The sequence below is a fragment of the Syngnathoides biaculeatus genome, chromosome 16 (genome assembly GCF_019802595.1).
Source record: "Syngnathoides biaculeatus isolate LvHL_M chromosome 16, ASM1980259v1, whole genome shotgun sequence".
Classification (NCBI taxonomy): domain Eukaryota; kingdom Metazoa; phylum Chordata; class Actinopteri; order Syngnathiformes; family Syngnathidae; genus Syngnathoides; species Syngnathoides biaculeatus.
The window spans coordinates 2,907,749-3,051,927 of NC_084655.1; the positions used below are offsets into that span (position 1 = coordinate 2,907,749).

Here is a 144,179-nt window from a genome sequence, read left to right on the forward strand (position 1 = left end):
TCCCTGAGCACAGAATCCATTAAACGCTAGAAAGATTGTGCCGCGTTTTTAAGACCAAACGGCATCCTCAGAAACTCGAACAGTCCAAACGGAGTGATTACAGCTGTCTTGGGAACGTCTGAGGGGTGCACGGGAACCTGGTGATACCCGCACACCAGGTCGACCTTGGAGAACAAGATTTTGCCTGCCAGGTGGGCTGAGAAGTCCTGAATGTGTGGAACAGGGTAGCGGTCGGGCGTAGTGGCGTCGTTAAGGCGGCGGTAGTCACCACACGGTCGCCACCCACCACTCGGTTTAGGGACGATGTGTAGTGGCGAGGCCCACGGGCTATCCGAGCGGCGGACGATGCCCAGACGCTCCATGTTGGCAAACTCGGACTTAGCGACTGCTAGCTTCTCGGGATCAAGCCGTCGGGCCCTCGCGTGGATCGGGGGGCCCTTGGTCTCAATGTGGTGCTCGACCCCATGTTTAGTCGTGGCAGAGGAGAAAGTGGGCCGTGTCAAGGCAGGGAACTCACCAAGGAGGAGTTAGTACTTGGTGCCGTCCGATAGCGAACTGGAGAGACCACCATAAGTCGCCTCATTGCGGACGCAGGCGACCGTGGAAAAAGTCAGTGCATCCACCAGACGGCCCCTCTTAACATCCACCAGCAGCCCGTGGGCACAAAAAAAATCAGCGCCGAGGAGAGGGAATGAAACATCCGCAGTGACAAAGTCCCATGTGAAGCGCTGATTCCCGAAACACAAGTCCACAGTCCTCAAGCCATAAGAGCGGATAGGGGAGCCATTAGCGGACAGTAGGGGTGGCCCATGAGTCCCGCCAGCGGCGTCCTCCGCAGTGGCCGTCAGGACGCTCCTCTGGGCGCCGGTGTCGCAAAGGAATTTGCCCCCGGAAAGGTTGTCCTTGACGAACAGCAGCCGGCTCTTCGCGCCCACGCTCACGGCCGCTGCGAAGCGTGGGCTTTGGCGTTTCCCGACGCGTCGTAGTTGCAAGGGGCGCGGCACCTCTTCGCTTTCGCACCAAAACGGGCATGGAAGTAGCACAAGCCTGTGCCAGCACGGCCGTCGGTGCCGAAGGGGCCCCTGCTGGATGCCACCCCCGCGCCTGAAGGTGAGTAACTGCGCGTCGCAGCCAGCGTCTCAGGGGAGAAGCGCTGGGTTGCCAGGAAGAAACGGTCGGCCTCCTCGGCCAGGGCCCGGGGCTCAGTGACAGTACTGTTCACGAGCGCCGTCTGAACGTGCGGTGGCATTTGCCTGAGAAACAGTTCCATGAAAATGAAATTGGGCTCTTCCGTGCCCAGCAGGTTTAGCATCATTTCCATGAGTTCGGAAGGTTTGCTGTCCCCCAGTCCATTAATAGCCAACAGACGTCGGGCACGTTCCGGCCGTGAAAGCTCAAAAACCTTGAGAAGGTGAACCTTGATCCCAGCATACTTATCTCGGGCCGGGGGAGAGGTGATGAAGTTCACTGCTCTGGCCGCCGTTGAGCTCCCGAGTGCTGAGACAACGTGGTAGTAACCCGTGGAATCATCTGAGATCCCGCGGAGGGCGAACTGAGCCTCAGTCTGTGCGAACCACGCTGCCGCGGACGTCTCCCAAAACTCCGGCAATTTGAGGATGGCGGTTGCCATGTTCGTTTCAGTCTCGAAAACGCCGGGACTGACGTCGGGGTCACCAGTGTAGCGCCGGAGAAAAGGAGTCGGAGGCGGAGTGTCGGACACAGGAACAGAACTTGCTTTATTGTTCGACATCAAAACACTACTCGCATAACGGCGGGAACTCTGTTAACCTTTCCTCCGGAAGCGCAACAACAAAAACAGTCCGTGCGGAACCCCGCACCCCAACTCGAGGTCCCGCGGGTGAATTATGTAAACACCACAAAGTAACAATATAGCTCAACAATTCAGTACTAAATTGTCATCTTTGCACAATTTTATCACTTACTTACAAACAATGTAACAGTGCTTTATTTTGTCTTGTCCGTGCTTTCATCCTTGATCAGACTGTGCCAAGGTGAATTTTTAACATTACGCACCATCTCATTCTGCACTTTCTACTTAGGCTCCAGACTAGACCTTGCTCACTTGAAAAAGAGAAAATCTCATCCAGTTTCACCACTTTTTTTTCAATTATTCACATTTTTCACATTCATGGGACAACAGCATCAGGCGATCGGCCAAAACTGCCTCGCGATTGACACATTGAGCACCCCTGCTCTAGAGGAACTGTTTGGGGATTCTTTGGGGATCAGCTTTTGAAATAACTCGGGAATGTTCTTTTCTCTCAGGTGAGTCTGGACAAACCCCTTCAGTTCACTGATTGTGATTTCATCTTTATGAATCAACATGTCCTTGAAGATACCAAGCCTTATGATTTTTAGCACACCAGAAATTATCTCTGATTCAGAAAATCCTTCAGATGTTATTATAACTAATGTCTGAGGACTTGGCCACCTTGCTCCTTAAACTCTTCCCAAGGGAGGCAACTAAGGTCCCTGAACAGGGTTCGGACGCGGCCCCAAAAGTCCCTAAAAACCCCTAAATTTTCGAAGGTGCATTTAGGGGCTCCTAAATGCCCTAAAAATCCGCGAAAACCGGTCAAGCCCCTAAAAAGGCCTTAAATTTAAAAAAAATCAAAGGGAGGACCTCTACCGCCAAAATTCTCCCTAAAAAATAAATTAATCTTTTATTTAAAAAAAAAAAAATAGCGATCGGTCTGGCGTCCAAATCAGCCGGAAATTGTCAACGGAAGTCACAGTGTTGACAACTAGTCGCCATCTTGTCGATATTCCATTGTTTGTTTCCATGAGTAGACATTTTCACTTCGTCTTCGTTACGACGTAGCGTAGTTCTTTCATCGATCCAACTTGTATCATATCATTTTTCAAGAAGCTTGGGTTGAAAGTAAGGAGTTTGGGAGCTGGGTTCGTCGACATCCAAAAGATCGGTACATGTTTTACTGCCATCTGTGCAAGCAGAGTTACCAGCTTGAAAAGATGGGCGTCAAAGCACTGGAGTCGCATCAGAAAAACAGGAGACACGCTGATTTGGCGAAGACTCTCATCTTCCGTTGGTATGAATCTGTTTCTAAAATATCAAGATAGTGAAGCATCAACTTCAGGCAGTGGTACTAGGAGTGCATGCGCACTAGGGATCGCAAAAAAACGCTTACTTTCATAACCGGTTTTCACCGAACAGCTGTAGCAAAAAAAAAAAAAAACGATTAACCGGTTTTAAAACCGTTACCAAAGTGGTGTTTACATAATTCACCCGCGAGACCTCGAGTTGGGGTGCGGGGTTCCGCACGGACTGTTTTTGTTGTTGCTCTTCCGGAGTGACGAGTTCCTTTTCTCCGGCGCTACACTATCGATCGTTAATTTACTCCGCGGTAATGGGGTAGTTTGTATACAATATTGACAAACAAGCTTGTTGAATGTGGCTTTCAACAACGCACTCGTGTAAGTTAAATTTGTGTTTTTTTTTTAAAATGTTTTAATGTTGACATTCTTCTTTCGGACTTTCAGAAAGGGCATGAAAGTATACCGAGCGTTTCCTCGATGCCATGTTTTGATGTTTGTGTTCTTTTGAGTCCAACTTTAACAGCGAAACTTAAAAAAAGTGGAAATGATGTTGAAAAAATAGCATAATGTGGAGTACCGGAACCGGAAGAAATGATTGGAAATTTTAACCGATTTCGAAAGTCCGATTACGGTTTCGGTTTAAAAAAAAAAAAAAACGAAAACCGGTTATAACTGGTTATTTGTAACCGGTTGCGATCCCTAATGCGCACCTACAGTTGTCCAGCCATCGACTTCAACCAGCCAGAAGTCATGCTTTATGAACGTAGTTCAATACATGAAGATGGACTCGTTAAAGGCAGGGATTGTGTGGACTTTAAAAGTGATCTGCAGCCATTACAGTTACAAATCTTGTGAAAATAATTCGAAAGTGTTTGCAGTCATGTTCCCAGACAGTGACATTGCTAAAAACTACCACTGTGGGGAAAGGAAGACTTTGTACCTGGCTACATTTGGCATCGCTGCCCACTTTTCATCTCTACTGCCTCAAAGCCAAAAAAGCCAGAATAGAGACTGACATATCAACGCTTATTGAGAAGGCTGACAGGCTGTATGAGGAGGCAGTAGAAAAGAGGAATCTGAGGTTTATCACCGAGGCCAATGCACTCAGAGGCAGAGCAAAGGACAAGAGAGCCACTTTGGCACCTCTTCAGCAACAAATAAAGGAGGCACTGGGTAGGCTCAAGGAGCTAGAGTCGGGGTGCTGAAACAGACATCAGTAGAAGACATTTGTGTATATAGTTGCAATTGTAGCTAGGATCTGTTTTTCTGTATACTGTTATGTGAAGATGTTCACAATGGTCTTATCAATGAGAACTACCACAAGGGACGACAGGTGATCACTGTCACAGGTACTGAGATCCTGGAACATTTGATGAACCAAGAACGGTTGATGGCACCATCGGGTAAGTCTTTTTTCCTTACTCTTGATTTCCCACGATGGCCCTAAATTTTTCGTGTCGGCCCTAAATTTTTCGTGTCAGCCCCAAAGAATGCCCCTAAAAAGCCCTTAATTTTTTTTGGTCAGACTGAGTATGAACCCTGGTGAAGGACAAGACCCCCTCACGAGCCAGCTGAGAAGTACACTCGCCTGGTTGGTTACTGACTGGCTGTTTGGACATGTCTGAGGACAGATGTGTGTGTGTCTGTGACTGTCTTGCATTTGGTGGTATACATTGTATAAGTTGTTGATTAAGATCCTCATAAGCAGCAAGTACTTTGAGCAAATCAATGTTCGATGTTTTAGTTCTATTGAACACAGTGGTCTCTGGTGATGCTGAATCTGGCACCTTGATTCCACCGGAATGTGAAATACTAACTGAAATAGGTGTGTCACCTCTGTGTCTTGGTGTCTCCACTAATTTTAGTAGGGGTGTCAGGTTCACCAATCAGACATTCATTAAACAGGACAAAAAAGGAAGCAAAGACACCAGTTCAAGTCTCGCGAGGAGAGGAACTGTGTTGTACAATTCACCACCGCATTCTTTGATTATCCTCTCCTCAGAGCCTCTATTTATTTAGTTTTAAGACGCCCCTTATTTACATGGATGTTACAAAAAGGAGACGACAAGCAAAACAGTTTGAAACAAGGTGTACATGTTTGTTCATGTGCGTGTGCATGTGTGGAAGACTGATGAATACATGTGTGGTCATCATTTCTTTAACAGGCAAGAGTTCTAACAGTTCTGATGATTAGATGTTTTTGTTCTTGCTATCTCCTGCTAGGAGGCTGCCATGTTATCTAGAGCAGAGCAAAGCATTTCTTTATTGGAAGCAGATGTATGATAATTATGATCACAATTATTCCTACATTTCCCCCCTGTTTATCCTACATTTGCTACCACATTTTCTAGAGCAGAGCAAAGCATTCTTCACTGCAGGCAGAGCAAAGCATTCTTCACTGCAGGCAGAGCAAAGCATTCTTCACTGCAGGCAGAGCAAAGCATTCTTCATTGCAGGCAGAGCAGTAACTGAATTGGAGCAGAGCAAAGCATTTCTTCATTGCAGTCAGAAGCAGTTACTTAATGCTATTTACAATTATTTCTACATTATCTTCCTGTTTATCCTACATTTGCTCAAATCCTTAAATCATCTAATAGATCACCATTTCGGCCTACACTTGGAGGAAAATATAGCACTAATTACTTGTAATCTTCTGGATCAGAGAACAGGTCTGGAAGAAAAGTAATAACGTCGTCATCGTGGTCAACAATATCACTGTCATTACTCTGTTGTGCCAATAGTGGATATATTTCTGCCAATTTTGAATTTGACGGGGCAATAGCAGTGGTTATAAGTTGGTTAAATGAGGCCTTTATGCAGGGAATACAACAACATCCACACAATGCAAGAATAACTGCAAACAGCTATAGAAACTAGGACAGAGAACACCAAATTTTTAGATTTGCCAAACATTTTTTTTCTCCCCACCACTCAGACCTGGCTGATGTGTTTACACCAGAGTGCTCCTTCATCTTGTGGTTCAGGGTGTGGAGGCCTTGAATGGCCCTTGTGCGTGACCCATCAGGTGCTGTGATATTTGGAATAAACAACACTGGTCACCGAACATTGAGCAGTCGCCACCCTTTTTGGCCAGGAGCATGTCGACCGCCATGCAGTGCTGGAATGTCATGAGTGAGGTTGCAGCTGGTTGTTCCCTCATGGCAATAAAGCCTGCTTCCGTATAATTACCTAGTTTCCGTACATTGTAATGTATGTAGTTGATTCTGTCAACGTTTTTATTCAGAGTTATCCATAACAAGATGAATTCCCATCCTGCAGCAATCTCGTTAACCAATTTATACTCATCTGGTATGCAGTTGGGATGCCATTTGCATCAATGTATGTAAGATCTCCATCTTTCCAAGAGGACCTTCGCCTTCGGGAGAACCCAAGGGGAAGTCCAAAGATGGATGCGGCCAATTGTATATCCTCTGCTTTGGATGGAAACAGAGTCACAGATAAGAGCAGTGATACCAGTGTACACGTTCCCGCTGCATTTATCAGTGTGTCATAAAACTTTTGACCAACACACCACCACAACAAATCGCTGCATGGGAGCAGTGGGGCAGTTTGCAGATGGATATCATGACACCATGTTTTGTTGAGACATCCCACCTTAAAATCTGTCCCTGTAAAGCTAACACAGGAGAAATTAGCCAATGCAACATGAGTAGAAAATATCAGTTTATCATTTACTGCCTTAGTTGTTGGATAAACACTTTTCCATTTCTGACAAGTGGTGTTAGGAGTTGTTTTAGTCATTACTTCCAGGGTACATTGTGTTGGGATTTCTGTTGGAATGACACGCATTAGTGGCCCAGGGCCCAAGCATGTGATGTAACTATAGTTTAGCTTGTTAGCTGCATTCTACATTAATAACAACCAGTTTTGTTTGGTATTTGTAAAAAAGATAATCATAATAATGAAAAAATGTTCCTCAGGCTTTTTCGGTTAAAATACTCCCTCCATAGTATACGTACTCTTTTGTATGGCATTCGGGTTTAAGGTAGCATTAAATTGGCAAATGGTGAGAAGAAAGTGGGGGTTTCATTTAGCATAAGCCCAAAGATGGAATCCCAGCAATTAGACTCTGCCAAGGAATTGAAAAAGTGCTGAACTGATTCACTGGGAGGCACACATGGAGTCCTCCTCTCATGCCTCGGTGACTCCCGCATAGTTGTTTACCAAAGTTATTTGAAATTAGGTTGCGCCTCTTTATTTTATGTGTGGTAGGCATAGTTGACTGAGTATAATTATTGGTTCTGTTTTGTATTTTTGTCAGCTTCGCAGGTGTCCAAAAGTAGCATATGAACAAAAATATCATTACGGCTGTCAATGTTCCAGCCCAACATGCTATCATATTATTTAGCCATTTTGAAGTCATGTCTACCAAGTCACCCCTAAATGAGTCAAGTGTCTTTTAAATCTTCACCAGCCTTCAGGTATTTTCAGATACTATAAATCTACACCCACCGTATGCTGAACTTTTCTCACCTTTCCCCTTGGGTGACTCAGCTGAGATGACCTTTTACAGTGTGTAAGGTGTATCCATGTGTTCCTTTCTGCTATTTTGTCCATGTCATTCAGCTCTTGCTCAGTCTATGCCAGTGTTCGGATAGAACTGTATGTACAGTAGATGTGAATTCATAAACAGACATAGGATGAATAAACAAATGGCAGTATTATTAAAGCACAGTAACTTGTTCCATTTTTTTTTCTTTTCTGATGGCGTAGTGCAGGGATGTCAAACTCATTTCTCTTGCGGGCCACGTTGTAGTTCAGGTTTCCCTCAGAGAGACATTTTGAGTAAAGGCAGCATGGGATCGATTCCCGCTCAGTGATGGTGTCAACATCTGCACTGCGACTGGCTGGCGACCAGTTCGGGGTGTAGTCTGCCGCTGCCCGAAGTTAGCTGGGATTGGCTCCAGCTCTCTCTCCGAATAAATGCAGAAGGGTTGCGTCAGGAAAGGCATCTGGCGAAAAAAAATCAAAAAGACAGTTACTCCTGCACCACCATGACAATGGCACAAAAATGGCTTTACCCATCAATGCTGATAAAATTCCCAATTTGTTTCTAGTCCTATCAAATTGTTGCATGTAAAATTTCCTCGTGACACGCCATTAGAAAACAATGCTTTTTTGATTTTCAAAAGAAGTTAATGGATACACAGAATCCCCCAACTTTTTTTTTTTTTTTTTTTTTTGCATTCGTTATCAATTAATAGCAATTGGTATTATCTCTGGATATGTGCAAACAGAATCTTGTTGTTTGTTTTTATTTTATTTTGTTTATTTTTTGGGGGTGGGACCTTGAGTGGTTCCCACAGGTACCACTCGAACAGAAAAATGAAAATAACGGTTAGCGTTTTCATCCAACACCCAACAGCAAAATTTAACTGTTTAGTCACCATTATGACAGCAGTCTCACTTCAATGTGTAACCGGACTACAGCGACCTTGGCAGTGGGAATGTGAACACCTATCTTACAAGTGGCCAATAAAAACAAATTAGTTTTATTTGTTAACAATGGTTTCAAAAGCAATAACTTTCCTACAATCAACAAATGAACTCAAGTACCCCTTTTTGCAATTTTTTAATCTCTTTGGGGTTGTTAATAACTCAGAGGGCTACCAGGTGGATTATGCAGTGGTAAACTGAAACATCAATTGAATGATTCTCCCGCATCATCTCCTGAATCCCACCTACCAGTCCACTTTTCTGAGTAAATATTGCGGGCGCACAATCTGTCATTAGTCCCATAAATTTACCCTATGGCAGCATCATTTCAGTTAGACTCCTCGAAGATTTACTTGTGGTTGTGGCATGCTTGGATTTTAATCTGAAAAATTCCTCTGTAATTTCATTTCCACTCAACGGATAAATGTTGATAGTAGGGCAGTATCTGATGTGTCGCTGCTTTCATCAACAACAAGTGAGTATTCCAAAAAAATCTTTCCCTTCTCCTTCAGTTGTTCTTGTTGATTAGTAGCAAGCTCACAAGCATGCGCAGCTACAGTGTTTCTGCTTAGACTTGCTTTTAAAATGCTTCATTTTTATCTGGGCAAACAGCATCGCAAACTTTGAGCAGGCACTTTTAACAAACTCTCCCCCTGTAAGGGGGCTGACTGATTTGGCAATCTCTGCGGCAGTAATAAAACTAGCCTTTACAACAGCCTCACTTTGGGATTTTGGTTTGGTAAACAAAGTTTGCGGAGAAACCAGACTTCATCTCCTCCACCTTCCGAAGCTTTTGTTTCTCGTTCAGATCCTGATACCTGTCCTGGTGTTTCATTTCAAAGTGTCGTATATTATATATAACTACAGACACACTGAGTCCACACAAGACAAACAGGTTTGTCTTTTAAATTGATGAACATATAGTTTGGCTCCCACCTATTTTGAAAGGTCGTTTTTTTTCTGTCTTTCGTTTGGCCATTTTTCGTAAGGGCTTTATAACGTGAGTTCATCCATCCATCCATCCATCCATCTTCTATCGGTTTTCCAGGTCGGGTCGTGGTAGCAGTAGCTTCAGCAGCGATATCCAGACTTCCCTTTCTCCAGCAACTTCGTCCACCTCTTCTGGAGGGATCTAGAGGCGTTCCCTGGCCAGCCGAGAGACATAATGTCCCCAGCGTGTTCTGGGTTATCCCCAGAATCTCTTTCTGGTGGGATGTTCCCAGAACACCTCACCAGGGAGGCGTCCGAGAGGCATCCAGATCAGGTGCCCTAGCCCCCTCATCTGGCTCCTCTCAGTGCGGAGGAGCATCGGCTTGACACTCAGCCCCTCCGTGATGAGTGACCTTCTCAACCTATCTCTAAGGGAGAGCCCGGACACCCTGCGCAGGAAACTAATTTCAGCGCCGTGTTTCCGGGATGTTATTCTTTCGGTCACGAACTGTGGGTCATGACCATAGGTGAGGGTAGGAACATAGATCGACTGTTTGCCTTTCTACTTAACTCCCTCTTCACCACAAAGGTTTACAAAGTAACCTTACAAACCTTTACAAAGTCTGCATTGCTGCAGACGCTGCACCAATCCGCCTGTCGATCTGCTGCTCCATTCTTCTCTCACTCATGAACAAGACCCCAAGATACATGAACTTCTCCACTTGAGGCAGGATCTCTTCACCGACCCGGAGAGGGCACGCCACCCATTTTCAACTGGAAAATCATGGACCATGTTCTCAGATTTGGAGGTGCTGATTCTCTTCCCAGTCGCTTCACACTCAGGTGCGAACCGCTCCAGTGAGCTTTGGAGATCACGGCTTGATGAAGCCAATAGACCCACATCATCTGCAAAGAGCAGTGATGCAATGCTGAAGCCACCAAACCAGACACCCTCGACGCCTTGGCTGCGCCTGGAAATTCTGTCCATAAAAGTTATGAACAAAATCGGCGACAAAGGGCAGCCTTGGCGGAGTCCAACCCTCTCTGGAAACAAATCCGACTTAATGACCAAACCAAACGGACCAAACTCTGGACACTGGTCGTGCAGGGACCGAACAGCCCGTATCAGGGGGATGCACCCTCAAGGATCCTGCCGAGGGTGTAGAGCTGGTCCACTGTTCCATGGCCACGACGAAAACCACATTGCTCCTCCTAAATCTGAGATTCAATTTTCCCGACAGACCCACCTCTCTAGCACCCCTGAAAAGACCTTACCGGGGAGGCTGAGGAGTGTGATCCCCCAGTAGTTAGAACACAACCTCGGGTCCCCCTTCTTAAAAAGGGGGACCACCACCCCAGTCTGCCAATCCAGAGGTACTGTCCTCAATGTCCATGCGATGTTGCAGAGGGTTGTCAACCAGGACAGCCCCACAACATCCAGAGCCTTTAGGAACTCCAGGCGAATCTCATCCACCCGCAGGGCCCTGCCACTGAGGAGCTTTTTAACCACCTTGGTGACCTCAATCCTAGAGGTATAAAAGCCTGCCTCAGACAACCTAGACCCTGCTTCCTCATGGGAAGGCGTGTTGGTGGAACTGAGGAGGTCTTCGAAGTATTCTCCCCACCGACTCACAACGTCCTGAGTTGAGGTCAGCAGTGGCCCATCTTCACTATACACAGTATTAACAGTGCATTGCTTCCCCTCCTGAGACGGTAGACCAGAATTTCCTCCAAGCCGTCTTGAAGTCGTTTTCCATGGCCTCACCGAACTCCTCCGATGCCTGGATTTTTGCCTGAGTAACCACCAAAACCGCATTACGCTTGGCCAGCCGTTACCTATATGCTGCCTCGGGAGTCCCAAGACCAGAAATACCCAATAGGACTTCTTGTTCAAGTTGGCTGCATCCTTCACTGTTGGTGTCCACCAACGTGTTCTGGGAATGCCACTACGACAGGCACCGAGCATCTTACGGCCACCGCTGCGATCGGCTGCCTCAGCAATGGAGGAATGGAACATCGTCCACTCGGACTCAATGTCCCCTGGCTCCCCCGGAACATGAGCAAAGTTGTTTCGAAGGGGGGTGTTAAAATTCGGCCAGCCATTCCCAGCAGACCCTCACAATACGTTTGGGCCTGCCACGTCGGATCGGCATCTTCGCCCACCAGGTGGTGATCAATTGACAGTTCCACCCCTCTCTTCACCCAAGTGTCCAAGACGTGCGGTCGCAAGTCTGATGACACAACCACAATGTCGATCATTGAACTGCGACCTTGAGTGAGGGCACCATTATACCTGAACATGGTGTTCGTTATGGACAATCCGTGATGAGCGCAGAATTCCAATAACAGAACGTGGTATGTCTTTGTGCTTATGCATTTTGTTTTTTATTTTATTCTAAAAACGAAAAAAAATGTTCTGTCAAATTCTGCGTGTATTGAAAACTTTTAGAGATCACAGCTCTTTCTTTGAAACATATTACTGATTTTTTCCGGACGGTTCTGGTGGCTATGAACAGTAGGAAACAATTTCACAAATCACAAAAATTCAAAATGACATTGTTAGGTTGCATAGTGGTGCATTTTTTGTGGCCAAAATAAGTTTCTATGTAAAATTATTTGTAAAGTAGCAAAAAATAGCTCATCATTATCATACAATCACCTATCATGTGAAAAAATACTCATGAAGATAAAATAGATGTCACATTGTCAGGTCTGAGCGAGACCTTGAAAGTGCTTGAAAGCTGTACCTAGCAAACATGGTTCTGTTGAGTATTTCTGATCCCACTGAAAAGGAGCCATTATGTCCTTTTGTAGCGTATGATCAAAAGACTTGAATCTTTCTGAAGTTATAGTGAAATTCAACATATTTCATTTAAAATTGTTCAAGTTTTCTTTAATAAATGTATGTATATAATGGAATTTTTCAGCTGAGAGTTAAAAATTTTGAGTGACTTTGTCAACTTAAATGACAGAATGAGAAGGACTGGTCAGTTTTGTGACAGCGTGCAGTAGCGTAGTGATCTCGTGGGGTACCATGGCTCTGGTGGTAGGGTGGTCGTCTCCCAATCAAATCCTGGGCCTTATGACCATGTATGGAGTCTCCTTGACCAAGATCCTGAACCCCCACTTGCTCCTGGTGCTGCATTATCATTAGGTGAATGAGGAGTCAATGTTAAGCTGCTTTGAGCATCTTGATAGTTGGAAGAGTTATGAGAGAGAAAGTCCATTACCATTTAATGTCAAGATTCCCAACAAGTATGCTATGGGAAGTAACAGATTTCACATAATTGCTCAGAAAATTATTTATTTATGACAAATATCTTTAATTATTCTATCTTTAATTAACAATCTATGCCAGTGACACAGAGTGAATGCCAGAAAATTATAATGCTCTTCTAGTCGATGACAGGAGTTACATGATGAAGCTGTGTATTACAGTTACTTTTTGCAACATTTTTTTTCAGTCAAGAGTCATGAGATTTTTTTTCAAATATAAAAAAGGTGCCTTGGCTTAATTCAGGTTGAGAAACATGTAATGATTTGTATCATAAACCCAAGATTATTATTTTGGGTCAAAATTTTGGGCACATCTCAAAAAAAAAAAAAACTATCTCATATTGTTAGAAATGCACATTGATAAATGCAAAGTGTATTTAATTTGATCTAGTATTATCAAATAAACTGTGCAAGTGTAAGCACACAGAGGTAATAAGAACAATTTATTTCCTTCAGTCGCATCTTTGGCCACCTGCTTGACTACAACATTGACACAATAAAATATACTGTTAATGTATGTGTATTAATATATTATGAGTTATTAAGGGGTTAATAAATTATTAAAATCCTTTTCATTCTGCCGTTTAAAGTAGTTGTTTTTTTCTGTGCATTTTATGCTTGAAACAAAGTGTACAAAAAAAGAGCTTGTGTATTTGTTGTATTTTTAGGCTTAATATGCAGTGTTTGAATTTGTTCTGCTATAAGTGTATTAGTATTTTCCTTTGGGAGTTTGGAATTGATCTGAATAAAAGTATTTTATTTTACAGATAAGATTATGTGAAGGAATTGGAGTTGAAATAAGCAAATACCATAAGTATTTGCATTAATAATACTTTAAAATGGCTAAAAAAAAAAATACTTAGTCTATTATTGTAATGGTACTTCCTGGTTTTGATGACTGTGGCAAAGATAAAAAAATAAAGTCAGTGACGTTATTCACCCTGAATGTTGAATTTCTTTCATTTTATGACATACAGTGGAACCTTAAAGAACAATCCTGGTACACTTTCATACTGCCTACAATTTTTTCGAGATTTCAAATTATACTACATTCCCCAAAATATTCTCTATTGCCTTGATTTGCATATGAAGCGAAGTGACATCCCATTTCTAATTTATTGGGTTTACGATGACGTTAGCCCACTGTTTACAACTATAAAGGCTTTAACTCTTCCAGGAATGCTAAGTTATTTTCGCTCAGAAGAAGTAGTAGGCAGTCTATTCCTCCATGCCAATTCCAGTGGGCCATTGACAGTGGCTGACTAAGGCGAGCCCAACAAACTTGTCGCCTCCTGGTTTTATTGAGCTGGAGGCATTTTTTTTTGTACAGAGACATAAAGTTGCGGCTGCAGGGACTGAAATGAGTCTACTTTCAAATATTAACTGACATTTTCAAAACTTGCATATTATACCTTTGTTTCTTCTACATATCACTGTGCAAAGGTCTCCACCACTAGTTTTCGTGTTTCTATAACATTTAGTATTTTATATACAACAGATATCGTGTAACACTGTTAAACTGTCAATAGTTTCCTTCGTAGCGCAAAAAATAGCATGGAAATTTATAGGAAGATAGGACTAACACATATGGTGATCCACCATTTTGGCCTTTGTGGAGACCCGTTCTCGGAATTGACACTTTGTACGGTACCAAACAAATAGTGGTGTAATGACGTATTTATTTATATTCCTATCACGTAACTGTCGGCAAGATAGCCTTCCAGACATTAATACATTGTTTGAAATCATTATAAAAGGCAATAAATCAATGATATAGATACTAGGAAATAATTGTAATTCCATTTACTGTACTTGATTTTTCAGTTAGCAGCTGACAAGGCTACTTTGTTCGTCTTTTTTCTTTGTTTTATTTTCCATGCTCCACATCTAATCACTGTTGTCCATAGTGACACCGCAGTATAAGTACAAGTATGTTGTTGATTTCAGCACTTATTTTCATTATTAGTTTCAGACGTCAGGGCAGATGAGCAGGAAGCAAGAAATTACTATTAAAGGGACACAGACCATGTGAACTACAGGAAAGTATTTCAGACTCACATTTGTGCTACAGAGAGCTGGTTTGTTCATTTATTTATTTCTCTTATTATTAATACTAAAATATTTTCCTAATGAGAACGCTACATTGTTTCAGTTTTAACCATTACTAATTCTATTCTATTCATTTTATTCTAAAAATTTTGATCCAGCATGTTACAGCGGAGATATTTTTAAGGACCCTGTCATAATTCAATTGAAGTCACTTCCCTCCCCTTTTATTCCACAGCAATACAATCGGTCATCAACTTTTATTACGCACTCAGTTACAAAACACATACAGTACATTATAGAACACAATACACGATAAGACATAAAAGAAAAATGCTAATGAAAAAGCTTTATATTTAATTATCATAATTAGGTTTTATCGGATTCCTTTACAGCAAACAACAAGACTGAAATAAAATTCCTCTGCTTTGTCCTGCAGGTATTTTTTTCACTGTCACACTGGAAGAATTTTTGCATAAAAACTCAATGAATGGATTTTCAGCCACTGAATTGTTTCAGCTTGTATCATTCTAAATGAACCAATATATTCCTTGAATCAAATTGACAACAACTCATGATACAAATTGAACCCCAGTATCTAATATGCAGTAGTAGCATTCCTAAAACAGCAAATCTCGTGGTGCCATATGGCTTTAACACTGTATTTTCAGTTCCTCTGTCACAATTTAATTAATCTTGGAACATAGTTTAAGTGCAGTGGTACCTCTACTTATGAAATTAATTCGTTCACGAAGTCATTTGGTAGCATGATTTTTTTTTCCTTAAGTAGAAGCTTTTTTTACATGTAAATAGCCACATCCATTCCAAGCCCTCCTCTCCCCGAAAAAAACATTCAAAGTACATAATGTAAAGAATAAAAAAATATATATGATCATTTCCCTTTGGTGTTTGAGCAACTTATGCGAAGAGAAAGGTGAGTGACAAGTGAAACGCATGGTGTGAGACGGAGGAGGAGGCTGCTGAAAAAGAACACGTACGAATGTATGCACGCACACAACTCCACTAAAATTTCTTAGGGCCCTCGTTGAAGAAAGCTGAATAAACTTGCAATAAACTTGCAATAAACATAAATGAAAAACTTACTAAAAAAGTTGTACATTACCAATGTGCACTAGCGTGTGACAAAGCGTGTGAAAGCACGAGCGTGTGAGTCGGTGATACTCGAGTGTCGACTGGAAATGAAGAGCATCACGAGTAAAGATTGAGGTCCCTCCTAGCCAATGAGATGCCAGGAAGATGCTTGACGATAGCTAATGGGAGAGCAGCTCTTTCACACCACTTTGAAACCCAAGAAACAGGATATTTACGTTCAGTGGACTTTGAGGGCGGCGAATAGCAGGGCCTTTTTTTCCTTTCATATCCTGAATTTTCCTTCAAAACTAGAGACAATATTTTTCTGATGAGGCGTTTCGTAACCTGAATTTTTCATTACAAGAGCCGTTCGTAAGTTGAGGTACCGCTGTACTGAAAGGAGGACTTTGTCAAAAAAAATGGGAATGGGAGCACACATTAAAAGTTAGTAGATGAAGGTTCAGTGTTTCTTTTAATGCCCAAATTATCCACAGATTTCACCTAGAAACAGCTCTAAATTGGAAACTATTCTCGAAATTTTTCTCTCGCTCAGACATTTCACTGATCCTGACTGAAAAACTGACAGCCAATCAGCGTTTGCCACGACTACAGTGCTTCCTGTTCTGACCCCATTGCTTGTGGATACAGTTTCACTGAACAGAGAACAGAATGTCCACTATCTGGCATTTTGTTGGTGATTTTTGTGAAAAATAATTACAAACAAACAAAAGTAATTATATTAATTAATTAATAAATATTATTTTTTTAACAAGATAAACAAATTTGGGTGCGTTTTCTCATTGTTACAGTTTGGGGCACAAATCTTCAGCATCTTGGTCTAGCTAGAAAAAATGGTCTGGAATGGTCAGCCCCGGTGACTTCACAGGGCGAGGTCAAGGACGTTTCTTCCAGGTCTGACTGTGAAAGCTGGCACATATCCAGATATTGCATGGATTTCAAAAATGTTCTTTATTTTCCTCTTTTTTTTCAATTCATCTCCAAAATGTATGTAATAATAATATTACTTCATATTGGAGGATTTATTGTACAGAGAAATTTTGGACAAAGTCTTCCTTTAAGTTACCATTACAGTGGAGGGTGTGGAAGCAAGGTTATCTTCAATGAGGAAACACAACACTGGCTCAGTCTCACCACTGCTGTGTGTACTGTAAAGACTACAAAATATATACATGTATTCCATGTAAGTCAGAATAAAAGAGATGAATAGTTGAGATAAACTGATACCCACGGAATATCTATTTAGGAGCTTGCCACTGTGACAGATGGGTGTCTTCAACTCACTCTTACAATGGGGACACTGGTATACAGCTGAAAATCACAAACAGTGTGATTTTACGTATGCATTGGGAATTTTTCAGAGGATTAAGAGTTACAGCACCTGTTTCCTCCTGTGATGAATTTGATTCCAATATATCACAGTTGTTTTCACTGTTTTGCAAAACCTATTAAAGAGAAATAAAAGATGTGAGGTCAAGCCATGATAAATATTGTTCCTATTTCGACAAACAAAACAATATTCAAAATGCTTTCCTGCTGTAGCTACAACCTGAGGAAGTGTTTATGAAGATGACATTATAAATTGAACTCAACTCTTCACTCATGTCTATTAACAAGAAACGGGATACATCTACTGTATGTCTATGGTTTACAGGGGAAATAAGGCGGTCCTCGTGCTGGGGTGTCACCTATCCCTGCTTGGCTCCTATTTAATAATGAATTAGACCAAGCAGAGTGTTGGTTTACCATCAGATGATTTGTCTAATGACAAAGTTTAAAAGAAAGAATGATTTACACCACCTTGATGCTTCTGGGAATTTGCATGTATACAATTCAAGATGAGTATTACATTAAAAAAGAAAAGTATACGTCTCATTTTTGCATTTTTTTTTTCTTAAAGCAGTATTTCTTAAACTGTGGTACAGGTGCCACAAGTACTTCACACAATGTGAATGAATTACCGGATTAAATACATAAAATTTACATTTAATACATGAAATATAAATGTGACTTTTGTGGAATGGAGTGTTTTTATTTTTCTACTTTGCATGTACATTACATTTTAAAGCAGTTTAAGGATTTTTTTTGGGGGGGTAAAAGAATTTTTTTTTCATGTGGATTGCATTTTGATGAATTGTCATTCATGTAGGTTTTTTTTTCATTAAGCTCTATGTTAATGTTCAAACATTGCAAGCATTATGTTAAAATGGTTTACAACAATAAATAAAGTTGTACTGTACTGTTAAAAAATGTCTTGCTTTTGATGAACACTTTAGACTACTACACTACTGTTAGTCATTATGGTGGTACTTAAAGATCTAAGTTGTTTTTTTTGGGGGGGGCGGGGTGATACTTGATGTAATGTATTTGAGAACCACTGCTTCAAATATGTCCATTGATAATGACCTCCAAATCATTGCTACTGTACAGTATATGCATCTGTCTTTATGTTACAAGCTTGTTTTTAAGGTGTTTATTTTTTTTATGTTTGTAGTTTAGGATGTGTATTTTATTTTTTGCCATAGAATAAGAGTATGTTGAGTTTTAATCAGAATTTAGGGACAGTATACTTGTCTGTCTCTGGCCAGCCTTCTATCCAGAGCACTCTGACGCCGTCTGGCTTCCCAATGCATAGCTGACATCTTGACAGCACCTCGAAACAGTTAAGAAATTTATTGAATATTGATCTCCTGTTTCTTTAAAAGGCTTACACTGTACATTCACATGTAGAAAGACAAACGGGTAACTGGAATATTTACAGTTTTATTTACATTATCTGTTAAAAATATACACTTAGTGTTTTTGTTTTACCTTCCGGCACTCCAAACACTCACACAATGATTAAGGTTAAAGGTTTATGCTATATTGTGGTTTGTGTATCTGAAGACTGCACCTACTTCCTTCGAATAGATAACGAGAAGGCTGTCCTTCTGAATTAATTTTGTCTCCAAAACAGATCTCTGAAGGGTGTGTGTATTGTGTAAAGGATGTAAACATGCATTCCTTTTATGAACTTTGTCGTCTGTCCTGATTCCTCTCTTTTTGTCTTGTGACTGTTCCAGAGTGACACTGCACATACCAATGTACCAGCTCACCAATGGTTGTATTTTAAAAGTGAAACAACAAAGGAAGCACACTGAAGAAATAGTTGGCATTGCATTTCTAACACCACTAATATGATCTATTTGAAATACTATACTTTGCATTATCATAAGTTGCACCATGTAAATGAACTGCTTTTGATGAGAACATCTAGATTACGGTTAGTAACAATTTGCCAATCACATCAAATCAATAATAGTGTATACTTACAGAGATTCCTGCCATCCAAAGCAATCTAACAGCCACTGTAGGAGACAGAGATATCCCGCTCACTTTACTCCACTCCTATTTCTGACCTCTAGTGTAGTCCCCTGGCATCTTTATGCTCTCTTAGGCTACTTTTCTTTAAGAGAAGACATGTAGGGGTGGATAAATCATTGCTGTACCTCACTGGTAATTGTACAAAGCTTTTGCCCGAAGTTAGCTTGGATAGGCGACCCTTGTGCGGATAAGCGGTTTTAAAATGGAATTGGACCTTTAAAACACACTGTTGGATATATGTATCGAAGGGCACCAAAGATTGATTGCCAATAAGGATTTGAGGGTAGTGCAACTGTGGAGCGTTGGCCTCAGAGTTCTGAGGACGGGGGTTCAAAACCCGCCTGTGTGGCGTTTTCATGTTCTCCTTGTGCCTCTGTGTGTCACGTCCCATCGAAACGAGAGTAGGACCCAAATGCAGGAACTCGGAAGACGCAAGGTAGTTCAAGAAGAGACACGTTTATTATATGCCGAGGTCGGGAATCGAGCAGGCAGTCCGGTGCAGCAGCGGTAGTTGGGACGTCGGGCGAAGAGAGCAGGTGAGCGGGCAGGCAGAAGTCGGTACACGGGAGAACAATCAACGCCTAAATATGACCTTATACATTTAATCAACAGATAAAGTGTTGTCCATTTGCTAATCGGACAAGGATGTGTTGTGGAGCCGGTGGTTGTCCTTGATTTTTGTATGCGGAAAACCGGCTGGCGCCATCCTCCTGTCTCAGGCGTTGCCGTGGAGACGAACGACACCAGATAGGAGTGGAAAGTTACCATCCCGGCCCAGGTTCAGACGGCGAGGGGGGGCACCCACTTCCACCAATGACCCATATAGATAAAAACCGTGTTACCGGGCAGCCCTTGTCTTCTTCTTGGGTCATCCTGCCAGAAGACGCATGTCTCGTGTGCGGAAGATACCTAGATAAGACCCGGACATCTGTACTGCACATTCCTTTGTAATAAATTCATTTGCTGTTAACTTTTTCTAATCATTGGTCATATCTTCCTCGACTCGTGAACACGCGTAAGGTCCAAACTCGCAAATCCCCTACAAAACCCACGCATGCACGGGGAAAACATGCAAACACTACAAAGGCGGTACCAGAATTGAACCCAGGACCACAGAACTTTGAGGCCAACACTTTCCAGCTGACCCACCTTGCCGTACAGTACTTCATTTAGCTCAAACATTAGTTCTACCTTCAACTTTCACAATCTTTGTTCTCCTGTGGCTTCTAGCTCTTCCAGTCATGCTTGTTCGTAACACTTGTCCCTTGTCTCTTTGCCCAGACTTTTCTTTTTGTAATAAAACCCCACAAAACAAGATTGCATCCTTACTTTTATGGTGTCAGAAAAAGATTTTGCCCCGGAATATTAAATGTACAAAATATTAAATCATTGCTTTCCACAACGGTTAATAATTTCTAAGACAATATGTTTGTCTAATTCTAAACAGAAAGCATCGCTCTACTTTTACGGTACGTGTATGTGCAATTGAAAACTTCAGACCTCACTACACTTTACACTTTTCTTTCGAGACGACAGATGGTGCTGTTCTCATGGTTTTATTTTGACACTCGCCGTTTCCATGTCCCTTAAAAAAATGTGTCTGCCCTACCTCAGACAGCAACTACACTAACACAAGGGCATTCGCTGAACAAGAAAAGATGTGTTTCATATGTTCATGACTTGGGTTGTTATTATTCTGGTATTCCTATTCCACTGGAATTTCAACAATGGGTTACGTAGGTATATTGATTGTGATTCCAAATAAGCCTCCCGAATCAAGTTGCTTCATTTTTTTCCCCCTTCGCCGGCCACTGTCCACTGGTGACGTCAGATCTTAGTGTTGACGCCCGCCCCTCGCCCTTGGTGGACTAAAGTGCTTGTGTGTGCGTTGCCTTCTCGGTTGCCACACAGGAATCCGAGGGAATAACGTCCAATTGTGGCCTCTCGAAAGGCTTCCCCTAAAGGTTGCTGTTTGAAACTAACTCGGTGTTTAGTGTCGAGTTGTAACACAACAACGATAGAAATTATTTGTTCTGGCGTGGAAGTATAAAACAGGTGAGTTTTGCATTGGAGTTTAAATACCGTTGCGTCTCTTTCTCCACGTCAAAACTTGGAAGTAATGTTTATTGCACTGCTTTGTACACTGTTCTCGGAGCATTTTGTTTCGTGTTTTTTTTTTTTTAAATTATCACCGGTGTTGCTTAGCTGAACTTAATTATTAAAGCCGATACGAAACAAGGTCTAAATCCCAGATGTTATCAAATGACTTTTTTTAAATGCAGGTTGAATATATCCAGTTTCCTTTTTGACCCTCGTTAAATTAACATGACAGTCACAAACTCTTTAAACAATCTAAATTACGTATTTCACCACAACGATCTTTTAGTGATTATCTTATAATGAAGTTGAGACGAGTAGGCGTTTATTTGCTTTGTAATCCCCAAAAAGAGGTCCGCTGTTCTTTTATCGCCGTTGGTAACGATTCAATTTTGCTAGCCCACTATGTATCTTACTAAAATTCGGCCAAGTGACCTTTTTTGTTGTTAAAAACCTCGAGTTCTTTACAACAGATTACACGGCATGTGGTTATTCATTTTTAGTTTAATAGTGTAACGTGTTATACTAGGAAATCCTTGGTGGATATAGGGATTGAAACATTTACTTTGTAATTTTAGGAAAAGTACCGTGTGTTTATTTGGCAAAAGCATAGCACAAAAAGTATTTAACCAAAAACGTTTTGCAAACAACTGTTTTGGAAGGCTGCAAAGACTGCAAGTTAGAAGAACCCTTTGCATTCCGAATTTTGAAAGATATAGTGTTTGAACATTGCAATGTAATCATGGATAATCCAAGAAATGTGGCAACATTTGATATACTGTAAATTAGTATGTTTATGTTCAGAAGTGCAGATTTTGTCAGTAATCCAAATTAGGAATGTTTAGCCTTTGCGATTGTCCCTCTTCCAATTAGTCGACATATATTAACATTTTTAACATTAATACCCACTTTTAATTTGTTCAACGGCACATTTGTCGCTATGTTTGGTAAACCGGCACATCTAATTGTCCTGTGAACTCTTATTTACGAACTGACTTGTGTTTTCCTCCCCCACTCAGTTCTCATCCAGACCTCGAGTGCTAGTTTGCGATCCCCAGCCTGCACAGCCCTCCCCATTTAACCACACTTTCCCTCCCAAGAACAGTCTTCACAGAAGTGGAAATCTCAGTCAGATACTTTCACAATTTTGGACAGAAACATGGGCAACCAGTTGACAGAGATTGCCCCTAACACCACATTCCTCCCAAACCTCCCGTCTTTGCACATTGTTGTAATCGGTTTGGATAATGCAGGGAAAACCTCGCTCCTCTACAGACTCAAACTGCAGGAATTTGTTGAGACGGTCCCCACCAAAGGCTTTAACATGGAACATATTAAAGTGCCTATGGGGAATCCAAAAGCCAGCACATTGACTTTTCAGGTGTGGGATGTTGGCGGCCAGGAGAAATTGAGGCCTCTCTGGAAATCGTACACTCGGAGGACTGATGGATTGGTGTTTGTCGTGGATGCAGCTGAGGCCGAGCGAATGGAGGAAGCTAAGATGGAGCTTCACAGGATCAGTAGGTCTGCTGAAAATCTAGGGGTACCTGTTTTGGTTCTGGCAAACAAACAAGACCTGGAATCAGCCATGTCACCTTCAGAGGTAATCTACTTTTCCATCACGCAATTGCTGTCGGGAGGAACCCTTGCACCTCTTTTTGTCTTACATAACAACCCAATAATTGAAATTGGGATTTGTTGAAAAAAAAAAAAAAAAACTCTTGCTTGAGTCCCAACACCACTTTAGTTGGTATTACAACTTTTATTGCTATCATACATATATTGATGCACACTAAAAGCCAGTTTTTTTACTTCTGTGGTCACGCTCCCAACAATGCCCGCAATGTATCACCTGACTTACACGTTGGCCCGCACAGCGTAGTTTGTGCGTAGCTGGCTGCGCACACTTTACAAAAAGTCGATGCGCGGGGAAAGCCACCAAGTTCATCGCACATAATCAGAATCAGCTTTGCTGTGGTGACATAGTGAACGTTCCTTGTGGCTCCACAAACCACCAATAGTCGCTGCCTTCTTGATCGGTTTTGCAACATACAGTAATTAAATGTATCTGGTCATTTAGGTCTGTTTTTTTTTCAACCAGACATATTTCCACGGTCGCCATAGTTTTAGCTTTTTTCTTTGTTATGGAAAGGAAATTAAAAACGCCTACCAGAAATGACCAAAATGTGCTGAGGAAACCCCACCCTGTGGCATCCGAGCCAACACCAGCCAGAGTGACACCTCTGACTTGGAGAAGAGCTGCAGTACGTTTTCAAAATCGAGCACGTTGGTTGCACTTGAGTATAAAGGCAAACTACGCGTGGGAGAGCTGCAGTGACGTCAGCGCAGTCACCGCACACCTGAGTATAAAGAAGCCTTAACACTAACACAGCAACAATCCAAAATAATTTTCAATAGATGGTTAAATCAGCTATAAATCTAAAAAAATTGTACTGATGGATTACAAAGGTAAAACCCACATAGGCTATGACCGCACTGATGTCACTGCAGCTGTCCAGTGCGCAGTTTTGCCTTTATACTCAAGCACAACCCACGTGCGGTGTTTTGAATAGTTCTCCAAGTCGGATGTATTGCTATGGCTGGTATAGTTTTCGACCACATAACCTCATCCGGGCACGTGGCCGTTGGATGGGTTCACTACTGGTGCGCCGTTCACTCTATCGCTTTTGCATACAGACAGGAGTTACGCAAATATTCATACGACTGTTAAAAGTGACGCATGATGGCTAAAAAGAAAGTTATCAGGGCTCATTAGATGTTGTTTCAAGAAACCATTACGACAAGAAGTGTGCTTTGATCGACAAGATCGACCCATATGCCTTGGAGAAATACAAATGGAGCAAGAATTTCGAACTGTGGCAGTCGGTAACCTATCCAGACATCCTCAACTATCTCCTCTTCTCAACAAGCGCCTCTGGGTTGTTTTCACTGATGTCACATTTTTTGCTTAATTACCCACACACCACTGCGCGCCGCCATTTAACCTCCCTACTTAACGCCTACCAGTGTGGCAGCCTCCGGAATACTCTCCATTACTGTTTGTGTTTTTGTGTTTCACGGGCGTCTCGGGACTCAAGTACACAAGAGAGGACTTGCTAACCATCAGAGAGCCTTTTTCTGACTTCTGACTTTTTTTCGACAACTCTTGGCAATTCGCTGAAGCTTTTTCCAGGGTTGCTCGTCGACGCGCTCTTCCTGGCCTCGCCACGAAGAGGCTCGCGATCCGGGATACAAGTCCGCCTTCGAAAGCGGGGACATCGTCTTAACGCTTCCGACGATCCGTCTTGTGGACTTACGCTCCCTAGCCAATAAAACGGATGAACTTAAGCTTCTGATTAAAACCTGAAAAGACTTTGGACATCCTGCGGCTCTATGCTTCACGGAGAAATGGCTTTGTGGACGAGTGCCCGACACTCTTATAACGCTTCCTGGCTTCAGCTTCCATCGTGCTGATTGTGTCGCCAAGCCAACAAGTTTAATTGATATTGTTTTCAGAAGGCCAACTTTACATTTACGATCTTTCTTTGTTAGTCCGTTGAAAGATTCGGGAATTTTGTGAAATACTGAATTTGTTTATTCTTTTGCACATAACGATCACTGTGGGGGGGGATGAGAAAAGCAAGTGCAAACCGAATATGTGAAACAATGAAATAAAGATTAAGACTGATTCATTATAGAGTACTGTGGGGGCATTCAGTCCAGATTTAATTGCTTTCGTGGGCTGACAGAAAATACAGATTTTGAGAGACATGCATTGCATTCACACATATTATATATATATTATGTAGGTCCTTGGCCCGAAATAATACTTCTCCTTCATAGAACTTAGTTATTGCTAAGTAGGTGTGAAATTCTAAAAGCTATCCACCACCTACCAAGGACAAAATGCGATGAGCAAACTGACATAAGGGAATGGTTTGGCTGTTAAATCGGCTCTGCTGATACGAGACAGCCACACTTGTCGCCTTTGGTTGATAACTGCTCGTTTTTCTTGCACTGGTTCTTGGTCACAGCTGGCAGTCGAAAGAATGACAGTTTACAATGTCCACTTTCGTTTGAGCAACCGATAACACTGCAATGCACCCCAATTCATGCGCCTTTCTGAACTGATTCCTGCTTAGTTACGTATGTTTAGGTGAATTCCCCAAACCAAGATGGCGCCTGCACTCTAGATCGGAAGGTGTGTGACGTCATCTGTTGGCTAGGACACCACAGGGTGGAGTTTCGTCTGCATTTTATAACCAATTCCAGGAGTAGTTTGCACATTAGATGGTACTCCCAATAGTTCTAAACTCACTGCTGTGGAAATTTTATGCCAGGTGTTTGCTGAGATTTGTTTGATTTCTGGGCATTTTGCTTCCAGTGACAATTTGTGCCATGTGCGTGTCAAGAGTCAAATAGGGGCCACACAGCCCAATACATCAAATTCATGACTCAATGTGCGTGCTGTAGCCGTCTTGAGTGCAGAAGTATAGAGGCCTTTATAGAGACTGGTGCCCCTATCTACGTCAAAGTCTGCAGTCACAGAAATGCCCCCAACCGTACAAAAACCCTTTAATACATCACAGAAGCAAAGACCTTTTTTGCTCTCATTCGCATGTTTATGTTCATCAAAGGTTAGCCATGAACGATGTAATAAATAAAGCAACGAGCTGACAAACCCGTGTATTATATCCATCCTTTTTCAACCTTGTTTACCTTCATGTATTAGATATTAATCTGCACGCAGACTTTCCTCAACAGTTTACGAGGTTTCTACTGTGAAGAATCATTACCCTGATCGATTCTAGCAAGCAAGTCTTACTCAAATGTATCAAATCTTAAAAAACAAAAAACTCTAGCCTTTCAATGAAGGCAACAAATGCCACATTACCTTCCCCAAAACAAGGAAAGAAGTGGTTTCACAACTCAGACATAATCAGACATACATTCAAGAATATTGATCAAATATGTCCCCGTGTCTGCCACTTTAAATAGATTAATATTGCATATAAATAATGGACAAAGTGGAGCCAGACCAATGGTATTGATGAAAAAATATTAAATTGACCATATTTGGAGATAACTGGGGTTTCTCGATAATGGCAGCGATATGTTTCTTCAACACAATTTTGCTACTACTACTTGGAGTGACAAACCCATAGTCATAAAACATTGGTGATGCTATGTGTATTTACTGCAGATCTATGGACATGGCTACATTTATAATGACCTGCCAATGTGTTAAGAGGGATCATTTTAGTGCTGACCTGTTTTATTATAATCAACACAAAGTATAAGGAATTAGTTATTTTTTCCACTCATGCACAGAGATTTTAAATTAACAGGTTTATTGTTGTTGTTGTTGTTAGTCAGCTTTGACAATAAAAGACAAAACTACTGGCATGGTGTACATATTGCAACGCTTTAGCCATTGTGCGGGCCCATGTGAATGAGAGCTTCAAACAATGGCACACTTTTCACAAAGAGTAAACAGTTTGCAGATGTATTGAAAATATTTCTGATGTGTCGGTGTGAATATCACAGGAATCAAGAATCACAGCATACTTATCCTATTCCTTTAACGGTCCACTTGAAATAACTGGTTTTGCGGGCACGTTTCTTTCTCATCAGAATCAACATATAAGGAATTTGTGTCATCTAAATGGAGCCGCCCTAGTACGGCATACATGTTAATAGTATGACAGAAGACAGTCAATTGACAGGGAACTTTTTTTTTTTTTTCAAGGTGTTTGTAATGTCTAATTTCAAACACAAATGATCTTATCTAGCCGAAAATATATGTTCAACTGTAGCACAAAATGCATAATCCTTTCAATGTTTTTACCAAAAAATATAAGTGTTTATGAATTAAAGTCTGCAAACTTTGACCTGGTTTCCCGTCTCTGAAAAACGACTCATTTCGAGGGCAGAGCCTTGTACGTCACTACAGATGGACCTGCTGTTGTGCGACTAGTGCTGTCTGGTTATGGCATCAGTTTACCACGTGAAATTATATTTATGGTGAAGCAAGATATCAGCAGCTATTGCTCTCAAATTAATGTGGCAACTTTTTAATGGATTTCATTCATTAAAATCCTTATTTGTGAAAATATACCAAATTAGACTGTGGACTACATTATCGTCTTCTGGTTGTTTTGGTGCGATAATAAATTAGCCTTGTACATGCAAATTAGTGACGCACATCGTAGTGCAGATAGTTTCTCATACAAGCACAGGCAGATCTTTCGCGGTGTACGATGAACGGCCAGGTGGTCGCATACCTATTTACTAAATACACAGCATTTTCATAATTTTAAAACAAGACCGAAAACTTTGTACATTCGGGATATCGAAGCCTTTACTATTTATCAGTTTATGACCAACTAAACCAAACAAGAACTTCACAAATGCTTGCCAGTCTTTGTTTCCAACAGGAGCCAAATCTTGCTCCAATCATCTGACTGCTTTCAGCACTTTCTTCTGCATTCGAACGTGTGTGCTAACTGGCTCAAATTGATAACCATTAATGCCTTCATGAAGCTCGTATTCTTCACCCTTCAGAATAATGTTCAACGCTCGAAATATCGGAAAATTCAGTGTCGTTCTTAAAATGTATTCCAATGCTCACCATTGTCTGCTTATGATGTCACGTTCCTACTCAGTTGTTTCCGCTTCGTTTTTGTCTTTTTCCGGCGAATTCAGCAATGTGTGATCATTTTTTGCCGATAATCACATTCCTTCATAACGGAATTCAGATTCTAATTCTTCATTAAAAAAAACTGTATAATATTAGCAAAAAGGTCCACTGAGAACATTCCATACACTTTTAACTCCCAGTTGTGCAAAGGATGCAGTCTTCTAACATTTAGAGTGGGTAGAATGCCCAGTAGACCAATAGTCCAGTACAAGGACCATTGTGCAAAATGTGTCAAGACTTCAAGGAGTATATTTCGTTTAAAGTGGCTAGTTGTGTGTTGTGTATTTATAATATTAATTGGCCCAGCATAATGCAGTCACTCACATTTGAAAAATTTGTTTTGAAATTATGCAAAGGTGTCGTCAGTCATGCCCGCAGATATAAAGTTACGGGTGTGGTCCACTAGTCATGCCTGCAGATATAAAGTTGCGGGTGTGTGGTCTTTTGTAATTATGAGTGTGCCCCTTTAAGAGCGGAGTGGGGTGGTGTCAGGTAAACAAGGAAGTAGAAGTATGCTGAGCAGCAGCTCGTTCTAGACCATGTGCTTCCGTCTTAAAAAAAAAAGAAAAAAGACGTCGGGCTTCGGTTCGCTGCGCTGGATCAGATTTCATGTGCTCTGAGAGTGTGCGGCAAGTGCACAATTGCGCAGTGGCGGAGCTTAGGGGGAACATTGGTCAAGAATACACAAAATAAGCAGTCTTTCAATATTTATATTTTTCCACTCGTAACAAATTTTCCGTGTGTGATTTTTCGTGCTCGGCCGTGCAAATTTGCAAGTGCGATGGCGTGCGGGCGCATGCGCGCCTGTCAAATCACAGCGACTGATAATGTCACAGCAACAAAGTCGAGGCAGAATATTGGCAGCATGTTGCAGTGTCTTCTTCTTTTCCTTTCGGCTTGTCCCGCTAGGGGTCGCCACAGCGTGTCATCTTTTGCCATCTTAGCCTATCTCCTGCATCTTCCTCTCTAACCCCAACTGCCCTCATGTCTTCCCTCACCACATCCATAAACCTTCTCTTTGGTCTTCCTCTCGCTCTTTTGCCTGGGAGCTCCATCATCAGCATCCTTCTACCAATATACTCACTCTCTCGCCTCTGAACATGTCCAAACCATCAAAGTCTGCTCTCTCGAATCTTGTCTCCAAAACATCCAGCTTTGGCTGTCCCTCTAATGAGCTCATTTCTAATCCTATCCAACCTGGTCACTCCGAGCGAGAACCTCAACATCTTCATCTCTGCTACCTCTAGTTCAGCTTCCTGTTGTTTCTTCAGTGCCACCGTCTCTAATCCGTACATCATGGCCGGCCTCACCACTGTTTTGTAAACTTTGCCCTTCATCCTAGCAGACACTCTTCTGTCACATAACACACCAGACACCTTTCGCCAGCTGTTCCAACCTGCTTGGACCCGTTTCTTCACTTCCTGACCACACTCTCCATTGCTCTGTATTGTTGACCCCAAGTATTTGAAGTCGTCCACCCTCGCTATCTCTTCTCCCTGTAGCCTCACTCTTCCCCCTCCACTTTTCTCATTCACGCACATATATTCTGTTTTACTTCGGCTAATCTTCATTCCTCTCCTTTCCAGTGCATGTCTCCATCTTTCTAATTGTTCCTCTGCATGCTCCCTGCTTTCACTGCATATCACAATATCACCTGCGAACATCATGGTCCAAGGGGATTCCAGTCTAACCTCATCTGTCAGCCTATCCATTACCACTGCAAACAGGAAGGGGCTCAGAGCTGATCCCTGATGCAGTCCCACCTCCACCTTAAATTCCTCTGTCACACCTAAGGCACACCTCACCATTGTTCTGCTGCCATCATACATGTCCTGTAGTATTCTAACATATTTCTCCGCCTCACCAGACTTGCGCATTCAGCACCACAGTTCTTCTCTTGGTACTCTGTCATAGGCTTTCTCTAGATCCACAAAGACACAATGTAGCTCCTTCTGACCTTCTCTGTACTTTTCCACTCGCATCCTCAAGGCAAATAATGCATTTGTGGTACTCTTTCTAGGCATGAAACCATACTGTTGCTCGCAGATACTTACTTCTGTCCTGAATCTAGCCTCCACTACTCTTTCCCATAACTTCATTGTGTGGCTCATCAACTTTATTCCTCCATAGTTCCCACAGCTCTGAACATCCCCTTTGTTCTTAAAAATGGGAACTAGAACACTTTTCCTCCATTCTTCAGGCATCTTTTCTCCCGCTAGTATTCTGTTGAATAAGTTGGTCAAAAACTCCACAGCCATCTCCCCAAATTGCTTCCATACCTGTACCGGTATGTCATCAGGACCAACTGCCTTCCCATTTTTCATCCTTTGTAGTGCCTTTCTGACTTCCCCCTTAGTAATCATTTCCACTTCCTGGTCCTTCACTCTTGCCTCTTCAACTCTTCCTTCTCTCTCATTTTCTTCATTCATCAACTTCTCAAAGTATTCTTTCCATCTATTTAGCACACTACCGGCACCAGTCAACACATTTCCATCTCTATCCTTAATCACCCTATCCTTCTGCACATCCTTCCCATCTCTATCCCTCTGTCTGGCCAACCTGTAGAGATCCTTTTCTCCTTCTTTCGTGTCCAACCTGGTGTACATGTCTTCATATGCCTCTTGTTTAGCCTTTGCCACCTCTACCTTTGCCCTACGTCGCATCTCGATGTACTCCTTTCGCCTCTCCTCAGTCCTCTCAGTATCCCACTTCTTCTTCGCTAATCTCTTTCCTTGTATGACTCCCTGTATTTTGGGGTTCCACCACCAAGTCTCCTTCTCCCCTTTCCTACCAGATGACACACCAAGTACTCTCCTGCCTGTCTCTCTGATCACCTTGGCTGTCGTCGTCCAGTCTTCCGGGAGCTTCGGTTGTCCATCGAGAGCCTGTCTCACCTCTTTCCGGAAGGCCGCACAACATTCTTCCTTTCTCAGCTTCCACCACATGGTTCTCTGCTCTACCTTTGTCTTCTTAATCTTCCTACCCACCACCAGAATCATCCTACATACTACCATCCTATGCTGTCGAGCTACACTCTCCCCTACCACTACTTTACAGTCAGTAACCTCCTTCAGATTACATCGTCTGCACAAAATATAATCTACCTGTGTGGTGCTACCTCCGCTCTTGTAGGTCACTATATGTTCCTCCCTCTTCTGGAAATTAGTGTTCACTACAGCCATCTCCATCCTTTTTGCAAAGTCCACCACCATCTGCCCTTCAAAGTTCCTTTCCTGGATGCCGTACTTACCCATCACTTCTTCATCGCCCGTTTCCTTTACCAATATGTCCATTACAATCTGCACCAACCACAACTCTCTCGCTGTCTGGGATGCTCAGAACTACTTCATCTAGTTCCTTCCAGAATTTCTCTTTCAACTCTAGGTCACATCCTACCTGTGGTGCATAGCCGCTAACCACATTATCCATAACACCCTCAATTTCAAATTTTAGTCTCATCACTCGATCTGATACTCTTTTCACCTCCAAGACATTCTTAGCCAGCTCTTCCTTTAAAATAGTAGTGTAATTATGAATAAGTTAGTTGTTCAAAAATTTTATTGCAAGATGGAAGAAGCTATTCGAATGCCTGTTAGTTTTGGTTTGCATGATTCAGTTGCACCTACCCAAGGGAAGGAGCTGGAAGAGCTGGTGGCCAGGATATGGTGGGTCCGAGAGGATCCTGCCTGCTCTTGTCCAAGTGTGGGTGGTGTGCAAGTCCTCTAGGGTGGGTCAGGTGGTGCCAACAATGCGTTCAGCAGTTTTGAATATCTCTTAAATTGGGAGTTTGTCCTTTTTTGTGGCAGCTCCAAACCAGATTGTGATGGAGGTACACAGAACTGATTCGACTGTATAGAACTGTCTCAGCAGCTATTGTGGCAGGCCGTGCTTCCTCAGAAGCCACAAGAAGTACATCCTTCCCTCTTCGGGTCCCCAGGAACTTAGAGGTCTTGATGGGTGATGCAAGACAGTTGGACAACGGGATGGGTCTCCACTTTCTGTGGATAAACAGAGTCGTCACTGTCTTTAATAAGCCCTGATGACTAGTGTGTGATCTGTGAATGTGAAGTTTGACAGCTGGGTGCATTGATTTGCAGTCATTTGTGTAGAGCGAGAAAAGCAGCGGGGAAGAACATGACCTTGGGGTGCCCCGGTACTGAAGGTGTGTGTGGATGAGGTGGCGTCTCCAAACCTCACCTGCTCTGTCCTGCCTGTCAGGAAATTGTAGATCCACTGGCAGATGGAAGGTGAGAAACTGAGCTTGAGAAGCATGGAGGAGAGGAGTTCAGGGATGATAGTGTTAAAGGAAAAGCTGAAGTCCACGAACAGGATCCCTGTGTGGGTCTCCACACTGTCGAAGTGTTCTCGGATGAAGTACAGTCCCATGTTCACTGTGTCATGCGCAAACTGCATTGCAGCAGGGGATCTGGTATGCTTTTGAGGTGGTCCAGCAGAAGGCATTCAAAAGACTTCATAACCACTGACATCAAGGAACATGTCTGGAGTCAGTCAGACCCAGGTTTGCTGGTTTCTTAGGAATGAGGATAATGGTGGCGTGTTTGAAGCGTGTTTGTACGTCACAATTCTAGAGACCTGCTGAAGATCTTTATATAGACTGGAGGAAGTTGGTCTTTGCAAACTTTTAGGCAGGAAGGCCACACAAGGTCTGGGCTTGCCGCTTTGTTAATCTTTCGTTGTTTGATGATACATTTAACTTCCTGTTCATGGATCATCAACTGTGAAGTCCGAGACATTGAAATGGATGGTGGTGTGACTTTGTGGGTGTCTGCGGTGAGTGTCTTTTTCAAATCTGCAGTGAAAGCCATTCAGGTCGTTAGCTAGCACACTGTTGTCCACTGGCGGTGATCATCACTTGTAATTAGTAATTGTAATGCATGCCAGACTGATTTGGAGTCATTGGCGCCAAACTGATTTTCCAGCTTTGATGCAAAATAGCTTTTTACAATGTTAATTTCTTTAGTTTACTGGTTTCTCGTGCGATCCCCATGACGACATGCCACTCTTTTAGCCTGGCGAAGTTGCCTAAGATTGGCTGTGAAGTTATTGAACATGCAAACATTTTTTGTTGATAGCACATGCTTTATTTATTGTGGTAAGCAGTGGTCCAAAGTGTTATTTTCTGTTTAGACCATCTATGTGCTGTTACTATTTAGGGAGTTTGTGGGTTGTGTTTAGCTTTGTTAAACTCTCCGAGGACAATGAGGACAGGGTTAGTGTTTGTGTTTTTTCTCAATTTTTTTACTTTGTCGTAAGCAGTGCTGCGTTCATGCTATTTTGAGGTGGAATGTAGACACCAAAAAGGATGAAAGAGGCGAACTCACACAGTGAGGAAAATGGCTTACAGTTCAAGAATAGTTACTCTAAAAGCGGGCTGCAGTGTCTGTTCGAGTTACAGTGAAGAAAATAAGTATTTGAACAACCTGCTATATTGCAATTGGAAATCATGGAAGGGTCTTAAATTTTCATCGTAGGTGCATGTCCATTGTGAGAGATATAATCTAAAAAGAAAAATCCAGAAGTCACAATGTATGATTTTTTTTTAATGATGTGATACAGCTGCAAATAAGTATTTGAACACCTGGGAAAAGCAATGTTAATATTTGGTGCAGTAGCCTTTGTTTGCAATTACAGAGGTCAAACGTTTCCTGTAGTTGTTCACCAGGTTTGCACACACTGCAGGAGGGATTTGACCCACTCCTCCACACAGATCTTCTCTAGTCGCTAGTCTTGTCGCTGAGAAACACGGAGTTTCAGCTCACTCCAAAGATTTTCTATTGGGTTTAGGTCTGGAGACTGGCTTGGCCATGCCAGAACCTTAATTTGCTTCTTACGGAGCCACTCCTTTGTTTTTCTGGCTGTGTACTTCGGGTCATTGTCATGTTGAAAGACCTAGCCACGACCCATCTTCTGCTCTAATTGACTGAGGGAATTGACTGAAGGAAAGAGGTTGTTCCCCAAAATCTCACAATACATGGCCACCGTCATCCTCTCCTGAAGACAGTGCAGTCGTCCTGTCCCATGTGCAGAAATACACCAACAAAGCATGATGCTACCACCCCCATGCTTCACAGTAGGGATGAGGTTCTTGGGATGGAACTCATCATTTGTCTTTCTCCAAACACAGTTAGTGGAATTATGACCAAAAAGTTCCATTTTGGTCTTATCTGACCACAAAACCTTCTCCCATGACTCCTCTGTATCAACCAAATGGTCATTGGCAAACTTGGGACGGGCGTTGACATGTGCTGGTTTAAGCAGGGGAACCTTCCGTGCCATGCATGATTTCAAACCATGACGTCTTACTGTATTAGGTCATTTACAGGTCATTGACCAAGTCCTGTTGTGTAGTCCTGGGCTGATTCTTCACCTTTCTCAGGATCATTGAGACCCCACAAGGTGATATCTTGCATGGGGCTCCACTCTGATTGACCATCATGTTTAGCTTCTTTCATTTTCTAATGATTGCTCCAAGAGTGGACCATTTTTCACCAAGCTGCTTGGCAATTTCTCCGTAGCCCTTTCCAGCCGTGTGGAGTTGTACAATTTTGTCTCTGGTGTTATTGGACAGCTCTTTGTTCTTAGCCATGTTACAAGATTGAGTCTTACTGATTATAGGGGGTAGAGAGTTACCCTTATGCAGCTAACGACCTTGCACAGATGACTGATTCAGGATAATACATGGAGTGGATGTGGACTTCTAAAGGCGGACTAACAGGTCTTTGAGGGTCAGAATTCTAGCTGATAGAAAGTGTTCAAATACTTATTTGTGGGCTGTCTCACACAAATAAATCATTAAAAAAATCATACATTGTGGTTTTTGGATTTTTCTTTTCAGATTATCTCTCTCACAGTGGACATGCACCTACGAGGAAAATTTCAGACCCCTCCATGACTTCTAAGTGGGAGAACTTGCAATATAGCAGGGTGTTCAAATACTTATTTTCCTCACTGTATGTTCATGCACCATTTTACATTGATGTAAAAGTATATCCCACTGCCTACTGCAAATACGTCACTGATCATCAGAAAATACTTGAGAGAAAGAGAGAGAGACCAACAGCTTACTAGCGATGTCCTGAGCCATCTGTTTGAACTTCAATTTGATACCGATCTTGTATCCTTGAATTTCTCTGACAATAAATGCCATTCATATTGGTTAATACCGATATTGGTCCAATCAGATATCAGCAATAGTCATGGATACTTTACTTATTTTGGAGTAAAGAAAGAAAAAGGCTTGCTTTATCAAGGGATATTGCTCAAGACAACAATACTCAATAAAGCTAGGTATGAGAAAAAACTGACCCCTTCATCAATCAATGGGTTGTATAAAGTAACTTTAAATACGAAAATAATTAATAATCAATAATTTAGAAGGCTGCTACAAAATGAAAGAAATATGAGTGTGAGATGATAGCGGTTTCACTATAAAACTCACCAAACACAGAAAGGATGACATGTAGTGAAACTTTTTAGACTTCTTTTTGTTTCAGCTTGTCCCATTAGAGGTCACCACACCGTATCATCTTTATCCATCTAAACCTATCTCCTGCATCATCTTCTCAAAACCAAACTCCCCTCATGTCTTCCCACACCACATCCATAAACCTTCTCTTTGGTCTTCCTCTCGCTCTTTTGCCTGACAGCTCCATCCTCAGCACCCTTCTCCCAATATACTCACTCTCTCGCCTCTGAACATGTCCAAACCATCGAAGTCTGCTCTCTTGAATCTTGTCTCCAAAACATCCAACTTTGGCTGTCCCTCAAATGAGCTCATTTCTAATCCTATCCAACCAGCTCACTCAGAGGGAGAACCTCAATATCTTTATTTCTGCTACCTCCGGTTCTGCTTCCTGTTTCTTCAGTGCCACTGTCTCTAATCCGTACATTATGGGGGGCCTCAACACTGTTTTATAAACTTTGCCTTTCATTGTACCAGAGACTCTTGTCATCTAACAGACCAGACACCTTCCGCCAGCTGTGCCAACCTGCTTGGCCCCGATTCTTCGCTTCCTTACAGCACTCACCATTTCTCTGTGGATAGTTGACCCCAAGTATTTGAAGTCATCCTATCTCGCTATCGACTCTAGCTGTAGCCTCACTCTTCACCCTCCACGTTTTTCATTCATGCACATATATTCTGTTTTACTTCGGCTAATCTTCATTCCTCTCCTTTCCAGTCCATGTCTCCATCTTTCTAATTGTTCCTCTCCATGCTCCCTGCTTTCAGTGCATATCACAATATCATCTGGGAAATTCATGGTCCAAGGTGATTCCAGTCTAATGTTATCTGTCAGCCACTACCACTGCAAACAGGAAGGGGCTCTGAGCTGATCCCTGATGCATTTTCTTTATGTGCCCGTGATTCATTCACGCCATAATGGCGCAACAAAATTGTAAGTTCTTCCATGTTTGAGCATATCCAAAAGTTTACTTTTTTGCTGTTCGTCATCATTTCCTCAGTCACTAGGGTGTTGTTCTGCAATTCGCTTTCCACAAAGTGAATGCAGCTCTCGTTTTTAGCAAGCCTTTCATTTTGCATCTTCCTCTTTCTCAATCACTGGGCCAATTTTCTGCAATCTGCTTTCCACAAAGCGAATGCAGCTCCCATTTTGAACAATCCTCTCATTTGGCAGCTTCCTCATACATCTTGGGTTCTTCGAGGGAAAAGCTTTAACATAAGCACACCGCTTTGGCAGCATGGTGAACTAGAGAGGTTATCACGCACACACTGAACAGAGTAGAAAATGACAGCTCGAAAGGAGTGGGAGGGGGAGAGAGAGTGTTGCTGGGTGGGGCTTTGATGATGCGCAGCCAATCAGCTCCAAAAAGCAGATCTTGGTCCACATGTTACTTCTGGGATGTCGCCTCGTATCAATGCGCCTCCACGTAATACAGTACAGACTGTAAGACGATCTGGCTTTTTTGGGGGGGTGGGGGTTGGGGGTTTAAAAAAAAAAAAAACGCGATGCACTGAAGCCGCAATGGGTGAAGCGAAAAATAGTGAGGGACTATTGTTTCACTTATCCACAGCACCCCCCCCCCCCACACACACACACACAAATAAAAATAAAATAAAACCACTATCTTAAATGGTAGGTAATGTACACCACACAAGTTGCTGTAACATCAACGTGAACCAATCAATCTTTTCCTTTCGGCTTGTCTCATGAGGGGTTGCCACCGTGTCATCTTTTCCCATATGAGCCCATCTCCTGAATCTTCATCTCTAACAGCAACTGCCCTCATGTCTTCCCTCACAATAGCCATCAACCTTCTGTTTGGTCGTCTTCTCGCTCTTTTGTCTGGCCTTTCTACCAATATACTTGCTCTCGCCTATGGGGATGTCCAAACCGTCAAAGTCTGGTCTCTTGAACCTTGTCTGAAAAACATTCAACTTTGGCTATCCCTCTAATGAGTTCATTTCAAACCCTATCCAACCTGCTCACTCTGAGCGAGAAACTCAGCACCTTAATTTCTGCAACCTCCATTTCTGCTTCCTGTTGTTTCATCAGTGCCACCGTCTCTAATCCGTACATTATGGGGAGCCTCACTACTGTTTTATAAACTTTGCCTTTCATTGTAGCAGAGACTTGTCATCTAACAGACCATACACCTTCCGCCACTTGTGCCAACCTGCTTGGCCCCAATTCTTCGCTTCCTTACAACACTCAACATTTCTCTGTGGATTGTTTACCCCAAGTATTTGAAGTCATCCACTCTCGCTGTAGCCTCACTCTTCACCCTCCACCCCTCTCATTCACTCCCATATATTCTGTTTTACCTGGGCTAAGATTCATTCCTCTCCATTCCAGTGCATGCCTCCATCTATCTAATTGTTCCTCCACCTGCTCCCTGCTTTCAGTGCATATCACAATATCATCTGGGAACATCATAGTCCAAGGGGATTCCAGTCCAACCTCATCTGTCAGCCTATCCATTACCACTGCAAACAGGAACCGGCTCAGAGCTGATCCCTGATGCAGTCCCACCTCCACCTTAAATTTTTCTGTCACACCTACGGCGAACCTCACCATTGTTCTGCTGCCATCATACATGTCTTGTCCTATTCTAACATATTTCTCCGCCACACCAGACTTACGCACGCAGTACCACAGTTCCTCTCTTGGTACTCTGTCATAGGCTTTCTCTAGATCCATAAACACACAATGTAGCTCTTTCTGACCTTCTACGTACTTTTCCATTAGCATCCTCAAGGCAAATAATGCATCTGTGGTTCTCTTTCTAGGCATGAAATCATACTGTTGCTCGCAGATATTTACTTCTGTCCTGAGTCTAGGTCCACTACTATTTCCAATAACTTAATTTTGTGGCATATCAACTTTATTCCTCTATACAGGGTTCGCACGCGGCCCTAAAAGTCCCTAAAAACCCCTAAATTTTCGAAGGTGCATTTAGGGGCTCCTAAAAGTCCTTAAAATCCGCGAAAAGCGGTCAAGCCCCTAAAAAGGCCTGAAATTAAAAAAAAAAAAAAAAAATCAAAGGGAGGACCTCTACCGCCAAAATTCTCCCTAAAAAAATAAATTAATCTTTTATTAAAAAAAAAAAAAAAAGCGATCCGTCTGGCGTCCAAATCAGCTGGAAATTGTCAACGGAAGTCACCGTGTTGACAACTAGTCGCCATCTTGTCGACATTCAATTGTTTCCGTGAGTAGGCATTTCACTTCGTCTTCGTTACGACGTAGCGTAGTTGTTTCATCGATCAAGCTTGTATCACGGGGAAGTGCATTTTTCAAGAAGCTTGGGTTGAAAGTAAGGAGTTTGGGAGCTGGGTTCGTCGAGATCCAAAAGATCAGCACATGTTTTACTGCCATCTGTGCAAGCAGAGTTACCAGCTTGAAAACATGGGCATCAAAGCACTGGAGACGCACCGGAAAAACAGGAGACACGCTGATTTGGCGAAGACTCTCTCATCTTCTGTTGGTATGAATGTGTTTCTAAAATATCAAGATAGTGAAGCATCAACTTCAGGCAGTGGTACTAGGAGTGCATGCGCACTAGGGATCGTAAAAAAATGCTTACTTTCATAACCGGTTTTAACTGAACAGCTGTAGCAAAAAAAAAAAAAAAAAAAAAAAAAACAATTAACCGGTTTTAAAACCGTTATCATAGAGGTGTTTACATAATTCACCCGCGAGACCTCGAGTTGGGGTGCGGGGTTCCGCACGGACTGTTTTTGTTGCTGCTCTTTCGGAGTGACGAGTTCACAGAATTCCCCCCGTTATGCGAGTAGTGTTTTGATGTCTGCCAATAAAACATGTTTTGTTCCTGTGTCCGACACTCTGCCTCCGACTCCTTTTCTCCGGCGCTACACCATCGATCGTTAATTTACTCCGCGATAATGGGGTAGTTTGTATAAAATATTGACAAACAAGCTTGTTGAATGTGGCTTTCAACAATCCACTCATGTAAGTTAAATTTTAATTTTTTTTGTAAAAATGTTTTAATGTTGACATTCTTCTTTCGGACTTTCAGAAAGGGCATGAAAGAACACCGACCGTTTCCTCGATGCCATGTTTGTTTCTTTGATTTAACTGAATGTTCTTTTGAGTCCAACTTTAACAGCGAAAGTTGAAAAAAGTGGAAATAATGTTGAAAAAATAGCGCAATGTGGAGTACCGGAACCGGAAGAAATGATTGGAAATTTTAACCGATTTCGAAAGTCCAATTACTGTTTCGGTTTTAAAAAAACAAAAACCGGTTATAACCGGTTATTTGTGACCGGTTGCGATCCCTAATGCGCACCTACAGTTGTCCAGCCATCGACTTCAACCAGCCAGAAGTCATGCTTTTTTTTAGGGTTCCCTATTAAAAGGGAATACACGATACACAAAGACAGACTCGTTAAAGGTAGAGATCGTGTGGACTATAAAAGTGATATGCAGCCATTACAGTTACAAATCTTGTGAAAATAATTCAAAAGTGTTTCCAGTCATGTTCCCAGACAGTGACATTTCTAAAAACTACCACTGTGGGGAAAGGAAGACTTCGTACCTGGCTACATTTGGCATCGCTGCCCACTTTTCATCTCTACTGCCTCAAAGCCAAAAAAGCCAGAATAGAGACTGACATATCTACGCTTATTGAGAAGGCTGACAGGCTGTGTGAGGAGGCAGAAGAAAAGAGGAATCTGAGGTTTATCACCGAGGCCAATGCACTCAGAGGCAGAGCAAAGGACAAGAGAGCCACATTGGCACCTCTGCAGCAACAAATAGAGGAGGCACTGGGTAGCCTCAAGGAGCTGGAGTAGGGGTGTTGAAACAGACATCAGTAGAAGACATCTGTCTATATAGTTGCAATTGTAGTTAGAATCTGTTTTTCTGTATACTGTTATGTGAAGACGTTGACAATGGTCAAGAACTACCACAAGGCGCGACCGGTGATCACTGTCACAGGTACTGAGATCCTGGAACATTTGATGAACTAAGAACAGTTGATGGCACCATTGGGTGAGTCTTTTTTCCTTACTCTTGATTTCCCACCATGGCTCTAAATTTTTCGTGTCAACCCTAAATTTTTTCCGTGTCAGCCCTAAATTTTTCGTGTCAGCCCCTAAGAATGCCCCTATAAAGCCCTTCAATTTTTTTGGTCAGACTGAGTATAAACCCTGTCTATAGTTCCCACAGCTCTGCAAATCACCTTTGTTCTTATAAATGGGAACTCATACACATTTCCTCTATTCTTCAGGCATCTTCTCACCCACTTCTATTATTATCATCATTATTATCATTATTATTATTAGTATTCTTTTAAACAAGTTGACATATAGCTTTTATCAACTTGTTATACCAGTTTTTGTTCCTTGGAGTGGTTCTTCATCATCGGATACAAGAATTTACACCTTTCATCGATTTCCCTCGGGAACTGGTTGTTCATTCCAAACGACGTCCCTTTGAGCTTACAACCTTTTGATTTCATGAACAGTTTCTCTGAAAGTGTTCAAACTTTACAGTGATGGGACGTGGTCAGTTTCCTGGACGAGGGCCCCCCAATCAATGAACATGCTGAAAGGTAATCTTGTCGACTGTATCTTACACGTTGGCATCACAAAGTTTTTAATCCCCACTTCAGGATCTTTCGGTGTATTTTTCTGGACTGCCTGAGAAAAATATCAATTAAGGTTTGTGATTGAATCTTTTTTATTCTAGTCTAATAATTTGTAGTTCCGCCGACGTTTACATTGCATTTGATCTGAGCACATAATTATTTAATCTTAGCTCCTTGACCTGTTGCTGTGTGAACTTCAAGGTGTTTCTGAGTTTGATGATCTCTTGGTGAAGCAAGTGAAGTGTAATTGACAATTTCTTGTCAATTGAGAGGAAGACACTTGTCTGTGTCTCTTGTTGAATCAATTAAATCCTAAAGTGAAGTGGAAGAGCAGCTCAACGCGGGAACGGGCATCCTACTTGACAGACGAGTTGCCAATGACGTAGCTCTCCTGAATCTCAAGTAGCTCTCGTGGGTTACAGCAGCGAGCCAAGCTAGTGGAGAAAAAGAGAAAAGAACAAAGCTACAATCCATCACTGAAAAAGACTTATGAAAAGAGAACTGCTGTCTTGTAATTGCTGCTTTTCCAAGTTTGTGCAAGGGGCACCATGTTTTTCAGCTTCCCAAATCATACAATCCTCTTGCATTGTCACAGCATTCTCAGCTGCTCTCTCTAGGACAAGTTTGTGAAAGTATAATAACTACTGTGAAAGTGGAAGAATGGTCCAAAAACATACTTAAACGAAAATTGTATATCCCCCAAAAGTTATAGCTAATTTCTTGTGCATTTTTGGATATGGCTTCTGGTTGGCTTTTTTCTACATCACAGGGTTGATATACGTGCCACCAGATTTTCACAGCCGCAGGTGACACATGCGTGAGCCTTTTTTTTTTTTTTTAATTTCAGTTTTTTTCATTTTAAGATTTTTTAGGGAGCGTGACGGAGGCAATTTTTGTTATCACATCGGATTGGGGGATGTTTAGTCCATCATAAATGGCATCATTTTGACAGAATAATAATAAATGGGGCGGTAGTTGAGTAATTCATGATTATGATAGGACCTTTGCAGCGGTTGTTGCTCAGGCCCTAATAACAATAATACTGATTTAAAAAAGAGAGAAAAAGTTAAATAATAAGGCTCACCCATAATATTTTTGGGCAATATTTTAAAGTCATTTAAAAAAAACTATCATGATAATTTTTGGGAAATTGTTTTTAAAATAGTTATCGTGACAGGTTTACTTGTCAGCAGGGGTCCTCAACCTTTTTTTTTTTTTTTCAACACCAGGGACCAGTTTTATGTATGAAAATGTTTCCACGGAACAGTAAGAGGCACAGGAGTTGAAATTAAAAAAAAACAAAAACTTTGTCAGTTCATAGTATTTAATCTGAATGTTCACTGCCAATAACACACAGCTGGTGTGGATAGCTGGTGTGGCAAGGGCTTGTCTTTTAACTCAGGCTGCTTTGTCTGAATGTGGGAAACAAGTTTTGAGGGTTTTACCGCATCATTACTTGGCTTCTGGTCGGCTTTTTTCTCCGTCACAGGTTTGATATACGTGCCACCAGATTTTCACAGCCGCAGGTGACACATGCGTGGGTCTTTTATTTATTTTAATTTTTTGTTCACCGCCAATAACACACAGCTGGTGGCAAACAAGTTTTGAGGGTTTCACTGCATCATTAGCTGTTAACCACAAATAACAGTGGGTATGGCTCTTGGATACCACCTGTTGTGATGAACCCATAACTTGGGTACGAATCTTATTTCTTTTCAATTAAGCTTTCTTTTGTCAGCAGTCTGCAATGCTTCTGCGGCCTTGTTTGCTTGTTTTCACCTGAAAAATCTCTCCAGTTAGTTTTGTTTTTCGCATTTTTTTTTTTCAAGAACTAGCTTGTGGTTAGAGGCGGTATGCTGGCTCAGCTGGAAAGTGTTGGCCTCCCAGTTATGAGGTCCCGGGTTCAATCCCAGACCCGCCTGTGTGGGTTTTCTCTGGGTACTCCGGTTTCCTCCCACTTCCTAAAACCATGCAACATTAATTGGACACTCTAAATTGCCACTATGTGTGATTGTGAGTGTGGCTGTTTGTCTCCATGCGCCTTACAATTGGCTGGCAACCAGTTCAGAGTGTACCCCGCCTCCTGCCCGTTGACGGCTGGAATAGGCTCCAGCACTCCCCGCAACCCTTGTGAGGATAAGCGGCTAAGAAAATGCAGTTAGCTAATGTGTGAAACGATGCAGCAGAGTCCAAGTGCGGGAGTAAGGGAAGGGCGGAAACCCATCATTTTTCAAAATAATATCCAGAAGCTCAAATTAAAAAAAATGTACCATGAAATATTTTGTTTGGGGACCGGTAACAAAAGGTCCAAGGACTGGGGGTTGGGGACCCCTGGACTACAGTAGTTTGAGATTATTTACTTTTTAGAGACTGAAATCAGAATTTTTTTTATAATTTTAAGTTAAACAATGGCCGTTCTCTAATCGATTATCTGAATAGTTTCCGATTTATCTGATTGATTAGATGTTGATTTATCAATAAAATTTTAACACCTAGTTGCTAGTATCTGGAGTAGTTCCTTATGAACTATCAAATTTCATTCAGCCATAAGGTGGCCGCTTTCGCTGATCGCAATGTAGGCTTTTTTGGGGGGGGGGTGAAAAAAATGCAATGCACTGAAGTCGCAATAGATGAAGCGCGAAGTAGAGAGGGATCATTACTATACAGTGGTGCCTCGGTTCTCGAACACAATCCGTACAAGAAGACCAGTTGAAAACCGAAACGTTTGAAAATCGAAGCGCGTTTTCCCTTTACAATGAATAAAAAATGAAATAATGCATTCCATTTTTTTTTTTAGATTTTCCTGATAATAAACTTTATATAATTAAATCATTTAAGAAATATATTTATTTTTTGCTTAAAATGTATGCTGTAGCAGTAGTGTATGCTAAGCTGGGAGTGCATTGCCGTGTATGTAGCAACTCAGCCCCCAGCCTTGTAAACCTTTTTTTTTTATGAACAAAAGTGCAGAATAACTTTAAACATGCAATAATGAGGGGGGAAAAGAAACAAATTGTTTTTTATTTGCACAGAAGGTACGAAACATGTACAAAAAATAACTTGAAACTAGAGGTAGGGTGAATGGGGAAAAAAAGAAAAAAGCAATGCAAAACAACTGTTTCAAATGTCTTTGAGGGGTGAATAACCCTAATGTTGACTGTTTCTGCTGTCTTTTGAGCACCTGAAGTGGCTCATAACAACGTCATTGGAATTTTGCAGTGCTCTGCAACATTCTGCTTTGTTGGGGTAATTGAGTTCTACAAAATTATGGATGTAGTTCCATTTAGCGCAGATAGCCTTAACATCGGCACTTGAAACATCCTTCCTGTCTTCAGCCGCATCAGATGACATCTCCTCCCTTCCTCGCCAACACTATCCTCAGCTAACTGCTGCTCGTTCACAAAAATAAGAAGCAACTTTTCGACTTCCTCCAAGATCTGTGGCCTCTGCTTGGTCAACATGATTGCTCATTTAGCAGGATCACTTGCTTTGAGGGCATCCTTGTGTTTCAGAATGGTGCTTATCGTCGATTTCGCCCTTTACCACTTTCCTTTTTTCAACACCAGCTTTTCCACTTGTCTTCTTTGGAGCCATGATCGGGGATTAATATTGATCATTTGGAAGAAAAAAAATCACTACCGGGACACGTCCGCGCACAGAGGAGTGTGTAGGTCAACTGGTAATCGCGCGCGTTAGTCGTTTCCGTTTTTTTTTCAGGGGTGCATTCAAAAGCACAATAACAAATCGTCGTGGGTCAGCTGGCCGGGGCGTTCGAATACCACAGCAAAAATATTATATATCGAAATTTTCATTCAAAAACAGATTTGTTCGAAACAAGAAATGTTCGAAAACCGAGGTACTACTGTATATCATTTTTAGAGTCCCGGGGTGCTATAAAAATACAGCAATTGGTAGAACTTCCTCCAATTTCCCTTTGTTATTTACAGTTCAAGTCTGCCAAAATAAAACACTCAGAAAGCACTGATTGGCAAAACGTTCTGACGTCACCACAGAAAGAGTCCAGAACAGAGGGTTTTTTTTAATTCAAGGATGCGCCGGGGAGTGCCAGCCCCCTCTGCTTTGCTCCCCCATTGAATGACAAAACACGCTGCCATCCACTCAGCACATACACAGTGAATGGGGAAAGTTGAAGGTGACGTGCGCTGCCGAGTGCAGAGTGAAAAGCCCTGTGATCAATGATCACTACCACACAATTGACTGAATCTGTTCTTCCCATATTCTTCATTGTTTCAATTATTTATTAAAAAAAATGTCTGTCAGGAGAAACCTATAAAAGAAAACCGCTATTGATCTTTATTCCATGAGCATAAAACAAGATTGGTGCTTGTGATCCCCATTCTTCCCAACAAGTGTGTGGCTAATCTTGTGGTCCTCTCTCTCAGGTGGAGAAAGTTCTTTCCGTCCATGAAATGAGCTCATCCACGCTACACCATACACAAGGCTGCTCAGCACTGGATGACCAAGGTCTGCAATTGGGCCTGGAGAAACTGTATGAGATGATTCTAAAGCGGAGGAAGATACTTCGACAGAGCAAGAAGAAGAGATGATAGTGAAGATGTTGGTATTGGTGGTATTAGACAACGGGAATGTGATTTTAAGCAGAGCTCAACAGTGGTATTAATGTCACTAATTTGGAAGGGGACAGTCTTTTTGTTAAGCTAGGTTGGTTCCAAACCAACTTCAGACATTGCCTTTAAGAGCTGTTACAAATCGAACAAATCATTCAGGCAGAGTTACAACCCAATACCAGCAGATGATAGCATCGGCTCTAGAACACTCCTTTTTGTTCATCTGCCTGTTCAGGAGCTTTACCATAAACCGGGAAAGACTGATTTGAACCTGTGCAATATTATAGACTCATCGACGCAATCTCTCCAATGTTGAAGGATTCATTAGGGGGAAAAAATATATAAGCAGTAGTTTTGGGTTAATTTTTGTTCATGTAATTACTATTTATGTTGCATGTTGTCACCAAGTACAGGGAATAGAGTGAGCCCTTGCACATTAGCAATTCACCATCCGCGGCCCCGCATATTCGCGGATATATTTTATTTATATTTAATATACAGTGTGTCACGATGGAAGAGGATCTAAATTCTCTTCTAAATAGCACCACATTGTAATGTGCCAAATTAGACATGGCTCACAATGTGGTGCACCTTATGTGCACTCAGAGTTTCAACATTTGCAAATAATGTGTGACTTACCCAACAATTTACAATCAAACACACTGGTTTCACTGTTAGCATGCATGTCAGCATGTGTTTTAGCGTGTATGTAAGCTACCATATGATGGCTCTTATGAGGCAGTCAGGAACAATTACATTTCACATCTGTAAGGAGGAGAAGCTTACATTGCCCCTCACACATTCTGCACATTGAGGTCATTACTGATGATGTTGTACACAGTGTCACATCGAAACTAAAATTATCACACATTTACATCCTCCCAGTATGCTTTGTGCCACTAAGGAGCATGCTGGTAGGATATAAATGGCGTTTTAAGGGCTTGTGTCATCCTATAAACCTTCTAAAATAGATATTGAAATGAAAAACGCATATAACATTATTCATTTCAATGTCTATACGAAAAAATAAATATGAGCAGAGAGCGCGTCATGCTGTGGAAGTGTCATTTGATGACATCCAAGTGGTCACCATATCAGCTGCATTTACTGTCCGTGACGTCACCCGGACATTCACCATTCAAAACACGCTGCGGCCCCTACTGTAGGACACGCCCCTTCAGACACGGAAGCTCTTTTCGAAGAAAACATCTCACAACCGAGTGAAGTGTCCGGGCAATTTTACCCTACTGTTTCGAGCCATATTTAGATAACATGCGGCTCACAGCCAAACCACCTCCCCGCCCTATCCACCTTCACGCAGCAGTGATAAATGCCCACTTCGGTGATAAGCGCCCACTTCCACGGCGGACATGAGCGACCGCGACGACGAGCCACCCCAGCTGACAAGGCTTCGCTTGTTTTTTTTAGTAGCTGTATACACACCTACCTGTCATTTGGAACCCACGAAGCTCCTGTCCTTTGCACCGTGCAATCCATTTTTCGCAATGAACCGGATCTCTTGCAAACATGTAAAGGGTAAATCCATCCTCCCGAGTGTTCAAGCAATGTCCAGCAATGCAACGAGCCGGCATTTTGGCTAACACGAAGGAACAACGAGCAACCTTCCCGGAGGTAAAACTAATAGAAACAAACGTATCCTCTTGAGGGCGCTCCTGCCATGTACGTCACTTCCTTCTTCTTCTCGAAAACAAATCCCTGAGAGGAGTTTCATGGCGGGAGTAACAAAAAGCTGTATACGTCAAAATCATTTTTTGTGGTGAAAAAGCATGTGTCCATGTCAACTGCCGTTTTTTCATTAATAACATACTAAAAATCATGCATTTCATGACAGTGGCACTTTAAAGTGTATGTTTTGTGTCAATTATTTCTTGAGTCATTCTTTTATTTGTTTTATTATTTGCTAGTAATGGTATTCTGTTTGCTGTTGTGTGATAATTTTAGGTTTGATGTGACACCGTGAGTGTGTACAACATCGTCAGTAATGACCCGCCTGCACAAGCATGTGTGGGGCAATGTAAGCATTTTCTGCTAACAGATGTAAAATGCAATTGTTCCTGACTGCCTGAAAAGTGCCATCATATGGTAGGTAACATACACGCTAAAACACTGTTTAAGTGTACTTTGTTGGACAACTCACACAACAATTGTGCACATAAGGTATACTCTCCATTTTGGACAAAATGTTAGACTTTTAAGGTATGGTTATGGTTGCTAAAATATGGTACATATCATACATAAGTATATTAAGACTACATTAATTATTGTGAATTTTTGTTAATTGCGGGGCGTAAGAAATGTAACCCTGTGAATGATGGGAGCCACTGTACTTTAAAAACACCATTATCAATGGAAGAAATGTTACTCTTAATACAACCCTGAAACTGCTCAGTTAATGAAACGACAGCTGAATTCTTTGATTTTAAAAATATGACATTCACTGACTGAGGCAGCTGAGCAGAAAAACATGACGACTGACCAGTTATGCACATTGTTTTTTTTTTATTCTCTCACACTTCTCATAGTTTGGTGTTTTTATTCAGAAATGGTCAAGTTTCTTTGCCAAAACAACTTTTTATATTTTGTTTGCTTAAAATCTTGAAAATGAATAAAGTATTGATTATTGTGATATCTTTTGGAATCCTGTCAATACTGTACCATACATTTTATTTTATTAACTTCATGGATGTGAGACATGAGCCAATTTTATTTATATAAATTAGTGCACTAAGGGGAACGCTACAATTTTTTTTCCTTTACTCGTGATGACATTTTTTCATTGGGTAGTAATAAAGTGTGCTTATTGGACTCTTGTGCTGCTATGTCTCAAGAAAAGAGCAGAATTTGAGAATGTGCCACTCTCCCAACACACTGTTATGATGCAGGTTGAGGACATCGCTGGAAACCTGGAGCTTCAGCTGAAAAACAGAGTGGCCGACTTTGACTATTTTTCTTTGGATTAGAGCTGTGATGTCTGTGAGACTGCCAAGCTGTTCATCTTCTTACATGGGATGATGGCACTTTCGAATCACAGAGGAGCGAGCAGCCATGCAATCAATGAAAGGGACCACCACTGGGATTGACTTGTTCACAGAGGTAACTGCATTTTTTGACGAGTTACAACCGAAAGGGGACAGTGTTGCAGGTGTGACAGAGTGTTGTCCAAATCAGACTTGGAAATACGCTGGACTTTTGAAGAGAATGCAGAATAAGGTGACAGGAACCCTGTACAGAAATTGACGGTCTTAAATCTTCTCATTAGGAAGTGTTGTGTTATCAGTGTTAATTAACTGTTGTTTATACTGTAACTAGTTCATTTCATCATAGCGAAAGCATTAAATCACAGTTTGTTGCATTGGAAGAAAATTAGACAGAACATGGTCACAAATATGCTATCCCTGTGTCGTCAGGTTGCTCAGCCTCGGCAAAGTACAAACTGAAAAGTGTCTTGGACCTGAATGATTAGATTCAGGATTTCTATGTGAAGAAAAGACAGGACATCCCACAGCTTTCAGATGAAGACTGATTCGCAGACCTTTGATTTATTGTGGATGTGAGTGCACTCTTGAACTAAATGTCAAACTGCAATGCAAGGGCAGTTTTGTACAAGAAATGTACAGTGCAGCAAAGGCTTTCATAAGGAAGTTGCATCTTCTCTCAAACCAAGTGGAGAATAACATACTCACCCACTTGCCAACACTGAAGGAAGCAACAAGTTTAGCTGATCACCTCCACAACTACTCATCCATGTTAGAATCACTGCATGAAAAGTGTTCAAGACAATTTCAAAACAGTTGTGAGTGAAATGCACATGGTTCCTTCTCCTTTCAACTGTGTGTGGCTAATGCACAAAATGATGTTCAAATGGAAGTCATCAACCTGCAGTCTGACACTTCTGACAGAGCACCTCAGGTCAGTCTCACTGCTGGATTTTAGTCTTCCCTCAGAGAACTTTCTACACCTGACATGGCATGCTCAGTGAGTTTGGTCCTCTTTGGATCAACTTCAATACGTGAACAGACATTCTCAGTGAACTTCAATAAATCCAAACACGGTTCCTGTATCACTGATGACCACCTCAGACGTTCAGACAGATTTCAACGCCCTTGTTCAAGCCCAAGGTGGACTGGATTTTCACTTACTGAAGAGATCAAATGAAATGAAAACAAATACAAATACATACAAATTTCATTTTTTATGGATGTTAAGTTAAATATAAATTGCACTGACATGATGATTGTTTTTATTACTTATATAGGAGTGTTTTATTTGATACTGTATATACACCACAATTTCACATAGCCTATTTTTATAAATAGTTACAGAATTATTTTTATTCCAATTACCAGTACCAGTTATTCAAAATAGAGAATTGCATGCATTTTATCATAGGACAAGGTTGTGAATTAAGTTCAAGTAATGGTGTGGCCCCTGTAAAAATTAATTGTTCACACCTACCCGAGAACAATCCCCTGACATCCCCTCCCATAAAGATTGCCTCATTCTACAGGGAGAGTGGCCCGAACAAGATATTTTGCTACAATCAAGGTGATTGGTTTGCAGAATGGCTGTTTCCTTAAGCACACTTAACAACCTACTGTTGACCACACCCATGTGGGACACCTGCAGAAGCATAAATTGGAAGACTGCACACTTAAAAATGTACAACTGATGAAGTGTCTTCGATTTAGGTAAAACGTTTTCCATTCCACCTTTATAAATTAGTGGATGTTTCCACGCCCCATATTATTCGTACCATAGCCACATTTTCAGTTAAATTAGATTTTAATTTGTTGAATGGGTGATGTAGCTGGAAATCAAAAAAAAAAATGGTATTTTCTCCATTTTGTAAATCATCCCACCCCTTAATTTGAGCAAAACCCATTCTTTTACACCATCCTTAAAGGTCAAGTGTCATTCTAAAATATATATTGTAATGAAAAATACATATAACATTATTCACTTCAATGTCTATATGAAAAAAATAAATGTGACCAGAGAAGCGCGTCATACATGGGTAAAGTTGCAGAAGTGTCAATCTACGACATCCAAGTGGTCGCCATATTGGCTGCATCCTCTGTCCGTGACGTCACCCGGACATTCGCCAATGAAACACACTGTGCACCCTACTATGGGAGACGAACACGCCCCTTCTGACACGGAAGCTCTTTTCGAAAAGGAGAACACCACACAACCGAATGAAGTTACCTTGGCAATATTTCCCGATTGTTTCGACCCATATTCAGATGATATGCGATCACGGCCAAACAGCCTCCCCGTCCGATCCAGTTCCGCGGTGGAGATGAGCCATCGCGGCTCATCGCAGCCGGCCAGTGTGGCTCATTTTCAGCGCCGAGTTGGCTTATCACGGAGCTGAGCCGTGCTGCTTTAGGGGTTGTTCACAGCTGCCGCAGTACACGATGAACAACACCGTCGAGCCGGGTTGCTTTACTGCGTTGTCGTCGCACACGGCTGAGTGCTCCATTGTGGCAGCGTTCTTCAGAGCTTCCGCCGTCCGCGAGCCCAAAGCGCAGCCTTCGCTGGCGAAGCGACGCAGGAGCCTGACGCCATCCGACATGCACATCGACATATTTCGTACGCGGATCTTTTGTTACGTTATAAGAGAACGATTACGTGGTCCGCCCCAAACAATTATTTTTTTAGTAGTCGTATACACACCTACCTGTCATTTGGAACCCACAAAGCTCTCGTCCTCTGCACCCATGCAATCCATTTTTCACGACGAACCGGGTCTCTTGCAACTTATGAAGGCTAAATCGATCCTCCCGAGTGTTCAAGCAATGTCCAGCAATGCAACGATCCGGCATTTTGGCTAACACGAAGGAACAAGGAGATACCTTCCCAGAGGTAAAACTAATGGAAACAAAGGAGTCCACTTGAGGGCGGGTCTTTCCTTTATGTCACTTCATGCAAAACAAATCCCTCGAGAGGATTTTCATGGCAGGAGTTACAAAAAGCTGTATATGTCAAAAACATGTTTTGTGGTGAAAAAACGCATGGGTCCATGTCGGCTGCCGTTTTTTCATGAATAACATACTAAAAATCATGCATTTCATGACTGACACTTTAATCATCAGGGTAACGTCTTGAACAGTGGTTCTTTAAGTAGAATTAAGTAGAATTTGCCCTCCAAGCACCACCACAATGACCAACATTAGAGGTGGTAGCATTCTGGTGTTCTTAAATCAATGAGGGACATTTTTTTTCTTGTAGTCAATGCAGGCTGCCTTTTGGCCATAGTCATTTGCGTTAGACAGGCTCCCCATGATGCTCAGAAGGAAAATTGGTATATAAACTATATACATAATGATGCAACTAAAATGAAATCAACATACAAGTTGAATAAAATTTTCATTCAAGTTTATGTCTGAAATCAGTTTTAAAGCAAATTTATTTATATAGTGCATTTCATACACAAGGTAACTTAATGTGCTTTACATGATTAAAAGGATTTGAATACAAAGATATAAAAACAATAAAAATGACAAAATATACTATATGTTTAAAAAAAAGTAACCCAAGTACAATTAAAAACAGCGTACAAATCAAGAAATATTCATCCATCCATCCATTTTTTAGCCGCTTATCCTCACAAGGGTCGTGGGAATGCTGGAGCCTATCTAACTATCATCAGGCAGGAGGCAGGGTGCACCCTGAACTGGTTGCCACCCAATCACAGGGCACATAGACAACAGTGACACTCACAATCGCACCTAGGGGCTATTTAGAGTCTCCAATTAATGTTGCATTTTTTTTGGATGTGGGCGGAAACCGGAGTGCCCGGAAAAAAAACCTACGCAGGCACGAGGAGAACATGCAAACTCCACACAGGCGGGTCTGAGATTGAACCTCAGAACTGTGAGGCCAACGCTTTCCAGCTGAGCCACCGTACCGCCCCTGTATATACATACTAGTGGTGCCTTGGTTTTCGAACACAATCCGTTCCAGGAGGCTGGTTGAAAATTAAACGTTCGAAAACCAACGCACGTTTTCCCATTAGAATGAATGGCAAATGAAATAATGTTTTCAAAGCCTAAAAAGTATTTTTAAGCCATTTTTTTAGCGTTTCCTGATAATAAACTGCATAGTCGAACATGTATAGTTTAAATACTTTATATAATTAAAATATTTAAGAAATTCTTTTTTGCTTAAAATGTATACTTTAGAAAAGTAGAGTATGCTAGGATGGGAGTGCATTACCATATCTGTAGCGACTCAGCCCGCAGCCTTGTAAACATTTTTTTAACAAAAGTGCAGAATAACTTTAAACAAGCAATAATGAGGGGGAGAAAAACCTAATTGTTTTTTGTTTGCACAGAAAGTACGTAAAATGTCCAAAAAATAATAACTTGCAACTTGAGGTAGGGTTAATGGAACAAAAGAAAAAAGCAATGCAAAACAGTTTCAAATGTCTTCAGTGCGGTGACTCGCCTCTTTTTCACAAAGAAAGAATCTAATGTTCGTTTCTGCCATCTTTTAAGCACTTTTCTGATATGGCTCATAACAACATCATTAAAATTTTGCAGTGCCCTGCAACATTCCGCTTTATTCAGGTATTGAAATTCTACAAAATTATGGATGTCGTTCCATTTAGCGGAGATAGCTTTTAATATAGGGACTTGAGACATCCTTCCTGCCTTCAGCCTCATCAGACGACACCTCCTCCCTTCCTCACCAACACTATACCCAGCTAACTGCTGTTCGTTCACGAAAATAGGAAGCAACTTTTCGACTTCCTCCAAGAGCTGTGGTCTCTACTTGGTCAACACAGTTGCTCCTTTAGCAACATCACTTGCTTTGAGGGCATCCTTGTTGCTTTGAGAACATCCTTGTGTTTCACAATGGTGCTGATTGTCGTTTTCGCCATGCCATACTTCTTCGATAACTCAGAAACACGTACACCAGATTTGTGCTCGGCTATCAAATCCTTCTTGAATTCGACAGTTTTACACACCACTTTCCTTATTTCACCACCAGCAGTTCCACGTGCCTTCTTTGGAGCCATGATCGGCGTTTAATGTTGCTCAATTTGAAGAAAAAAAAAGTCACTACAGTACTGTCAACTGGTTGCACCGCGCGTTACGCGTGTGTTCGAAAGCACAATAACAAATCGCTGTGGGTCAGCTGGTCGGGGTGTTCGAATACCGATTTTTGTTCAAAAACCAAAGCAAAAAAAATCTTGAAATTTTTAGTTGAAAACCGATTTGTACGAAAACCATGACGTTCGAAGACCGAGGTGCCACTGTAGTTTAAATTTAGTACTGATTCCTTCCCTGGGACATCATAAAGCTTATAATTTAGAAAACGATGATCAGTATTAGTTGGATGCAAGTAAACAGCACAAAGGCTACTGCACACTTAGCAAAATGCATGTGATGCACATCCACGCGGGCCATGTTCTTATGATTGGAGGCAGTGAGACTGCTTTAAAATATTTACACTTGCTTTTATTCCTAGATACGTCGCCTCCCTTTAGCGCTTTTTCCTTAATTTTGAGTCCATTTTTATGGTTAAAGAAAATGAGAAATTTGATCAACCACAACATACTTTATATAAAGCATTAAATGCCTATACATGGTCACTCATTTCAATGTATTATATACAGTGGCCTGTAAAAATATTCGGCCCCCTTGAACTTTTCAACCTTTCACCACATTTCAGGCTTCAAACAAGGATATATATATAGATTTTTTTTTCATTTGTTTTTTTTTTGTTTTGTTTTTGTCAAGAATCAACAACAAGTGGGACACAATCGGAAGTGAAATTCAATTTATTGGATTTTTTATACTTTTTTAACAAATAAAAACCTGAAAAGTAGGGTGTGCAATATTATTCGGCCCCCTTGCATTAATACTTTGTAGCGCCACCTTTTGCTGCAATTACAGCTGTAAGTCGCTCGGGGTACGTTTCTATCTGTTTTGCACATCAAGAGACAGAAATTCTTGCCCATTCTTCCTTGCAAAACAGCTCGAGGTGAGGTGACGTTGGATGGAGAGCATGTGTGAACAGCAGTCTTCAGCTCTGCCCACAGATTCTCGATTAGATTCAGGTCTGGACTTTTACTTGGGCATTCACCTGGATACGTTTATTTGTGAACCATTACATTGTAGATTTGGCTTTATGTTTTGGATCATTGTCCTGTTGGAACATAAATCTCCATCCCAGTCTCAGGTATTTTGCAGACTCCAACAGGTTTTCTTCCAGAATGGTCTTGTATTTGGATCATTCATCTTCCCATCAATTTTAACCATCTTCCCTGTCCCTGCTGAAGAAAAGCAGGCCCAAACCATGAGGCTGCCATCACCATGTTTGACAGTGGGTATGGTGTTTTCAGGTGATGAGCTGTGTTTCTTTTACGTCAAACATATCATTTTATATTGTGGCCAAAAAGTTTGATTTTGGTTTCATCTGACCAAAGCACCTTCTTCCACATCTTTGGTGTCCCTCTCAGGTGGCTTGTGGCAAACTTTCAATTAGACTTTTTTATGGATATCTTTGAGAAATGGCTTTCTTCTTGTCAGTGTTCCATAAAGGCTAAATTTGTGCGGTGTTCGACTTGTCCAATGGACAGACTCTCCCACCTCAACTGTCGATCTCTGTAATTCATCCAGAGTAATCGTGGACCTCTTGGTTGCATCTCTGATCAGTCTTCTCCTTTTTTTTTTGATAGTTTAGAGGGACGGCCGGGTCTTGGTAGATTTGCAGTGGTCTGATACTCCTTCCATTTCAACATGATTGCTTGCATAGTGCTCCTTAAGATGTTTAAAGGTTGGGAAATCTTTTTGGATCCAAATCCGCCTTTAAACTTCACCACAACACTATCTCGGACCTGCCTGGTGCGTTCCTTGGTCTTCATGATACTCTCTGTACTTTAAACAGAACCCTGAGGCGATCACAGAGCAGATGCATTAATACGGAGACTTGATTACACACAGGTGGATTCTATTTATTGTCATCAATCAACACTGAATCATTCAGAGATCCTCACTGAACTTCTGGAGTGAGTTTGCAGCACCGAAAGTAATGGACCGAATAATATTGCACGCCCCACTTTTCAGTTTTTTATTTGTTAAAAATGTATAAAATATCCAATAAATTTTGTTCCACTTCATTATTGTCCCTCGTTATTTCTTGACAAAAAAAATTAATTTTATATCTTTATGTTTGAAGTCAATAAGGCCCCATAGCTCATTGGTTAGAGCATTAATTTGGTCAACCAGGCGTGGTGAGTTCGTATCTCAGTGGTACCTCTACTCCCCAAGATTGGGTGGGTCAGGAAGGGAATCCAGTGCAAAAACTGTGCCGACAAAATATGAGCGTTCATGTGAGATGTCCAGCTGTGACGACCCCTAACGGAACAAACTCTTTTATATTTGAAGGCTGAAATGTGGTGAAAGGTTGAAAAGTTTAAGTGGGCTGAATACTCACAAGGCAACGCTCTATATTCAATGTGCGCAGATGCTTCAATTTGCAACTTATTTTTAGGCGACAATCCGGTCCAATTGAGTTAGACAGCATCTGATCATGCAGTGTGCTGCAGACGTCACATAAATCAAGCCCAGAACAGCTTGCAAATGGGTGAGAAAACAGGAACTCCCAATTTACTGTTCTTATCTGGCGAGGACACATATACAAGTCATTGTTGTAATGTCTTGATCCAAAAGTCCAGCGAAAATGGGGCATGGTATATTCTTGTTGTGTTGTTTATTAACACTATCCTGAAATAACATCTAATCCCATTCGATACCTGCTCAAACAATTATTAGCCAGACATTTGTCTTTGTCAATTCGTACTTGTGGTTTGCAATCCAAAAACTGCACCCGATGAACGTGGCTACCATTGTGACTCGAGCACAGTAACAGTTAATTATCATTATTACAAATCAAGGTAAAATAGTTGCCATGAATAGAAAAGGAAAGTACAAGATAATTTGAGCTATTTAGTGACTTCGTATGACAATAGAGCTCGTGCACCTAAATCACTGAAATCACGTGACTGGCCATATTGCCAGTCAAACAAACTATTGTTCAACGCTATGTCCATTGAAAAGAAATGAAAATATGTCTTATAGCACAACATCCAGAGCTTTGTCCGATACCGTTAAATATTTAGAAAGTATGTGGAAAAATTAGAGACACTTGGCATAGAGGACCCATATTTAATGCCAAAGTCGATGTTTTCGCCGATGAGAAAGTGGACTGTTAACCCGCTTCCACTTGTCTTGGACAACTGGATATACAGATGTATTATGTAGGACTAGATGTTAATATCCCTCTATTTATGCATATTCTGGCTCCGATGACGCTCTGTGGGATGTTCAAATAAATGATGGCACCCTACGGGTTATCAAGTAGGCTTCCTTCCGTCATCAAGTGTTTCGCTGACAGGCCCACAACACTCTCTAGAGGGTTCAGCAGTGAATCCCATAGATGCCATAATTTCTCCTGAAGGCACAATTGGGGTCTTTCCTCTTTATACACAGCCACTGGCTGGAATTTTCCACTGCCTTGGAGAGATCTCTGACTGCCTGCCAATGGGCCTTCCCTCAGGCTCCCATCTCTCTCAGTAGCCTGGATGATGCAGAGGCTATAAAGCCTCTGCAGCCAACTTACACCGGGCGTACCTCCTCTCTCCAGCCTTGCTATTGCACTTCGGCCGCAACTCCTGTATACCGCAGCTGCTTCCGCTCATACGCGTTCTCGACTGCCCCCTCCCAAAGCACTGTGAACTCGATGATATAGACGAGCTTGAGGTCGTAGGGTGGTAGTTGCAATCTCGACTGGAAAGCAGAGCTTCTTGTCCATGTCTGCCAGCAGTTTCCAGTCTCGTGCACTGTCCAGCTGTCCGCTGTCTGGTGGCTTGTTGGTGTGGCCGGTTTGACTCTCCCCCTCCTTGACAAAAGGCCTTGGTTGCCAGGGTTAGGGGTTAGGGGGTTGTGCCGCCAGGTGTAATGGCCTTGAGTAGGGCTGGTCTTGCAACCAACCAGGATGTGCTTCAGTGTTGCAGGACTTGTGCATAACAGGCACTTGGGATCTTTGGCATACCACTGGTTTAGGTCCGTGAGAGAAGGCAAGACGTCAAATACACCTCTGACGGTAAAGCTTGTCCTGAATGCCTCCGTCTACCAAGGCTCTTTCCAGGTGATCTTCATTGCCTCCACTCCTTCATAGGCCAACCGGTGCCCTTTCTTGGCCTGCGACACAGCTTGTGCTTCCTCTTCTCGACGTACCTCCTGGACCACCAGCTTGCGCCGCTCAGCAGTATTGGCCTTGCTCCATACTGGTCTACTGGCCCCGACCCCAAGACCACTCTTCCCCTTCTGCACTCGGCCAATGATGTCATTGTTTCTGAGTGCTGCCTTTACCTGCTGAGTTGGAGCCACTGGACTTGGACTCAGATTTTTCAGACTTTGAGGAAAACTTAAATTTATATGACCGGCTGCCTGACTGCTCTTCGGATATTGACTGTGAATTTCCTTTGGTTTGGACATGGTTTGCAGGTTGGATTATGGCGGGGGTTTTTTTTTTTTGTTGTTTTGCATGTATTGCAATTAAAACTGGTCGCGTGAGTTTCGTGAGGTTGACATTTTTTCATTTCTGGTAATATGAAGGATTTTTAGTTCGACTTGGTAAGCCAAAAAAGGCTAAGTGCAAAGGAAAGACATATAACACCGTGACTACCAAGAAACCTTGCATATTACCTAGGGCCCGATTTCTTTGACATGTTCACTTTTCCCAAAATACGCTGTGAAGCACTATAATCCTAACATAGCAAAAAACTAAGGGTTTTTTTGTCATAAAAACATTAAATTTTAAGTCAATCAGTTCGATATAATTTTGGAAATAAGGACTTGCAATGGGAAAATACATGCTAAACGCATTGTTCATTTGTTGTCTCTGTGACGTCCTATTTCAGATACATTTGAAAATCTAATTCAATTTGCAGAGTTCTGTATGATGAAATTCATCAAAAATTTGACAGAAAATGTGTTTTCTTGCTTATCCACTGATGAAGTTTGGGAAAATATCTACATCGCTTTTTCGTGAAAAACCTGGAAATGTAAAGCAGAGAATGAACAGTGAACAACAACCGTAAACAAAACTTTATTCAAGTGAAAGTGTTTTCTCATCAGAAAATAAAAAAAATAATCCTTTACAAAAAAACTTTAACAGTGTCAAAGTAAATCTTTCTGATTTACCTGTGGAATGTTTCCTCACAGCCAGGAACTGGAGATTAAAGCAGTTAATCGCTGTTGCTGCACAGGTCGGTATGGTTGTTTTGGGAGTATCACAATGCCAGATGGCGACTTCAATTTTGGTGGCCAATGAGCCATCCAGTCTTTTTTTTTTTTTTTTTTTTTTTTTTTTTTTTAAGATCAGTGGTATTAGCTCCAAGGTGAAGAATTTTTTTTTTTTTATTACACTGAGCAGCCGATCTGAAATACATGTACAGTAAAGAGCCCATAAGAGAAAATGTGAATTTTTTTTTTTTAACAGGGTTTAAAAGAAAGGCAGCGAGAGACGAAGACAATGAGATCAAAGACACAAGAAAGCGAAGAGGAGGAAATATGACAAAGCGTATGTTGCGCTTGGCTTCACTGTGAGGTGACTACAGTTAAAAGACGAGGAAAGAAAAAACTGTGGACACCGCACAGCATGAAGCCAAATAAATTAATGTGCCACTTAAAGACATTACACCCCAGTCATGCTGATCAGCCACTGGATTTTTTTTTCAGTGAAAACGTGCCGAATATTGCCAAAAATCATCCCTCTTTGTGAAAGCTACTTCAGTAAACCAGCGAGGTCCATTCGCATCATATAAGATAATGTACCAAATTGCTTAGTTTTATTCAGTTTTGTTTTGTCAGTGAATGTGTTTTTTGTGTGCTTCTGAGTTGATGTTGCTGAACTGAATTTGAAGTTATTTATTCATTTTATTGAATTTTATTTTTCACTATCAAATAGTGTAATAAATTGGTGAAATATGTTTACAGTTTCAACAAGGGTTTTTTTTATTTCAGGCAAATTGATGCACTGCAAAATGAATATTATTGTTAGAAACAAAAACATTTAATAGTTATTCTTTATAAGTTGAACTATATTTCTTTTTAATTTATTTTGTTTTCTTTAATGTTATTGAGAATACAATGTTATGCAGAGCTATAGAATTTTATAGACAAATGATAATATTTATAGTCAGGGCGGGGGGGCGCAAATTGTCTTCTTGCTTGGGTGAGGGGGGTTAACAGAAATTATATGAGAAGCACTGAGCTAACATAACATGTTTTTGGGTATGTAGGAGGAAACCTCCCCGTACACTTAAAAAAACAATGCAGGTGAATTTAGAATTTTAACTCTTTCTCAAGAAGAATCCTTACTCCCACCAATCGAGAGATTTACCTTTCGGCTCAGCTCTTTATTCACAACAACAGACTAATGCAGGGTCCGCATCATTGCAAATGCTACACCCATCAGTCTGTGGATCTCAGGTTCCATTCTTCCCTTACTCCTGAACACGACCTCAAGATACTGGAACTCCTCCACTTGGGGGAGGGCACACCACCCTTTTCTAACTGAGAACCATGGGCTCAGATTTTGAATCTCATTCCACCCACTTCATAGTTGTATGTGAACAACTACAGCAAGAGTTCCAGTTCATGATTTTATTAAGCCAACAAAATCACATCAAGACACAATACCACCAACTCTAATCCCTCAACACTTTGGTTACACCTGGAAGATGCGTCATTAAAGGTTATGACGTTGGGAATATGTGAGAGAGGGAAGACTTTGCAGAGTCCACCCTACATGCAAATGAATCTGAGCTACTGCCGGCAATGTGGACCAAATTCTTCCTTATCTCAGGTCCGGTGCTCATTTTTCTGGAGAAGTCCCCACAGGTCTCCCAGAAGGAGTGCTCCATTCCTCCAAATTCTGGATAGGGAGGACAACTGGTTTGAAAGAGGTGTAAAAGATGCCATTGATATCAAACTAGAAAAGCTGTCTCTCATCAGAGGAGGTTTGAAGTATCACCTATATGACTATAACATCCCCCTGACATCTCTCCACCTAAAATATGCATTATTAAATGAGAAAGATGGTTTAGTTTTTGAGGGTTCCTTTGTGACCTCCTGAATGAGACATCACATTCACAAATGGCCAGGTAGCTTTGAAAAGTTATTTTTGCCTTAAAAAATAAAAACATAATTTAAAAAACTATATCTTTTGCTTACTTCGATTATCTTTGATATTTAAAATTGTATGATAATATCTAAAAAAGTGGCGGAACAATGCAAATGAAACAAGAATTTGAAAAGATGACAAACACATTTTCACAGCCCGGTATAATAAAGCACAGAACAGGACTTCTCATGGCTTTGAAATGTCATGCAGTCATACTGTCTGAGTGGCCCATCCCCCAACAGTCATTCACTCATTGGTCAAATCTTTCACTGCCCCATTACTACTCATTCAATCCAATTACAGTTTACTGATTGGAGGCTCCCTCTGACTGCAACTCAGCTGTAACGATGCAATAATGATTAGTTATTCAGTAAATTTAATACAAAACCTCGCCAAAGACCAAAAGCATCAATTCTCTATATTTTGATGAAATAAGCTTTCATATTGTTGCCTTGTATCTGTCTCCTTTGTAATGCCCTGCAAAGGACTGGCAGCAAATTCAGAGTGTAGTCCGCCTTTTGCCCCAAGTTGTTTAGGATAGGCGCCAGCACTCTCGGGACCTTGTGAGTTTAAGTGGCTTGGAAAATGGTCGGATGTCTCCTTTGCCTTTCGAGCCCATGTCCCTTAGCATTTTTGTTGAACCTCTTGCCTTTCGTCTTCCCTTCCTGAAAGAGAGTGACACAAGTATGAAACATTTTACATATACGCCATTCAAAAAAAAAATTAATATCTGTGACACTTTCTAAGTTTCTTACTTTCTAATTGTGTAAGGCTGACGCAGCTGTAGAGTTGGCTCCCCAGTTCTGTGGTCTGGGGTTCGAATCCTGGACTCGCCTGTGTGATGTTTGCATGTCTTAGGTGTGATTGTGAGTGCAACTGTTGTCTGTCTCCATGTGTGCTGTGATTGGCTGCCAACCAATTCAGGGTGTACCCTGCCTGCTGCCTGACAGCTGGGATAAGCTCCAGTACTCATGTGACCCTTGTGAGGATAAGCAACTCAGAAAATGGATGGATGGATTAATGAATAATAACGTAAGGAGGAAATTAATAAGTAGGCACAGTGACACAAATGGTTTGAGTGTTGTTGTTCTTTTCCTTTTAGCTTGTCTCATTCAGGTTTGCCACAGCACATCATCTTTTTCCCAAGTAAGACTATCTCCTGCTTCTTCCTCTCTAACATCCACTGGCCTCATGTCTTCCCTCACAACATCCATCAACATTCTCTTTGGTCTTCCACTCGCTCACCTGGCAGCTCGATCCTCAGCACTCTTCTACCAATAAACGCATTCTCTTGCCTCTGGACATGTCCAAACAATCTAAGACTGCTCTCTCAAACTTTGTCTTCAAAACATCCAACTTTGGCTGTCCCTCTAATTAGCTCATTTCTAATCCTATCCAACCTGCTCACTCCTAGAGAGAACCTCAACATCTTCATTTCTGCCACGTACAGTTCTGCTTCCTGTTGTCTCTTCAGTGCCACCGTCTCTAATCTGTGCATCATGGCCGGCCTCACCACTGTTTTATAAACATTGCCCTTCATCCTACCAGAGACTCTTCTGTCACATAACACACCAGACACCTTCCGCCAGCTGTTCCAACCTGCTTGGACCCGTTTCTTCACTTCCTTACCACGCTCACCATTGGTCTGATTTGTTGATCCCAAGTATTTGAAGTCATCCACCCTCGCTGTCTCTTCTCCCTGGAGCCTCACTCTTTCGCCTCGACCCTTCTCCTTCACGCACATATATAGTTTTACTTTGGCAAATCTTCATTCCTCTCCTTTCCACTGCATTCCTCCATCTTTCCAATTGTTCGTCCACCTGCTTCCTGCTTTCACTGCACATCACAATGTCATCTGCGAACATCATGGTCCAAGGGGATTTCTGCCCGGCGGTTATTTGACCAGCTGCCAATCCGGATGTTAGCCATGATTTTGGTCAACGGGGAACGTAGACCATCCGCTGCTTTCACAACAGACTCAAAGGGATTCTCCTCGCCGTCAAAACTGGCTGGTTTAGGAAGTCCAGAATGGCTTTCACAAACGTATCATCACAAGTACTTAACTGCTCTCCCCTCTGCTCCTTGAACACATCCATGACAGGTCATTTTGGAGTGGGAAGTACATCTCTAATGCCTGCCCTATGGCTGTCATTCACACTTCCCATGGTCCATTCAAGTTCCATGAGGCAGTCCTTGCTTGGAGCTGCCCATACTTCTCTTGTTCCACTAATGCAGCAATTTTTCCAAAATTCTCCGCTCCAAGATGGAAAAGAAGAAGTTTGTGGACCTCACTGCTGATGGGCCTCCACTGTCAGGCAAATTGCAGGAAAGCTTGACGCAGCTTATGGTCACCTTCATTGGGATGTGGCCACACTTTTATTGCCTTTTTCATTTCTGGGTCCATGTGACGGTACACCAGAACAAGATGACCATCTGGGCCGGTGAACTCGATCTTTGGTATGCAAATCTCCAGATCCATCTTGAGCTTCTCTCTGGTAACTGCTGGTGATGGTGGACCTGGGACCCATTTTTCCTGTACCATGGCAGGAAGTGGCAAGCTTACAGCAGGGGCCACCTGAACAGGGTAAGAGCAGGAGGGAGCAGCAGCAGCTTGTGTGCAGAGGGGATAGAGCGGAGTGGATCGAAGTGGAGGAGGGGGCTACTGGTCTTCATCATTGCTTGGTTGCTCAGGTTCCTGTTTGACTTGGGGAGGATATGGGGGTACCCAGTCACACCGGTGTTGTCCCGACGTATTCCACTTGGCAACTTCGGATACACACAGGAGGAGCTACACAGTCATCAGTTTCTTTGCACTCTTTTCCTTTTTTCACTTTTCCCTTTTTTCACTTTTCCCTTATCTAAATTCTTTAGACTCTTCTCGGTTATTAGCTTCTGTCGACCATATTTCCAGAAATTCTGCAATTTTCTCAATGTCTTCCAAATCCTTAATTTTAATTATTTGATTCTTTTTTAAAATTACTTACCTCCTCTCCAACCTTTGTTTTAAATGTGGTGACTGCCAGATACATCAACTTCCCATGACTTGAAAACCATAGTCACTTAGATATTTTTCTATCGATGCTATAGATTTCTCCCCATATTTCCCTCATATGGGTCATGAAAGGAGATGTGTACACTGGTAAATCCCTTTTTGCTCTTATTCCTGGTTTTTCCCTTACCACTCCCCATTTTTTCAGAAGTGTTTCTTTTTCTCGCAAAATTCAAACGTCTTGGAAATTGTCAGAACCTCGAACCCCAATTTGTTGGATCTTGGGGACATGAACCCCTCACAGTCAGATCTTGAGGCAGCGACCTCCTCAATAAAGTCTGGGAATGCTATTCCTCGCTATCAGGTCTTGTGGAATCGAACCCCTCACTGAATTTAAACTTGGGGACACAACCGCCAGTCAGATCTTGCGTCCTTAAAGCCCTCACTGAACTGTACTTAATGGTACAGATCGAATCCTACCAATGGAATGCGGGGAGAGCAACTACCAATACCCCTTAATACAAAGACAAGATTGTTCCCACCAAATATCAAGAAATAAATTATACAATTCTTTTCCATAGTTCTTTGTTGTGCTTTGTTTGGAATCCTGAGGTGATGGCTGATTCAGGAAGGGAGCCAGGCAGTCCCCCTGTAACAATTCTTGGGTAAGGCCAGGACTAGTCACTCATTCCAGATGATCAGTCACTGATCCAGAAAATCTCAGGATCGTTGATCAAACCCAGAATACCACTACTGGACACCTACTGTTTTGGCAAAATCTAATAACTAATCTAACTAATAGAACTAATAATTAGTATACAGTATGTACAGTGTTGCCTCAGTTCTCAAAGACAATCCATTCCAGAAGGCCGGTTGACAACCAAAATGTTTGAAAACCAACACGTGTTTTCCCATTACAATGAATGAAAAATGAAATAATGCGTTCCAAGCCTAAAAAGATAGTTTATAAAGCATTTTTAAAAGCTTTTCCTGATAATAAACTGAATAGAAGAAATACATGTATAGTTTAAATACATTATATAATCAATTCATTTAAGAAATATATTTATTTTTTTCTTAAAATGTATGTTTTAGCAGTAGAGTATGCTAGGCTGGGAGTGCTTTGCAATATCTGTAGTGACTCGGCCCCCAGCCTTGTAAACCTTTTTTTAGAAACAAAAGTGCAGAATACCAAGCAATAATGGGGGGAAGAGGAAATTAGTTTTTTATTTGCACAGAAAGTATGTAACGTACAAAAAATAAATAACTTGAAACTAGAGGTAGGGTTAATGGAACAAAAGAAAAAAAGCAATGCAAACCAACAGTTTCAAATACCTTCTGTGGGGGTGACTCGCCCCTTTTTAACAAAGAATCTCAAAGAATGTAGACTGTTTCTGCTGTCTTTTGAGCACCTTCCTGAAGTGGCTCATAATAACAACATTGAAATTTTGCATTGCTCTGCAAAATTCTGCTTTGTTAGGGTGATGGAGTTCTACAAAATTGTGGATGTCATTCCATTTGCTGCAGATAGCTTTAATATCGGCACATGAAACATCCTTCCTGCCCCCAGCCTCATCAGACGACGTCTCCTCCGTTCATCGCCAACACTATCCCCAGCTAACTGCCGCTCATTTACGAAAATAAGAAGCAACTTTTCGACGTCCTCCAAGTGCTCTGGCTTCTGCTTGGTCAACATGATCGCTCATTTAGCAATTTCACTTGCTTTGAGGGAATCCTTGTGTTTCAGAATGGTGCTGATCGTCGATTTCGTCATGCCATACTTCGATAGCTCAGAAACACCCACACCAGATTTGTGCTTGGCTATCAAATCCTTCTTGAAGTCGACAGTTTTACGCACCACTTTCCTTTTTTCAGCACCAGCAGTTCCACTTGCCATGATCGGGGTTAATATTGCTCAATTGGAAGAAAAAAAGTCACTACCAGGCTCGTCTGCTTGCAAAGGAGTGTGTGGGTTAATTGATTGCGCGGTGCACATTATGTCATTTCCGTTTTTTTTCAGGGGTTCGTTCGAAGGCACAATAACAAATCATCGTGGGTCAGATGGTCGGGTCGTTCGAATACCGATTTTCATTCAAAAACCAATTTGTACGAAAATAGAGACGTTCGAAAACCGAGGTACCATAAATCTGGCAACATGGTTTCATGATTTGTGTTTCGACTGCATCTATGCAACAATACCCCCCCCCCCATTTGTTCATGTGTGTGCGTGGGTGCATATTTGTAATCAGGAAATCGTCACACATGCACATCACATTGAGAAGTCATCATTCTCAGATTCATGGTCAGGAGCAGGGGCAGGAGTAGTTCCTCTGTAAGGATTTAGGCTCTGAATCCAGAGGATTGTGGTTGAAAATTAAAATAAAATAAATGGCTACTAGTTGTTTGTGAGATGCTAATCTGCTTCCTGAAAAGTGTTGAGGTCCCCCTAAGCAAGGCACCATCCCCACACATCTCCAGATCAAGACATATGACACTTTTTGTGCTATATTTTCTCTCTGACATCTCTTCTTGCATGCCTGCAAATGTGTGATCCAGTTCGCCGAGTGCCGTGCAAATAAAAAATATACAGCAATGACTTTAAATTTAGCCTTTAATAATGAATATTAGATGGGAATATGGTGACGCAAATAATTATATATACATATACAATTTATTTTAAATCATTCTCATGGTGTACGTTAGTGAGTGGACTTTGTTGTTGATCAATTGAGTGTTTTTAAGAAGGTCAATAGAATGTGCACAAAAGCCTAAAAACGAATCAAGAAATCACTTAAACAGAATCCATCCCAACAAATTGAAGTTGGACAAAATATTTGTAAAAAGCTGCAACAAAATGACACAATCCAAAATGACATGATCCAAAGAAATTTCCACAACACTCGAGAAATAATCTACATCTATCAGTCTGGAAAGGGTTATTTGTTTTTTGTTGGTTGGTTTTAGACCTGCAGGGTGTCGATGGCAATTCAGCAAGTGTGGGTCGAAGACAAAGAAGAGGAGGAAAATGGCTTAGTCAGCAGAAGAAGAAGAGAAAGGCACAGAGCCTACAACTGAATGTAGGGACTTTGAATGTTGGGACTATGACAGGAAAAGGAAAAATTATTAGGAGAAAGGTTTATATATTGTGCATATAAGAGATGTATGTATGATGGCTGTAGTGAACACTTATTTCCAGAAGAGCGAGGAACATATAGAGACCTACAAGATCAGAGGTAGAAGCACGCAGGTGGATTATATTTTGTGCAGATGATGTAATCTGAAGGAGATTACTGACTGTAAAGTAGTTGTAGAGTACAGTGTAGCTCGACAACACAGGGTGGTGGTGTGTAGGACGACTCGGGTGGTGGGTAGGAAAATTAAGGAGACAAAAGTAAAGCAGATAGGCTCCAGCACTCCTGTGACCCTTGTGAGGATAAGATTAAAAAAATGGTTGGATAGATGCAAGTAGAGCAGAGAACCAGGTGGTGGAAGGTGAGAAAGGAAAAATGCTGTGCAGCCTTCCGGAAAGGAGTGAGACAGGCTCTCTTTGGACAGGAGGAGCTTCCGGAAGACTGGACTACTACAGCCAAGGTGATCAGAGAGACAGGCAGGAGAGTACTTGGTGTGTCTTCTGGTTGGAAAGGGGAGAAGGAGACTTGGTGGTGGAATCCCAAAATACAGAAAGTCATCCAAGGAAAGAGATTAGCGAAGAAGAAGTGGGACAGTGAGAGGACCGAGGAGAGGCAGAAGGAATCCCATAATCTCTCGAGTATAATGTGTCCTGAAGTATAATGCGCACCCCAAAATTGACCCAGAAAATCAGGAAAACCCTTCTACCAATGTACAATGCGCACCACCAATTTGCTGCTACCAATATGCTCAAAATATTGGGAATTATCTGTATTTATATTTTGTTGAGTTTGTACTTGTATTGTTTTACAAAAAAATGTCTGTATAACAATCATTAACAATAATCATTGTGGACGTGCTGATGTAGCTGTAATATAATCTCGGGACAGGCCACAGGACACGCTTCTCATGGTCCCTGTAATTGGCAGAACAGAATCCCTCAACCACCTAAAATAAATGCTCAATGATGGCATAACATTTTATTAATACTGTGGATAACACACATTACAGTCTTAAATAAATATGTTGAATATTTATTTTGACTTGACTTAAACATTTTTTGCATTAAATATTTGTGCATAAAACATTTGTGCATAGTGGAGTTTATCCTCTGTATTACACATGCTTGGCCAAGACATCTGGCTCATCTCCAATCTGAAAAAATCAATCATAACTACCTTTGGTGACTTGGTCCAGTTCTGGTGCCTCCTGAATTCATGAACAGTGATCGTATTTTGCCCCCACAGCATGTCATCCTCTGTGCCATCTGTGGTGTTTGTGGGGAAACATTTTTTGAATTCCAAGAGTTGTGGTTCCGCAGCGTGGCCTCTCGCCCACCTGATGCCATAGCTTTCCTATGGCGTCAGGTGGCAATCAAAACAAAGTGAGCTCAAACTACGTAGAAACAACGGTAATAGGCACATTTTGTCATGCCCCTGGCATCCTCCCCAGGCTGGGCGTGGTCAGCCAATTCGTCGGCACGCACCTGCACCCCTTTTCGGCTGATTACACCCGGAACTTATAGGACACGGGGGACAACTAGTCCTCCACCAGATCGTTGATTCCCATGCCTCGTTCCCGCACTCCCGTATACCTGACCTACCATTTACCGACCCTCGCCTGTTCCCTGACCATCCTAATAAGCCTGCCTCTTCTGATACTGCTGCTTTTCCTGACCGACTCGCTGATCATTGACCACGGACCGAATAAAGGCTTTCTGTACACTACCTGTTTGCCTCTGGAGTCGTGCATTTGGATCCGCACTCGAGCCTCGTCTGTGAAAAAACAATCTGGCAACAACATGGACCCAGCCGACTCCGAAGCCATCCGCCGATCATTACAGTTCCAGAGCATACGCCTGGCTGAGCGGGAGGCTGCTCTCCCGGTAACGAATCAACATCTCCATGAGATCTGTGCCCGGCTGGAGTCGTGGCTAGCATCCCAAGCTAACGCGGCTGCTACGCCGACAATGGTCACTCCGCCTGTCGCTCCGAGTCCACCCGTTCCGCCTGTTACGGAGTGCTTCCATGCCAGCATAACTCCGCTCTCCCGACCGGAATGTTTCTCAGGCGACTCAGGGAAGGTCAACCCCTTCCTTGCGCAGTGCAACCCCCATTTCGAACTGCAGGCTTCCGCTTTCCCCACGGACCGCTCCCGGATCGCCTTTGTCATTTCCCACATGACGGGGAGGGCGGAGGTGTGGGCCACTGCAGAGTGGATTCGCAACATGGACGACGTTCGTCTGTGCGCTCACGCAAGTATTCCAGTACGCAGCTCCGGAACGCAAGGCGGCAGTCTCACTCATGACAATTCGCCAAGGCCGTTGCTGCGTGTCGGACTACGCTATCGAATTTTGGATCCGTGCCGCACAGAGCCGGTGGAACGAGGAGGCTCTCCATGACGCTTACTACCAGGGACTTTCCCCAGGAATCCATGGCCACGTCATTGCTGTGGATCTTCCGCCTTCGCTGGACGCCCTCATCCCACTGGCCCTCAAGGTGGATCAGTGCTTGGCCATGCAGGGGCAGATGGACGGCATGACCGAGGAGGAGACGGAGAGGCTAAGCCCCATCGCTTCCCAGCCGCCCACGCTGCTTACTACGTCAGAACCCATGTAAGAGGAGGGGCTCAGTAGCTCAGCGGAGAAGCGTTTTCACCACCAACAAGAAGGACGTTGTTTCTACTGTGGTCGTCTTGGACACTTAATCGCCCACTGCCAGGTTCGACCGAAGCGCTCCGACCTTAGCATCTCTACACTGGTGAGTGAGCGGTATACTGTCGCTGAGTCAGGGCGGTCACTTTTGCACCTCATCGTTGGAACGGACTCTCACTCATGCCTAGTGACCGCGTTCATTGACTCCGGTTCAGACGCTAACCTAATAAATCCCCATGGGGTCGAAGAGTTGCGTGCGGCGACCTTACCCACACAGCGTCTTCGTATTGCTTACGCAACGGCAAGTTCCTCTGCCGGGTTACACACCGCACACAAACCTTACGTATGGACTTTCTGGACACGCACACAGAGCGCATTAGTTTCCACATTTTAAATCTAGCAGCAGTAATCCTGGGGAGCCTGTGGCTCATGAGACACAACCCCCACATTGACTGGGTCACGGGTCGGATAATGGCATGGGGTGAGGACTGTGACAAGCAGTGTCTCTGCCACCGCATCGGCCTCATGACTGTGCTATTGAACTCCTCCCAGGCATCTCACCTCCCAGAGGGAGACTGTTCTCTTTGACAGGACTGGAGCACCAGGCAATGAGGGATTACGTCGAGGACTCTCTGGCAACTGGACTCATTCGCCTGTTGTCCTCACCAGCCAGTGCAGGGTTTTTTTTTCGTTAAGAAGAAGGATTCCACTTTACGACCCTGCATCGACTACTGAGGATTCAATGACATCACGGTCAAGAACAAGTACCCCTTGCCCTTAATCGCTCCAGCATTTGAACTCCTCCAAGGAGCCCGGATCTTCACCAAGCTGGATTTGTGCAGCGCATATCATCTGGTGCGGATCCGGGAGGGCAACGAATGGAAGACGGCTTTCAACACTCCCACGGGGCATTACGAGTATGTGGTGATGCCCTTCGGACTGACCAATGCCCCGGCCGTCTTCCAAAATTTTATTAATGACGTGCTTCGGGAGTTCCTGAACAAAAACGTATTTGTATACCTTGACGACATTCTTATCTTTTCAGCAGACCTGACATCGAATATCATATCGAAATGTATATGTGTACCTTTTTTTAACGACTTATGTACCTGTATACAATGATACAATGTGATTGTATTTTTTATTTTTCATCCATACCTAAATTTAATGCGCTCTATTAACTTTCTGAAAATATTTGGGGAAAATTTTACGCATTATTCTCGAGAAATTACGGTATGTTGAGATGCAACGGAAGGTAAAGGTCGAGGTGCCAAAGGCTAAACAAGAGGCTTATGGCAACAAGTACACCAGGTTGGACACAAAAGAAGGAGAAAAAGATCTCGACAGGTTGGGCAGACAGAGGGATAGAGATGGGAAGGATGTGGAGCAGGTAAGGGTGATTAAGGACAGAGATGGAAATGTGTTGACTGGTGCCAGTAGTGTGTTGAATAGATGGAAAGAATACTTTGAGAAGCAAATCAATGAAGAAAATGAGAGAGAAGGAAGAGGTTGAAGAGCTAAGTGGCGGGAAGTGGCAATGGTTAGCAATGGGGAAGGTCGAAAGACACTACAAAGGATGAAAAATGAAAATATCCTCATGACATACTGGTGGAAGTATGGGAGCAATTTGGAGAGGTGACTGTGAGCAATTTGGAGAGGTTACTGTGGAGTTTCTGACCAACTTAATGAACAGAATACTAGCAGATGAGAAGATCCCTGAAGAATGGATGAAACGTGTGCTAGTTCCCATTTTTAAGAACAAAGATGACTTGCTGTGGCAACTATAGAGGAATAAATTTGATGAGCCACACAATTAAGTTATGGGAAAGAGTAGTGGAGGCTCCAGTCAGGACAGAACTACGTATCTACGAGCAACAGTATGGTTTCATGCCTAGAAAGAGTACCACAAATGCACGATTTCCCTTGGGAATGCTAAGTGAAAAGTACAGAGAAGGCCAGAAGGAGCTACATTGTGTCTTTGTGGCTCTAGAAAAAGCCCATGACAGAGTACCAAGAGAGGAACTGTAGTACTGCATGCAAAGTCTGGTGTGGCAGAGAAATATGTTAGAATACTACAGGACATGTATGAGAACAGTGGTAAGGTGTGCCGTAGGCATAACAGAAGAATTTAAGGTGAAGGTGGGATTGCACCAGCGATGAGCTCTGAGCCCTTCCTCTTCACTGTGGTAATGGATGGGCTGACAGATGAAGTTAGACTGGAATCCCCTTGGACCATGATATTCGCAGGTGATATCCTGATATGCAGTGAAAGCAGGGGGCAGGTGGAGGAACAATTAGAAAGATGGAGGCACGCACTGGAAAGGAGAGGAATGAAGATTAGCTGAAGTAAAACAGAATAAATATGCGTGAATGAGAGGGGTGGAGGAGGAAGGGTGAAGCTCCAGGGAGAAGATATAGCGAGGTTGGACAAATTCAAATACTTGGGGTCAACAATCCAAAGCAATGGTGAGCGTGGTAAGGAAGTGAAGAAACGGGTCCAAGCAGGTTGGAACAGCTGGTGGAAGGTGTCTGGTGTGTTATGTGACAGAAAGTCTCTGCTAGGATGAAGGGCAAAGTTTATAAAACAGTGGTGACGCCGGCCATGATGTATGGATTCGAGACAGTGGCACTGAAGAGACAACAGGAAGCAGAAATGAGGTGGCAGAAATTGAACTGAAGAAATAGAAAGATGTTGAGGTTCTTGCTTGGAGTGCGCAGGTTGGATGGAGCTAATTAGAAGGACAGCCAAAGTTGGATGTTTTGGAGACAAGGTTCGAGAGAGCAGACTTCAATAGTTTGGAGATGTCCAGAAGCGAGAGAGTGAGTATATTGGTAGAAGGGTGCTGAAGATGGAGCTTCCAGGCAAATGAGCAAGACCAAGACCAAAGAAAAGGTTGTGAGAGAAGACATGAGGACAGTCGGTGTTAGAGAGGAAGATGCATGAGATAGGCTTAGTTGGAAAAAAAATGACATGCTGTGGCAACCCCTAATGGGACAAGCCGAAAGGAAAAGAAGAAGGGTCTGGAAAGGGTTACAAAAGACATTTCTAAAGCTTTGGAATTCCAGCAAACCATCGGGAAAGCCTCACATGGAGAAAACATGGAACAGTGGTGAGTTTACAATGTTGGGTTTACAGTATTTTGCATGGATTTAATTTCCATTGTATGTGAAGGAGTCAATTCATAAGACTCATCAATACTTATATATGTCAAGTTTAGGCAGCCTTTTGGTTGGTTAGGGACAGCTTCTTCAGGGACATGGTCAGTAACATGTCCACTTATATAGCATCCGGTGATAGCCAGGCTCACGCAACCCAGGACATTTAAAATACAGTTTCTCAAGGAAAGAAGACAAAAGGAACCTTTGCTCACGAGGAGAATGTGGCATCTGTCTCTTTCTCAATCTCCAACACGTTCTGCCCACATCTCCACAAATCCTCCGGTTATTCCTTAGTGCAATCCACATCACAACAAAGCAAACATGACAAACAAAGCAACTGTGGCAAAAAAAAACAAAAAAACGATGTGAGTCTTTGCGATGTCTTCATCATCCTCTCGAGATTGTCAGTCTTTATGTTGTCTGTTGCATCCCTGTCTGGTGTTTCCACGGCACCCAATGTAACATTGTTTAAGCACATCATAGCAAACGCTTCTATCTCTTTATTTCATCGCATCACATTAAGCAAAGAAGCATTAAAACATCCAAGAGAGTAAATATGAGATACCTTTATATCCAATTAATCCAACAATATAATTTTCAGCGGTGTAAATGGATTTAAACGAATAATAAAAATAACAAAACAATTATTTCATACAAATGTATAAACAGGATAAAAGGTAAACAAAATGGATGGATGGAGCTGTATATAATTATTCAAGGGCAAGATGTTTAAAAGGTCAACTTTGTGGTTGCTATTACTCCGGCATAGTTGTCGTTATGTCCTGCATAGGATGATTGGGATCACACCAGGGGACTTATAGAGAACCACTGAACTATCAGATGTATCCATGTACAACAGAAGTGTCAAACTAATTTCTTTCGTGGGACACATTATAGTTACGGTTTCACGCAGAGGGCCATCATGACTGAAACCATAAAAATCTTTAATCGCCTCATCATATTTACACATCAAATTTAAGAACAAATTCTGAAATCAGAAATAAAGGGTAATGGATTATTCAACTATAGTATATTGTTGATGTTTGGTCACACAAAAAACGCTTTCAATATCCTAATGTTTTAATTTATGATATGACAATTTGAAAATTTTACCCAGATTTTAACAAAAATCATGGAAGTTGACACACTTCGTGGGCCACAAAAAAACCATGCGGTGTTCTGGCCCCCCAGGCCTTAAGTCTGAGACCTATGATGCACACATTTGCTTATCCTCATTGATTAACAGGCTACTTCCGAGATAGAATGGTTGCTAAAATAGCTTGAAAGTGATATTATTGATCCATCCATTTTATACACTGCTTATCCTCCCAAGGGTCACAGGTATGCTTGAGCCTATTCCAGTTAACTGCGGGCAGGATGGGGGGGGTTAACACCCTGAACTGGTTACCAGCCAATCGCAGGGGACGTATAAAACAAACAACCATTTGCACTCACAGTCATACCAAGAGGCAATTTTGAGTCTTCAATTAACCCACTGTGCATTTTTGGGGATGGGGGAAGAAACCGGACTATCCGGAAAGAACCCACATCGGCACAGAGAGAACATGTACCCTCCACACAAGCGAGACAGATTTTGAACCCGAGTCTTCAAAATTGTGAGGTGAATGTGCTAGCTAGCCAACCACAAACAATAATAATATATTTGAAAATAGTACTTGGAAATTTTCCATCCATTCTCCATACCAGTTATCCTCACTAAGGGTTTTGTTATGCTGGCGCTTATCAGATTTGTGTGAGAGGCAAAGACGAATGGTTTCTAAAATAGCTTGAAAGGGACATTAATGAGCCATCCTTCCATTTTCGACACCGCTTATCCTCCTCACACAATCAACACAGACAAATGGTTTCTTGCTGATAAACATTAAATCACACGAGCACACAGACGTAAAGCCTTTTGACCGTCTTCAAACCTATGCCCTTTGAACCCTAATCTCACAGGTCATAAAGCTCCGGACCCTGATGCCACAGTTTTATGATTTCCTCACAAAGGTGATAACTTCTGCTGTTCTCCTCTGCTGCCCTCTGCTCTTTCGCTATGGTGCTGTGAGAACTGAATTAATTAATTAGTGCAAGAAATATCACTGAAAAGTGGAAGTACTCTAAAAAGCAAGAGAAAAATAGAGTTTTCAATCTGGATTTAAAAACACTCAGATTTGGGATTGACGTCACCTCGGTTGGCAATTTATTATTTTTTTTTTTGGGCAGAATAATAGCTACATGCTGCTTCACCATGTTTGCTTTTGACTCTGCACTCTTATTAGACCTGAGTCAGTCGATCTCAGAGGCCCACTGGGTTTCTATTCCATTAGCATTTCTTTCATGTATTCAGGACCTAAACTATTTAGTGATTTATAGACCAGTGGCAGAACTTTAAAAGGTATTCTAAAACTTCTTAATGATGACAGGCCTGTTTCCTTGACATCTATGGTCATGAGGTTCTTTGAACGCCTTGTACTGGACCACCTCAAGAGCATCACAGGTCCCCAGCTGGAAGCACTACAGTTTGCCTATCGAGCTAACAGGTCTCCAGATGATGCTGTCAACACGGGTCTGCACTTCATCCTTGAACATCTTGACAGCGAGGGTACCTATGCCAGGATCCTGTTCATGGATTTCAGCTCTGCGTTTAACACCATCATCCCTGAACTCCTCTCCTCCAAACTTCTGCAGCTCAGCGTCTCACCTGCCATGTTCCGGTGGATCAACAATTTCCTGACGGGCAGGACACAGAGGGTGGGACACACCACCCCATCCACGTGCACTATCCCTAACACTCTGCTGTTCTCGCTCTACACAAATGACCGCACCTCGTGGCATCCAACTGTCAAACTACTAAAGTTCGCAGATGACACCACGGCCCTTGGCCTCATCAAAGACGGTGACGAGTCTGCCAATCGACAGGAAGTGGCAAGACTGGAACTTTGGTGTGGTCAACACAACCTGGCATTGAACGCTCTAAAGACTCGAGAGATGATTGCGGACTTCAGGAGGCATCCTTCCCCACAGCTGCCCCTGACCCTGTACAACACTCTTGTGTCAACCCTCAAGACCTTCAAGTACATGGAAATTACATTCTCAGAGGACCTAAAGTGGGAGACGAACATCAACTCTATCCCCAGCAAAGGATGTATTTCTTGCGGCTTCTGATGAAGCATGGCCTGTCACAAGAGCTGATGAGACAGTTCTACACAGCAGTCATCCAATCAGTACTGTGTACCTCCATCACAGTCTGGTTTGGGGTCGCCAACTTTGACTGCAACGGCCAATCAAAACAGCTGAATGGATTGTCGGCACCCCTCTCCCCACAGTTGAAGACTTGCACGCAACTCGAACTTGGTCCAAAGTGGGCAGGATCCTTTCGGACTCTCCACATTCTGGCCACTAGCTCTTCCAGCTCCTTCCATTGGGAAAGCACTACAAATCAATGCAAGTCAAAACTAGCAGGCATTCGAACAGTTTTTTTCCCTCTGGCAGTTAAGTCATTAAATTCTTGATCAGCAAACCTACTATTTTCTGCCTTGTGCCATTGTTGGGACACTCACATCCTGCTGGTGTAATTAGTATGAGTAATATATATATATATTATATTAATTATTAATATTAATATTATATTTCTATCGCACGATCCATCACTTTAAACTGCTCTCTTTCCACAATTGTCATTGCACTGGTCTATAACAGGAACCGCAAATGGGTAAAGGCACTCTGTATGAGCTGAAGACAATATGGGACGTTGACACACACTCTTATCTCTTACCTGTTCTAAATGTAGAAGACTTCCACATCTGTGAATCTTATAAGGAATAGTTCCTATACACAGAAATGTCTCTTCTTGGTTCTTGTTACTTGTTCTTGTTCTTTGAATGAATGCTGAATGTTGTACAAGGGCAGCACCGACTGCCGGAGAAAAATTCCTTGTTTTCACACACTTTGCCAAAAAAGCTGATTCTGAAGCGTGAAGGACCATGAAGTGGCAATGATTAGTATGGGTGAAGTTAGAAAGGCACTGATGAGGATGAAAAATGGAAAGGCAGTTGGTCCTCATGACATACTTGCGGAGGTATGGAGGCAATTTCGAGAGGTGGTTGTGGAGTTTTTTACAAACATATTCAACTGAACACTAGTGGGCGAGAAGATGCCTGAAGAATTGAGCAAAAGTGTGGTAGTTCCCATTTTTAAGAACAATGGCAATTTCCAGAGCTGTGGGAACTACAGAGGAATAAAGTTGATGAGCCGCACAATTAAGTTATGGGAAAGAGTCGGGGAGGCTCAATTCAAGACAGAAGTATCTGCAAGCAACAGTATGGTTTCATGCCACGAAAGAGTACCACAGATGCATTATTAGCTATGAGGATGCTAGTGGAAAAGTACAGAGAAGGTCAGAGGAGCTACATTGTGTCTGATTCTAGAAACCATATGACAGAGTACCAAAAGAGGAACTGTGGTCCTCCATGCATAAGACTGGTGTGCTGGAGTAATATGTTATAATATTGGAGGTGGGAGTGCATCAGGGATCATCCATGGCGTTTGTGAGGAAACATTTTTTGTATCGTAAGAGTCTTGGTTGTTTTTATTTCTCATTATCTCCCGCGCTTTTAGGGGAAGGTCCACCGTGCTAACATTGCAGCCTCTTGCACCCTCTTCATAGCGTCAGGTCGCGATCAAACCAAAAGCTCAAACTTCGTAGAAATGAGCGTAATCGGCACTTGAAAAAAAAAGCAAGCATTTCAATTGAGTGCGCTATCCCGTTTTTTAAATCATTGTACGCTCGTAGTACGTAGTTTCAGTTCACGCTGTTTACTTCTGGTTTGGCCGGGTCATCAGCTGGAGTGATGACACATTTCTTTTAAAAGTGGCTGCAAAACTAGCCCTTGTAGTCGACTTTTGTCTTCGTTTCAGTTAAAAAAAAAAACTCAGGGGCAGTCATTTCTGATGTTTGGTGTAGTAGCAACAAATATGCTATCCTAACGATCGCAAAATGCAAAGCTTAGCCCCCACCACGAGGTCAGAATTCAGGTTGGTGTCGCACATTACTGTAATATATATATATATATAGAGAGAGAGAGAGAGAGAGAGAGAGAGAGAGAGAAGAGAGAGAGAGAAGAGAGAGAGAGAGAGAGAGAGAGAGAGAGAGATAGAGAGAGAGAGAGAGAGAGATAGAGAGAGAGAGAGAGAAGAGAGAGAGAGAGAGAGAGAGATATTATCCATACCTAAATATAATGCCCTATTGACTTTTTGGAAATATTTTTGGAAAAATTTGTGCATTATTTTTGAGAAATTACGGTAAGTATGGTATTCAGGAAAGCAAAAGACAGGCATTTGTAATTTATACAGAGAAAAACTGGCATTTTGCTATTGAAATAAATATAGACAACTTAAACTGTAAACCTGATAGAAGCCAGGTTTATACCCGAGTGAGCTGGATTTTACAAAAAAACAGCAGCTTAATAGCATTTTTACACGTATTATCTGTCTCACATGTAGCCTCCAGTAAATATTTATTGTGAAAATGGAACTGGAAATGAATAGTACTGAGAAATATGCTGCACCTGAATGGAGCTGACATGCTTTACCTTTGTAAGTATTGATGAATCGTTCCATAAACCACAGCTTGTCTTTTGGTGACAGAATATAGGATACTGCTCAGAAGGCTGCATTATTTTCTTCTGTAAAAATAACTTCTGTGAAAATAATTTCTAGATCATTACACTGGCAATATCATCAATTTTCATTGAGTAATATTCTTACTCCAGAGTTGATGAGCTATTAGTAGTCACCTGAATGACAGGTATCGGCAGAACCACCTCATCTCATAAAAGCAGAGATGCAATGCTGAGGCCACCAAAATGGACACCCTCTACTCCTCGGCTGCGCCTAGAAATTCCGTCCATAAAAGTTATGAACAAAATCAATCAAATCGGTTAAGTCTTTCCAGTATGTAATCATTTAAGGGCTTAAATATTTCTGCAGCTGTGGTGTTGGTTGGCAAAATTAACACCTAAATAAATAATAAATTCTCATGGACATCGTCTTGGAAGATATATTACACAAAAATGAGCAAAATTGACTTGTTATCAACATCAGTCGAGTCGTCCACCTCAATTGTGAACTATTTATCCTCTCTCACAGCTTCTTGTTATGGTCGTACCTGAAAGGGCGAGATTTGCTACCTTTTTCACCTTGTTCTCTCAAAAAAGTTCACAGCAAATGTCCTTGGTAGCAGACAGAATCAGTTCTTCCCAATTGTAAAGGGCTTCTTAGCTTTACCAATGCGCTCTGCAATTAAGAATGATGTTTTCAGGGCAGACATGTTTGTTGAAGTGGTGATCCTTCATAACTGCTGTTGTCCTTCAGGTTGACATTTTTTTTCTTTCTAAAAATTGCAAGGGCTTGTCTTTTAACTCAGGGTGCTTTGTCCGAATGTGGTGAAGAAGTTTCGAGTGTTTCACTACATCATTACTTAGCTGTTCATCCCCAAATAACATACCGGGTGTGGCTCTTGTGTATCACCTTTTGCGATGGATGCGTAACTTAGGTAGAATGTAATTTTCTTTTCAATGGAGCTTTCTTTTTGATAGCAGTCTGCGATGCTTCTGTGGCTTAACAGAAGAACAGTTGCTGTAAATATAGCTTTCTGATATTATGTAAGCTATCACTAGAATGTCTCAAAGGTGTTATAGCAGTTAAAATGCATTTAATCTTATGGCGACCAGTGTTTTTTTTCTTGTCTTCAGTCTTTTCTCTACTCTCTCCTCTTTGAAAGTCACTTAAAGTTTCATTGGACAAGATACCTGACAATCAGAACACCAGATTAGTCGTGGTGCTACTCCATACATGTTACGTATTTTTTACGTATTTACGTATTTTACATAGTTTAGAATTTGAAATGTGTTGACTCGTGCCAGTAGTGTGCTACAGTGCCATGAAAATGTATTTGCCCTGAACCAGATTTCTGTTTTTTTTTTTTTTTGCCTATCTGTCACACAAATCAAATCATCAAACCAATTTTAATGTCACTCAGAAACAACCCAATGAAATACAAAATGGAATTTTCAAATGACAATTTATTAAGGCACAGAAAAAAATAAAAATTTTTCAGACGCTTTGTGAAAAAAGCAATTGCCTCCTGTTGTTAAAGTCACCGTGACTAAACACAAATTTGACAAAGGTAAGCTCAATTTCACAAGGTACAGCCAAACCTGATTCCCACAATGCTAGATAACTCGGGAAATCACTTAATCAGAATCTGTCAGAGAAGTGTAGTTGGCTACAAGATCTCAGGGACCAATGAGTTATGTCACGATCCAAAGAAATTCAAGAAGAAATGAGAAAAAAGTGATTGAAATCCATCAGTCTGGAAAATGTCACAAAGCCATTTTTAAGGCTTTTAGGTCCAGTGAATCACTGTCACATCCATTACCCACAAATGGAGATAACTGGGAAAAGTGGCAAACCTTCCCTGGAGTGTACGACTGAGTAAAATTACTCTATGAGTGCGGTTACGACTCATCCAGGAGGTCCCAACCAAAAAAAAAAGAACATCTAAAGAACTTCAGGCCTTGCTGGCCTAAGGTCAGTGTTCATGACTCTACCATAAAGAAGACACTGGCCTAAATTGTCATCCATAGGAGAATCCCCAGGTGAAAACCCCTGTTGTTGGCCAAAAATACTAAAGCAACAAATTCTCATCTCACATTTCCCCAAAAAACATCTTGATAATCCTCAAGACTTTTGGAGAAACATTCTGTGTACTGACAAGTCAAAAATAAAAATTTTTGAAAGGTGTGCAGCCCATTACATCTGGCATAAAAATGGCAATGCATTTGTGTAAGATAAGCTTAAACATTTCTCAGAGGCCTGTGAAATGTATCACCTCATGTGTCATAAATCTCTTTTAATGACTCTGTTGCTGTGCAGGGATGCGTGTGTGTGCTGTTTGTCTATGGGAAGTTTAAGAGCTCAAGGTGACTGCAAATTTATGATAGCTGCATTCTTGTGGGTTTTTGTAACAGGAAGAACTGTGTCTAATCAGAGGACACCCGGCCTTGAGAAGATTAACTGTCTCTGTATAACAACTTTACTTGTCTTGTGAAACCTGCTCTCCCCCACCCTATGTGTGAAGCTCAATAAAATGTGTGGTTTTGGAGGGGCTCGGAGAGAGTCTTACGTGCGGGCTGAAGAATATGTTCTTCTTCCCCGAGTTCTCCCCAAACTGCAGTTTGGTAAAAAATAACTCTGCCTCTGTCCCAATCATTTTATCCTGGTGCCGTGAGCCTCTGGGTCCACATTGAGCGAGAAGTCCGTGCTTTGGACCTAACAATTTGATAAAAAGGACTTCATGCCAACAATGAAGAGTTGTGCTGGCAGTATGACAGTCTGGGGCAGCCTTGTTGCAGGACCAGGATAACTGACTGTGAATAATGGAACAATGATTTCTGCTGTGTACCACAAAATCCTGAAGGAGAACCATCAATTTGTGCCCTCAAACTCAAGCGCTCTTGAATCGTGCAGCAGGGCGATGATCCAAATCACACCAACAACACCTCCTCTGAATGGCTCGGGGGAAAAAAGGTTTTGGAGTCGCCAAGTCAAAGTCCGGATTTAATTGAGATGCTATGGTGTGACCTTAAATAGGCAGTTCATGCTAGAAACCCCTCCAAAATGGCAGAGTTGAAACAATTCTGCAAAGAAGAGTGGGACAACATTCCTCCATGGCAATACGAAAGACTCATCACCATTTATCATAAAAGCTTTATTTCAGTTATAGCTGCCAAGGGCGGCACAACCTGTTGTTAGGTTCAGGGGCAATGTTACTTTTTCACACAGGGTCGGAAAGATTTTGAATTTTTTTGTCGTTTTTGACCTACTTGTTCAACCGAATACTAGCGGGTGAGAAGATGCCTGAAGAATGGCAGAAAAGTGTGTGACTTCTCATTAAGAACACAGGCGATGTTCAGAGCTGTGGAAGCGATAGAGGAATAAAGTTGATGAGTGACACAATGAAGTTATGGGAAAGAGTAGTGGAGGCTAGACTCAAAACAGAAGTAAGTATTTATAACCAACAAGTATGGTTTCATGCCTAGAAAGAGAACCACAGATGCATTATTTGCCTTGAGGATGATAATGGAAAAGTACAGAAAAGATCAAAAGGATCTATAGTGTGTCTTTGTGGATGTAGCCAAAGTCTATGACAGAGTACTAAGAGATAAACTGTGGCACGGCAAGTCTGGCGTAGCGGAGAAATATGTCAGAATAGTACAGAAGATGGATGAGTATCAGGACAATTGATTATCTGTAATACTTTGTTTTATTGCTATAATTGGACTCAAATTTTTTTTTCATTTTTCATTTTTCATTGAAATTTTTTTAATTTTTTTTCATCTTTGCCACCCATAACTTGGAGGAAGACAAAAAAAACTAAACAAACTTGTAATTAATTGTCCTATATTTTTTACTGTAATCTTATGTAAAATAGGACAAATTTTCATCCAAAACTTTAGATGGCACATAGCAACAGAAATTTTTTAAATCAATTTACATTATGATGTATGTTCAAATAGCAATAGATGTCACTTGTGTAAAGAAGACACTGGGACTGATTCAGCAAGTCCCCCTGATGAGTCTTTAAAAGTACATGTCATTTGCCAATAAATGTTTTCTTACAGGCGGCATGGTGACTAACCTGGGAAACTGTTGGCCTCACAGTTCCGAGGTCCCGGTTTCAATTCCGGACCCATTCATGTGGAGTTTACATAGTCTCCCCGTGCCTGTGTGGGTTTTCTCCGGGCACTTCGGTTTCCTTCGACATCCCAAAAAACATGCAACATGACTTGGACACTCTAAATTGCCCCTAGGTGTGATTGTGAGTGCAGCTGTTTGTCTCGATGTGTGCTGCGATTGGCTCACAACCATTTCAGGGTGTACCCCACCTCCTGCCCGTTGACAGCTGGAATAGGGTCCAGCACTCCCCGCAACCCTTGTGAGGATAAGCCACTAAGAAAATGGATGGATGGATGTTTTCTTACAAACATTGAAGAACAAAACTTCTATACTGTCTTCACAACAGTATTTTTCTTCCAGGAACCCCAAAGTAAAAAAGACATAAATAGAATGTAAATAATGGAAAGATAAATTAAGAGTGTAGAGCTATCAACCTCAGCTTCCAGTGTATGCATGTGTGACTGTTGGACTGTTTAAGTAGTTCCTGTGATTTCGTAAGAGGCAACCTATCCAAACTCCAGCGTGCGACCTTCTTCTTTGGTTGGGGAGTCAGCAGCAGATAATAGTAGTAATAATAGTAGATAATAGCTGTTTCCCCCATTACTCTGAACAGGATAAAAATATAAATGGATACACTTTTAGCACAAACAATACCAATGTTTCCATTTTAAGAATGTAAACAAAAAGTAGTTAACTCAATTTAATCATATGTTAAGTAGACTACTAGGAGGGAGAGACAAACAATCAGGATGTGTGCACAAACATTGGTAAAACGATAGCTAGGTCATTGGGACTAAAATGATTACTTGGAACATCCATCCATTTTCTAAACCGGTTAATCTCCCAAGGGTTGCTTGGAACAATAGATAGTAAACAAATACACATTAAACAGTGAATACCCAAGTATAGAATCAGATAGATCACACAAAATGTTTATTTTAAATAATGGGAACTTCAAAAAGTCTTTGTTTTCCTAGCTTCTGTTTTTGGGTGAGGTGGGTGGGTGTGTGTGGGGCTCTTCCATTGTGGTGTACACAATGTCGTACAATAAAAACTAGACCGTGCACATGTCCCTTTCTTGTGGTAATTCATCTTGAACCTCCGGTCAGGGGAAAAAAAATTCTTTGGGTACTATTTCACTTGAGAGTTGACATCCCTTGACATCCTTATAATTGTACATTATGAAACATAACTACATAAAATTTTGTTGGAATATGTTAGGTTGAGCGTTTTTGGTGTCAATATGGTTAATTCTTGTTGTGCTGTTGGTTCTCAAAACCGTGCAGGTTTATGGAAGTGAATATGTGCCACCAGTATTTGAATTTGAAATGCCACAGAAAACAGAATTTGAATTTGAATTGTGCAGTGATCACATTTTCAATAGTTGTATTTCAGTGTAACTTTTTGCCATAACCAGTAGTGTGGACCCAGATGCACTATTTGGTAAGCAGGAAGGAAGGTCTTTATTCATTCCAAGGTCGTAAGGCGGGAAGTCAGTCAGAGAGAGCAGCAGGACCAAGGACGTTGAAGTGGGTCTGTCATCCCTATAATCATTCTAAAATAGATATTGTAATGAAAAATACATAACACTATTCACTTCATTCTCTATACAAAAAAATAAATGTGAGCGGATCGTGCGTCATCCATGCGCAAAGTTGCGCAATTCAGTGTCCCTCGACATCCAAGTGGTCGCCATATTAGTCGCGTCCTCTGTCATTGACGTCATCGTCACTTCCCCCGTTGAAAATGCGCAGTGCCTGCTACTATAGAAGCCGAATAACAGAGATATTCGGATTTTACCGACGCCCCTTCTGACACCGAAGCTCTTTTCGAAAAGGATAACACCACACAACCGAGTGAAGTTACTGGGGCAAAATTATACTGTTTCCAGCCCTCAGGGCAACATTACACTATTGTTTCGAGCCATGTTCAAATGATATGTGATCACGGCCAAACCGCATCCCCGTCCGATCCACTTCTGCAGCGGAGATGAGTCATCGCGGCTCATGAGCAGCCGGCCGGTGTGGCTTATGACAGAGCCGAGCGGTGCTGCTTTGGGGGTGTTCACACTTTATCCGCGCAGGCAACTGAGTGACGCATTCTCGGCTGGGTTCTTCAGAGCCGCCCCCATCGCAAAGCCTGACGTGCAGCCTTCGCAGAAGCTGTGACCGCCGAACGCAGTGCCTCAACCGGTGTGGCTGATTTTCAGCGCAGTGGTGGCATATAATGGAGCCGAGGCGTGCTGCTTTTAGATAGTTGTTCACAGCCACCGCACTACACGATGAACACTATCGAGACGAGGCTGAGTGAGACATTGTTGGCAGGGCGACGCGCACATCGACACATTTCATACGCGGATCTTTTGTTACGTTATGAGAGAGACCAATTATGTGGTCCGCCCCAAACACCGCGTTGTGAATTCATTTCTCTTCACTTTGCTCCTTCCGCAGAGGAGCGCTACACCAGCGCAGCTCAGTCAACATCTGCAGGGCTCCGCCACTGTATATCTGTTTACTACATTTGCCTGGTAGCGCGAAAAAATAAAACAAATTGTGAACTTTAACATTTAAAGACCCCCCCCCCAAAAAAAAGACAAAAGACAAAACAGTTAAACATTTCACTTCTTCTTCTTTTCCTTTCGGCTTGTCCCGTTAGGGGTCGCCACAATGTGTAATCTTTTTCCATCTAAGCCTATCTCGTCCATCTTCCTCTCGAACATCCACTGTCCTCATGTCTTCCCTCACAAAATCCATTAACCGTTTCTTTGGTTTTCCTCTCGCTCTTTTGCCTGGCAGCTCCATCCTCAGCAGCCTTCTATCAATATACTCACTTTCTTGCCTCTGGACATGTCCAAACCATCTAAGGCTTTCTCTCTCTAACCTTGTCTCCAAAACATCCAACTTTAGCTGTTCCTCTAATGAGCTCATTTCTAATCCTAGCCAACCTGTTCACTCCACGCGAGAACCTCAGCATCTTCAATACTGCTACCTGCAGTTCTGCTTCCTGTTGTTTCTTCAGTGCCACCGTCTCAAATTTGTATACTCTGGCTGGCCTCACGACTGTTTTTTAAACTTTTCCCTTCATCCTAGCGGAAACTTTTCTGTCACATAGAACCCCAGACACCTTCCGCCAGCCAGTTCCACCCCGCTTGGATCAGTTTCTTCACTTCCTTACCACACTCTTCATTGCTCTGTATTGTTGACCCCAAGTATTTGAAGTCATCCACGCTCCCTATCTCTTCTCCTTGGAGCTTCACCCTTCCTCCTCCGCCTGTCACTTTCATGCCCATATATTCTGTTTTATTTTGACTCATCTTCATTCCTCTCCTTTCCAGTGTGTGCCTCCATCTTTCTAATTGTTACTCCACCTGCTCCCTGCTTTCACTGCAGATCACAATATCATCTGCGAACATCATAGTCCAAGGGGATTCCAGTCTAACCTTATCTCTCAGCCTATCCATTCCTCCCACAAACAGGAAGGGATTCAGGGCGGATCGCTGATGCAGTCCCACCTCCACCTTAAATTCTTCTGACACACTTATGGCACATCTCACCACTGTTCTGCTGCCCTCATACATATCCTGGACGATTCTAACATATTTCTCTGCCACACTAGACTGCACATGCACTACCACAGTTCCTCTGTTGGTCATAGGCTTTCTCTAGGTCTACAAAGATACAATGTAGCCCCTTCTGACTTTCTCTGTACTTTTCCACGAGCATCCTCAAGGCAAATAACATATCTGTGGTACTCGTTCGAGGCATGAAACCATACTGTTGCTCGCAGATACTTCTGTCCTGAGTCTAGCCTCCAGTACTCTTTCCCATAACTTCATTGTGTGGCTCATCATCTTATTTCCTCTATAGTTTCCACAGCTCTGAACATTGCCTTTGTTCTTAAAAATGGGGACAAGCACACTTTTCCACCATTCTTCTGGCATCTTCTCTCCTGCTAGTATTGTTTTGAATAAGTTGTTCAAAAACTCCACAGCCACCTCTCTAAATTGCTTCCATACGTCCACTGGTATGTCATCAGGACCAACTGTCTTTCCATTTTTTATTCTGTTCAGTCCCTTTCTAACTTCCCCCTAACTAATCATTCCCACTTTCTGGTCATTCACGCTTGCCTCTTTACTCTACCTTCTCTCCCATTTTCTTCATTCATTAACTTCTCAAAGTACTCTTTCAATCTACTTGACACACTACTGGCACCAGTCAACATATTTCCATCACAATCCTTAATCACCTTTGCTGCACATCCTTCCTATCTCCATCCCTCTGTCTGGCCAACCTCTAGAGATCCTTTTCTCCTTCTTTTGTATCCAACCTGGTATACATGTCGTCATATGCCAGTTGTTTAGCCTTCGCAACCTTTACCTTTGCCCTGCATCGCATCTCAATGTATTCCTTCCTCCTTTCCTCAGTCCTCTCCATGTCCTACTTCTTTTTCACTCATCTCTTTCCTTGGATGACTTCCTGTATTTTAGGGTCCCACCACCCTGCCTCCTTCTCCCCTTTCCTACCAGAAGGCACCCCAAGTACTCTCACTGCACACACACACACTGCCATCCAATGCTGTTGAGCTACACTCTCCCCCACCACTACCTTACAATCACTAACCTTCTGATTACATCGTCTGCACAAAATCTAATCCACCTTTGTGCTTCTACCTCCGCTCTTGTAGGTCACTCTATGTTCCTGTCTTTTCTGGAAATAAGTGTTCACCACTGCCAATTCCATCCTTTTTGCGAAGTCCACCACCATCCGACCCTCAACAACATGTCCATTGAAATCTGCACCAATCACAATTATCTTACTACTACTACTACTAGTACTTCATCTCGTTCCTTCCAGAATTTCTCTTTCAACTTGAGGTCACATCCTACCTGTGGGGCATAGCTGCTAATCACATGATAAAAAATACCTTCAATTTCAAATTTCAAACTATTCCCATCTACTCCATGGTCAAATAATTTAAAGCCTTCTCCTAAGCTTCTAGCCTTACTTCCTTTCCACTTGCTCTCTTGGACACACAATACATCAACCTTTCTCCTAATCATCATGTCAACTAACTCTTGAGCTTTTCCTGTCATAGTCCAAAAATTCAAAGTCCCTTCACACTGTTGTAGGATCTGTGCATGCCTCTACTTCTTCTGCCGACTCAGCCGCTTTGCTCCTCTATTTTGTCTTCAACCTACATTATCTGAATTTCTACCCACGCCTTGCAATTAATAATGCCGGGGGCGGGTGTAGTTAGCCCGGACCGCGACCTATCCGTTATGGAATTCGTTTAATGAACGCTCATATATGTATGGCACAGTTTTACCCTGGATGCCCTTCCTGCTACAACCCTCTGGATTTATCTGGGCTTGGGACCAGCCTACAGGACGCACAGGAATTGTGCCCCTCTTTGGGCTGCAGATAGTCAAAACAAGCAATCAGATCAACAAAGTCAGCACATAAGATACACAATTCACATAGTACCTAATTTACGTTCAAGTTAGTCAGATAAAAGCAATCAAATAAACACAGTCAGCACATAAGGTATACATATCACATACTACCTGTGTGAAAATGTAAAGGATATGGCAATTTAAAGGATATGTGGATGGAAGCAATTCAAACCACAATGGCCCTCATTCTAGTAGTTGAAGGTTGAGTCCACGTTCGATGTTTGGTCCTTGTTGTATACTCTACGTCGGTAATGTTGTTAGCACGCTAGGCTAACTTGGGCCGAACAGCTTCAACGCGAACGATATGGCACCAGTTTGGGTACTAAGATGTACTAAGATAAGACTTGTTAAATTTCCTATAAGCCCTCATGGCCCTCGTTGTACAAGTTATGAAGTTACATTCAAAGATTCTTAAACAGCACGGTTTGATCACAAACACGTCTCGTTGTTAGCCAGCTAAGCTAAGGTGGTCTGGGCCTATAAGGAAGTTTAAGATGATGTTTCTTCTTGCCCAACTTCCTACTAAGTACTCACGGTCCTCATTGTAAACGAAATCTAGGTTTTGGCGGTTCAGCTGAGTTAAATGTTAGAATACAGATGTGTTTTGTTGTTAGCGATCTAGGCTAGGCTAACTTAGGCCGAGCAGCTTCAACATGAAGGATACGGCTCCAATTTGGGTACTAAGATTGCACAGATGACGATTTTTAGTCCACTGAAGTTGTCACCAGGAGTGTCCGACGTCAAGTACACTACATTTCACAATACACGAAATAAAAGACAAAACATTGTAATATTTCATAAGACACCACAACGAGACAGGACACCCCAACCAAACAGAAAACACAAAACCAAAACAGGCACCACTTCCACATTTCACAAAACACAAAAACAAAAACGGCCTACCCGGAAAAGGAGTGGCCTATTTCAATAATGGACACCTGGAAATCTATTTTTGGAAATCCCACAGCCTGTCTTGGCAAGACATGCACTACGTCCATTGCGGGAAAGCTAAACTATGCTACAGTTCAGAAAATAGACAACTGGAAAAAATGACAAGTGACAGACACAGAAAGGTGACGTATGATTGAGCGTTGCTGGACAGGAAGAGAGAGGATAGTGATAGTGTCAATGACGTAGAATAAAAACTAGACTACGCACTGGTGCAACTCAACAATGGTTCCGCCATGGTCAACAGGCTCTGGCTTCCAGTCAGGGCAAAAATTATGGTAAACATACACACGTTCTGGAAAACGATGCGATACATCTTGATATTTGGAATATTTTGGATCCCTAGAGACATGAATATAACCTTAACATTTGCAGCATGCCCAGGAAGGTTTAGAAGATACATTGACACATACATATCCACTACATATTTACAACCATAAACGATTACAGTTATGCAACACATGTAATATTACATCATATAAATGAGCAGTAGCAACAGGACACATTTTTCTATTGATTACAGATATACACAATAAGAGACAAGTTACATACATACTTGTATTGTTACAAGAAAAAAAAATGGCATCGCTTCTTGAGCATCTTCAAATGGCTGTGCTTGGAGAGATAGAAGTCTTTTTCTCTGAAGTGTTCAGAACAAACAACATCATATCTTGATGGCACCCATTGCTTCTTCGTCACTGCATCAATGTGGTTGATGACACGCACCCATAATTGCCGACGATCCTTATCCGATGGTATTGCGGAGTAATATAAAATGTTCTCAAGATATAATTTCTGTAGCAATGTTGCATACATCAATCTATTCACCTTATCCTTATCCAATAACTGTTTGTAGTTACAATGGGGCTAAAAATAAAGCTGGGCCTAATGATAAAAAGTAGTCATTCATAAATTTCAGGTTGAGTAATGTTAACTAGGTTTCATGTTCAAGCCTACGGCCTAATGAAGGTTAAAGTGAAACACAGTTACCGGTGAAAACTTCTTTGTGACCACCTGCACGGTTTTCGACAGCCAAAAGCGCAGCATGAATTAATCATATTGACAGCAAAAAAGCTAAACATAACGTACAGTGAAGAAAATAAATATTTCAACACGCTGCTATATTGCAAGTCACTTAGAAGTCATGGAGGGGTCTCAAATTTTCATCGTTGGTGCATGTCCACTGTGAGAGAGATAATCTAAAAAGAAAAATCCAGAAATCACAATCTATGAATTTTTTTTAACGATTTATTTGTGTGATACAGCTGCAAAAAAGTATTTGAACACCTATCTATCAGCTGGAATTTTGACCCTCAAAGACCTGTTAGTCCGCCTTTAAAATTCCACCACCACTCAATGTATTATCCTGAATCACATGCACCTGTGTGAGGTCGTTAACTGCATAAAGACACCTGTCCACCCCATACAATCAGTAAGTCTCAAACTTGTAACATGGCCAAGACCAAAGAGCTGTCCAAAGACACCAGAGACAAAATTGTAAAACTCCACATGCCTGGTTAGGGCTACGGAGAAATTGCCAAGCAGTTTGGTGAAAAAATGTCCACTGTTGGAGCAATCATTTGAAAATGGAAGGAGCTAAACACGACGGTCATTCCCAATCGGAGTGGAGCCCAATGCAAGATATCACCTCACGGGGTCTCAATGATCCTTAGAAAGGCGAGGAATGAGTCTGGGACTACACGACAGGACTTGGTCAGTGACCTGAAAAGAGCTGGGACCACCGTTTCCAAGGTGACTGTTGGTAATACACCAAAACATCATGGTTTGAAATCATGCATGGCACGGAAGGTTCCCCTGGTTAAACCAGCACATGTCAAGGCCCGTCTTAGTTTTGCCACTGACCATTAGGATGATACAGAGGAGTCATGGGAAAAGGTTTTGTGCTCAGATGAGACCAAAATGGAACTTTTTGGTCATAATTCCACTAACCATGTTTGGAGGAAGACGAATGATGAGTTCCATCCCAAGAACACCATCCCTACTGTGAAACATGGGGGTGGTTGCATCATGCTTTGGGGGTGTTTTTCTGCACATGAGACAGGATGACTCCACTGTATTAAGGAGAGGATGACCGCGGCCATGTATTGTGAGATTTTGGGAACAACCTCTTTCCCTCAGTCAGAGCATTGAAGATGGGTCATGGCTGGGTCTTTCAACATGACAATGACCTGAAACACACAGCCAGGAAAACCAAGGAGTGGCTCCGTAAGTAGCATATCAAAGTTCTGACGTGGGTTAGCTAGCCAGTCTCCAGACCTAAACCCAATAGAAAATCTTTGGAGGGAGCTGAAACTCCGTGTTTCTCACCGACAGCCCAGAAACCTTTCTGATCTAGAGAAGATCTATGTGGAGGAGTGGGCCAAAATCCCTCCTGCAGTGTGTGCAAACCTGGTGAACAACTACGGGGAATGTTTGACCTCTGTAATTGCAAAAAAAGACTACGACCACCACACTGATTACCTTTCTGGAGCGTCCAGTCACATGTAAGGATCATCAACAACCAATCAGCAGATTGAGTCGTGGTGGTCTACATTCAGAAAGGGAAGGTAAGTGGGCTTCCTGAAGTAATGTATTGATGAGTAAGTTTTGAGTTGATTCTTCACTCATTTGTTTATCGTATGCGTACTAATACCTTTTTAGAATCTTTAGGTGTCATTTCTGGATGGAGCTGTTTGCAGACCTTCAAGAGGCTGGATACTTCAACAGGAGTCATGAGCATCAGTGTCTATTGAGATGTTTTCATTATGTTATTCAGAAGGACTTAAATGAGTGCGTGAGACTGTGGAACAGTCACAGGATTCGCCCTTCCAGAACAGCTTCCTGTATAGGAGGCATCCCCAATGAACTTTCCTACCTACCTCACAGGTAATACATTTATGGTAGCATTGTATTTGCTTTCAATTGGTTCTAAATGAATGCAGTTACTGTATTCTGTTTCACACCTTAGGTTTGGGTACAAAGACTGTGGGTCTAAAATTGAACAGGCTGAACTCTGTCTTTCCTGAGGCTAACCTGTCAGTGAGTCCTTCTGGTGACTGGAGCATACAGAAGTACTTTGACTTTGCCATTGCGCACAATTATTTCCAGAAGCCAGGACATTGGCAGTCTGCCACTGAACTATATTTAATACTTTAATACTTAGTTTACAGTCAAGCTTACCATTTACGGCAAATATGTCAGGATCTTTGTTGGTGGTCCAATGTAATTTAATAGTTTTGTGTGTGTGTGCACGTTTATATATATATATATATATAATATATATATATACACACACACACAATAGTAATTTAAAATAATAACCAAAACAACATGCAGCAACTTTGGTGGTGGTGACAGTCTCCATGTTTCTTGTATCCATATATAAGCTTATTGCCCTTCTCAGGTGGTATTTTCCCATTCTTCCCTTCAAATTTTTTTAAGCTCTAAAAAAATTTGCAGGACTCTTTACCTGAGTGTAGGTCTTTTGGTAAATTTTTTCCCTTTTCCAAAAAATCCTGTGTGCGTTATGTGCTTTATTGTCTTTTTGGAGGACTGATGATCTTCAAATCAAAACAAATTTTCCTGCACTGGGTAAGACATTTCACTGTAAAATCTCTTGATAACTTTCTTATACTACATGATAGCTGTGATACAGTCAAGGCCTCCAGTACCAGCTGTAGAAAGCAGCACTAAACCACTATGGATCTTCCACCGTGGTTGATTGTTGGCCGAGTGATTTATCTTCCTTAAAAAAAAATACTGTAAGCATAGTGGTCTTGTACTGCAAAAGTATTTTTGTTCCATATCCATTAAATATAATTTGCTCTTTTATATCAAACATGTTCGCTCTGGAAAATTATTGTTTCACTAGATTAATTTTCTGTAGGAGATGTTCTACATTTAAACCAACACAGGTGCCAATAATGGTGAGCACAACCATATGTTTTAGGACAATGAATGATGAGTTCCATCCCAAGAACACCATCCCCACTGTGAAGCATGGGGGTGGTAGCATCATGCTTTGGGGGTGTTTTTCTGCACATGGGACAAGATGACTGCACCGTATTAAGGAGAGGATGACCGCGGCCATGTATTGTGAGATTTGGTGGACCAACCTCTTTCCCTCAGTCAGAGCATTGAAGATGGGTCGTGGCTGGGTCTTTCAGCATGACAAAGACCAAAACCACACAGCCAGGAAAACAAAGGAGTGGATCCATAAGACGCATATCAAGGCTCTGGCATGGCCTAGCCAGTCCCCAGACAGAAACCCAATAGAACATCTTTGGAGGGAGCTGAAATGCCATGTTTCTCAGTGACTGCCCAGAAACCTGTCTCATCTAGAAAAGATCTGTGTGGAGGAGTGGGCCAAAATCCCTCCTGCAGTGTGTGCAAACCTGGTGAACAACTACAGGAAACGTTTGACCTCTGCAATTTCAAACAAAGGCTACTGTACCAATTATTAACATTGGTTTTCTCAGGTGTTCAAATACTTATTTGCAGCTGTATCACACATATCGTTAAAAATAATACATTGTGATTTCTGGATTTTTCTTTTTAGATTATCTTTCTAACATTGGACATGCACCTATGACGAAAATTTCAGACCCCTCCATGAATTCTAAGTGGGAGAACTTGCAATATAGCAAGGTGTTCAAATCCTCATTTTCTTCACTGTATATGGTTGAAAAACCCGAAAGAAAATTAGTTTGGAACTGTTTCTATGATTATTCCGTTATTATACAGAGTATATACAGTGTCGTGAAAAGGTTTCTTCTTCTTCTTCTTTCACAAGTTTTATATTTTTACATAGTTTCTAAACTTTAAGATTGGCAAACAAATGCAAATATCTGACCAAAAAAATTGTGAACTTAAAATGCTGTTTTCCAATGGTAATTTTATTTTTTAAGGGTGAACAAAAAATATTTTGTTACCTGTCCTTGTGTAGAAAAAGTAACTACCCTTCTTGTTAAATCATGAATTAATTAAGACTTTTTAACAGTACTGTAAGATTGTCAGTGTTCTTAACAGTTACAATAAACTTGTCATGAGCACAGGGCTGGACCCAAACGCAGGACTCCGAGACGAGGACATGATATTAACCTTTATTTATATTATATTATATTATATTATATTTGGCTTCATTCCAAACTGAGGTCGTATACCAATAAGCAGTCCAAAAAAGGCAGAAGCACAAAAACGGCAGGGTATATAGCAACATCCAAAAACATGAAGCAAGGTCCAATGACTATGAGGCAACACTTGACACGTGAATAAAAACGTAACGAGACTAAGGAGGCACAGATAGGCTGTGAAAAGTCGATGCTCTTCACAAAACTTGCGAACTTACGCATAGTCGTATCCCAAAATGCAGTCATGCAAATGCAACGAACTGGAAAATGCCCGTGACACATTCAAAACTTAAATGCCTGGCCTAATTAGTGTCCAATGTCAAGCAGCTGCGTGACAGCTGTCAGAGGTGGTACCGCCCCAGGCAGTGGTTTGGCCATCCCCCTCACAGGAAGCACCACCTAGCGCAGTGGCTTGGTCATGCCCCTGTCAAAACCGAAATAATAATAATAATAACAAAACAACCCTTGTTTTGAATGAATGAATGAATGGCCTCTCTGTCCTAGACACTTGGACCACCTCTGAGCAGTCTGGATACCAAAGGATGTATGGTCTTACTCATTACCTGTACTGGCTTTTTTTCTTTAGCCTGAAATCTTTTGGTTGGTTTTGGTCCAAAGTTAAATGACTGTCTTTCTCTTATATGACGTGCAAGGTGTTTCTCATAAAATGAACAACAGTTTAGATTGAAAAATTCTTAAAGTTACCCACTACAAAATTTACATCAAATAAATAGCGTTATCCTGTACCAGTATACGACATACCTTCTTTAGCATGTTCCTGTTGAAAAGTCTCCTGTGGGTGCGACATTTAACCACATAGAAGGCAAAACTCCATCAAGCAGCTGAGGTGTTGACTGCAAAATGGGCAAAACATTACATTGACTCGATCGTGAATCAAAATGTTGCAGTAAAGCATGCCATCACTTCTCTTCCTGTCCAACAGCACTCAATGGTACATCACCTATGTGGGTTGTGTAACATATCCATACCTGTCAACTCGTACGGTATAGTTGTAGTTCATACGGATTTTGTGGTGAATCTTACGTATACGGCCGTATATCACAAATCATACGGATTCTGAAACTGCAGACCCAATTCCGTTCTCCCCAAAAAGTTCTTTTGGTTTCGCAACAGTTTTTTGTCGCGGTCGGTCGAGCTCTCTAGCGGAGCTTTTGCGGTCAACTTGCTGGTGTTCTGGCTCGCACATCGGCAGGGTTCACGTTCCTCCTCCTCCAAAGTGCTTCCTCAAAATAGCCGATGGCACATTTTTCCTCCCCACAGTGTCACTAGGAGACCGCCGTGAGTTTGGTTACGTTAGAGTGACACCTTGAGTTGTGTTACCTCTCTTACAGGCAAACCAATGTTCCATCATCTCAGCAAAGGGATCGAAGCAGTGCTTTGCTTACCTCACAGCAATGCAGACTGTGAAAGGATCTTCAGTGTAGTGAGAAAAGTTGACACATTTCAGAAAATTGCTTGCTCGAGAAACACTGACAGCATTATTGCAATGCAAAGTCAATATAGCTGGATGCTGTAACTTCGAGCCGAAGGGTCAGCATTTAGAGTTGGTGAAGAAAGTTACACATGAATACAATTCTGAACATAGTAATGCCACAAAATAGACTTTGATAATTAGACATTAACTTCAGATATTATGATTATGGAGATCTACAATAAAAATCATTGAAAAACTTTGTTTTTTTTCCCTCTGTCATTATGACATATAATTTCCTTCGGTATGTTATAAGGATTTTTTGCTCTCTAGAAGGATTTTTTTGGTAGTTTATACAGGTTGGTGCTCCGAAAAGTTGACAGGTATGCATATCACTTGTTCCCATTATCTATTTTCTGAACTGTTGAACTGCTAAGTGGATGGAAAGAGTACTTTAAGAAGTTAATGAATGAAGACAATGGGAGAGAAGGTAGAGTAGAAGAGGCAAGCGTGAATGACCTGGAAGTGGCAATGATTAGTCAGGGGGAAGTTAGAAAGGGACTGAACAGAATGGAAAAATGGAAAGACAGTTGGTCCTGATGACATACCAATGGAAGCGTGGAAGCAATTTGGAGATCTGGCTGTGGAGTTTTTGACCAACTTATTCAATAGAATACTAGCGGGAGAGAAGATGTCAGAAGAATGGAGGAAAAGTGTGATCATTCCCATTTTTAGGAACAAAGGCGATTTTCAGAGCTTTTGAAACTATAGAGGAATAAAGATGATGAGCCACGCAATGAAGTTATGGGAAAGAGTAGTGGAGGCTAAACTCAGGACAGAAGTAAGTATCTGCGAGCAATAGTATAGTTTCATGCGTTGAAGGTCTGAGGTCCCCGGTTCAATTCCGGACCCGCCTGTGTGGAGTTTGCATGTTCTCCCCGTGCCTGCGTGGGTTTTCTCCGGACACTCCGGTTTCCTCCCACATTTCAAAAACATGCAATATAACACACTCTAAATTGCCACTAGGTGTGATTGTGAGTGCGGCCGTTTGTCTCAATGTGCCCTGCGATTGGCTGGCAACCAGTTCAGGGTGTACCCCACCTCCTGCCCGTTGACAGCTGGGTTAGGCCCCAGCACTCCCCGTGACCCTCGTGAGGATAAGTGGTGAAGAAAATGGATGGATGGATGGATGGATGGATGGATGGATGGATGGATGGCTAGTACAGGATCTATATGAGGGCAGCAGAACAGCACTGAGGTGGCTGTGGAGTTTTTGACCAACTTATTCAAAAGAATACTAGCAGGAGAGAAGATGCCAGAAGAATGGTGGAAAAGTGTGCTTGTCCCCATTTTTAAGAACAAAGGCGATGTTCAGAGCTGTGGAAACTATAGAGGAAATAAGATGATGAGCCACACAATGAAGTTATGGGAAATAGTAGTGGAGGCTAGACTCAGGACAGAAGTATCTGCGAGCAACAGTATGGTTTCATGCCTCGAACGAGTACCACAGATATGTTATTTGCCTTGAGGATGCTCGTGGAAAAGTACAGAGAAAGTCAGAAGGGGCTACATTGTATCTTTGTAGACCTAGAGAAAGCCTATGACCAACAGAGGAACTGTGGTAGTGCATGTGCAAGTCTAGTGTGGCAGAGAAATATGTTGGAATCATCCAGGATATGTATGAGGGCAGCAGAACAGTGGTGAGATGTGCCATGGGTGTGTCAGAAGAATTTAAGGTGGAGGTGGGACTGCATCAGGGATCCACACTGAGCCCCTTCCTGTTTGCGGTAGTAATGGATAGGCTGACAGATGAGGTTAGACTGGAATCCCCCTCGGCTATGATGTGCGCAGATGATATTGTGATCTGCAGGTGGAGGAACAATTAGAAACAGGGAGACGCACACTGGAAAGTAGAGGAATGAAGATTAGCTGAAGTAAAACAGAATATATGTTGAATTGTATTTTACTTTCATTATTTGATTGATATAAGATAGGGTCCAAAGTCGCAAATCCCTACAATGTGCATGAATGTGAGGGGTGAATGAGGAAGAGTGAACCTCCAGGGAGAAGAGATAGCGAGGATGAACGACTTCAAATATTGGGGTCAACAATACAGAGCAATAGAGAGTGTGGTAAGGAAGTGAAGAAACGGGTTGAAGCAGGGTGGAACAGTTGGCAGAAACTGTCTGGTGTTCGATGTAACAGAAGAGTCTCCACTAGGATGAAGGGAAAAACAGTGTTGAAGCTGGCCATGATGTACAGATTAGAGACGGTGACACTGAAGAAACAACAGGAAGCAGAACTGGAGGTAGCAGAATTGAAGATGCTGAGGCTCTCGCGTGGAGTGAACAGGTTGGCTAGGATTAGAAATGAGCTCATTAGAGGGACAGCCAAAGTTGCATGTTTTGGAGACAAGGTTAGAGAGAGCAGATTTAGATAGTTTGGACATCGTGAGAGGCGAGAGAGTGAGTATATTGGTAGCAGGGTGCTGAGGATGGAGCTGCTCGGCAAAAGAGCGAGAGGAAGACCAAAGAAAAGGTTGATGGATGTTGTGAGGGAGGACATAAGTATGGTGGGTGTTAGAGAGGAAGATGCATAAGATGGGCTTAGATGGAAAAAGATGATATGCTGTGGCGACCACTAACGGAACAAGCCGAAAAGAAAAGAAGAAGAAGAAGACATCTGTAAGGAGAGGTACCACTGTATGTAATACTTTGCCATCAATTTTCACTCTATTGAACCGGAATTATGATCAGTGTTCTCCCATCCATTCATCCATTTTCTGCCACTTAGACAAGGTCAAGGCAGGGGGGCAGCAGAAGCTTGAGCAGGGACACCGAGACTCCCCTCTCCCCAGCCACTTCATCCACCTCTTCCAGAGGGATCCCAAGGTGTTCTAAGGTCATCCGAGAAATGTAATCTCTCCAGGTGGTCCCGGGGCCTCTCCGGGGTCCCCTCCTAGTGGGAGGTGCCTGTAGCACTTCACAAGGGACGAGTCCTGAAGTCATCCACATCAGATGCCCCAGCCAATTTATCTGGTTCCTTTCGATGTGGCGGAGCAGTGGCTCTACTCTTCCCTGTTGGCTGACAGAGCTTCTCACCCTATCTCTAAGGGAGAGTCCGTTAACAGTGCATAGGAAACTGATTTTGGCCGATTGTACCTGGGCATCTTTCGGCCATTACCCAGGGCTTGTGACCATAGGTGAGGGTAGGAATATAGATGGACTGGTAAATTTAGTGCTTCGCCTTTCAGCTTAGCTCCTTCCACAACCGATTGATACAAAGTCCACATCACTGCAGACGCTGCACCAATCTGTCTGTCGATCTCCCGTTACATTCTTCCCCTATATGTAAAAAAGACCCCAAGATACTTTAACTCCTCCACTTGGGGCAAGACCTCATTACTGACCTGATGAGGGCATGCTCCTGTTTTCTATCTGAGGACCATGGTCTCCGATTTGGAGGTGCTAATTCTCATTCCATCCGCTTCAGACTCAGCCACGAACCACTCCAGTGAGAGTTGCAGACCACAGCTTGATGAGGCCAACAGAACCACATCATCTGCAAAAAGCAGAGATGCAATACCGAGACCACCAAACCAAATCTCCTCTACGTCTTGGGTGTGTCTAGAAATTCTGTCATGAATGCAATGAACAAATCCGGTGACAAAGGCATCCTTGGTGGAGTCTAAGCCTCACCGGAAATTAGTCCAATTTACTGCTGGCAATGCGGACCAAACTCTTACACTGGATGTATACATAGACCGAAGAGCCTCCATCTGGGGATTCAGCCCTTCCTGGTGTCACTGCCATTTCCCACATGAGCTTTGAAGTCCCCCTGAAGATTGATGGAGTCTCCAGTGGGAGCACTCTCCAGCACTCCCCCCAAGGACTCCAAAAGTTGTGGGTACTTTGAACTGCTTTTTTTTTTTATTCCATAGGTACAAAACAGTCAGAACCCATCCCCCATCCGAAGGCAGAGGTAGGCTCCCCTCACTTCTTGCAACATACAGACACCAAACCGGAGAGCAATAAGCATACCCACACCTGCTTGGCGGCTCTCACCGTGGACAACTCCAGAGTGGAAGAAAGTCCTCGTGCTGATTTCAGATTTCAGTTTGTCAGCCAAGGTTTTATTTAAGTGATTTCTTGACCAAACAGGTCTTGAGATAATCAGGCTTGGACGTCAAAGCAACGATTAAAAATTAACTCATCAGCTTTGTAATAAAATCAGAGTTAATTGGGCAGGAGTTAGCTTTTCTACCCATGGCCATTTAGCTTTGAATAGTTTATTTACGTTAAAAACAACATCACCATTTAAAAACTGCATTTTATGTCAATCTGGGTATCATTGACTGATATTTATATTTGTTTGATGAACTTAAAGTGGGCAAACTATGCGAAAAATAAGAATATGACAACAGGCAAATATGTTTGAAGTTTTTCAAGGCATGTATGTAGCTTCTCTTTTTGTTATAGCCACATGATAATTTTCCTCCCCGCTAATTGCTAGTTTTGTGAGGCTGCACAACATAAAACACCAGGTTACTCAGAGAGCAGGCGCAACAACAAATATGACTCACGTTCTGGATTTCTGCAAAGGATAGCTTTGCTTTATTTAAAAAAAATCTTCATTGGTCAGGAAGAATGTACAGAAAGTGAGCTTCCAATTGCTCACTATGGAACAATAATTCTATCCCTGCCAGTGCTTTTGCAGTGTAGATTTCCCCCATGAAACTGTAGGTATGGTTGATGTGTTTTACACCTAACATGTGTTTTACACTTAACTTAGATCTTGAGATACAGAAGATACACTGCATGGACCAGCTCTTTCAATTTTCTTCCTGTACAGGATCGTCCACGTGACATGGGCAAGATATTTTCACATATTTTCTTAGCAATAAGTGGGCTGAGGTAAAATGTGTCAATAAATGGCCTTCTGCAAACGCTTGAAATTGGTGCATGATATGAGTCTTTGTGCATGAAGAGACAGTTCACATGAACCTTCTCATTATATGGGTTGTAATTTTTCGTAGATTCCTGTGATTCCAACTTTCTTTTCTTTTCTTTCTCTCTCTCAGAAAATACTGGTCTGCAACGTCAACAATGCGGACTTAATGGGAGTTCATCGAGAATCAAATACAAAACCATACGTAACACGATGTTCAATTCAAAACCAGTACGTTTCTTCCTTTGAAAATACAACAGGAAAACAAGAGGCAAACAAGACCACAAGATACAGTGTAGAAAATAAGAATTTGAACACCTTGCTGTTGTCATGGTCCTGCCGGTCCAGCCCTGGCTGTGCGGGTTGCCGCGCTGATTGGGAGGCACACACCTGCGGCTCATGCTGGCTGATTGGCCCCGGTGTATATAGGACCATGGGGACGATTGGTCCAGCGCCAGATCGTTGCGGTTCATGCTCTGTTTCAGCACTCCCATATCTCTGATCATTTTTGTCACGACTGGGGCTCGAGGGCGGATCCAAATGCACGACTCTAGAGAAGACGCTGTCCTTGTCCACCCACTCCTCACTGGCAACGGTTAAACCGTCAGACCCTCAGCTGGTGGCGAAGCTTCCAGCCCAGAGGGAGGAGGGGCCACCAAATCACGAGGTGTTCTGCCACGAAATGCGGGTGGAGTTAGAGCGGCAGAGCGCCGAACTGGCGGCTCTCATGGCATGCCGCCGCCTTCTCACGTTCTCGTCCAGAAGGAGGTGGTGATGCTGCCGCCGCCTCACATTGCTGTCCAGGAGGAGGAGGAGGGGGTGATGCTGCCGCCGCCTCACGTTGCTGTCCAGGAGGTGGCGCCGCCGCCACCGCCTCACGTTGGTGTCCAGGAGGTAGCACCGGTTCCCCAGCCGCCTCACGTTTCTGTCCAGGAGGTGGTGATGGTGTCGCTGCCGCCTTCTCAACGTTCCCATCCAGAAGGAGGTGGTGATACTGCTGCCGCTTCACATTGCTGTCCAGGAGGAGGAGGAGGTGGTGATGCCGCTGCCTGCTCACGTTGCTGTCCAGGAATTGGCGCCGCCGCCGCCTCACGTTGCTGTCCAGGAGGTGGCGCAAGTTCCCCAGCCGCCTCACGTTGCCGTCCAGGAGGAGGTGGTAAATCCGCCGCCGCCTTCTCACGTTCTCATCCAGAAGGAGGTGGTGATTCTGCCGCCGCCTCACATTACAACCCCTGTGTGGGAGGTGAAACAAACTGACTGGGATGAAAAGCCGGGCAAAGAGATTCAAAATCGAAGTCATCGGAGTCGTACTCAGGCAGCCGGTCATACAAATCACGGTCCTCCTCATATTCCGAAAAGTCAGAGTCCAGAAGAATATGAGGAGCCGGACGGGTCGTGTTCGGGACGTATTCATACCTCGCTGGCGGAGCATAAGACACGGAAGCGGAGGACATCAGGGAGCCTACCCGGATCGGACAGGCTTGGTCCTCCGGCAGACGGTCTACCTTGCGTCGGTCCCGGCGCCGCCGGGTCTTTCCTGCTGGGTCCTGTATTGGCCAGTTCGTTCTGTCACGTCCCATCGGAACGAGAGTAGGACCCAAATGCAGGAACTCGAAAGACGCAAGGTAGTTCAAGAAGAGACACGTTTATTATATGCCGAGGTCGGGGATCGAGCAGGCAGTCCGGTGCAGCAGCGGTAGTTGGGACGTCGGGCGAAGAGAGTAGGTGAGCGGGCAGGCAGGAGTCGGTACATGGGAGAACAATCAACTCAGGCAGAAGTATCAAAGGAGTCAGGCTTACAAGGTTGGTCGGAGAACATGCGAAGGTCGGTAGACACAGGTTCGATCAGGGATACCGGGGCACACGAACGGGACATGAAGATCATACGAACTGGCCCGGCCAGTTGTCATCGCGGTCATATGAATCCACAGCATAATCAGACTCCATGAGGCGCAGGTGTGCACCTTCCAATCAGCGCACCTGTGCGGACACCCCCACAGCTCGTGCTGGAGTGGCAGGGTCATGACATTAACCTTTCAAACTAGCTGTCACAGGCCCTTGTGGTATCTCCTTGAATTTTCATAACAAGTCAGTCCAATATTTCTCTTTCAGGTGGCTCACATGCTGCGGTTTTTGGGTCTCTTGTTGACTCCAACATCTTCATCACATTTTGAGTCATCAGTCTGACTCAGCCAGTAGCTGCAACTGTACATTGTATCAGCATTTGATGTGGAGATATATTCAGAAGTGCAGCTTTTTATTACTGTCGCTGTGAGAAGAAATGCTCATCCGACAGTGGTGGGAAATGCTAGCAATATACATCCATAGTGACTTGCACACAGGCACTCATTATCATCATGTCCCAAGAGAACTAATTCCGATTTGTGGTCTGCATTTTAAGTCTTGGGACATAAAATAAAAGGAAAGAGTCTGGGTTGTGGAATTTTCCATCCAGGTTGTTTATATAGCCTAATTAAGTTCATTAAAAAACATGCTTGTCCAAAAATACTGTACTGTACTGATATTGTACATCGTACTTACATGCTTCTATTATTCCGACAGACCTTCCATTGGACATGGCTAATTTCATTTGGTCGCAGTGGAATCACGGTAGCCATGGTCTCAAAATAGCTTCATTCCATCCTCTGCTCAGTCATTTCCTTCATATCTTCAAGCAAATGGCAAATGAACATGGCATCTCCTCTGAAGATGAACTCTCAGCTTCTTTCCAAATCTGCTCTGGAACATTCTTAGCCACTTGGAAGCATCGCCTTGCCGCCAGTCAAGAAATCATCTGCCAGGCGTATCTGCACTCAAAGTTCTCATCCAGCATCAAGTCAAGTCTCGGTACACCAATAGACTCTCTTTAAAGGACAATTTGGAATCAAAATAGCCTTAAAATTTGGCGCACCCTGAACTGGTTGCCAACCAATCACAGGGCACATGGAGACAAACAGACTCACTCACAATCACACCTAGGGGCGGTTTAGAGCAGGGGTGTCCAAACTTTTTGCAAAGAGGGCCAGATTTGGTAAGGTGAAAATGTGTGGGGGCCGACTATTTAGCCTGACATTCTTTGAACCATTAACATTAAATACAAATTAACTTTTTGGGATTTTTTTAATTTAATTACAAATGGCATACTTTTACTTTTACATTTTTTTTTACATTTAGGTTTTTACCGAAATCACAAACCACAAAAAATTAAGAAAACTATAAAGGATATCTAAGTTCATGTGAAACATTACATATTATTCACTCAATGAGCTCCAGTTGCAGGTGGTCTGGAGCGTCATCAGGGTCCACGGAGAAAGGAGAGGAAAAAAGCGTGATCTCCTTTTCAATAGCAGCAAAGTCCCGAAAGCGCTGCTGAAACTCCTCAACCAGAGATGAGATGTCTGCTGCATACTTTGTCATTTGCGCACTGACATTGATCTGTGGGAAACTGGTCACAATTTCCTGCAGCGACGGGAAATGTGCGGTATTGGGCTGCGCCTGTGACAGGTGTCTTTGGAAAAGTAGCAGCTTGGTCCGAAAGGCTTTGATGTGTGAATACAGTTGGCTTACCACTGCATTTTGCCCTTGAAGGCTTGTGTTCAGCGCATTCAGATGTCGCGTTATGTCAACTAAAAATCCCAAATCAGCCAGCCAAACAGGATCATTTAATTGTGGCATGGGTTGTCCCTTTTTAGTCAAGAATTGTCCAATTTCCTCCCTGAGAGAGAAGAAGCGCTGCAGCGCAGACCCCGACTGAGCCACCTTACGTCGGTGTGATACAAAACATCTCCGTATTCAGCCTGGATGTCGAGAAGAAACTGTTGAAACTGGCGGTGCCACAGCGCTTTGGAGCGAATATAATTAATAGTCTTTATCACCGGTTTCATAACATTATCATATTTCATATATTTGGCACAGAGAACTTCTTGATGAATAATACAGTGGAGTTTAATAGCGCTGCCTCCTTCTTCGCTGACTTTGTTACAGACAAGGCTTGATAATCCACTCCGCTCGCCAGCCATGGCAGGTGCGCCGTCCGTAATAATCCCGGTGACTTTATTCCACTGTAGTTTCATGTCATCTACAGTGGAACAAACAGAAACAAATAAATCCATTCCTCTTGTTTGGCCCTTCAGACTCTGGAGGTCCAGAAGCTCTTCACTCACGTTCATGTCATTGTCCACTCCTCTTAAAAAGATCAGTAACTGAGCGGTGTCGGACGCATCCGTGCTTTCATCGCACGCTAACGAGAAAAAGTCAAACTCAGTTCCTTTTGCCTCTAACTGTCTCTTAATATCTAATGAAATGTCTTCAATTCTCCGTACCACAGTATTACGAGCCAGGCAAATATTGGCAAACTCTTGCTTCTTCGCGGGACAAATTTTCTCAACCATTTTCATTACACAGTCTTTAATGAATTCACCCTCAGTGAAAGGTTTGCAGTGCTTTGCAATCAGCGTTGCCACTTCGTAGCTTGCCTTTGTGGCATTTTCATTTGACTCACGGACTCTTGTGAAAAAGCTTTGCTGTGCCGTTAAAACAGCTTCCAGTTGCTTCACTTTTTCACCGCGTTTGTTCCCAGTTAGCTTGTCGTAGCTAGCATGTTTCGTCTGGTAGTGCCCCTTGATGTTGAATTCCTTGAAAACAGCCACAGTCTCTTGGCAAATTAGGCAGACACAGTTGTTTCGTATTTCAGTGAAAAAATACTCAAATTTCCACTTGTCCTGGAAGCGGCGGCCCTCGTGGTCAACTTTCCTTTTTTTGTTTACAGACGCCATGTTAGAAATGGGCTGGGCTGAAACGATCACGCAAGGTCAAGGGTCACGGCGGCCAGAGTGCGACCACAGGGCTACTGCCATCTTCTGGTGAAATGAAAAATATGAAAAATAGCTTTTTGTACACATGTATTTTATACTGTGGTCAACAGTGCTGGCGGGCCGCATATTATTGATTTCATGATAGAGGCCACGGGCCGGTAAAAATTTGTCCACAGGCCGGACTTTGGACATGTCTGGTTTAGAGTCTCCAATTAATACATGTTTATGGGATGTGGGAGTTAACTGGAGTGCCCGGAGAAAAACTACGCAGGAACGGGGAGAACATGCAAACTACGCACAGGTGGGGTCGGGATTGAACCCTGGACCTCAGAACTGTGAGGCCAACGCTTTCCAGCTGCACCACCTTCCCACCCTAGATATTTACATGAAATAAATTTTTAAGCAACGTGCATTCATGGGATGAGTATCAGAATCGAGCATACGTAAATTGTGGCCATGAAAAATTTGCCAGATTATTTTGCTGTGGTGTTACCTCTGACTATTGATTGGTATTTGGGGAATTCAATGAGTGAAATTTGAAGAAGAAAAGAACCTAGATTGAAAATGTATGCATTTAATCATCAGGAATCTCATTTGTGTGCAGAACCATACACGCAACGTATCTCTTGGCACCAAGAATTGTTACAGCAAAGACAATCTCCCAAACACACTGAGCTATGTTTAGAATCCCTAGTCTCTAATATAAAAGCCTTTACTTCTGCTATAAATGGCTTTGGCATGACAGTCCAAGCCCCCACTGTGGTAGCCTTGTTGATAGTTTTAACAGTTCCTGTACTCTGGACTCTTGAGCTTCACTATAGTCAAAACTAAGAATGATTTACACCATGACTTAATCATGACATGACGATTGTAAAGCAACAGCGCAGGATCACTGAAAGAGAATGGGAAAAGGATTGGGGGGAAAAACATTCTATAATAAAATATCTAGGACTGGATTCATTAAGATCTCAAACAGCAGACAAACCATGTTCACTTGCTCTTATAGCTTGCGCTTGCTGTGGCTGCAGGTGTGAAAGTGGTGGTAATGAAGTGTGTAAGTGGTAATTAAAACGCGTGTGATTGTGTGGTTTCAGAAAATACCGGTAAATATATTGGTCCTATCGTTTTTGGGAAGCCAACAATTTCACCGAGTTAAATTATTTATTTTACCTTGCACCAAGTGCGTGTCCATCGTCATGTCCTGTGTAACATTACAATGTAGTGCCATTGTAACATTTCAAACAAATTTACAGTTGACACGATCAAGATTTTGGGGGGGCTGATCAGCAGGTTTAAAAAATTATAACGGATGACCAATCCATACATAAAACTTCAAACATATTCTCTCGTATTTTAAACAAAAATTAAATCAATGACCTCAAGCGGGGATTCAAGGATTGGCCGCTGACATAAATTAAGTCAAATCAATATTACAATATGACAGAATTATTGGGCGATAATCTACTTTAATTAAAATGCTTTAAGAAATACTGTTAGTGACATCCTGACTCTAACTTTCTCACTGTCCCAGCATTATGGAAGGGTGCTGTCCAGAGCAATCCGTTTGACATCCCCCCACTCTGGATTATTTGAACGCAGCATGCGCCCCCTTGTGGGCATTCTTCATGTGTATTATAATATTATTTAGTAATATGATTCCACATCCGTCACGATATTCCACGGAACTCGGCTCATGAATATTTCCCCAGTTCCTCCATCAGTGTTCATTTATATATATATATATATATATATATATATATATATATATATATATATATATATATATTTTTTTTTAACCCGGGGTCCACAAATTTATTATAGCGTTTACGCATGAGTTCTTATGAGTCAGCTTCTTGACAAGGCGGCTGTGTTGGCCTTAACTAGGGGTTCTCAATCCGTCGATCTCGAGGCAGTTTTAGTCGATCGGGACAGCTTGCCATATGAAAAAAGACGTCAGCCATATTCACGCTAGTCTGCGAGTCCCCCCGCCCCCCTTTTTTAAACCCTCGCATTTCTTTTTTTTTTTTTTGTCAAAGTTAAGAAATCTCATCAAACATGAGTATGGATGCTGAAGCAAAGAAGAGGACAAAAACGTATCACTTTCATTCGGATTGGGAGGCAGACTCCCCCCGCCCCCAAAGGCAGCCCTTGGTAGCCATGGCAACAGGTCACAAACGCAGCACTGCGATATTCTGCTCGACTCAGTGCACCTCATTCCGTCTTCACTAGTTGTCATATTCTTAAATTGACATTCTAATGATGGAAGAAGATAAGATGGCTGAGGAAGCCTGCGAAAAGTTGGATTTTCCTGGAAATAAAGACGCCGAAATCGGGTAACTTGAGCTGTTTTGTTTTTGGACTTTATTTTAAGGACATAAAATGCCTTCGTTGTTTTCAGTAATTATTATTATTTTATTAGTGGTATTAGTAGTATAGCACTGTGTACATAATGAATAATAATATGTACATGTGGAACTGAAACAACCTTGTGTGACTGTGCACATGGAGAGCGTCCATGCAGAAGAGGCCGCCTGGTGTTGAAGAACAACCTCCAAAGGTTGGTGGGACTCCCCCAAGACGCTTTTAATTGCTTAAATAGATGAGGTTGCCCAGCTCTGTGCAATCCTTAATCCTGCATATTCGCTGGACATTTCAATTGACGCACCAAGTGGGGAAGGAAAAAAAAAGTCTTCTAAATGTTTAGTTTTGATTGTCACTCTTAGAGGTGTTTACTTAATTATTTGTTAACATTATCTTACTCATATGATTGACCGTGGTGTTTTTAATATTCCTTTCACGTGGCTGAACAAGGTCAGCAAAATATTGAAACCACCTGTCATGCAAAAAGTACATCAAATAAATATAACTAAAATTGCAAATAATGTATTAGTCATACCCTATTGTTTTTTAATCATTTAAATGTTGTATTTTAGCCTCTGTATAGTTAAGATGAAAGCAATACATTTTTTTACAATTATGGCTTTTTGTTTTTGTTATTATGCATTTGTGTCAGTGACTAAATAACCAAAGTATAACAACTCATGACTCAGTCCATAAAACTGCAAATGAAAAAACAATCTTTAGACAGGAATTCATCCATCTTGAGCCGTTTATCCTCACAAGAGTCACGGGAGTGCTGGAGCCTATCCCAACTATCTTCAAGCAGTAGGCGGGGTACACCCTAAAATGGATGCAACCAAATTGCAGAGTATGTAGAGACAAACAACCAGTCACAGTCACAATCCTTTTTAAGGGCAATTCATTTTTTGAAATTATACTTTCATTAGGCGGCACGGTGGAGCTGCTGTAGAGCGTTGGACTCACAGTTCTGCGGTCCCGGGTTCAATTCCGAACCCACCTGCGTCGAGTTTGTATTTTCTTGGCGAGCCTGCATGGGCTTCTTCCAGGCACTCTGGTTTCCTCCCACATCTCAAAAACATTCATTCAGCACTCCTGCGACCCTTGTGAGGATAAGCGGCTCAGAAAATGGATGGATAGATACTTTCATTATATACCTCAATAAATGTTCTTTCATTTCAGTTTTGCAGCCCTGGGAGAATTTCCAAACTAGAGATAGTTTTGCTGGAATTAGTTACTGACATTCAAGCTGCAGCTGACGCCAAAGAATCCAATCGAAGGGAAGAGCTGGAGGAAGCTCGCAGGACACGGTAAGATGCGATCCTCCGAATTGATGCAATTGATCCCCAAGCATACTTCAGTCTGCCTTTCTCAACTCAGAACAGAGCTGTTGGAGAAGAAAATCATGTCCAGCCAGGAGAAGTTTGAGGAGATCTCTGTCAGGTGGACTTCAGCCGAGCAGGTTGTTGTCCCTCAAGAACTTCAAGAAGCCTTAAACCAGCAACAGCTCTTGTGTGCGGAACTCATCGAGGACAAGTGGAAAGTTATCAAAGACCTGCAGCAGGTACGAACATATGAAAACTAGGGTACAGTGTCCACAAATGAGGATGATGTCGTCATGTTTGGCCCAAGCAGGAGTTGAAGCGTGGAGACGATCTTTACGTGAAGGACTTGAGGAGGCAGGCCGAGGAGTTGGATTTGATGATGCGACGCTCCGAAGAAGTCATCACTACTCTGACACGGGCCTACAGGGAGGAGCTGGATCACATTGAGGTATACTTACTGTACATACTACACTAAATCAACAAAAAAAAAAACGTCCAAAATGTGCATTACGTTCCCTGTATGTAGTCATACTTGCTGTCATCAGGCAAATATATAGGAGATTGCTCAGAACAAGCCACATTCATACTGAGCATTCTTTATAGATCAGGGGTGCTCAATGCGTCGATTGCGATTGACCAGTCAATCGCGACGGTGTGCCGAGAAAAAAAAATAAGACATTAGCCGTATTTTTTTTTAATTTAGCTCACCGCGCATGTGCAAACAACGACAGTGCAGGAAAACACACTGTCTTTGAGTTACCCCCTATTTTAACCTCTCGCTTAAGAAATCTAAACGAACATGAGTATGGATGCTACAGTAAAGAAAATAAAAACGTATCACTTTCATACGGAATGGGAGGCGGACAACTTTTTAACGATGTCATTTTCGAAGTGTGTTTGCGTCATATACCAGTGTATTGAAATGTGTCACAGCATTTTCTGTTGATGGAAAATACGACACCGACATTCCACTGAAAAGCAAGCTGAGAATAAGAAAAGTGAATGAACTAACCCTTACGAACACAGCAGTCACTTTTCACACATCAGTGTTCAACAGCGAAAGCCGCCATTCGTTCCGGGTTCAACACATCATCATTAATAACAAGATGTCCTTCCAAGATGGAGAGATAAGGCATTGCTGACTCGTTGTTCCGATCTTTTAAAAAGAAGGCGGAAATATTATCTTCAATAAAATCTCTGCAGCTGTAAAAGTGTACAGTTACACGGCGCTGTGAAGCCATGGCTGATGTGTGGAAGGATATCTCAGATTGTTAGTGTTTCTCATTGCAGTTGGACGAATCCACTGACATGAGTGACACAGCCCAGATGAGCATTTGCATTCGTATGGTGTTTAGTGATCATCCACGTGAACTCAGATAGTTACAAAAAAATGTTTAAAGTTAATTATGTTGTGTAATATTGGCTCATTCGGTTATGCAAGGCACACAACCATACATGTACACATGAAGAATCCTCAATACATTTTAAAATAAATGTGTTTTGCATTTCATTGTATTTCATCATTGGTCATTGTAAAAAAAAAAAAAACGTCACCCCCCCACCCCCAAAAGGATTACAACAATGATGCTATTCATTTGTGTAGTTGGCACATGTACATACATTACCAATGTGAGACATACATCTACTTCATATGAGTATTAAAGGCAAAAGTATTTTCACACGTGGGTTTGTTTTTAACGTGTCACTAATGGTCACTCTTCCTTTATAGAGCATCTACCAGCAGGAACATGATGTCTTGCTCACAAAAGACCAAACAGAATGGGAGAAGAGCCTCAAAGAGGTGTGGCTCCAGCAGGTGAGGAAACAAAAAGTTCTTCCATTTGCATTTGTCAAACGTCACCTGCTCATAAATGAGCGACTGTGTGCTCACAGCAAGAGAGGCTGACGCTGAGGAAAAAGACAATGGAGGAGTATGAAGCTAGAATTCATGAACTGATGATGGATCTGGAATATAAGTACAATGTCAATAGGGCCGAACACTTTGCTGAGTTTCAGGTATGAAGATATATTGTATTTTGTTTTGCTATTACAATAGTTTTGAAGAAGGGAGATACTTAATCCACAATGTCAACAGTTCCTTACATTTTTTATAAAGATTTGTTATTAACTGCAAGTCTCATGGCAAACACAAAAATGTAAAACAAAACAAAACTGTATGATTAACATTTTTGTAAAACCACACCCATCTTCAAATATGTCATTCTTAGTGTGTTACTTGTGAGGTTATCGTTGAGTCCCAAGAGTCTTTTTTTTAAGGCTCTGGAGAGGGAACATCAGCAAATCCTGGCCGACAGCATGATCAGCAATGTCAACTACATCAAAGACAAGCATGACAGAGAGACTTACAACTTAACCGACATGAAGAGTAGAATCCTCAGGTGAGGATAGAAGTGCTTTGATGTACAACTTTTTTGACGAGCCAACGGATGGCCAATATTCCATCTTGAAAAATTTGCAAAAATTTGACATGCTTGGTCTTCAGATCACCACCGCTAGATGGCGCTAGCAAACTAGCATCCATACATTTTATTTATGGAGCATTTTTCAGAACTGCTGCCAGTAATTTTATATTACTTTGTCATAACAGGGGATTTTTAACATTCATGTAGACAATAACGTAAAAAACATCCAAAGAACTTTGTGCCATACCCAACATATTAAGAGTCCAACTCATTCTCAAGGTCTTAGACCTGGTCATCTCTAATTATGATGATATTATATCAATTGACATTAAAACTGACAACTAAAACGTGAAATTTAGTATGTTGTTAACAACAACAAAAAATATTCAGAAGGGCTTCATGCGTTTGTTCACAGCACATCAGAATGTTGCTGTATATCGATTTTTTTCATCTCCCACCATGAAAAGTCTCTCGGCGTTTTTGTGTTGAACAAGAACCAGGTGCCAGGTGTTTATATCTATTGTACCGGGGAGAAATGTTTTCTGCATGTTAGCCAAAATCCCGGCTCGTTATATTGCTGGATTTTGCTCGAACACTCGGGAGGATGGATTCACTCTTCACACGTTTCCAAAAGACCCAATTCGTCGTGAAAAATGGATTGCATAGGTGCAAAGGACAAGAGCTTTTTGTGTTCCAAATGACGGGTAAGTGTGTGTAGTGCTATTAATAAAATAATAGTTGGGGGGGACTAATTTGTCTCACAGTTTATAGCATATGTGACATGTGAATTTAGAATAAATCCCCTTATTCAATACAATACAACACAACACAGAGCAATAACAAAATAGAAGTACAAAGACAGTTTAGTAGCGTGTAACATGGGCTAACCACCCAAACGACATATAGTCACCAAACTCGAACAAATGTTATTTCCACTGAATGTTCCTGGAAGGCAGTGTAGTGTCTGTCTACTTATCTGAAAGTAGCAGTATTAATAAAAAGCTCCGTCTGGATCCGATGATGTAATATTTCTCCCAGAACATAACAAAAGCGTCATATTAATTTAATAAAGTACGTAAGTCAGGGGTGCTTAATGTGTCAATGCGCGTGGGCCGCCTTTCGTTCACCGGGGGCTGCTGTTCGCTGGTGGCAGCCATTCGCTGGTGGTCGTTGTTCGCTGGTGGCCGTTAGCAGGTGGCCACCGTTAGCTGGTGGCGCGGAGGTGGGTCAGGTGAGGAGGTGGGCAGCCTCGTGCAGGAAGGAGAAAGGAGCTCTGATGTACTTATTTCACCCGGCATGGTTCTTCCTGAGTATGCTACATACACAAGACTTGTAAAAGGGTTAGAAAATCGAACAATTATCGGCCCGTCATTTTGAATATTTGATCGAGTTCCTCATCCTCCTCGTCTGTCTGTCGGGGAGTCTGTTGTCAGTCAGAGGTGATCTACATATCGTCTAATATGTGTTGAAATTATATAGTAAAATGTCCCCAGTCACTTCATTCTCTACTGAGATGTTCTCTTCCTAAAAAAGAGCTTCAGTGTAAGAAGGGTGTAAGAAAAATCCAAAAATCGCTCTTGTTCATCTTCCATAGCATTTGGCACAGCGTGTTTACTAAGGGGACTGCCCCAGTGTGACATCTGCAAATGACGCCACAGCCAGTATGGCCGCCACTGGGATGTCAAGTCATACTTTTGCTACTTTGCACTTTAATAAAACATTCCCAACTCTCTTTTTCCGACTCGTATCATTATCTAAGTGATTAATATTATATGTATTTTTGATAACAATGCCCATTTTAAAATACATATTTTGTTGTCAGTGGCACTTTAAGGATATGGCTATTTCTGACCATTTTTGTGTATTTTTCGAATAAAGATTCTTCCAAAAGTTGAGACAACCTCTATGCCTATTAAGAAAAGGTACATAAATGAGAGTACGGCCACTAAGTTTATGGAGACTGCAGCTATGCCACAGACTGTGAATGAATTGTGAATTGAGACAGTAGATGAACTTTTGGAAAATCTCCTTCACCTGGAAAATCTCAAATGTCAAGAATGCTGTCGCTTCTGTTAAAACTAAGAGCATCTTGAGTCGACCTACAATACTGTGGAGGAACACAATGATGGTCAACGAATCCAAATCAAAGTGTAGGAAAGGAGAACGCAAGTGGAGAAAATTCACTATGACCTCTAGAGACAGTGTAATTTGTAATTTTAACCAAGAGTTAGTCAAGGCTTGATAGCAATAGTTTTCTGAAATCATCAATAAGAACGTCAACAATACTTGTATTTTGTTTGCTCTGCTTGACAAGCTCACAACCCACCCCCTACCAGAATTAGATAGCTCCAGAAATCGTAACAGCTGACGAATGCAATGAGTTTGTCTGTTATTTTAGTGTAAAAATACAATCCATCAGGTCAAATGTCAGCACAAATCACCAAAATGATTAAGTGATTCTACATCTGAAGGCACCCAGTGAAAACTCTATTACCTTGTCAGAATTTGGTACAGTTGACCAAAAAAACTGTCGAGAAAACTGTTCAGCATCTGAAACCATCAACGAGCTCTCTTGATTCAATCCCATCTGACTTTTTTCAAAACTATTGTGAAATGAGTGCTAGCTGATTTGCGCAAATAATCAATTGGTCATTTTAGTTTGGCGAGTTTCCTAAAGCTCTTAAAGTAGCTGCTGTTAAGCCTCTTCTGAATAACGTCAGTGGACCATTCCATGTTACCAAGTTATAGACTCATCTCAAATCTCTCTTTCACAGCCAAGATTCTTGAGAGTTATTTTTAATTAACTCGGTAAATTATTGAATTTAAATTGACTTTTGACAAATTTCAATCACGTTTCCGAACTCATCACAGTACAGAATCTGCTCTTATCAAAGTGCTAAATGATACAAGGTTCAATCCTGATTCAGGAAATGCATCTTTTGATAGGGTAGATCCTAACATACCACTGAACAGGTTGGAAACATGTGCAGGAATAACTGGAACGGTCCTTAAATGGTTTAGGACCTGTCTGGAGCTACAGTAATGAGCTACTTTGTGACCATTAGAAGTGCTCAATCTCAACAAATGGCAATGACCTATGGGGTCCCTGAAGGGTCAGTTCTTGGACCGCTCCTGTTCAGCCTGTATATGCTACCATTGGGTCAGATTCTTCAGAACTTTAATTTTGACTATCATAGCCATGCAGATGACACAGTTATATTTTGTGTCTCCAGATGACTAAACTTCAATTGAGGTATTGTCCCACTGTTTAAAACAGATGAAATTACTGGATGAGCCAAAAAAAGTCTTAAAGTAAACCACAACAAAACTTGGACAATTATTTTTGGCAATAAAGAAAAGAAAATTGCTATTATTAAACACCTGGACTCACTATCTTTAAAAACAAAGACCAAGTCCGAATCATTGGTGTTCTGATTGATTCCGACCTGACTTTCAACGGTCATATTAAAACAATCACAAAAACTGCCCATTACCATCTGAAGAACATATCTAGAGTGAAGGCTTGCATGTGTCAAGCAGACCAGGAAAAACGCATCCATGCTTTTATCTCAAGTAGACTTGACTACTGTAACAGTCTTATTGGCCCCCCAATAAGACCATTAAACATCTGCAGCTCATTCAGAATGCAGCAGTTCAGGTTCTGACCAGAACAAAGAGATCAGAGCATATAACTCCAATTCTAAAGTCCTTCCACTGGCTTCCAATCAGCTTTAGAATAGATTTTAAAGTTACGCTACTGGTTCTAAATGGTTTTGGTCCTGAATACATGGAAAAAATGGAACGAAATACAAACCCAGTAGGATTCTGAGCTCGACTGACACAGGTCAAATAGTGGAGCAAACATGGTGAAGCAGCATTTTGTTATTATGCTGCACACAAATGGATTTAGTTGCCAAAAGAGGTGACATCAGCCCCAAGTGTGAATGTTTTTAAATCCAGGTTGAAAACTTCTTTTTTCTCTTGCTTTTTAGAGTATTTCCAATTTTAATTGCATTTCTTGCACTGTACGCTGTTTTGAATTGTCTTTTTTTTTTTAATTATAAGTCAAGCACTTCACAGCTCACGTCAAGTACATAGCTTGACTTACACGTGCAAATTTAGGAGATTTTGAAAATACGAACATTGCTTGCTCAATTCATTTTGTGAGGCAAAATTTCAGTGACAAGCAGATTTCATATATGTACGAACATTGCCGCTTAAGAGATGTGAAAACAAAATGGGGCAGACTTCAGCTCCTAAAATCAGTTGGTCGGTGATAGAGGGTTGTACATTTTGTGTTCCAGTTTGAAGACAGCACTCAAGAACCTGAAAAGCACCTATACCATCAGCAAAAAACAGTCAGAGGAGCAGAGCAGTTGCCTGTCCAATGACTATAAACATAGCATCGAGCAATACCATCGTGTGCAGCTGAAAATCAGGCGAGATATTTCACAAGTACTCCCGAGACTCATCACAATGATGGCACAAATTTACCAGGTGCATCCCATCACCTTTCAGGCACTTTGCTGTTGCTGATGCCAAACAATTTGAGGAAATGTGGCGAATGCTTGACAAGGAGGTGAGGCAACAAGCGGAGAAGGCTTTGCTCATTGACTCCATCATTTACAAGCAGCACCTCGGCTTAGACTGGGCAAGACCACCAGGGGCCTCTGCCTTTGATTTGTCAGGTCCAGACAACCCCCAAACACAACCCGGCCCTGAACAGGGTGGGGCTGGGATGGATGGGGCAGCTGCAGCATCAGAGGAGGAGAAGGTGCCCTTGGAGACCATGAAGGAACTCATGGAGCTGCTGTGTGATGAGTTGGTGAGCATGAGACAATGTCATCTCACAGACTTTTAATTAAATAAACATTAGTACAGATGTTTTATTCTCATTTATTTAGTCTTTCCATAAATTATAATGACACTGAGACTGAGCACCTCACTATCTTTTCTCCATGCACTCTCTCAGGACTTCCTCACGGAAGACAGACTCCAGCTGTTGGAAACCTTGGATGAAAAGGAACAGAATGTTTTGAAGCTGGAGGGTTTTCTACATGTGTGTTCATGTTGACTTTTTTTTTTTTTAACGTTGACTGCAGAGCTATCATTGACTCTGCTGTGTTTCGATCTGTCAAAGTGCACTGGAGTGTATTTTCTCATTTCTCCCAGGTTTTTGGCATGGAAGAGGAGGATATAGCCAAATTGGCTGACTTCCTGCTCAAGTACCAGCAGAAGCAGCCAGCCGAGGTGGTTTGCTATCTGAATTATCAAATGAAATTGCCTTTTAACTTATGTTTTTATTTTTGTAGGGCCATTCTTCTGGTTTAGTTGAATCAGGTGATGAGTCACAGGGACCTGCCCCCAGCTCAGCATATCATCCTAACAACATTTTACCTGCGCTAAAAGACTTCCTGAAGCAACACAGGCTCTTCAGGTTGAAAAAAACATCTTCAAGTAATTAGTTGTGTAATATGTAATATAGCAACAAGCATTATAGATTATTATGCTTACCTAAAGAAGGAGCCACGCTTCTGGGCAGCCTCGGTACTGGAGTGCAGACATGTGGGATTCCTCATCCGACAAGGCCTACTGGGAGAGTTTGAGCAAAGTCATTACCGAGGACAAACTCAAAGTGTGGGACGCAGCAGATATCATACTGAAAAAGCACATGTAAGTAGCATACATACAAATGAAAACACATGTTGAATACAAGCATCAAGTCATATCCTTCCCATATTCTCTAGGACAGTTCTTACCAAGATCTCAGATTGCATCCTTGAAATTAAGAGCCTTGAAGAGCAGAATGCAGAACTTCTCATGCTGCTGCAGCAATCTGTCAATTAAGGAGTATAAGTATTTGTTTGTTCTTATATACCTTTTTTGTTGGTGTGAACATCGTATAGACATGCAGTTGAAGCCAGAAGTTTACATACACTGACATACATTTCATTTTGTCTCACTGTCTGAAGTCAAATCAAACTAAACCTCTCCTGTTTCGTGTCAGTCAGGATTACCAAAATTATTTAATTTTGTTCAATGCTACAATAATGAAAGAGAATTTCTTAGAGAATTGTACGTTATTTTCTTCATGGTCAGAGGTTTACATGAATTTCCTTCGTATTACGTAGCATTTCCTTTGAACTGCATGCCTTGGGTCAAACATTTTGGGTAACCTCCCACAAGCTTTTGACAGTACTCTGCTTTGATCCTGGCCCATTTGTCCTGACAGAACTTATGAAGCTGAGTCAGGTTTTTCTGTTGCTTTGCTTGCAGACGCTTTTTCAGATATGCCCCCAAATTTTCGATGGGATTCAGATCAGGGTTTATGATGGGCACTCTAAAACATTGACTTTATCATCAAGCACTTTTTATCCATTTAGGCAGTATGCGCAGTGCCAATGTCCATTTGGAAGACTCATTTGCACCCACGTTTTGGCTTCCTTGCTGATGTATGGAGATGTTACCTTAATATCCCAATGTAATATAATTTCTTCATGATGCCATCTCTTATGAAGAGTTCTACTGCTATAGCAAAAAAGCCCACATCATGATGCTGCCACCTTCATGGTTCACAGTTGTGGTCTCCTTCCTAAGTGGTGTGATGCCAGGACATTCCCATGATGTTTACACTTTCCGGTAATTGAACAGATGAACGAGCACCTCCAACCATGTGGAAATTGCACGCAAGGATGAGCCAGACTTGTGGAATGCCAGAATTCTTTCTCTGATTTACTGTCAGATTACTTTTGATTTTCCCATGATTTCAAAGAAGGAATCAAGAGTATTTGAGGTGTAGCCTTAAATGCATCCCCAGCTGTGTCATCAATTAACTCAAACGTCCAGCATTCCTGCGATGCTTGTGAGGATAAGCGGCTAAGAAAATGGATAGTTTGTGTGCGGTGTGGTTAGTGTAGTGTCATCTTTTTCCATCGAAGACTGTCTTCGACAGCTTCCTCTCTAACACCAAGTGCCCTCATGTCTTCCCTCACTTGTTGCCAGACATGGGTATATGTATGTATTGTTCTCGCCACAGCATGTCATCTGAGTACTCATATTTGTTTGGCGGAGTTTTTACACAGGGCGGGGTCAAGGACATTTCTTCCGGGTCTGGCTGTGAAAGTTGTATCCAGATAATGTGTGGATTTAAAGAAAGTTCATTTTCTATTTTTTTTCAATTAATGTCCAAATTATATGTAATAATAATATTACTTCAGATTGGAGGGTTTATTGTACATATAAATTTTGGACAAAGTCCTCCTTTAATGTAGCTGGTGTCACTGAAACTGAAACTCTAGATATTCATGTAGAGCTCGACACACAATAATCCTAACATGCAATCTTTGTCACCAGTGATGTAGGCGCTTTGACATGGAAGCAGTACATATGCAGTATTAAAAAATAATAAAACTTCATTGTATAGATTTTTTTTTCAATTTGCTGATTAATCTGAGTTTATCATATTAAATAATGTCATCTTGTTTTATTTCCTTAGTAAAATAGAGTATTTATCCAACCATTTTCTTTGCCACTTATCCTCACAAGGGTCGCGGGGAGTGCTGGAGCCTATACCAGCTGTCAACGGGCAGTAGGTGGGGTACACCCTGAAGTGGTTGCCAGCAAAACCCAGGGCACAATGAGACAGGCAACAGTCACACTCGCAATCACACCTAGGGGCAATTTAGTGTTCAATTAATGTTGCATGTTCTTGGGATGTGTGAGGAAACCAGTGTGTGTGTGTGTGTTTCTTTCGGCGTCGCCACAGCGTGTCATCTCAGATGAACGCATATATATGTTTGGCACAATTTTTTTTTTTTTTTACACCAGATGCCCTTCCTGACGCAACCCTTCTCAGGGAGTGGAGGCCCCAGTGGGATACGAATCCACAACCCTTGGTTTACCAAACCAGTGCTCTAACCACTGAGCTACGCAGCCTCCCAATGTGAGGAAACCAGAATGCCTGGAGAAAATCCATGTAGGTACGGGGAAGAACATGCGAACTCCACACAGCCAGGGCCGCGATCGAACCTGGGTCCTCAGAACTGTGAGGCCAACACTTTACCAGCTGATCCACCATTCCGCCTAGACTATTTATTTTCATGTTTATTTTAGATGTGTGCAAAATGCACGACAGCTACACTAAACATCCCAATGTAATCATCTGACTGCTGGATACAATTAAACATAAAATTGTTAAAAAAAAAAAATCATGGCCAGACCATTTCAAATAGGGGCTACCTTTTTTATTCTTTTGTTCTGCGCTGAACAAGGGCAAAGCCAGTTTATTTAGCACTATGATTTAGTCTCTTTGAAGACAATACGAAATAGTTGGAACTCTTAACTCTGGTAATTCTCTGCGCTCACAAACTGTATACATGGTCGCGACACCCCCTAATTATTTACAGTATATGTAATTATGCATAGGAAAAATCAGTTGATATAAGCTTCAGGTCACTTGTGCCCTAATTGATAAAATAATAAGTACTTTATTAATCTGGTTGGGGACATCAAGTATTTTTAGTGTGTAAAAAATGAGGAGAAAATGGACATTTAATAATGCTGGGCTGAAATGCAAGTCTTTACCCTGATGCGAAAGTGTAGGCCAAAGGGGTCCTCAGTATTTGTTGATGAGGGAGGTCATTTGAGTGCTAATTTTAAAAAAAATATTAGGAGTGAAATATTCATTTCACATGCAACCATCAATCACACCACAGTCAACTCCATCCACCCATCCATCCATTTTCTTATCCCCTTATCCTCACAAGCGTCGCAGGAGTGCTGGAGCATATCCCAGCTGTCATTGGGCAGGAAATAGGGTCCACCCTGAAGTGGTTGCCAACCATTCGCAGGGCACATGGAGACAGACAACTGTCGCACTCACAATCACACCTCAGCCCCACAGTCAACTTTGAATAGCAAATCTATTCCATGACTTGATATCACTAGTAACCTTTGAGTGACTGAACAGTCAATACATGTCTGTTCAAGAGTCTTAAGCACTTTTGGTTTTGATGAGTCATTAAACTTCATGAAATGTCCTTGTGTTCCTGCCTCTTTAGTTCTCATGTTACAGTACATCTTAAAGTTTTGTAAAATACATTCAGCACAATTTAGTAAATAACTACAAAACCAATCTCAACAGAACTTTGCATAAGTGTGGGCACGAGTAAAACTAAAAATCTGGTTAAAAGTGTGGCGACAATGTATCTAAATGTGTCTACCATTTGAGTTACTCTGACATGAAGGAATAGTCCAACCCACAATAATATTAGCACCTCACGTTTGTTAATCATACTCTCTGTACCAGAAAATCAAAGCCAAAGGTCAATTTAGTGAGTCAGAATCTAACCTTCAATGTACACTATGCGTTTTGCAAAATAATACACATGGAGGAGGATATAATATCAAAATATATCTTGAGAAAATCTGAAATAGAGGTAAAAGGAACATGGGCTTCAAAATAAACTATGAATAATGAAAAGGAATACATGAATGTTTAAAAACTTGAACACATTAAAAATGTGAATTTACACAAAACATTGCAGAAAAAAACGATAATACATTCAAACAACATTGAATGAATCAAAACATATATATTACACACGCCTATACATTGACTTATTTACTGTAATACTAACTCTGTAAATAATATTCAGTCTTTGGTCTAAGGATTGCAAAATATTGGTGTCATGATCCTGCCGCTCCAGCCCAGGCTGTGCGGGTGCCAGCGCAGTTGCGCTGATTGGGAGGCGCACACCTGCGCCTCATGCGGGCTGATTATCCGGTGTATTTATATGACCCCGATGATGACTGGTCCATGCCAGTTCGTTGAGCTTCATGTCCCGTTCGAGTACTCCTGTATCCCTGATCGACAACCCGTGTGTACCGACCTTCGCCTGTTCTCCGACCAACCCCTTAAGCCTGACTCCTTTGATACTTCTGCCTGCTTTGATTGTTCTCCTGTGTACCGACTCCTGCCTACCCGCTCACCTGCTCTCTTCGCCCGACGTCCCAACTACCGCTGCTGCATATGACTGCCTGCCCGATCCCCGACCACGAAATAATAAACGTTTCTCCCCGTACTACCTTGCATCGTCCGAGTCCTGCATTTGGGTCCTACTCCCGTTCCGATGGGCCGTGACAATTGGACCCCTTCTGAAAAAAAAAAAAATGTTTTTTATACTTTCCCCACTTTAAAATCACCAAACAAATGCCATTATTAGACAAATATAAGCTAAATAAACAGAGAATGAATTTTTTTGTGAGTAAATTGTGATTTTACATGGCTCGTAAGGGGTAGGTACAAGACAACCCTCCCGTTCATTGTACTGTACGATGGATCTGCCTGTGCTTACAAAAGAAACTATCTGCAGTGTGGTGTGCATCACTATTTTGCATGTACAAGGCTGCTTATTGCACCAAAACACACAGAAGTTGATGACATAGTCCACGTTTCCGTCTACAACCTCCATTTTTAATTTTCAAAATCGCGTGAGAAAAGGTTGTTGTAGTTTTTAATCGTAATTTTTCTCCGTTTAGAACCTCGATCAAAACCTGTCGGGAAGTTAATATTTTTTCTAAAATACTTCATCTATGTTTTGTATGTACTTATCAATGCATAAGTGAAATATGAAGGTGATATGAACACTCGCATTGTGTTTTTTAATGCTTGCAAAATTTGCCGGATTTGTTGCTTTGTATCACATCTATTACAGCCGGCTCAAGTCACCAAAATTGTGTTTTATTGTATATAATGAGTTTATGCTTCTTAGTTGGATGTTGTTTGGGCAAATTATTACATTTGAAGGCCCATGATTAATGATTTTTGACCTGTCGGGAAGTTAATATTTTTTCTAAAATACTTCATCTATGTTTTGTATGTACTTATCAATGCATAAGTGAAATATGAAGGTGATATGAACACTCGCATTGTGTTTTTTAATGCTTGCAAAATTTGCTGGATTTGTTGCTTTGTATCACATCTATTACAGCCGGCTCAAGTCACCAAAATTGTGTTTTATTGTATATAATGAGTTTATGCTTCTTAGTTGGATGTTGTTTGGGCAAATTATTACATTTGAAGGCCCATGATTAATGATTTTTGACGTGTCGGGAAGTTAATATTTTTTCTAAAATACTTCATCTATGTTTTGTATGTACTTATCAATGCATAAGTGAAATATGAAGGTGATATGAACACTCGCATTGTGTTTTTTAATGCTTGCAAAATTTGCCGGATTTGTTGCTTTGTATCACATCTATTACAGCCGGCTCAAGTCACCAAAATTGTGTTTTATTGTATATAATGAGTTTATGCTTCTTAGTTGGATGTTGTTTGGGCAAATTATTACATTTGAAGGCCCATGATTAATGATTTTTGATGAACCATTTTTGTACCTTAAAGCCTTGAAAAGCAACGACAAAGCAGACGCTAATGGCAATCTGAGGTCACGCGACTAACACAAACACACACACCAGGAACTTTTGGACCTCAGATTCTGACACAAACCAGCAGTCTTGAGCGACTTTCACTGCAAACACAACATTCTAGACAAGCCAGCGAGAACGTTGGGCTCACTGTGGATTACTGGCCAGCGAAGCGGTGTAGGAGAAGAAGGGAGAGGAAGCAGAAGTGGGGCCATGAACACCTCTTCCAAGCCTGAACCTCATCAACGCCAGATCCATCGTCAACAAAATGGACGAGGTAGAATTAAAACTTCCAGATATTCGTTGTGTTCGTGATTGCTGCATCCTCATTATAACAGCAGCAACTGCATTGGCCGCTCTGGGTGCCGACACAGCCTGTATACACCGCGTGTGAAAGCCGTTTTGAAATGACTGAGCAACAGCAGATAAAAAGTCTCAATAAGATAATGCATGCATAGGTTTAATTGGTATTCTCTTTACATATTTTCATTAAGTATAATTTGAAGACATGAACAGAAGTTTAACTTACTATTTATTTTGTGAAATGGGGAAAAAGTTTGAAAATTTGTAATCCCTTGAATTTATGTGAATTCTAAAGTGACAGAAATATTTCAGAGAATATTTCCATAAAAGCCACTTAAGTTGTTCAAATTCTTGTGGAAACATTTCAAACTGGCCTCCTAGTGGCACTAGTATGTCACTAAACCATGGCCGAGAGACTGTGTAATGCATTGGCACCATCATTTTTCTGAATTATGACAGATTAATTGTTCATATTAAGTGACTTTAGAAAATGTTTTAACCAACAAGTCGTGCTTTAAGCTTTATGCCGATTAACTTTTATTTTTGTTTTTTTCAAGGAACCTAACGAGGATTCCCAGCCCACACAGGATTCTTCAGTCCTCGGGCTCTTCCTATAACTGGATGATCCCAGTCTGAGTCACAGATTCCTGGGGTAGCTGGTGGCATCCTCTCAGGGCCTGCGACAGAAAAGACTTGTATGGCAGTCACAACTACCCACATGATCAAAAAAGTCTGCTATTATCTGAGTTTCAGGACAGTCAAAATAATATGCATGTCTCTATTAGATACAGGGAACCAGAACAGAGCTCCTGTCAGACATAAAAATGGTAAAAATAGTATAGTAATATGGTAAAAAATAGAGGGGCCTCGCCCAGGATCTCTTCTCACCATAAGCATTGCAGGAGCAGATCCAGAGATACCAGAACCACGTAACCGAGGCGACGAGGCGTTGTGGAGGAATGGGATTCAACCAGAGGGTGTCCACGAAGGGAGATCATGGCATACAAGGGGTTTCACTTCACCGGGAGCCGCTCTGCTGATCCAGGGGTCAATGCACAGTATCACCACAGGCTGGGAACTTGCATCCTGGGGTCTTCACACACCCAGCTCAGAAGTTACCCATTGCCACACGCATCATCAACTGCATTGTGGAATCACAGAGGTGAGGGCAGAACTACACTATGTCGAGAGCATGGAGAGAGTTAGTCTGGACCATCAAGAAACTACTATTTTGGCTCTCGAGTAGTGACCTCTATCAGTTGGCAAAAGACATTTCAGTTCACCATCCACATGTTGGGGACTTAAATTTGAATGATGAGGAAATTTGTATTGAATATGTGCTCGCTTACATGCTGTGTAAAACCTTGCTAAAACTTGAGGCCCGTAACAAAGTGGGACACCTGTTTCTTTTTAGATTATCTCTCTCATAGTGGACATGCACCTACGATGAAAATTTAAGACACGTCCAAGATTTCTAAGTGGGAGATCTTGCAATATAGGAGGGTGTTCAAATACTTATTTTCTTCACTCTATAAACAGAAATGTCTCTTGTTCTTTGTTCTTGTTGCTATGTTGTTCCTTGTTCTGTATGTCATACCAGGGCAGCACCGACTGCTGTAGAAAAATTCCTTGTGTGTTTTTACACACTTGGCCATGAAAGCTGATTCTGATTCTGAACAGGCTAGACAAAGCATTTGTTTTAATGAATTTTCAAATAACCATCTTAGACGTCAAAACTTAGATCAAATTACCAACAGGGACATTCTTGATTTTATTTCTGCAAAAGACTTGTTTGGTATAACTTGGAGCCGTTTCGAGGCTTTCCTAGGTGTTCCTGAGGAAATTGTACCAGGAATTACTGTGAAAATGTCAAGATTAAAATCTGTCAAAACCACAAAAAGAGTTACCGAATTACAAGAATTACAGTGTGAGAAGTTTCAATTTCTGGTAGCTGCTCAAACACCCACTGAAGCGCTGAATCTAAAAAGGCAGAAGTTTCAGGTCTGAAAGCAGACAGTAGATTCACAAAACAAATTAGTTACACAAAACACCAAAACCATATCCATGTTACAGACCCTGAAGAGATCATCGAGATCAGAAATGAAAAAATTGAAAAGAAAAGCAGGTCAACGAGAAGCAAGCAGAGACTTTAAGAGAAGAAAGCCGATAGAGCAAATTTCTGAATATAGAAACCTTCAAAAAGAATAGCAAAAAGCAGTTAGAGCATTAGACAGTGTCCAGCAGAAAATAGAAATTCAAACTCAAAGTCAAAGTACACGCTACCTTTCTTTAAATCCCAAGAAAAGGAAAGCAGCATTCTTAAACTGAAAAAAGTGTCAGCAGCAGCAGATAGATTTAAAATCCTTACAGGATAGTTACAGTGAAATGCAGCCATATGGGGGCACAAACCTGTGCAATCTGTAGGCCGCTCCAAAGCCCGGATAAATGCTGAGGGTTGCGTCAGGAAGGGCATCCGGTGAAAAAACTGTGCCAAACATATCTGAGCGTTCATCTAAAGAATCCCATACCGGATCGGTCGTGGCCCGGGTTAACAACGCCCGCCCCCGGCGCTGCTAACCTGCAGGGCGTCAGTGGAAATTCAGCTACTGTGGGACGAAGACAAAGAAGAGGAGGAAACCGGATCCATTGTCAGAAGAAAAAGAGGACTGCACAGAGCCTACAACTGAGTGTAGGGACTTTGAATGTTGGGACTATGACAGGCAAAGCTCAGGAGTTGGTTGATATGATGATGAGGAGAAAGGTTGATATTCTGTGCATCCAAGAGACCAGGTGGAAAGGTAGGGAGTTTAGAAGTTTAGGAGCAGGGTTTAAATTATTCTACCACGGAGTAGATGGAAAGAGAAATGGAGTAGAGGTTATTTTAAAGGAAGAGCTGGCGAAGAATGTCTTGGAGGTGAAAAGTGTATCAGATCGAGTGATGAGACTAAAATTTGAAATTTAGGGTGTTATGTGTAATGTGGTTAGCGGCTATGCCCCACAGGTAGGATGTGACCTAGAGTTGAAAGAGAAATTCTGGAAGGAACTATATGAAGTAGTTCTGAGCATCCCAGACAGCGAGAGAGTTGTGATTGGTGCAGATTGTAATGGACATATTTTGGTAAAGGAAACAGGGGAGATGAAGAAGTGATGGGTAAGTACGGCATCCAGGAAAGGAACTTTGAGGGACAGATGGTGGTGGACTTTGCAAAACGGATGGAGATGGCTGTAGTGAACACTTATTTCCAGAAGAGGGAGGAACATATAGTGACCTACAAGAGCGGAGGTAGAAGCACGCAGGTGGTTTATATTTTGTGCAGAGGATGAAGGAGATTACTGACTGTAAAGTTGTGGTAGGGGAGAGTGTAGCTCGACAGCATAGGACGGTCGTGTGTAGGATGACTTTGGTGGTGGGTAGGAAGACTAAGAAGACAAAGGTAGAGCAGAGAACCATGTGGTGGAAGCTGGGAAAGGAAGAATTTTGTACGGCCTTTCAGAAAGAGGTGAGACAGGCTCTCGATGGACAGCAGAAGCTCTGCTCTCTGGACTACGACAGCCAAGGTAATCAGAGAGACAGGCAGGAGAGTACTTGGTGTGTCTTTTGGTAGGAAAGGGAAGAAGGAGACTTGGTGGTGGAACCCCAAAATACAGGGAGTGATACAAGGAAAGAGCTTAGCGAAGAAGTGGGACACTGAGAGGACTGAGGAGAGGCGAAAGGAGTACATCGAGATGCGACGTAGGGCAAAGGTAGAGGTGGCAATGGCTAAACAAGAGGCATATAAAGACATGTACACCAGGTTGGACATGAAAGATAGAGAAAAGGATCTCTACAGGTTGGCCAGACAGAGGGATAGAGATGGGAAGGATGTCCAGCGGGTAAGGGTGATTAATGATAGAGATGGAAATGTGTTGACTGGTGCCAGTAGTGTGCTAAATAGATGGAAAGAATACCTTGAGAAGTTGATGAATGAAGAAAATGGGAGAGAAGAGTTGAAGAGGCAAATGTGAAGGACCAGGAAGTGGCAATGATTAGTAAGGGGGAAGTCAGAAAGGCACTACAAAGGATGAAAAATGGAAATGCAGTTGGTCCTGATGGCATACCAATGGTGGTATGGAAGCAACTTGGAGAGATGGCTGTGGAGTTTTTGACGAACTTATTCAACAGAATACTAGCGGGCGAAAAGATGGCTGAAGAATGGAGGAAACGTGTTCTAGTTCCCATTTTTAAGAATAAAGGTGTTCAGAGCTGTGGGAATTATAGAGGAATAAAGTTGATGAGCCACGCAATGAAGTTATGGGAAAGAGTAGTGGAGGCTAGACTCGGGACAGAAGTAAGTATCTGCGAGGAACAGTATGGTTTCATGCCTCGAAAGAGTACCACAGATGCATTATTTGCCTTGAGGATGCAAGTGGAAAAGAATGTCAGAAGGAGCTACATTGTGTCTTTGTGGATCTAGAGAAAGCCTATGACAGAGTACCAAGAGAGGAACTGTGGTACTGCATGCGTAAGTTTGGTGTGGCAGAGAAGTATGTTAAAATAGTACAGGACATGTATGATGGCAGCAGAACAATGGTGAGGTGTGCCTTAGGTGTGACAGAGAAATTTAAGGTGGAGGTGGGACTGCATCAGGGATCAGCTCTGAGCCCCTTCCTGTTTGCAGTGGTAATGGATAGGCTGACAGATAAGGTTAGACTGGAATCCCCTTGGACCATGATGTTCGCAGATGATATTGTGATATGCAGTGAAAGCAGGGAGAATGCAGAGGAACAATTAGAAAGATGGAGACATGCACTGGAAAGGAGAGGAATCAAGATTAGCTGAAGTAAGAGAGAATATATGTGCGTGAATGAGAAAAGTGGAGGGGGAAGAGTGAGGCTACAGGAAGAAGAGATAGCGAGGGTGGACAACTTCAAATATTTAGGGTCAACAATCCAGAGCAATGGTGAGTGTGTTAAGGAAGTGAAGAAATGGGTCCAAGCAGGTTGGAACAGCTGGCGGAAGGTGTCTGGTGTGTTATGTGACAGAAGAGTCTCTGCTAGGACAAAGGGTAAAGTTTAAAAAACAGTGGTGAGGCCGGCCATGATGTGCGGATTAGAGACGATGGCACTGAAGAAACAACAGGAAGCAGAACTAGAGGTAGCAGAAATGAAGATGTTGACGTTCTCGCTCGGAGTGAGCAGGTTGGATAGAATTATAAATGAGCTCACTAGAGGGACAGCCAAAGTTGGATGTTTTGGAGACAAGATTTGAGAGAGCAGACTTTGATGGTTTGGACATGTTCAGAGGCGAGAGAGTGAGTATATTGGGAGAAGGGTGCTAAGGATGGAGCTGTCAGGCAAAAGAGCGAGAGCAAGACCAAAGAGAAGGTTTATGGATGTGGTGAGGGAAGACATGAGGGCAGTTGGGGTTAGAGAGGAAGATGCAGAACATAGGCTAAGATGGAAAAAGATGACACGCTGTGATGACCCCTAACGTGACTAGCCGAAAGGAAAAGAAGACAAGATAGTTACAGTGATGAAGTATTTGAACACCCTGCTATATTGCAAGTTCTTCCATGTAGAAATCATGTAGGGGTCTGAAATTTTCATCATGGGTGCATGTCCACTGTGAGAGAAATAATCTAAAAAGAAAAATCCAGAAATCACAATGTATGATTTTTTAACAATTTATTTGTATGATACAGCTGCAAATAAATATTTGAACACTTGTCTGTCAGCTACAATTCTGACCCTCAAAGACCTCTTAGTCTGCCTTTAAAAGTCCACCTCCACTCCATGTATTATCCCGCGTCAGATTCACCTGTGTGAGCTCATTAGCTGCATAAAGACACCTGTCCACTCCACACAATCAATAAGACTCAAACTTGTAACATGGGCAAGACCAAAGAGCTGTCCAAAGACACCAGACACCTAACTCCACATGGCTGGAAAGGGCCACGGAGAAATTGCCAAGCAGTTTGGTGATAAAAGGTCCACTGTTGCAGCAATCATTAGAAAATGAAAGAAGCTAAACATGACGATCAATCTTCATCGGAGTGGAGCCCCATGGAATATATCACCTCCTGGGGTCTCAATGATCCTTAGAAAGCTGAGAAATCAGCCAAGGACTACATGGCTCACTCTTATCAGCCAACTGGCAACCAAGGCTGCTTGTTCGGGAGGGGGAGAGTCAAATCAGCCACACCAACAAGCCACCAGACAGCAGACAGCTGGGCAGTGCACGAGACTGGAAGCTGCCGGCAGACCTGGACAAGAAGCTCTGCTTTCCATCTGAGATTGCAATTATCACCCACCAACCAGATCTAGTGCTTTGGTCTGACTCTCTCAACCTCGTCTACATCATCGAGGTCACAGTGCCCTGGGAGAGGGCAGTCGAGAAGGTGTATGAGCGGAAGCGGCTGAGGTATGCCGGACTTGCTGCCAAAGTGCAACAGCAAGGCTGGAGAGCAGAGGTTCCCCTGGTGGAAGTTGGCTGCAGAGGGTTTATACCCACCTCAACATCCAGGCTACTCACAGAGATGGGAGTCCGAGGGAAGGCCCATTGGCAAGCAGTCAGAGATCTCTCTCAGGCAGTGGAAAAGGCGAGCCAGTGGCTGAGGATAAAGAGGAAAGACCCAACTTGGGCCTTAAGGAGAATTGATGGCACCTAGGGGGTAAACCTGGGATGGTGGGATTCACTGCTGAACCCTCTCGAGAGTGTCGTGGGCCTATCAGCGAAACACTTGATAACGTAACCCATGGGTTGCCATCACTTATTTGAACATCCCACAGAGCTTCATTGGAGCAGAAATATCCACGAATAGAGGGATATTAACATCTCGTCTTACATAATACAATATAGGATATCTGCTTTTAGCAAACATACGGAACACTATGTCAGACCAAGCAGCAAGGGGGGAGAACTCAACCAGGTCTTCCATGAATTTAGAGCCAGTATTCTGCCTTTGGTGATTCACAACTGGGGAGAGCTTAGTGAGGATGAGCAAAGTATGCATGGTCGAATGTATAACTTCTTCTGTGGGCTCCATCTCCTTGTTAATCTTGCTGAAACTGGTAGTGCTACATTTTTGTCCTATGAAAAAACAAGTGACATGCAAGAAGTAGGTGCTGGAGCTCACAAGGAGAAAATTCTTTGTAAACACAAATGAATCGGCCATAGTGCCAACCAAACAAACATGTAAAGCTCTTACCGGAGGTGGTGATGAGAAATATTGGATTCACAGAATTCCTATCGACATTATGCCAGAAGAATACTTTGGTCAGGTTCTGAGGCAACAGATTTAACGTGTTTTTAGATGGTGTACGTGTCTACATTCATGTAGAACACAATGGAGTTTTTTGAAATGCATGGGACATCCAACACTTTTCTTGAGGCAGTCTATTATGACTGTCAGAGTGAGGAGCTTCCAGCAGGAAGAAGGCGTCTCCTTGAGGCAAAGGGTCACATTTTGGAAATGAACATCCATGACAAGTCTTGAGATCTTGCAAAAGGCTTCAGATGATGCATCTCCCTTCATGGAGGGGTGCAATTTACCCTTCCATTGGGAAATAAGTGGGGAAAATTATGGACTTTTGGCCATGTTGATGAAGTCAACAAAAACAGTTCTAAAAACACAGCAGATTCTTAAAGTGCCACTGCCATGAAATGCATGATTTTTAGTATGCAATAGATTAATTGCGGGTGAGAAGATGCCTGAAGAATGGAGGAAAAGTGTGCTAGTTCCCATTTTTAAGAACAAAGGCAATATTCAGAGCTGTCGGAACTCTAGAGCAGTGATTTTCAACCACTGTGCCGCGGCACACTAGTGTGCCGTGAGAGATCGTCAGGTGTGCCGTGAGAAATTATCCAATATCACTTTTTTTTAAATTAACATTTATTAATAATTTTCTGCAAATATTATGTCATTGTCCAGTGTCCGTACTGTAAAGGCTGGCAGAGTAATGTAATATTTATCCTTGTGGCAACACGTAGCTGATTGCCTCGTTCCTCCAGGAGAATGAGTGATGCACCTGAGAGGCCGTGGTGACAGTCATGGAGAAGTTTTTAAAAAGGACAACTGCAAACTCCGAACTGGGCCCTGGAAAAGATTCTGACCCGGATGAAGGCCCTAGTATGAGTGGTGGGAAAAAGAAAGCAAAGACGGTGAGCTCAAGGCAATATAGTGAAATCTATCTTTCGTTTGGATTTACTTTCACCGGGGATGAGACAACACCTATTCCGTTATGCCTGGTGTGTGGCAAGAAGCTATCCAACAGCGCCATGGTGCCAAGCAAGCTTAAACGCCATCTCCAAACGACACACCCGTCGCTTCAAAACAAGCCGATAGACTATTTTGTTTGCCTGCATGTAAACACAGAGAAACAGGCAACGTTTATGAGAAAAACAACAAAGGTAAATGAGAAAGCGCTCAAAGCTAGTTACCTAATCGCCGAACTTGTTGCTAAATCAAAAAAGCCGCACACTGTGGCAGAGACATTAATACTACCTGCCCGTAAAGCCATTGTCAACGAGATGCTCGGCCCTGATGCGGTTAAAGACATATCTAAAGTACCGCTCTCTGATAACACAATTGCCAGGCGTATTGATGACATGTCTACAGACATCGAAAGCCATGTTTTGGAAAAGATAAGCATCAGTAGGAAATTTGGGTTGCAAGTTGACGAGTCTACGGATATTAGTGGACATTCTCAGCTCTTGGCCAATGTGCGTTTTGTGGATGGAGATGCCATGAGAGAAACTTCCTATTTTGCAAGGCACTGCCAGAAAAAACAACTGGAGAGGAAATTTTTCGGGTCTCATTGGAATATCTTGATCAGGGAGGACTTACGTGGGAAAACTGCACAAGTGTGTGCACTAATGGAGCTGCAGCCATGGTCGGGCGCACTAAAGGCTTCGTGAGTAGAGTGAAGGAAAGAAACCCAGATCTGATTGTTACGCACTGTTTTTTGCACCGTGAGGCCCTCGTTGCTAAGACTTTATCAGCAGAACTGGTTCCTGTGTTGGACGATGTGGTGCGCATAGTGAACTTTGTAAAGACACGACCTCTGAAAAGCCGTATATTCGCATCTCTGTGTGAGGAAATGGGAGCGGAGCATAAAGCCTTATTGCTCCATACGGAGGTCCGATGGTTGTCGCGCGGTAAGGTGCTGACCCGTGTGTATGAGCTGCGAGAGGAACTTAAAATGTTTCTGACAAATGAGAGGTCTGATTACTCAAATCTGTTTGCAAGTAATGAGTGGTGCGCAAAGCTGCCATACCTGGCTGATATATTTCATCATCTTAATGAACTGAACACAAGGATGCATGGCCGAAATGAAAACCTGCTTACAAGCACAGATAAAATAAATGGATTCCGTTTAAAGGTGCACCTTTGGCAACAACATGTGCAACGTGCCAACCTGGAGACTCACAGACAAACGGCAAAGCAACACTGCTGCACTGTCTGAGGTAATAGGTGAACATTTGAAAAGTCTTGAGGAGAAGTTGTCATTTTATTTCTCTTCAGCCTCCACTGAATGCTTTGACTGGGTTAGGGACCCATACAGCTCGGCATCAGTTGTTGGAAAGGACATGACTTTACAAGAGCAGGAGGAACTAACTGAACTGAAACAGGACCGTGGTTTAAAACTAAGAGTTGCTGATCTTCCTTTGGACAGTTTTTGGTTGACTGCTGCCAAGGAGTTCCCCATTCTGGCCAACAAAGCTGTTCTGACATTGCTCCCATTTTCCACAACATATCTGTGTGAGCTGAGCTTTTCAAGCCTTACTGCTATAAAAACTAAAAACAGAGAGAGACTGAGAGCTGTTGAAGAAGAGCTCCGTGTGTGTCTTTCTTCTATTCCTGCCAGGATATCGGCTTTGTGTTCATCTAAACAGGCCCAGGTTTCCCACTGACTGAGTATAAGTAAATTGAGAAATTATATTGTAATTAAATATACTATACAGAGTGTCATTTTGTAACATTTTTGGTTAGTGGTGTGCCACAAAATCTTTTCAATGTAAAAAATGTGCCGTGGCTCAAAAAAGGTTGAAAAACACTGATCTATTGAATAAGTTGGTCAAAAACTTCACAGCCACCTCTCCAAGTTCCTACCATACCTCCACAGGTATGTCATCAGGATAAACTGGCTTTCCATTTTTCCTCCTTTGTTGTGCCTTTCTAACTTCCCCCTTACTAATCATTGCCACTTCCTGGTCCTTCACACTTGCTATTCTCCTCTTCTGTCTCTCTCATTTTCTTCATTCATCAACTTCTCAAAGTATTCTTCCACCACATGGTTCTCTGTTCTGCCTTTATCTTCTTAATCTTCCTACCCACCACCATCCTACGGTGTTGAGCTACACTCTCCCGTACCACTACCATATAGTCAGTAACATCATTCAGATTACATCTTCTGCATAAAATATAATCCGTGCTTCTACCTCTGCTCTTGTAGGTCACTCTATGTTCGAACCTCTTCTGGAAAAAGATTTTCACTACAGCCATTTCCATCCTTTTTGCAAAGTCCACCACCATCTGTCCCTCAAAGTTCCTTTCCTGAACGCCGTATTTACCCATCACTTCTTCATCACCCCTGTTTTCTTCACTAACATGTCCATTACAATCTGCACCAATCACAACTCTCTCTCTGTCTGGGATGCTCAGAACTATTTCATCTCGTTCCTTCCAGAATTTCTCTTTTATCTCTAGGTCACATCCTAACCATGGAGCTTAGCCGCTAATCACATTATACATATCCTAAATTTCAAATTTCACCCTCATCACTTGATCTGATACTCTTTTCACCTCCAAGACATTCTGAGGCCAGCTCTTCCTTTAAAATAACCCCTACTCCAGTTCTCTTCCCATCTACTCCATGGTAAAATCATTTAAACCCACCTCCTAAACTTCTAGCCTTACTACTTTTCCACCTGCTCTCTTGGTTGCACAATATATCAACCTTTCTCCTAATCATCATGTCAACAACTCCTGAGCCTTTCCCGTCATAGTCCCAACATTTAAAGTCCGTACACCCATTTGTAAGCTCTGTGCAATCCTCTTCTTTTTCTGCCAGCACATTTGGGTTCCTCCTCTTCTTTGTCTTCGACCCACAGTAGCTGAATTTCCACTGAAGCCCTGCAGGTTAGTGGTGATGGGAGCAGGCGTTGTTAACCTGGGCCACGACCGATCCGGGATGGGATTTTTTTAGATGAACGCTCATATTTGTGTGACACAATTTTTCACAGGATGGCCTTCCTGATGCAACCCTCTGCATTTATTAGGGCTTGGGACCAGCCTCCAGATCGCACTAGCTTGTGCCCCCATAGGGCTGCATTGAAGTATAAATACGGCTTACATATTTTAATCATTCTGGTACCTAGATACACATGCATGAAAATTCCTGTGTGTGTGTGCGTGCGTGCGTGTGTGTGTGTGTGTGCATGTGTGCGTGCATGTGTGCGTGTGCGTGTGTGTGTGTGTGTGTGTGTGTGTGTGTGGGAGGGAGGGTGCTACTTCATGGCTTTTCACATGTCACGGGAGGTTCTGGTCCCCATTAACCGTGAAAAACGAGAGATTACCGTATTTTTTTAATTTTAAAATAAATTAAACAATCTGGAAGACTCTGAAGAGTACAATAAGCCAAAATAAATTTCATTCAAAACATTTATCACACTTCTCAACTGCATACTGCTGTTACAAATTTAAGATTAAAATCAAATTTGCTTAATTTCTTTGCTTTTTGTTTAGGCGTCCAACTTGAGTCGGGCCCATCTCTACCTGAACTTGATGCTTTCTTCAAGGTGTGCCACATGAATAGCATTCTCCTCTTTAAGCACTCTCATGCTGGAAAATAATTTACCTAAATCTTTTTACTATTCACTATTACTAACTTCAAAGGCTGATCCCACATGCATCCTCCATAGGAAAATATTAAGTGTATTATTTTTCTGTTTTAATTGATCATTTTTTAATTTGAAGAAAATTAATTGTGTTGTGACATAGTAGGCACATTTTTTTTTAATACAAGACATACTAATGGATCAGCTTTTGTCGCTGATGTTCCGGGTGATTCACGGTTCCGCTGAGACCACAACCAGGTCCACGACCTCCATCACCTCAACAGAAAAATGAAAGAGACCAGTGCAACTAATATGACACTGGCTGATATCTTTACCAAAAGTATTGCTTAAATGTAAGTGTAGCAATAAAGGATTTCGGTCCAGAGGTGGGAAGAATAGCCAAATATTGTAGACAGGTAAACGTAGTTACTTGACAATAATGTGATTCGAGTTAAAGTAAAAAATAGTCCTCCCAAAAAACTTCTTAAGTAAAAATTACACGGTGAAAGATTTACTCAAGTGCTGAGTAAACATAGAGTTCCCTCGCTACTTAGCGATTCAATTTTTGTTGCTTCAGTGCGTCGCTTTTTTTTTCCACCCCCCTGCAAAAAAAACAAAAAAAACAGCCAGACTGCAGAAAAACAGCAGAAGCTGAACAAAGCACTGACGAACTTCAAGTTGCAAGGAGGAACTCAGCCCCTCAAGGACGAGGCTTTTTTGCAAGCAAAGTATTACGGCCTCAGAAACGTGCCTCTGTATGGTGAGGCTTTCTCCAACGACAATGATGCTGCTCGTCGTTATGTGGAGTGTCATGGTTGTGTCTATCCCCGATGCGGCGCGCACCTGCTCCAATCAGCAGATGCGTCTCGTCTTCGTGATTATGGCTCATGTATATATTGCTATGCGTGCGTTGTGGTCTTTGCCAGATCGTTGTACACCTATGTCATGTTCCCACAACCCTTTGTCCTTACGTCCTTGCTACTCTGTGTACTGAACCCTGCCTCATTAACGACCCTCTCTTCTCACCTGCTGAATTTGGTACTGCTGGTTCTGTGGACCACCTGCCTGTGTTTCGACCTTGGACTTAATAAAGACTCTTCCCGAAATGTACCTGAGAAGTCCCAAGGACTACACCCCTTCAGGTTCATATCCAAAAGAAATAACTCCGGCATGACGAAATTATGATATCGGAGACCACGACCTGCTAACAGTCAAGATAGCCATGTCGGAAAGGAGACATTGGTTAGAGGGGACCCAGGTCCTGTTCTTGATTTTAACAGACCACAAATAGAATATATTAGGTCAGTCAAAAGGCTTAACGCCAGGTAAACTAGGTGGGGAATCTTCTTTAAGCAGTTTCGTTTTGTGATGACCTATCGGCCGGGGACAAAGAACGGGAAACCCGTTGCGCTGTCACGTGTACATGATGGGGAAAGAACCGAGTCCGATCATGTACCTATCCTCCCTGATGCTTGTTTCATCTCATTCTTCACCTGGGAAATTGAAACCAAAGTCAAAGAGGCGCTAAAAGACTTTCTCAGCCCTGAAGGCTGCCCCGATGATGGGCTATATGTCGTTCGCCTGCTAAGGGGAAGAGTACTGTAATTTCTCGAGTATAATACGTCCTGAAGTATAATGCGCACCCTCAAACTTGACCTTAAAAAAAGTCAGGCCAATGCACACCACCAATTTGCTGCAATCCATATGCTCAAAATATTGGGAATTTTCTGTATTTTTATTTTTCTAGGTTTGTACTTTTATTGTTTGTGCTTGCATTGTTTTTCAAAAAATCGTCTGTACAACAATTATCAATAATAGTCTTTGTGCATGTACTGATGTAGTGGTAATATATATCTTGGGACAGGCCACAGGACACATTTGTCCTAATCCCTGCAATTGTTAGAACAGAATCCCTCAACCAACTAAAATAATTGCTCAATGATGGCATAACATTGTATTGATAACACAAATTACAGTCTTAAATAATTAAACTATTATACACTCTTGAACTTATTTTTTTTGCCATTACACATTTGTGCATAAAACATTTTTGCATTAAACATTTGTGCATAGTGAAGTTTACATTACACATCCTTGGCCAAGACTTCAAAAAAAAAGCATCTGACTCATCTCCAATCTGAAAAATATCCATTGTAGCTACCTTTGTGCATCACTGTCAAACTCATCTTTGATGACTTGGTTTGTCTTCGTTTTATTTAACAAACTTACAGTCAGTCGTTTCTGATGTCGTAAAATGCAAACACCCCCACCTCCCCGAGGAGGTCAGAGTTCAGGTTGGTGGCGCACATTACCGTAATATATATATATATATATATATATATAAATGTGTAACATAAGAGATTGAATATCATATTGAAATTTATGTGTACTTTTTTTTTACCACACTATGTACCTGTATGCGACTATACAATGTGATCGTATTTTTATTTTTCATCCATACCTAAATATAATGCGCTCTAGTGACTTTTTGAAAATATTTTGAGAAAAAAATTGCGCATTATTTTCCAGTAATTACGGTAATTGACTGGGTCCACATGAATCGCACTGTGTGTCATCCGGGCTTGGCCAAAACGCAGTCTGCTAGACAGCAACGTTTCTGGTGGCCGAATATACAAAAGGACATCAGGGAGTACGTCAATGCATGTCCGGTTTGCCCAGCAAACAAACCTTCCCGCCAATGCCTCTCTGGGAAGTTTCCCCCTCTGCCCGTTCCTCGACATCCGTGGTCACATACCTCACTGGACTTCGTGACCGGACACCGGCAATGCCAAATTTGAACCGGGGGGCTCAGAACTATGAGTCAGATGTGCGAACCAGTCGTTCTCTGTTCCGCATTCACTGGTCTTACTTTTAGAATTACGTATCAATGGATTGATCCGCGCAGGGCGCCTAGGCCACGCCTACTTAGATACTGTTGTTATGCACCCCAAGCAACAGATCAAAATAGTGGACATAATCCGGTCGAAGCATGTTATGAGCGATTCATTAGAGCGAATTCCCCATTGTATTTCTGTTCCTTTCTGCCCATGTTGTCAGAAATATTAACAAAGAGTATACAGAAAGTCCTGAATTACTTTCAAAAGGGATATATTCATAATCTCAAGGTTGCACAAACGGAGGGATGAGAATGACCAACTTGGAAAAACACTGAAAATGTCTGCCTTCATCACGAAATTTTTGACTTCGGGTTACTTCTAACAGTGTAAAAACAGGGCAACCATAACATTTTGAAAACTTAAAATATGAGTCCAAACAATGAAAAAATGCCAACCAAATTTATTTCAAATAGGCTACTGCACTTACAAGTTATACTTCAGAAATGAGTACAGAATAAATATAACATAATATAATATAATATAATATAATATAATATAATATATATTTGGTTACGCACTTACGTCCCGTGCGTAGGCCTACGAGTAGTCAGACTCCGGCGTCATTCCGACCAAAGAACCATCCGAATATTCAACATTATTTACAGCCACAGGTTCAAATCTGTATGGAAGTTTTCTTCCATCTTCCCAATCAACCAATAATGCTATTTGTTAATCAGATGATTATAAATCCGAGAACTCAGCGCTGGGCACAATGTAATTGAGCTTTTGGTGCGGCACCTTATACGTCACGTCCACACACGTAAGTCATGTGACTCCCGAAAATGGCAGCGCCCCTGAAAATTTGTAGCTGTCGATAAAAATCTTCTCAAAACACTATTAAATGAGAGAGGACTTAACATCACATTGTCAAAATAGAGTACATACTCTATTAAATCACGTCGCAGTTTTGGCTGTTTCACTGCAGGATCACGCGGCGGTGGCCACTGATCTGCTGCCGAGCAGAGCTCACGTGGCAGTGAAGCCCGATCCACCGCCGCCTCACGTTGCTGTCCAGGAGAGTGCGACGTCTCCGCAGCCGCTTCTCGTCCGTGTCCAGGAGTACCGGTGGCGACCGGTCCACGGCCACTCCACGGTCATGCTTCGTCGACGACCAGTCCGCGGTCGCCCCCCGTTCCTGCTCCGACGGCGACTGGCACGCCCATACGTTCTCGTCATGGATGAGGTGGCGATGGTTGTGCTGCCGCCTTCTCACGTTCCCGTCCAAGAGGAGGTGGCGATGGCACCGCTGCCTTCTCACGTTCCCGTACAGTAGGAGGTGGTGATGGCGCCGCCGCTTTCTCACGTTCTCATCGACGAGGAGGTTGCGATGGCGCCGCCGCCTTCTCACGTTCCTGTCCAGGAGGAGGTGGCGATGGCGCCACCTTCTCATGCTCTCGTCCAGGAGGTGGCGATGGCGTTGCCACCGCCTTCTCACGTTCCTGTCCAGGAGGCGGCGGTGATGCCGCCGCCGCCGCCTCACGTTGCTGTCCAGGAGGTGGTGCCACTGCTGCCGCCTCATGTTGCTGTCTAGGAGGTGGCGGCAGTTCCCCAGCAGTCCAGGGGGAGGTGGTGATGCCGCCACCGCCGCCTCACGTTGCTGTCCAGGAGGTGGTGACGGTTCCCCAGCCGCCTCACATTCCAGGAGTACCGGTGGCTACCAGTCCGCGGCCGTCCCACGCCCCTGTCTCGACGGCGACAGGACCTGGGGAGTTCTGATGAGCCACCCCGGAGCTGGAGGCGATTTTGGCGGTCATGGCTTTGGGAGGTCCTCGTCCGGAGCAGTGACATGCCTTGGTCTGGTTCTTGCTTCGCCGTTTGGTTCCTCACCGAGATCTTCCACCCGAATCCCCCTGTGGGGGATCCTGGTGCTTGGCGTCCGGGTCATCCTCCTGACCTGTCTACCCGGACGCCTTGCGTTTGGTGGCCTGGATGGCCACCAGACTGAGGTTGGGAGTGGGGGGGGGGTGCCCTCCTCCTGATTCCCTTCCACCCACCTCTGGATGTTTTAATTCTTGTCTCTGTGTTTCTTTTGTTTAGGCACGTCTGGGTGCCGTGACTTAGAGGGGGGGTACTGTCATGATCCTGATGGTCCAGCCCTGGCTGCGCGGGTGCCCGCGCAGTCGCGCAGATTGGCAGGCACACACCTGCGCCTCATGCTGGCTGATTGGCCCCTGTGTATATAGGACCATGGGGACGACTTGTCTTTTTCAAGGTGCTGCGAACCCTGCTACATATTTAACAATGAGGCTAAAATATTGTTGTTGTTTTTTGTCGCTATGTGTTTTAAAGTTCAACAAAAATGTGTTTGAACAAGATGGTAAGAACTTGTTGTTTTAATTATGTAAAATCTTTTTTAAAAAAATGAAAAAATAGCCACATGCGAAGGTTTTGCTTTTCTGAGGTCTTCCAGCAGATTTTAAATGTGTGGATCAGCGTGAAAGAATCTATTATCACTAAGAGATTAAAAGGCCCCCTCCTCGAGCAGTCACCTTATCGTGGTGGAGGGGTTTGTGTGTCTCGATGATCCTAGGAGCTAAGTTGTCTGGGGCTTCATGCCCCTAGTAGGGTCACCCATGGCAACAAGTCCGAGGTGAGGGACCAGACAAAGTATGACTCCAAAACCCCTCTAATGACTACAAAAATTGGATCTTGGTTTCCCTTGCTTGAACGGGGGTCACCGGGTCCCCCCTTTGGAGCCATGCCTTGAGGTGAGGCTCGAAGGTGAGCGCCTGGTGGCCAGGCCAGCACCCATGGGGCTCACCACCTGTGAGAGGGGCCATAGGGGTCGGGTGCAATGTGATCTGGGCCATGGCCAAAGGCGCGGACCTTGGCAATCCGATCCCCGGCTACAGAAACTAGCTCTAGGGACATGGAATGTCCCCTCTTTGGCAGGCATGGAGCCCGAGTTGGTGTGTGAGGTTGAGAAGTTCTGACTAGATATAGTCGGACTCTCCTCGAAGCACGACTTGGGCTCTGGCACCACTCCTCATGAGAGGGGTCGGACTCTGTTCCACTCTGGAGTTGCCCACAGGGAGAGAAGCCTAGCAGGTGTGGCTATACTTATTGCCCCCCGGTTGATTTTAGATGGATTCAGTTGATCATGCGGTCTTCCACAAAGTTTAATCCATCGAAGACATTTTTCGTACTCGGTCTTCGGTTTTGGAAAGGGTACAAATTGAACTCCACCAACTAGCCTATCAGGATACCTGTCGTCACTATTACAAAGTCCGTGACTTCACCTCTTAACCATATCTATTGGTAAGGAACCCAAATATGTGATAAAACGCTAACAAAAGCTATACTGGACCATGCGACTTTGTCTGAGGTAATGGCGGACGCCAACAAGCGGCATGGTTTATGCAGATCTTTGGCCTCTGATTGGTCAGCGACGCAGATTACGCAATTTCTATGGAGGGGTCAATTGTCAGAACAGAATCCCTCAACCGACTAAAATAATCCTCAAGATGGCATAACATTTTATTAATACTGATGATAACAGATATTACAGTCTTAAATAAATGAACTATTTAACACTGTTGAACAAACTTTTTTTTGCATTAAATATTTGTCCATAAAACGTTTTTGGATAGTGCAGTTTATCCTCTACATTATACATCCTTGGCCAAGACTTCAAAAGAAGCATCTGACTCATGTTCAATCTAAAAAATATCCATCATAGCTACCTTTGGTGCCTCACTGTCAAACTCATCATTGATGACTTGGTACAGTTCTGGTGCCTCTTGCATTGCACCACGAAGATCCCATTTTGCTCCCACTGCATGTCATCCTCTGTGCCATTCATAGGGTTTGTGAGGAAACATTTTTTTAATCCCAAGAGTTTGGGTTGCGCAGCGGAGTTTTTCCACCGCCTTCCGGCATTAATCTGTATAGCAGCTGTCCTACGGCGTGTAGTGGCTGTCAAAACAACGTCAGGTCTCACTACGTAAAAACGAGCGTAATGTTCATTTTAAAAAAGCGAGCATTTCAATTGTGTGCGGTTTCCCGGTTTTTTTATTTATTTTATAATGTACTCATTACGCCCTTACTACGTAGTGTGAACTCACGTTGTTTTGAAAACAACCTGAAATCATTGAGCTCGTTTTGACTGCCGCGCTGCTTCCGGGTTGGCTGCGTCAGCGATGACACATTTCTTTTAAAAGTGGCTGCACAATTAGCCCTTGTCGTCGACATTTTTTGTCTTAATTTAAGTTAAAACCAACTCATGGGCAATCGTTGTGATCTTTAGTACAGGAGCAACAAATATACTACGCGAACGATTGTAAAATGCGAAGCTCCCCGAGGAAGTCATAGAACTCAGGTTGCTACATTACCGTAATATAGATAAATGTGTAAAATAAGACATCGACTATCATATCAAAATGTATATGTATACCTTTTTGTTTTTACCACGATATGTACCTTTATACGATTATAATGTGATTGTATTTTTTATTTTTCATCCATACCTAAATATAATGTGCTCAATTAAGTCGAAAATATTTTTGTAAAAAATTGTGCATTATTTTTGAGAAGTTACGGTATGTAATCAAACATTTACAAAGTCTTTCTGTGTCAGTCACAATGTACCAGTGAGTCAGTATACAGTATATCCGCGGCGTAAGGTCCAACACGGCTCGTCTATGAAAAAAAAACACAACACAGATTGGGCACGATTTATTAACTGGTACGTGCTGTCGTCTGGAAGATACGGTGTATAAATTGAAAAGCCGGTCATAATCTATAACAACATCATCAGTGATCCCACTCATTTATTACATGTACTCTACATACAGCAACTGAAATAAGCATTTAATGTCAACATTTTTCTCACTAAATATATTTACAAAGGTACTAGTGACCTGAAAATTTCCCCAAATGTTGGGAACAACCAAAGTAATCCAGAGATGCAAAGAAACTAGAACATATAAGATCAAAAATAATGTTGTGTGTAAAAATGTGACATGACACTGGGAAAAAGTATTGAACACATGAAGAAATGGAGGTGCAAAAAGACATGGAAAGTCAAGACAGCACATAAAATCTATCAATAATCAAACATCAAGCCAGCACCTTCTCAGTGCATATCAATATCAGGTGCTTCAGGTCTAATTGATGGCCTATTACAGCCTCACTTCCAAGGTGTGTGTCAAGGCACATTTGATCACATCTCGTGATGGGTAAGACAAAAGTGCTGTCTCTAGACCAGACATGTCCAAAGTCCGGCCCCCGGGCCAATTGCGGCCCGTGGACAAATTTTTACCGGCCCGCGGCCTCTATCATGAAATCAATAATATGCGGCCCGCCAGCACTGTTGACCACAGTATAAAATACATGTGTACAAAAAGCTATTTTTCATATTTTTCATTTCACCAGAAGATGGCAGTAGCCCTGTGGTCGCACTCTGGCCGCCGTGACCCTTGACCTTGCGTGATCGTTTCAGCCCAGCCCATTTCTAACATGGCGTCTGTAAACAAAAAAAGGAAAGTTGACCACGAGGGCCGCCGCTTCCAGGACAAGTGGAAATTTGAGTATTTTTTCACTGAAATACGAAACAACTGTGTCTGCCTAATTTGCCAAGAGACTGTGGCTGTTTTCAAGGAATTCAACATCAAGGGGCACTACCAGACGAAACATGCTAGCTACGACAAGCTAACTGGGAACAAACGCGGTGAAAAAGTGAAGCAACTGGAAGCTGTTTTAACGGCACAGCAAAGCTTTTTCACAAGAGTCCGTGAGTCAAATGAAAATGCCACAAAGGCAAGCTACGAAGTGGCAACGCTGATTGCAAAGCACTGCAAACCTTTCACTGAGGGTGAATTTATTAAAGACTGTGTAATGAAAATGGTTGAGAAAATTTGTCCCGCGAAGAAGCAAGAGTTTGCCAATATTTGCCTGGCTCGTAATACTGTGGTACGGAGAATTGAAGACGTTTCATTAGATATTAAGAGACAGTTAGAGGCAAAAGGAACTGAGTTTGACTTTTTCTCGTTAGCGTGCGATGAAAGCACGGATGCGTCCGACACCGCTCAGTTACTGATCTTTTTAAGAGGAGTGGACAATGACATGAACGTGAGTGAAGAGCTTCTGGACCTCCAGAGTCTGAAGGGCCAAACAAGAGGAACGGATTTATTTGTTTCTGTTTGTTCCACCGTAGATGACATGAAACTACAGTGGAATAAAGTCACCGGGATTATTACGGACGGCGCACCTGCCATGGCTGGCGAGCGGAGTGGATTATCAAGCCTTGTCTGTAACAAAGTCAGTGAAGAAGGAGGCAG

General features: G+C 42.3%; 3 protein-coding genes and 1 long non-coding RNA gene across 18 annotated transcripts; 3 read left to right on the forward strand and 1 right to left on the reverse strand.

The window, feature by feature from the left end:
* Positions 1–2,801: 2,801 nt before the first annotated feature.
* Positions 2,802–50,435, forward strand: LOC133514035 (ADP-ribosylation factor-like protein 4D). Of its 10 annotated transcripts, none has more exons than XM_061845273.1 (6): positions 2,802–3,071; positions 4,428–4,481; positions 4,604–4,669; positions 9,584–21,315; positions 22,377–22,960; positions 45,550–47,276. In XM_061845273.1, exons 5-6 carry the CDS (start codon positions 22,517–22,519, stop codon positions 45,712–45,714), a joined length of 609 nt encoding a protein of 202 aa, XP_061701257.1. In that variant the 5' UTR covers positions 2,802–3,071; positions 4,428–4,481; positions 4,604–4,669; positions 9,584–21,315; positions 22,377–22,516; the 3' UTR covers positions 45,715–47,276. The 10 variants fall into 10 exon arrangements, 9 of the variants coding, with proteins under 9 accessions (XP_061701257.1, XP_061701252.1, XP_061701254.1 ...); XR_009798707.1 differs by lacking the exon at positions 2,802–3,071 and adding exons at positions 47,698–47,838; positions 48,639–50,434 and having other exon boundaries at positions 4,120–4,481; positions 4,604–21,315; positions 45,550–45,724; XM_061845268.1 differs by having other exon boundaries at positions 4,365–4,481; positions 4,604–21,315.
* Positions 50,436–59,742: 9,307 nt separating this feature from the next.
* LOC133514037 (uncharacterized) lies at positions 59,743–95,455 on the reverse strand. The gene is made up of 6 exons (XR_009798708.1): positions 95,147–95,455; positions 94,920–95,011; positions 82,591–82,707; positions 78,686–78,782; positions 78,482–78,589; positions 59,743–61,622 (listed from the first exon to the last, which is right to left on the reverse strand). It is a non-coding gene; the product is annotated as an uncharacterized LOC133514037 (long non-coding RNA).
* On the forward strand, positions 68,261–91,915 carry LOC133514034 (uncharacterized). Its single transcript, XM_061845265.1, has 2 exons — positions 68,261–72,838; positions 91,805–91,915. The coding sequence occupies exon 1, from the start codon at positions 68,643–68,645 to the stop codon at positions 69,474–69,476; it is 834 nt and encodes a 277-aa protein (XP_061701249.1). The 5' UTR covers positions 68,261–68,642; the 3' UTR covers positions 69,477–72,838; positions 91,805–91,915.
* A 12,051-nt stretch (positions 95,456–107,506) lies between the features above and the next one.
* On the forward strand, positions 107,507–121,317 carry drc1 (dynein regulatory complex subunit 1 homolog (Chlamydomonas)). Of its 6 annotated transcripts, none has more exons than XR_009798706.1 (16): positions 107,507–107,683; positions 107,859–107,907; positions 108,891–109,018; positions 109,089–109,272; positions 109,344–109,481; positions 110,763–110,849; positions 110,927–111,049; positions 111,311–111,432; positions 115,761–115,895; positions 115,975–116,281; positions 116,429–116,515; positions 116,629–116,709; positions 116,769–116,893; positions 116,977–117,129; positions 117,209–117,312; positions 119,284–121,317. XR_009798706.1 is itself a non-coding variant. In XM_061845262.1 (15 exons), the coding sequence occupies exons 1-15, from the start codon at positions 107,607–107,609 to the stop codon at positions 117,301–117,303; spliced, it is 1,896 nt and encodes a 631-aa protein (XP_061701246.1). In that variant the 5' UTR covers positions 107,507–107,606; the 3' UTR covers positions 117,304–121,317. The 6 variants fall into 6 exon arrangements, 3 of the variants coding, with proteins under 3 accessions (XP_061701246.1, XP_061701248.1, XP_061701247.1); XR_009798704.1 differs by having other exon boundaries at positions 117,209–117,306; positions 117,975–121,317; XR_009798705.1 differs by having other exon boundaries at positions 117,209–117,306.
* The last annotated feature ends 22,862 nt before the right edge of the window (positions 121,318–144,179 follow it).

Excerpts from the sequence above, each read along its gene's own strand:
- drc1 (XM_061845262.1), top strand. The coding sequence starts at position 107,607 with ATGATGGAAGAAGATAAGATGGCTGAGGAAGCCTGCGAAAAGTTGGAT. Across the intron at positions 116,516-116,628 it reads AGCTGGAGGGTTTTCTACAT|GTTTTTGGCATGGAAGAGGA; the intron begins GTGTGTTCATGT and ends CATTTCTCCCAG. Across the intron at positions 116,710-116,768 it reads AGAAGCAGCCAGCCGAGGTG|GGCCATTCTTCTGGTTTAGT; the intron begins GTTTGCTATCTG and ends TTATTTTTGTAG.
- LOC133514035 (XM_061845268.1), top strand. The coding sequence starts at position 22,517 with ATGGGCAACCAGTTGACAGAGATTGCCCCTAACACCACATTCCTCCCA. Across the intron at positions 22,961-45,549 it reads CAGCCATGTCACCTTCAGAG|GTGGAGAAAGTTCTTTCCGT; the intron begins GTAATCTACTTT and ends CCTCTCTCTCAG.
- LOC133514034 (XM_061845265.1), top strand. The coding sequence starts at position 68,643 with ATGCCTCGTTCCCGCACTCCCGTATACCTGACCTACCATTTACCGACC.